This window comes from Nelumbo lutea, chromosome 2 (genome assembly GCF_056320005.1).
Source record: "Nelumbo lutea isolate HS-2025 chromosome 2, American lotus-T2T, whole genome shotgun sequence".
NCBI lineage: Eukaryota > Viridiplantae > Streptophyta > Magnoliopsida > Proteales > Nelumbonaceae > Nelumbo > Nelumbo lutea.
Genome location: NC_142685.1, coordinates 90,693,878 through 90,823,145, shown reverse-complemented (window position 1 = coordinate 90,823,145; position 129,268 = coordinate 90,693,878). Strand labels below are relative to the sequence as shown.

Here is a 129,268-nt window from a genome sequence, read left to right as displayed (position 1 = left end):
GCCCTTATCCGTTGCAGGTGTTGTTCTTGTGTGGGGCCTATCCCCACTTGATCTTCCAAATCCTCGAATCTCGACCGTTGTAATGGGGGATAAGTGTCCTTTTACCACAGTCAAGTGATCCGAGTGTCTGGATCAGAAGGAATATATCATATAAAGGAGTACAGTTTTTAAGGATAAGAAAGAATATATCGCAATGGACGGTCTAGATTGACAATGTGGCGAACCGTATGTAAGGAAAAGAAGTGATGGTCTAGCGGCGATGGTGGACCTCAGTTGTACTGTGCATGTAATAATTACGAGGTCATTATCTTCGGACTTCGGAGGTAGTTAAAAACTCGTACCATCAATGAAGGATTTGGCAATGAAACCCCTGAGACAATGACTAATTTCAAAGAAGTCCACCAGTATTTTATGAGAGTGACGATGAGATCGCTCACGTCGGTTAAATCATTATTTTCAAAACCGGATCGGACCGGGCGGTCGGACCGGAAAACAGGGAACCGCTTCGCTTTACTCAGAACCGTTATTTCGCCAAAAACTATTGATTTGATCATAAACCGCTGACCCAAGGAATTGAATTGTTCAAACCGTTCAAACTGTCTAATGGTTTTGACCATTTTTTATTTTTTTTAATTTTTTTATCAGAATGGGCTATCTATTCAATTCGAATGGTTGGACCATTCGACCTAAAAACCAGACCCCTGACCAGTTCCGGTTCAGTTTTAAAATCCTTGGGTTAAACCCTGAGATCCCAACGTGTACATCACTCAAGGATCAAATATTGGGTCAGATACCGTAAGTTTGATGTAGGGTTGGATTATCATACCGGAAAGACGTGATACAGGAAAAGTTTACAGCCAATGAACTGGTATCACAAACGAAGTGACTAATCAGGTGATATTCATCAAATTCATAAGGTTACTTTGATTAGTCAAATCTCTTTCAATACCATGTCTAGATTTCGGATTTATTGGGTTTGACTATCATTACAGAAAGATATAATATTAGAAAAACTTACAACTAATCAATCATTATCATAAAAGATCAATCAGGTGGCAAAAAACAACTAAGACCCTTTTTGTGTTTTCTAGAAAATAAGAGGATAAAATTGGCAACTTTTTTGTAAGTTGTGGGTTTTATGGTAAAGTTCTTTGAGAGAATGATTATTGAGCATACTCTAAGAATTCTTAGCTCCATGGTACACTTGGGGTAGGTGACAACTAAGAATTGATGCTAATTCAGGGATAGGTATTAGTATTTTAGGGTGGAGGTATTTGTCATTTTGAATTGTATAGAATTGCAATGGAGTCAGAATTTTGTTGTTAACTCTAATGTACTTTTGAAGTTCTTTTTTAACGGTGTATAATACATCTCTCAGAGGTAGATAAGATAAATAACTTTCCCATGGGGAAGATGATGAAACATAATAGGACAAATTTGCTCATTCTAATTAATGAATGGCATTTTATGGATAAAACGATTATTGTATAACTTAATAGTAAATTCACTTATCAGGTAAATGGCTTCCAGGAATGGGCCTAGTTATAAAGCCGACTAGGCAACGCATCTCATTGTAATAAATCTCCTTTTTGATAAGTGTGTAAAAATAATTCTCTAGTACAACACTGTTTGAATTTGTTTATCAAATCCATCTCTCTCTCACAAAAACATTTGACCATGACATCCATTGCAGAGATAGCATTAATTCCAACAATATTAAATGGGGAGCAGGGATATAAATGTAAACTACCAAAAGAATCAGAAAGCAAAGACTTCTCAATCTTATCCTACATTAAAGCGTGGAACCTGCCAAAATTAAGAAAGCTGGGATGTTGAACCTTTAGTATGTGTTTGGTTTGAAGGAAAAAGGTAAGGATACCTATTTCCTTCAAACTAAACACTGCTTTTAGGGTAAAAGTGATTCATAGTTTAAAAGTTCGATGAGAAAGAACACATTCTATTAGAGAATAAAAACCTATTCAGGGGACTCTCTTAACAATTTAACCTTTTAGGTTGAATGGTTATTTGAAATGGTATTAAAGTTTATTTGACTAAATGGTCTAGTGTTTGATTCTCATTATCCTCATTAGGCTCTTGGGTGAGGAGACGTGTTAGAAAATAAAAACCTATTCAGGGACCTGAACTAACAACTTAGGCTTTTGGGTTGAAGGTTCTTTGAGACATTCTATGAAAAATGAAATTCTTTTATGCTTTTTAAGTCTTCAAAGATAGAAATCAGATTTGGTCCTCATAGAATCATCCTTACAGTCCCTTTCAGTTGTGCATTGCGAATATCTCCCCATGAATAAAAATATATACAAGTACAGAAATATTCTTAATGTATGGCTGAAGAAGGCTGTGAGAAAAGTTTGAGGACGATTTTGTGAGGACCAAGTCTGAATTCTCAATGATAAAGGCTCTAGGCTTCTAGCTTGCCACTAGTCTCCAACATTCCCTTAGTTCAGGCTTAACTCTCCAAAGAAAAAAAAAATCTGATCTAAAGAATGTACAAAGCTGCAAGATCTATATAAGAATCCATGTCAAAGAAAAATTCAACCAAGTCCTTGCAACAAAACCAAATAATATTCACAGTTCATACTTCAGAAATCCAGCATTGCTAATGTAACATTGCAAATAAAAATCATAGAAGAATAGATAATAATAAAAAATGTATGTATTATCATATTTTATTTCTATTTTTATTTTCCATTATTTCAAATTAACATTTCAGTTATTTAATTTGTTTGCTTTTAGGTGCCATTTGTCTTTCGGTAAGTGGAGGGGAAGTTTGTTAAAGTGATTGTGGTTCCCATTGACCGACAATCCCATGTTTGTTTTCTCTTTCCTATAGGTATCTAATGGGACAAAATGCTCCATCTAATAATGACATTTTATGGAAGGTCATTGTTTAATTTACCTCAGAAACATATCAAAATAACATGGATAAGTGCACTAGTGTAATGGTAAAATCTCCAGCTGACAAGCACGAGAATGTGGGCCCAACTTATGAGAAAGAAAAGTAAAGGCTAAATGTGGATCCGGCCTACCTTCTCATCAATGTCAATAACATTCTTGATTTGCTACCCACATGACACTAACCACACATGGGGAATAACTCTGTTCTTATTCATTTGAATATGTTCCCAATGCATGCCTGTAGCCTATTAGTGAGTGGATCTGAACTCTTTCAATACCTCAAATAGTTGAGATCAACATTTAACATGCATATACAGAAGATATTCACTATGTGCAATTAAATGTTGTGCTCTTACAGTTTTTGCTTTCGAGAGATCCTGGCTCTGAGCAATGACCTTATTTGGATGGGATAGAATGATAAGTTGTCCATTGTATGTAAATATTTTTGTGGGTATAATACTTAAACCTCCCCTAATATTTCACCTAAATACTAAAACATCCCATCACTTTTTAAATTGAACTTAGACCTCCCTCTTGGATGACATCAGCAAACAAAAACCTCCCATTCCTTAATTCTTCATCCATATCTATTAGCACATGACATCATATGTGGTTTAAGGCCCTATTTGGTTCGCAAGAATAGGGGTTTGGAATCGGAATCGGAATGGGCTATTCCAATTCCAACTGTTTGGTTGAGCAGAATTGGAATCCCATTCCCATTAATGTTGGAATGGCATTCCCCCATTTGAGGGAATGGTCATTCCTTGCCCCTCCCTTGGGAATGAAATCTCATTTCTGTTGATTCCAATTCTCATTTTCATTCTTGTCTGAACCAAACAAACTATGGGAGTAAACCATTATGGTTCCGATTTTAAATGATTCCGATTTCAATTTCGATTCTGATTTTGACTGCGAACCAAATGGACCCTAAGTTTTTTTAAAAATCCCAATTTTATCCATCATTATCTCTTTTCTTAGTTTTTTAAAAATCCTTATATAGAAAAAGAAATCTTGAACAAATTCATTTGTTTTTAAGTTTTTTCTCTTTTTTCTTTTTATTTGATTGACTTTTGTGTTAATTCAATCATGGATAGAGTGAAGCATGTATGGTTAAAATAAAAAATTCTTTTCATAAAATTGCAATATCTTTCTACAAAATAAAAAAAAAAGCAAATAAAAAGAATTTATGGAAGAAAGTTTCAAGTGAAGATTTAACAAAATAAGTTCAAAAAAATAGTTGTTTACCCTTTTTGTGAGGAAATTAAGATCACCTATTGTTAATTGCCATTGAAGAAACCCACTTTTTAGTTAACTAGTAAGTATGCATGTGCTTTGCATGTGGTAATTTTAGATGATGATAATGATAGTAATAATGAATCCAAAAATCTCTATAAATACGTATTTTTATTTTTTGTTTTATATGCTTTTTTTCTTTTTATTATTAGTCATATGCATATTGCAAAATCTAAATCTGATTACATAAACACCTCATCTAAATATATGATAATCAGATCGAGTTGTGATTTGTAAAGTTTCAAGTACCATTAATAGGTCTACTTGCTTGGTTAGATTCTTCTTTTTATAATATTTTATCCTTTTTGTGTTTTTTTTTTCTGTTCATTTATCAAAAAATGTATGATTTAAAAAGAAGGAATTGAATGAGGTGAAAAGTAGTAGTTTAATTTACAATTTAAACCTCATAATTAAATAGAGGCTAAATTCAAAAATGAGTATTTTAGTCAAAAGAAAGTTCCACAATCTTATTTATACTTTTAATAGTAGTGTAAATATAGAATTATAGATGTGTTCAATTTTCTTTATATTTCTATGTAAAAATAATTTCGTTATGTCACACTCACTTTTTGTTTAATATGTTAATTAATTAATGTTATACATGTGCTTGAATGTTTTTTTTTTTCAACATTTATGTATTTTTTTTATTTTTGTATTTTTTTATTTTATTAATTTTTATTATTTATTTATGACATTAAATGTTAATACATTTGACCCAAAAGTTGAACTATTGATCTTTGCCAAATAGTAAAATAATTTTATTTTTGGTTAGTTATAAAGTATGTATTTCATTTTCATTATTAGTAAAAGTAATCATTTTTATTACACTTATTTTTTAATTTGATTAATAAAAGTATCATAAATGTCTCTAGTTGTTTCTACATTTTTGTAATTTTCTATATTCATTTCTATTTTAAAAATTTTATTACCTAACTATGACTTCATAGGTCTATCAATTTGATTCGAATGGTTGAATTGCTTAGCCATTACTTGGATAAAGAATGTTTTTATTTTTTAGAAAATTTTAAAATATATGGGTTTATATTGTTAAAAATATTGACATAGATCTAATTAATAAATTTATCGGTGAAAAATAACTTAAATATAGGATTTAATAAGAGAAAATGGGAGTTAATACCTTCAAGTATAAGGCTTAATGAAAGGGGATTAAATGAGGTGGAATATAATAATTGAAGTTATATTTTCAACCCTTACAATTAGAGATGTAATAAATAAACAAATATGGGCATTTTAGTAGCCATCAAAAGTTGGCATTAAATCTGTAATAAAATGACTTTCATACCCTTATTCAAACAAAGAAATAGAAGGTAATTTTATTCTAAAAAAACTTTCACTCTGCATCCGCACTTTTATATATAGTATAGATATTTTTTATTTTGTTCATTTATAAAAAATGTAAGATTTAAATATAGGGAATTGAATGACGTGAAAGTAGTAGTTCAATTTACAATTTAAACCTTACAATTAAATAGAGATTAAATTCAAGAATGATATTTTAGTCAATGTTTCAAAATTCGAACCAGATCGAATGGTCGAACCTTTTTGGCCGGGGAACTAGTCAGGCCACTAGTTTTGTTTTGGCCCTGAACCACTATTTTACAAAAAAAAAAAAAGAAAAAAAAAAAGAAAAAACGTTGAAATGGTCAGAGAATTGTTGATCTAAATAGTTTAACCGTTAAAATGTTCAACCCAATTAACGGTTCTTGGGTTGCTTTCAAACCTTGTTTGATTATTCCCTATGGCTAAAATTAATTAGGGTTTTTAGTTATTCCATTTTGATTTTGAGTTTTCTCATTTATGTGATCCTTTTTAAGTTGTAACAAAAAAAAAAAATTGCAACTCCAACAAAGAAGTTGAAAAATTGATGCAAGAGATGAGAGAACAAACACCGATCTTATATTAAAATATGGATTCGCCAATGAATCAAATGATTTGGGATTTGAGAGAGATTTAGAGAGATGAGAGAGATGTAAGAAGAGGGCAAGCAGTATTGTAGCAATGGTTGAACCGTTGACTCGAAAACCGGAAGCCAAAGCGATTCCCTTTTTGGGTCGATTTTTAAAACATTGATTTTAGTTAAAAGAAAATTCCACAATCGTATTTATATTTTTAATAGAAGTGTAAATATAAAATTATAGTTGTGGTCAATTTTTTTCTACAATTGTTTTATATTTCTGTGTAAAAATAATTTCAATATGTCACACATACTTTTTATTTAATATGATAATTAATTAATATTATACATGTGCCTGAATTTTTTTGCAACATTTATATATAATTTTATTTTTGTATTTTTGTTTTTATATTTTATTAATTTTTATTATTTATTTATGATATTAAATGTTAATACATTTGACCCAAAGGTTGAACTTTTAATCTTTGCCAAATAGTAAAATAATTTCATTTTTGGTCAGTTCTAAAGTATGCATTTCATTTTCATTATCAATAAAAATAATTCTTTTTGTTACACATTTTTTTTTTAATTTGATTAATAAAAGAATCATAAATGTGTCTAATTTTTTATATTTATTTCTGTTTTAAAAAATTTATTACCTAATTATGACTTCATAGGTTTATCAATTTGATTCTAATGGCTGAATTGCTTAGCCACCACTTGGATAAAGAATGTTCTTGTTTTTTTAGCCAATTTTAGAATATATGAATTTGTATTGTTAAAAATATGAGATAGATCTAATCACTACCATTTATTGGTGAAAAATAACTTAAATATAGAATTTAATAAAAGAAATTGATAGTTAATACCTTTAAGTATAAGACTTAATGAGATGAGATTAAATAAGGTGAAAAGTAATAACTGAAGTTACATTTTCAACCCTTACAATTAGAGATAGATTACATACACAAATATGGTCATTATAGTAGCCAATAAAGCTAATAAAGTAAAATTTATACTCTTTTTGAAACAAAAATAAAAAAATAAAGGGTAGTTTTAGTCCAAAAAAAGTTTCGCACTACATTCACACTTTTATATACAGTATAGATTTAGATAAAAAAAAAAAAGTGCAAGAATCCATCACCCAACTCTCCACCTCCCTCAAAAATGTGAAAAAAGGAATGTTCAGCGACCTTTCTATAAGAGGTAAACACATTAATTGAGTATTATCATTGATGCAATCATTGTCTACACAATGGAAATAGGTTGGTGTAGATACAAGAGTTCTTGCTCCACCACGGCAGTCAAGTTTTTAAAATTCTAAATGTTGAAGATGATGGGTTTTCTCACTTTAAATTAATTATAAAAAAAAATTAACAAATCAAATCCCAAGTTTAATTTGGGGTATATAATATTAGTCCATTTTTTTCGTCAAATATAACTATTTATAAATGTGAGAGCTAGGAGATGCCTAAGTCTAATTTGAAAAATGAGGGAATTGTTTAGTATTCATGTGAAATATGAGAGGAGGTTTAAATCCCTAATTTTTGCCTACGTTAAATCCTCTACCAAATCAGGCATCTACTTTATATAGTGTGATGGATATAACAAAAATATATGGTAGGAAAAAATTGAAAGTTGAGTGTGGAGCTAGACATGAAAAGTTGAGTGCCTTGCCTTATTCTATAAAGTGTTGCCTTAAATATTGAAAGTTGAGTTTTCTAAAGTGGAGCTAGACATTAAAAGTTGGTCATACTTTCTCCTTCCCCCACCCCCCCACCCCCCCAAAAAAAATAAAACAAAACAAAAGCAACAACAACTGAGTGAAATCTCTGTGGTGGGGCCCACTTTATTAAAATTCACTCAGGTGGATAGAAGGCAAAGCAACAACAACTGGCAGGATTTTAAAAGTAGAAAAGAGAGTAATTTAAAGACAATAAACAACGCAGCTGTCAAAAAGCAATAAACAATTGAAGTAGGGATGTCAATTGGACTGGATTTGATCCAGTTCGATCCAGTCCAATGTGAATCAATTATAAATGGACCGGTCCAATTGAATGTCTGGACCGTATAATCTGTTCAAATTTGTTTTAGTTTAGATTAATTTTTACTTTTTATCCAAATCCAGTCCATTGGCACCTATTTTCTTATTTTATAGACCATAAAAATTCTCACACCAAACACAACCTAAATGAAGTGACATCAAAGTGGGGCCATAAAAATTCATTGAAGGCCATAATTGCATTGTAGCAAAAATAACTATTCACCCGTACGTCCCCACCTCATTTCTGATTGTGAAATGGACAACCTTTGTTTCCTTGGTTCTAAGAACGTGGTTAATTCAAATCTATTATTTTCTTAATTTAATTCCATTCGATTTCTTGAGAGGTCCTATTAAAATATTATTTACTACAAAGAAAGAAAGAAATAGGTACAGATGCATATCAAACACAAAAATGTTTTAAATGAAGTACAACCAACTTGGGCTCAGGATTGGAGTGGGCACAAATAATTAAATAAAACAATGACACAACCAACAGACTCACTACTATAATCTTTCCAATAAAAGAAGAGTGATCCAATAAAACCAAAAAGATACAGACATGGATTTTGGAAGCCTTAAACTTTGAACCAAGTATTCTTTCATAACTTAATTGTTAAATTAGGTAAGTACGGAGTCATTATTCTATTAAACTTAACTGAGTGGACAGTCCTGGCCAATTCAGTCAATCCCATGAATCTAACAAGGAAACTCAACATTTTCATGTTTTATATAAAGAACATGTAAAACAATGTTTTAACCTTAATCATAGAAAGCCGGATTAGATCTCAGGTTTCTATATATGGAGGGACACTGAGTGACTATCTCAGATATTGGATTATTGGCAAATTTAGGTTTTATTTGGAAGTGATGTAGATTAAGAAGCGTGTAATTATGATTTACGTAAAATTCTACTCTGGTTTTGTTTTGCGTGCACGCGTTTGTATGGAATGGAGTTTTATGTTAATAATCGATGTAAAATCTCATCAAGTATAAAGTTTTATATCGATAATCGATGTAAAAAGTACATTGATTTTATCGATGTAAAACTTTACACTCTTCCACCAATTGGTTTTTCAAAAAGCAACGATCAGTTTTACGGTTTAGTATAAAATGTTATCAATGTATTTTTACACCGATGTCGTTTTACACTGATTCCAAACACAGCCTTATGAAAAGTTAAATAATTAAAAAGTTTACAGTTGCATGATGAGTCCATCTATTTGAAGCATCTCATGGTCTACCATAATGAACAGTTTAATTCCAAACAGTTGGCTGCTTTTAGGGGCTGTTTAACCAGTAATAACACCTTGAGGCCAAATTAGCTGCAGTCGATAGCTTTGTGAGGGGCTATTTAACCAAATAATAATAATGCCTATGGGTGCAAATGGATGGGATCATGATCCGAGATTCGATCTTATTTGGTCAAATTCGGATTACTCCTGTTCGGATCTTCAAATTGGATTGGATAATAGGATTCAATCACCTTCTATCCGATCCTAGATATATTATATATTTATAATTAAATAAATAAATATTACATATATATGTTGCTTATTTATTTATAAATATATTTTTATATTATATTTTATAAATTTATTATATTATTTATTTTTTTATAAAAAACATGTATACATATGATAAAAATAATTAAAAAGTATTTGCATTTTTGTTTTTTTACTTTATTTAAATTAGTATATTTTAATTTTCTTTTAATAATTTATTAATTTTTAAAGAAAACAAGTCGGGTCAGATCAAATCCAAAGATTCAAAGATCCAAAGATCCAAAGATTAGACTTATTGTTAGGATTCAAATTCTAATCGAGTCCTATCTAATTCGATCAGATCTTCGGATCCGACCTGAACAGTGTCAGATCGGATATTTGAATCCAATCCGATCTGTTTGCATCCCTAATAATGCCCCATGTCAGCCATCAAGTGTATATGCCCCATAACCACTCCAGTCTCAATGGTTTTTGGAAAATGATCAAGTCATGGGTGAAACGGAATCGGTTGACTGAATAGTTTTTAGGCCAAATGGTCCGACTGTCCAGGTGAACGGTTCGAAAACCAAGGTGGAAACAAAGACAATTAACATGAAGTTGGAGTTGTCTCTTTCTGATTTTCTTTCCTCCATTTGGGTAAAAAGTATGAAACTAATGAAACTGTAAGATGGTTTAGCCAGTATTTGGTTCCTATTCTATATGAGGTTGACCCAAATTAAGCATTATATATATTAACAATACTTGGAAGAGCTCATCTTTGAGGTAGGTCATACCCAAAAGCATACATAGCAACAAAGTGGGGTGACCCAGGAGACATATCCAGTGAATTCAAGCCTTATTATTCTTAGATGTACTCAAGAAATCAGAGAAAAGTTGTTCTTGTAACTAGAGGGCAGTGATATTTATTTTAAAACATTTTCAAAAAATAAAAACACAATAACTAATTGAATTGAATTGGTGAAATGGGTTTACAGTTCAATTATAGGGGCTAACTGATCATTGACTGGTTCAATGGTTTTTGTGTGAATAATGGATTAGAAATGAATCCAAAGTGGGATTGTGATCAGATCACTGGTTCAATGATAGATTGAAATTAAAGCAGTCCTTGGCAGTTCTGGATAGCAGGTAAAAATGGGTTTCATGATGAGGATTTGAGTAAATGCCATGAATAATAATTCATTAGGATTTGGAGAAAATGAAGTAATTTTGTGATGTAAACTTGTACACCCAATTTCAGCATCACTTGAGAAACCACACTGACAATGACTATGCACAACATGGCTTCAACAGTCTAAACACTGAAATTTGGAGATAAGGGCTTATTGATGCAAAATAGTACAAAACACCGGAGACCCTTTAATTGACCAAAATGTATCCTTGATGCATGCATCAGTGAATGATCTTTATTTCTTTGAAAAGTGTGCCACAGGCCCACGAGCACAGTAAATGCATAGATATGAACTTTTGTAAGCCCTTTTCACATTCATATTTTCTATGTAGATGGTCATTGGAATCAGTGCACGCCTGACGCTTCCTTCATCTATGCGTGTGCCCTTTTGGGAGGGCTGAAAGCCTGAAATGCAGCTGCATTTTGGCTTCGTGTTTGGTGAAAGATTCCGGAGAGCCAAATCGTCTGTTGAAAAGCTCTCCATTGTGGCCTTGTGGTTGTGGATAATATGCACATGGTCAAGGTTTTTAAAATCGATCCGGAGGACGAACCGGTTAGGGGTCTGGTTTTTGGGTTAAACGGTTTGATCATTCAAATCGAATAGTCAGCCCATTCTGACAAAAAATTAAAAAAATTAAAAAAATAAAAAGTATTCAAAACCGTTCAAATGATTAACCGCTTGGGTCAGTGGCTTGCTGACCAAAATCAACAGTTTTTGGTAAAAATCCATTTTTGGAGAAAACAGAACCGGTCACCTGACCAGTTCCCGGTTTTTCCTGGTCCAACCGTCCAGTCCAATCCGATTTTGAAAACCATAGTGGATACTATGTATTTTATGATTGGCATGCATGGGAGCATTATCCAAGTTCTCAGTGGCACATTCCTGCCGGGCATTGAAAATATCTCCCGATGATGACTTCGTCATTTCTGAAACTATCATGAGGGGATATTCCCAATACATGGCGGAAATATGCTATGGAACGTTGTGGGGCACCCCTTGTGGGAAGCAAATATGAACTCGGCTTATCCTAAGCATCCTTTACTATTATCTGAATACCCAACTACCCATTCAAGAGGGTTGAAGCACAGTGACTTCATGAGGCTTTTCGAGGTCATCTCACACAAGACAACTTATAAGTTATGTTCGGTGAAAAATCAGAATAACCCAAATCAACTGTTCATGAGTTATTTGAAGAGATGTTACATACCATAACCAAATACATTAAAGCATCTAAACCACCTTAGCTGAATCTTCAGCTCAGCTTCTCAAAGTGGCGCTGATTTCTTTGACATTTTAGGTGGTTAATCACCCCTTATCAGAAAAATAAAATATAATAATTTAAAAAAAGGAAAACAAAAAAAATACAGGTATCTTTTAAACTATTTTCATCATATATATATATATATAAATTTTATATTGTATTTTTGTAAATTTGTTATATTAATTATTATATATATATATGATGAAAATAGTTTAAAAGATATTTGTATTTTTTTATTTTATTTTTTTAAATTATTATATTTTATTTTTTTAATAATTTATTATTTTTTTTAAGAATGTTAAATATTGGATCAGATCCAAAAATTTGACTTCTTCGTCGGATTTGAATTCGAATCCATATTTATGAGATCTAATCAGATCTTTGAAATCGGAGCAAGTCGAATCAACTCTTAACAGTATCGGATCATATCGACTTTTAACAATATCGGATTGGACTCAGATATACTCTGATTCAAATATGATCTGATCTATTTGCATCCCTAATTGTCAATAAACATATTTATACAACGAGCACTTTAGTTGAAACAAAGCTTATTTTCACTAAGCCCTCCCAAACGAGCCCATAGTCTTTGACAGCTGTTTTTTTGCACCAGAAAAAGAAATCTTACACAGTTGTTTCGACATATTGTCATTAATGAAAATAATAAATGAACCACATTGGCCCCATGTGAAGGTGATCATACTATGTTGCTTATCAGTCATCATCAACCTATGTGGAAATCAAAGGACAGAGGTGATACACATTAATTATAGTTGGCTTTGGTGAGGGAAATTTACTTAAACATTACCATGTGTTTTTCTGAGAAATACTTAAACCTCCCTTATATCTTATATTTTGATATTCATGAAAAGTACTTCATGTTTTAAATAAATATGCAAATGCATCCCTTTCCTTAAATTGTCACAACATAAAAAGTTGATGTAATGCTTTAAAGTTTTTTAATTCTATTTTTATGCCTATAAAAAGTTCATTGAAATGAAAATAAGGTGATCCATTTATTTAAGTGGGCTTCATTGTTCACTTTATCAAATGAACAACAAAGTCAGGTTGGAATGACTTCAAATCAAGTTTGGATTGGGCAAAACCCATACCCAACCTGAGTCATTTGACATTGTGGCTTGTACAAATTATTATTAAGAGCCCACCGTTCACTGGGGTTCCACCATAAAGATGAAATGGGGAAATATGTACCAGAAAATGTGCTTTTCCTGTGATAAAAAAGGATGCCTTGATCAGATGGTTGCAGAGTACCAGTGTCAGACCATGCTGTCTGTAAAATAAGTCTTTTCTTATCTAGTTAGGTCTTATTCTGTATCTTCTAAATATCCAAAACATATCAAGTCATGAGGGCCCACATACAACCTCCTAATCTTATGATGAAGGCAGTTTTCACACTCATTTTTGTTTTGGTCAAAAGTGGAGTGAGAAATGTAATTCTCGTTGATGAAACTTTCAGGAAAGCTTTGGCTGTTTGGGAGCTTCTTCCACATGACACATTGCCTCATTCAGTTTTTTTAGGCTTAAAGAATATTCATTGCAATAGTTTTTATAGCTATCAAACAGCCAAAGCTTTTTCAGCAGGGCCTCCCTGGATGACATGTTAGCTTACAAACACTCAGTATCGGTGCTAAATACATGGCTGGATGGAGATGGGAGATGGGGTCGCCACAATTGTGAACATCTCTGCATCACTTTAACATACAATTATGGTCGGCAGGGGTGTATCGGTGCTTTAAATCATGTATTTTTTTTTTTTCAAATTTTAATTATATATATCAAGGTTCAAAAAATCGTTATGTATTGGCCCATATTAGCTGATATGTATCATATCTTCCGATACGTCCTTTTGTATCACGTCAGGGCCTGGTTCAGAGGGTAGTCGGGACTTAAATTGGCCCCTCTGAACCAAAATAAAAAAAAAAAGTGAAATTAAAGGGCCGACATTGGCCGATACATTTTACCGGCATATCAACCAATATCGATACTTTGAACCTTGATATTATATATATAAAATAAAAAATTAGGTTCTTAAAAATACCTGTAAACAAATATACCGGATATCCAAAAATACAATATGATACGCCCAACATAAGATGGATTGGATGTCTTGCTCTGACAATATTCACAAGGTTTGTTTGATTACAGGAGATCCGGGCTCAGCTGGGTGAACTAATGTGTCACGTAGGGAGGGCCTATTGACAGCCCAAACTGTGTTGACTATGCACAGCCAAAGTTCTCTGTCATTGTGTTGGGCCTATAGGGCCTATAATTAGTGGGTTAATGGGGCTGGGGAAGAAAGGATGCGAACATGGGTTAATCGGCTTTACAACTCAAGCAACATGCTTTTCTGCAGCTTCATAGCTTAGGGCTACAAATGGAATCTATTGTCCAAATTCAATATACATATATACTTGTTTGAATGTAATGCAGTTATTTTTGATATATTTAGTTTGTAATATATAATGTCAAAGTCATTTTTAGTTCATTTTATTAATAATACAACAAATTTTGATAATTTTTAGTTTAATTTAATAATGCTATTTAATATTCAATTGCAATCCCAATCAATTCACAATATAAATATAAATGAATCAAATCTGAATCTACCTATATCTAATTTGATCGATCCATTTGCAGTCCTAGTCAAATATGTGCCTTCTTAGTGGGAGGGATGCCTACTGACCACCTACACTGTCATCGGAAATTCTTACCTTCCCGGCCCTAGAGAGAACCATCATTTTAGGCCAGCTCTTAGCATCTAAACCATCAAATGCCTTCTAGGATGGGCTGATGTGACAAAAAGAAGTGTCACATGTTTTGATGGATGTTAGGCGACTGGTACATAGGGATGAAAATGGATGGAATTCAAATGGAATCAGATAATATTTTATTTTGAATCCAATCCGAATTTGACTTGATATCTAACAGATATTGAAAATTAATATTCAAATTTGAATCCGATTAAATATTTGAATATTTGATTCAATTCGAATTTGACCAATTAATTATATTAGATAATTAATAAATATATAAAATAAATACTTTATTTATATAAAATATATGAATATATGCATCAAATTGTGTTGCCTTCTACAAAGTGTAGAAAGGATCAAATTGTTTAATTATTAAAAACAATATGATCCCAGTCATATATGGTCAAAAATTAAAACCTCATTCTAATTCACCATGAACCATCCGGCTACACTTGCTAAACACACTTTAAGACTAATTAGAAAGGGTTCAACTATGATGCCAGAAAGACATGTACCAGAAAGGGGTTCAACCATGATATGGGAAAGATATGATATCTGAAAAAATTTTGACAACTCAACTAGCATCATACGTGTGGTAGCCAATCAAGTAGGGGTGGCAATTTTCCCCATACTTGACGAGGTCGGGTATGGGGTTACTTTTGTAGGGCCAGGGGTTAGGGATGGGGCTATACATGAATCCTTGATCAGGTTCGGGGACGGGGATGGGGAATGCAATCCCCGCCCCGCCCCAACCCCTTTTAATATATATAAATATATATTATTTATATAATAATAATATTATATTATTCATTTTTTTTGTAAAAGATTAAAACTTAAAAACAAAAACTAATACTATTCGTTCTAAAAAACACTCGACAGACAAAGAACCTTGAACCTTAGTGATGGAGCGCAATCCGACCGGTCTTAGCTGTCAACGATTTTCCCTCTGACTGGAGCAACGGGGAGCCTGAAATGGAGAAGATGAGGAAACTCCGGGGGGAACCCGGTGAGATAACTCCGAAACTCAAGTTAGTATTCTCTCAAAGGCAAAGTAAAGACCAGATGGTGCAAAGTTTACATACCTTGTTGTTAGAGGTAGGGGGCCTTTTATAACCACTTCACGCACTCACTCCGAGGCCTCTGTCAGGTCGGGTATGATTATCTCTATTTCTGCCAGTTCGGGTGTCATCCTTTCTGTTGGGACAAAACCGCCACTGCTCCTTGTCGGAGCCGTCTCTGTAACTGGAGATGGTGGTGTCAGGTGGCGGTGGTAGGTGGCCGTTTGAAGTGCGGCCGTCAAGCGTCAGATCCCAAGTCAGTTAGGTGCGCCGCCCCTAGGTACAAACTTCCTTGGTGTCAAGCATGGTACGGTTTGGCATCCTAGAGGCGAAGTTCTGGAGTGGTGAGCGAGGTGAAGTCTTGAGTTCGGAGGTATGTCCTGTATTGCCAAGGTGCAGGCCAACTCGGTGAGGTGAGTCCCGAACTGCTATAAGGCAGGCCAGTTCGGTGAGGTGTGTCCTGAACTGCTATAAGGTAGGAAAGTTCGGTGAGGTGTGTCCCGAACTGCTCTAAGGCAGGGTAGTCTGGTGAGATGTCCCAAACTGCTATAAGGCAGGCCAGTTCGGTGAGGTGTGTTCCGAACTGCCATAGGGCAGGCCAGTTCGGGTTTGACTTGGGGCCCAAGGGAGAGTTCGAGTTCCCAATAGTGAGTTCGGGCTGCTGGTAGGGAGTTTGGACCACTAGTTCCTCTGGTGCTCGCGCCTTAGGCGTGCTGTTGTGCTAAGCTATTGCCTTTGCCACGTGTTGCGTAATTACGAGGTCGGGCCAAATCTTCCTTCATCAATTGCCCCCCACTCTTCGTGCCAAGGGTCCTGCCCTGGCGCGGGGCATTTCGTGAGGTGGTAGGTGGATTTGTCCCAGACTTCGGATCTTGATAACGCGAGGTGCTTTGTTAGGGTTCTTCGGTTTTCTGGAGTGTCCCAAAAGGTGGGAGAAATGTTGATAGACGTGGCGGTGCACGCTTATTTCAAATTTCAAAAAAGCGCACGCTGGGAGACGTGACAACGAGTCTTTTGATTTTGAAAAAAGCGCACCACTGCCATTTGGAAGGTGAGGAGACGTGCGCTGGCAGTTGTCAGTTACAGAAAGATGTGCATGGCGCATCGTCAGTTTTAGAAAGATGTGCGCCGACGTTTCGTCAATTTCAGAAAGACGTGCACCAATCAAGTCTTGTTCTCAGGGGACGTGTGGTCAACGCAAATGCGGGCCATCGGATTGGCTCTGATTTGTACTGTTGGTTCTCGGTTATTGTGGCTATAAATAGTAGGGGACCCCAGTCAATTTGTCACTTCTGCGATTTGCTTCTTGAGCTCGCTTCTAACTTTTCAGCTCGCGTCCAAGCCTTTCAGTTCACTTCTAGGCTTGTTATTTCGCCTTCAAGGTTTTTGCTTGTTCCAGTTTCCGGAGCCTTCAAAACATTTTTCGGGTGAGTACTTTCCTGAATCCACCTTTTCTCCTCGATGTCTAGCTTGGATAGCTCAGACAATTCTTCAAGTAGGTCTGATGTAGGTTCTACGAACCGAGTCTCATCCTCTGATGGCCTTAGTGATCCTGAGGTGGAACTTGAGGACGACTTCGAACCCGTAGGCCGAGCCACTTAGGGTAATTTGGCGTCTACCTCTCGTCGAGGTCAGATGCTAGATAGGTTTGGTCATTCAACCATGATGCTCGAGGGGCTCCAATCTCTTATTATCTCTTACAATTTGCCCGGGGGGTACGCATATTTCATTCCTTCGGGTAGCTTTCCTTGGGAACATGGTCTTGATGAGATCATGATATTTCGGGAGCAGCTCGCTGCGCGGCTACGATTGCCTTTCCACCCCTTCTCGTCGAGGTTATAAACCACTTCGGCGTTATCGTTGGCCAGCTTCATCCGAACTCTATTCGGAACTTGGTGGGGACAACCTCCATTTTTTGCGAATAGGGCTTCCCTTTAGACTTGGAGATATTCTCCTCCATTTTAATGCTCAAGAAACAAGCGGGTTCTCTTCCTGGGGGTAGGTGGGCGTATTACCTGTCTCCTCGCCCGGGTTTTAAGCTTCTGCACGAACTTCCCAACAAGGTCCCGGCGTGGAAGCATGACTACTTCGGGGTGCGAAGTGCACAAGGGTGGCCTTTTCAAATTGGGTGGGGGGAGGCTGCCCTTGATTCTGGTGTCACTCTCGATAAAGAGACGGTGAAGGGCCTCTGACAATGGGCACGACAGGGGTTAAAATGCCATCAGTACCTAACGGAGGCCAAACTTATTGTGGCCGACCTAAGTTCGGGTAGGTTCCTTGCTCAGAGGTTTCTTGTTCACTTTGTTCCTTCATTTTTTCTGATGCCGAACTCTTTTCTGTAGGTGTGATGGACTCAGTGAGGACTCGTGGGGGGCGCCTGTTCAAAGGCATGAAGAGGAGGAAGCGGGTCGCCAAGCGAACTCGTACCGAGCTGCCCCAGGATGAGGAGCCTCAAGCTCCAAACCACACGTCGGAGGATCTGCCCAAAGAGCCCAAGGTGGATCCTTCAATGCAGGAAGCGGCAGGGGCCCCTTATGCCGAGACCACTCACACGGGTGCTCCCACCTACTCTAGTGCTCCTGCTTACTCTAGGTCCGCTCATACGAGAGCTGGGCCCTTGGGCTCGGGAGCTCAAGGAGAGTTCATGAGTGTGTTGTCGCCGAATTACGCTCTTCAGAAGAGTAGGGAGGCCACTTTCCCCGAGGAGATCGCGGCGTGGACCGATCTTCCCTTGAACCAGGTCGCCTGTCGTGCCATAACTCATGCTATGGTGGTGAGTCAAATTTCGTCTGCTCTCTTTGTTTTCTATATTTCTTGCTGTCGTTAATCACTTGTTCCTTTTGGTAGGTGAACTCTTCTATTCACGCCTTAGTGGCCTAGGTGGAGAGGAGCTCGAGGCAGGCATGAGCTGCCGAAGAGGCTTTTCGCGTCGCCAAGGCGAATACCTGAGCTGCTAAGGCGGCTGCTCATGCTGCCGAAGAGGCTGCTCGCGTTGCTATGGCCAGACAGGCGATGTCTCAGCGGAATGCCGAGGCCATGGGGGTAGTCGTGAAGCATATGGCGGACCCTAGGTTGGACCTGCAGCATCAGGTCGAATATCTTCAGGAGGACATCAGGGAGAAAACGCAGATCTTTTCCCAAGGTATCGAAGATGCCAAGAAGAAGGCCATTGAGGACTACATTGTCTCGCCGCGTTTTGATGACCTGATGGTGGATTCTTACAGAAGGGGATTCAAACTGAGCCAGTGGAAGATCTGGAACACGTACCCCGACCTCGATATTAGTGCAATATCCACTTCGCGTATAACTCAGAAGATGGCCAACGTTGCTGATGGTGAGCTGGATTTCGAGGGCGAGGCAAGGCCTTTGGGTGTCATTGAAGTGCCTTCTGATGGGGAAGAAGTAGCTCCGAGCTTGTAAATTTTTTTTTATGTACTCTTCCTTTTCTTGCAATGGAATAGACAATCTTTTCAGTTAAGTGTTGTTCTTTTTTCTGAACTGATATTTTGCCGAACTAATAATATGCCCGATCTGTTTCTTGCTCGGGTTATTGCACTCGCGCTACCTGTTTCGGTGTTTAATACTTAGTCTCTGTTTTGCTTTAGTCTTTTGACTGATATTTTGCTGAACTGATAATATGCCCAACTTTTCTTTGCTTGCCTATGCCGAGGTTCCTCTTGTTAGCTCGGCATTCTAGCCCTTAGGCTCTTGTAGCGATTTCGTCCACTTTGCTTGGCGGTCTATAGGTAGTCTTGCCTTAAGTTAACGGTGTTCCATGCTTGGGGTACTTGTTTGCCTTCTAAGGTTTCGAGCTCGTATGCCTCCCCGAGCGCTCTCATTACTTTATAGGGCCCTTCCCAATTTGGTCCAAGTTTGCCCACGCCGGGTTCGGGCACCATAATCTTACAAAGAACCAGGTCGCCAACTCGGAAGCTTCGCTTCTTTACTCTGGCGTTGTAGTACTGAGCTACCTGCTGCTGATAGGCCACTGTCCGGATGTGCGCGAGGTCTCTTACCTCATCCAGTAGGTCAAGGTTGGTACGTAACTCGTCTCCGTTTGTCTGATCGTCATATGTTTCTAGTCGTAGTGTAGGTACTTCGATTTCCATTGGGATTACCGCTTCAGTGCCGTAGGTGAGGTTGAAGGGGGTCTCTCCCGTGGCGGTTTTTTCTATAGTTCGGTGAGCCCATAAAACACTTGGTAGCTCTTCTGCCCACAACCCTTTAGCTCGGTCTAGATGTGCTTTCAGTCCGTGCAGGATGGCTCTGTTCATTACTTCTGTCTGACCGTTTGCCCGCGGGTGCACGACCGATGTGAAGTTCTGCCGAATTCCCATACTCTGGCACCATTCTTGGAACTTGATATCCTTGAACTACTTGCCGTTGTCGGAGATCAGTACCCGAGGTAACCCGAAGCGACATACTATGTTCTTCCAAAAGAAGTTCTGTATGTTTCGGGCTGTAACTGTTGCCAGATGTTCGGCTTCTATCCACTTTGTGAAGTAATCTACTGCCACCACTAGGAACTTTCTCCCACCTGTTGCTGGCGGGAATGGCCCCAAGAGGTCGATGCCCCATTGTGCAAAGGGCCATGGGCTAGTGAGGTATTTGAGGTCGGAAGCAGGCTGATGGTGGATATTGGCATGCTTCTAACACCTGTCGCATTTTCTGACGAGCTCGACGGCTTCTGCCTTCATTGTTGGCCAGTAGTATCCTTGTCGAAGTGCTTTTTGGGCAAGTGCTCTGCCCCCAGGTGTCCGCCGCATAGACCTTCATGAGTGTTGCGGAGTACGAGCTCGGCTTCGGCAGGTCGCAGGCAATGCAAGTAGGGGAGCGTGTAGGACCGTCGGTACAATCGTTCGTCTATTATGACATATTTGGCTGCCTGGCGCTGCACCCTCTTGGCTGCATTGTGGTTCGCAGGGAGGGTTCCATCTAACAAGAAGCTCGCGAATGGGTCAATCCAGCTCGGCTCTGCTTCAAGGACGGGAGCGACCTCCTCTGCCCCACCGAGAATGCTAGGCTGAGTTAAGTCCTCTATGTACACGGTTCTCATGGTGTTGTCACTCGTGCTGGCTAACCGGGACAGAGCGTCGACCTCAGTGTTCTCTGACCTCAGGATTTGCATGATGAAGTGTGACTGGAAATTGAGCAGGGCCTCTTTTACTTTCGCTAAGTATGCGATCATGGAGAGCTCGCGTGCTTCGTACTCGCCCGTAACCTGGTTGACCACGAGCTGGGAATCGCTGTAGATGACTATGTGCTTTGCTCTTACCTTTTGCGCTAGGTTCAGCCCGACTATCAGTGCTTCGTACTCTGCCTCGTTGTTGGATGCCGCGAACTCAAAGCGTAGTGCATATTCCAATTTTGTGCCACTCGGGCCGCATAAGACTATTCCAACCCCGCTACCTTGCTGGTTCGAGGAGCCATCTACGTGAAGGATCCAGGGCTCCTCATCCCAGTTCACGCTTGGCCTAACCAGGAGAGATGCCACATTGGCTGCTACTTCACGGGGTTCAAACTCTATTGTCTTGGGAGCTCCGGGTTCACCCGAACTAGGGATCTCGGGCTCAACCGGTCCAGGGACTTCGAGGCTAAATGTGCACTCGACGATAAAATCTGCTAAGGCTTGGGTCTTAATGGTAGTCCGTGGCTTGTACTGGAGGTCGTACTCGCTGAGTTTGATGGCCCACTTCGTCAGCCGACCTGAAACCTCGGGCTTGAGTAAGATTTGCCTCAGAGGTTTGTCAATCAAGACGACGACGAGGTGAGCATGGAAATATGGGCAGAGTTTTCGAGCTGAAATCACCAGTGCGTACGCTATTTTTTCTATCTGCGGGTATCTCGTCTCTGCTCCTTGCAGAATTTTACTAACATAATAGACGGGCCGCTAGACCCGATCTACTTCCTTTATTAGTACCGAACTGATCACCTCGTCGCTTGCCGAGAGGTACAGTTCCAAGAGCTCGCCCTCCTCGGGTCTGGCTAAGGTTGGCACAATGGTGAGGTAGGTCTTTAGTTCGTCAAACGCGAGCTGGCAATCTCGGGTCCATTCGAACCCTTTGCCTTTGATTGCCTTAAAGAAAGGTAGACAGTGGTCTGCCGATTTGGACATGAAGTGGCTCAGAGCGACTATGCGACCGTTTAGCCTCTGAACCTCTTTTACTTTTCGGGGTGGTTTTATATCTAGGATGGCCTTTATCTTGTCCGGGTTGGCCTCAATACCGCGCCGGTTGACAATGTACCCTAGAAACTTACCCAAGGTGACACCGAAGGCACACTTGTTTGGGTTCAGTCTCATTCTATATTGACGCAGAATTTGGAAGACAGAATCTAAGTCTTTTATTAATTCCTACAATAACTGTGTTTTGACGACCATGTCGTCTTCATAACATTCTATTTTCGTGCCAATTAAGGGTCGAAAAAGCTTATTTACAAGTCTTTGGAAGGTCGCCTCAGCATTCTTTAGTTCGAAGGGCATGACCTTGTAACAGTACAGGCTGAACTCGGTTATGAAGCTAGTTTTTTCCTCGTCGGACTGGTCCATCTTGATTTGGTTGTAGCATGAGTAGGCGTCTAGGAAGCTTAGCAGCTCATGTCCCGAGGTCGCGTCCACTAGGCGGTCAATTTGGGGCAGGGGGAAGCAGTCTGTTGGGCAAGCTCGGTTCAGGTCGGCGTAGTCGACGCACATGCGCCACCTGTCGTTTGCTTTTTTAACCAACACAGGGTTGGCTACCCAGCTCGGGTAATGAACTTCCCTTATGAAGTCCGCTGCGAGGAGCTTTTCGACTTCTTTGTCGACCGCCCTCCAGCGCTCTGGGGCTAAGTTGTGTTTCTTCTATCTAATGGGTCTGACTATAGGGTCAGTGTTAAGTTTGTGAGTTATAAGGCCAGGGTCAATACCAGGCATATCTGCCGCGGACCATGCAAAAATATATAAATTTTGACGTAAGAAACTCACCAGTTCAGTTCGTAGAGGCTCCTTGACAGAAGCATCGATCTGTAGCGTTCGTGCCAAATCTGTAGCCGAGGTCGGGACTGCAGTGGGCAAAGCTCGTTCCTCGCCCTGCTCCGTAGGCCGCTCCAGTTCGAGGTCGTCAGATACCTTGGTTTTTCCCTTTAGGGCGACAACATAGCATTTGCGGGACTCAAGCTGGTTGCCCCGCGCTACCCCCACACCGAAGTCCGTGGGGAACTTCATTGCCAGATAGTAGGTGGAGACCACTGCCCGCAGAATATGCGTAATTGGTCGCCCTATTATGGCGTTGTATGGGGAGGGGGTTGCGACCACCAGGAAACCGTGGTTGAGTCTTACCGCGCAAGGCCATGTGCCGACTTTCATAGGTACTGTTATCTTCCCCAGGGGCCTGACTTCCTCTCTGCTGAAGCCCACCAGAGGAGTGTGTGCGGGCTTCAACTCGCTTCTCTGCAACTGTATTTGGTCGAACACCGATTTGAAGAGGATGTCCGCCGAACTGCCTGAGTCCACAAGTATGCGCCGGACTTCGAAGTCGCTGATCCTTAGTTTTATGGTGAGCGTGTCATCGTGGGGATAGTGAACACCTCGTGCGTCATCTTCTGTGAAAAAGATCGGTTCTTCCGTCTTCGACCTCTTTGGAGGGTTCTGCCCTTCTTGGGCCGCCTCGCAAACTGACGCCTGTGCTGCTACCAAAGTGCAACCTGCTACCACCGAACTGCCCACTATTACGTGGATGGTTCCCCAAACTGGCCTCTCTTCTAGGGAAGGTCACTGCAAGGCTTCGACGGTCTGCTGCTGGACTCGGGGGCATCCTTTCCATGCTCCCCTTGGCCGACCTGCTTTATTATTATTGTCGTTATGTACAAAATTTCTCAAGTATCCGCGACAAATGAGTCCCTCTATCTCGTCCCAGAGATTATTACATTGTTTGGTACTAGGACCGTGATTTTTATGAAAACTACAATATAGATTTTTATTTCTTTCGTTTGGATTACTCTTTAGGCGAGGTGGCCACTTTATGTAGGGGGTGTCCTTGATCGTCATCAAGATCTTGGTCCGCCTTGTGTTCAATGGCGTGTAATCCGTCCAAACTGCTAAGGGAGCTCGGGACGGCTAGCTTGGCTTTGCCTCTCGGGCCTAGCTTCTTCTGTCACCTGGGTTGGAGGGCTCACCTTCTCTTTTTCTTTTCTCGACCCCGCCTTCGGTTCTTTGGTTGATTTCTTCCTCTGTTCTCATGAACTTGTCCGCGAGCTTGAGGAAATTGGCCACGGTTGTTGGCTGGCTGGCCACCATGTGCCATTTGAACTCCTTGTGTGTTACCCCTCTTTTGGCCGCCGTGAGCTGCACCGTGGGGTCTAATCGCGGTATCTGCAAGCATGCCTCATTAAACCGCTTGATGTAGCTTCGGATGGATTCTCCTTCCCTCTTGATTACCCCGAAGATACTTTCCTTGGTTTTGGGGCTCTGCTTGCTGGTAACAAAGTGTGCGGTGAAGATCTGCACGAACTGGGCCCAGCTTCTTATTGACCCGGGAGCTAGGTTCCGGTACTAGGTGCGGGCCACCCCTGAAGGTGGTGGTGAATGCCACGGACATGCATGACTCATTGGCCCTAGCGAGGTGCATTTGTGACTGGAAAGCGTCGACGTGGTCGTTGGGGTCAAAGGACCCATCATACTTGCCCAGAGATGGAAGTTTGAAGTCTTTGGGCATGGGGACTGCCAAAAGTTCTGATGAAAGGGGGGAAGGAACTGAGAGAATTGGGACAGTTTTTACCTCGTCCGAGCTCATCTCTTCCTTGCCTCTGAGCTCGAGTAGGACACGAGTAGTAGTTCGGCAACTTCGTCGGCGCCTTCTTTGAGCGGGCCTGGTGTTGGCGCTGCTAGCCTCCGTGTTGCCGAGCTCGATGGGCCCAGAATGTTGGTCTGCTACCAGGGCGCTGAACCGGTTCTCCATGAGTGGGAACCCAAGCTTGGAGCGTTGAGGTGACTTTGTGGGCGAGGTTCCCGACCCACCTGCGAGCTGCGAGGCAGAGGTGATTTTTCTTTGCTTTCGGCCTGGGGATGAGGCCTGGCTGTTAGGGGGGTTTCTGAAGTTGGGAAGCTTCTCCTTGGTGAGGGTGTTCACCTTGAGGGGAGGCTTTAATCGGCTTTGGGACAGGGTGCCGGGGGGGAAGCAGTGACTGGTTTAGGGGTAGCTGAGGGAACTGCTGCTGATAATGGTGTTGGGAGAGGTGGTACAGTACCTGGTGTTGTTGGAGCTAATGCTGCTAGAAGTGTTGCATTTGGGCTTGCATTGCCCGCATGCATTGCATTAGGTCATCCAGCTGATTCTGGCAGGTCGCCAGTGGGACAACAGTTGGTTCAGCGAAGCTTATTTCAATAGGGAGTGGAAGAGGGGTGTTCAACGAAGGAAGGTTCAGGGGCGCCACTGCTTGTGGCACATTCAAACTAGGGATCCCATCCACTGAAAGAGGGATGGTGAACTGCCCAATGCACACCACGGGAACTTGGAGTTGCTCTCCGGTGGTTGTCGTTTCTGTGCCACGTCCGGCATTGTTGGAGGAAGCCATGGGTGTTGGAGTTTTTGGAAGAAGGGTAGGTAAGAGAAATTTAGAGGGAGGCTTTTAGAAGTGTTCCCACAGACGGCGCCAATTGATGGAGCGCAATCCGGCTGGTCTTAGCTGTCAACGATTTTGCCTCTGATTGGAGCAACGGGGAGCCTGAAACGGAGAAGATGAGGGAACTCCGAGGGGGAACCCAGTGAGATAACTCCGAAGCTCAAGTTAGTATTCTCTCAAAGGAAAAGTAAAGACCAGATGGCGCAAAGTTTACATACCTTGTTGTTGGGGGTAGGGGGCCTTTTATAACCACTTCGCGCACTCACTCCGAGACCTCTGTCAGGTCGGGTATGATTATCTCTGTTTCTGCCAGTTCGGGTGTCATCCTTTCTGCTAGGACAGAACCGCCACTACTCCTTGTCGGAGCCGTCTCTGTAACTGGAGATGGCGGTGTCAGGTGGTGGTGGCAGGTGGCTGTTTGAAGTGCGGCCGTCAAGCGTCATATCCCAAGTCAGTCAGGTGCGCCGCCCCTGGGTACGAACTTCCTTGGTGTCAGGCATGGTATGGTTTGGCGTCCTGGAGGTGAAGTTCTGGAGTGGTGAGCAAGGTGAAGTCTTGAGTTCAGAGGTATGTCCTGTATTGCCAAGGTGCAGGCCAACTCGATGAGGTAAGTCCCGAACTGCTATAAGGCAAGCCAGTTCGGTGAGGTGTGTCCCAAACTGCTATAAGGTAGGCCAGTTCGGTGAGGTGTGTCCGAACTGCTCTAAGGCAGGGTAGTCCGGTGAGATGTCCCAAACTGCTATAAGGCAGGCCAGTTCGGTGAGGTGTGTTCCGAACTGCCATAGGGCAGGCCAGTTCGGGTTTGACTTGGGGCCCAAGGGAGAGTTCAGGTTCCCAGTAGTGAGTTTGGGCTGCTGGTAGGGAATTCAGACTGCTGGTTCCTCTGGTGCTCGCACCTTAGGCGTGCTGTTGTGCCGAGCTGTTGCCTTTGCCATGTGTTGCGTAATTACGAGGTCGGGCCAAATCTTCCTTCACCACTTAGTTATTCACTTCTTCTTCCTTCGTCTTCATAGTCGACTCGCAGACCGCCATCGCTGTCGCCACTCACCCGTCGGACGTCTATTGTCGCGGACAACCACTCAAAGGACAGAGAGACTCAAAGAAGAAAGAATTGAAAACTAAAACCCAATTCTTCAATCTTCCTTCGTCTATCATCACCGACCGACATCGTCGTTGCCGTCACCCATCGAACTCTCTCTCTTGTCGCCAACCTCAAATCGCAACGATCCTCTCTCTCTCTCTTAGTCTTAGTATCTCTTTCTCTCATTAGTCTTGGGGTCCCCCATCCCCATCCCCATCCCCAAATGGTCACATCGGGGATTCGGGTCTCTAACGGGAATTCATCCCCGTCAGGGTCGAGGATGGAGGAGAATTCCTTTTCCCGATGGGGATCAAGGACGGGGATGAAGGTGATTTGGGGGTTGAGAATGTAATCCCCGTCCTGAACCCACCCCGTTGCCATTTCTATAATCAAGTGTTATTTATCAAAATTCATGGGTGGGTTTTGATTTATCAAAACTATTCCCATACCATATCTTTCTGACATCATAGATTTTCCCACCAGAAAAACTTACAACTAATCAACCGGCATCATAAAAGTTCTATTCAATCAGGTGGATTTTCATCTCAGTTCACAGGGGGTTTTGATTGGTCAAATCATTTCCATTATCATGTCTTTTTGGCATCATAGAATTTTCCAATTAGAAAATAAACTGCATGACCACATCTAACTCCAAGTACATAAGCAAGACGAAAACTGGGAGTCCGGATCTCTTACCCATGAGAACTCTGCCCACGTTTATCACAGCCACACATGGAGAACATCTCATCCTCTTCATAGTATCATGCAAGGGAGATGTTCCCAATTCACGGGGGTTAGTGTATTGTGGGTAGGCGTGGGCAAAGTTCTTGTGGGCAGGAGATCCGGAGTCGAAAACTGGGGTTAACACCCATAGATCTCCCCGTTGGCACAAGGTGATGGCATTTCCAAAGTTTAATTCGAATGGTCAAATCCTGTACAAATCAAGTTCTTAACATGAGATTCTGGTGGGTGAGTCAATGACATGAGCCGGGTCTATTTGATTGGATTCACCGGAAGATGTTCAAGTGGATTAGCTTTTTAGGCCCTTGAATGCAGTTTGTCCCGGCAAGTTCAAAACCTCCCCCAAACTAGTATCCTATATACCTAGCCACAATGAATATGGCTTGGGTCCACAATTTGGGCCTGGGAACAATCGAGCCCAATTCTGGTCCCAATAATTTGGAAGTATGAATTAGGTCCAACATCAGACCTAGTTAGCATACAACCTATAATAAAAAAAAGGCTTGCTGAAATATCCCCTGAAGTTTGTGACTGTTGCAGAAACCTCCCCTGAACTTCGTGACACAGTTGCCAGTAGACCCCCTCTGTTAAAATCCTCTAATAAAAGGCACAAACATGTCCAAAATACTCATTCAATTACTATTAAAATTGGTTTCTACATAAGAAAAAACAATACATACTTTATAAACAACAAGAAGTAGAGAATTTAAAGTTGTAGATTTTACCTTTGAGTGATTGATATGAAGGGCACATTTGAAAAATAAATCTATTTCAGAAAAGAGATTGGAGGGGTTTGGGCTAACCATTTGTATGAGAAAATTTAGAAAATAAACATTTTGGTCAGAAGTAACTGCATGGATATTTTAGACATTTTTCATACCTCTTTTTGGAAGATTCTAATAAAGGGGGTTTACTTGCAACTATGTTAGAATTACAAAACTTCAGGAGAGGTTTTAGCAATTTATCCTAATAAAAAAGAGCCCAAAGGCACAATAAAGTCGATAACCAATCAACCAGTAGCATATAAGTGGTAACCAATCGATTAGTATTCATCAAAATTCATAGGGGGTTCTGATTGGTTAAAGACTTAAATTGCATGAATCTGGAATTTTTGTAAGAAAGCAAATCCGATTTCCTCCTTTTCCCTAGCAAGATGCAGCATAAAAAGTTTAGATATTAGTTTTCTTTTCTCAATGTGTTTTTTTGCCATTTCAGAATACTTGAATAGCAAATAATACAGATTATTTGGCCAATCTGGGTCTGGAACCACCTGTGTCACAGTCAGACCTGACAGGAATTGAAAGTTTGAAATATAATTCGGTCAAGGTCTAGGAATACAAGGACCCAGTTTTTCTCTAAGACTAACTTTCTTGAGAGGACGCAATGCTAAGTCAGTATTGCAGAGAAAAAACAGAAACTGTGGTAATAGAAGCAGCAAACTTACATTTGAGAAAAACCTTGAAGAAGAATTTTCTTATGAATTTACAAGGCAGCTGCTTTGAACAAAAGCTAGCAACCTACTAAGAATTTACATTCCTCACCCTCAACCCACTCCGCTTTCCACACAGGCACATATTGGCCAAACGAAGACAAAAAGGAAAATCAAGGGGTAAAGCCACAATTAGTCCTCCTTTCGCTTTCTATACCACCTCTTCAACCTTTAATTTGATTGGCACAAGCTTCCATCAAATCGAAGCCTGAACTTTAATACCGTTTGATATACAGGTTTTTTTCTGTGTCAATGGACTATATCCTCGCTCCCAACACCAACGCTAGACTTGTCAACCATGCGTACATTGTACTGTTCATATACCCTAGCACGGTTCTCTGCCCACCATTGTTCTGCTTGTTTCTCACTAAACCGCTTCCGACTGCATTCAAATATCAGTGGTTAATTTTCCTTCAACAGAGGAATGAAAACTCTTATCCCACTTCACTTGATAAATCAAGGATATGATCCAGTTAAGAATTTAAAGAGTTGGTTATTCTATCAGATAGATGCAGCAGGGGCATAGCATACCTGAAACGGACTCTCTTCAAATCTTTGGCACCCCCAGGTAAGGATGTAAGTGTAATGTATACACCAGGCTCATCTTGCTCAACCCATTCAACCTCGTGATAGGATTCCCCTTCTGTCATTCTGATTCCATTCCTTGTTGTTGGTTCGGAATGACCAAGTCTATTCTGACTTGAATTACGGTTACTTGTGCTTTGCCCATTAGAAAGCACCAGGCCGTTTGATCCATTTGAATCTGGTTCATGAGAGGTTATTGGACTACTCAATCTGTCAGTAGGTGTAGCAGAAACATCAGCAGAGACAGGACTTGAACCTAAGGATGCAAATGGCAGAGGTTTGCTGTTTCGTGCTGCTCCTACAGGTAGCCTTTCAGCCATGTCTTTCAACTATTACAGAGCATTTTTTATTGGTTATTAGAGACAACATAGAAAGAAGAGAAAAATGCATGAATTTAGCAACCACAAGTTCATCAAAACAAAGAAAGTAGCAAGACTTGGCTTAAGTAACCTGATAAATCACCAAACAAGTGCCAATACCATTCAACCATTTGTTTTTCCAGTTCATCCAACTTTATGCTAATTAAAAAGAAAAAACCATCACATAGATAAGATAATCCAATAAATGTAGTCAGACATGATTCAGGCTCTTAGCATATACAAAAGTGAGCCATCTTGCTGGGACCCAGGCACACAAAACACTTATAGGGAAGAGGTGCACGCTTATTGAGATCAAAGAATTTATAAAGATAAGAGCTTATGTGTTTTATTTCCCTTTTTTTATAACCTGTTTTTTTATTTCCACTTGTAAGCTTCTTTTTGTATTATTTTCAATTTATAAGCTTTCTACATCCAAATAGATGCCAATCCAGCTTGCTGAGATCAGGACATTTTGGTTGCAAATTTGTGATCTAACACCAATTCTAACCATAGTAAGCATAGTAACATGTATGGGAAATAAATATATGGTGGGAAAACTAGAAAATATATGGGTATAATTTGCTTATAATAATTGATGATACAGTTAAAAATTCAGTTGGAGAAGCTAGTGCATCAAAAGATTGGTCTGTACTCGGTAACAAGCTTCATGTTTCTCACTGAAGAAAAGAAATTTGGATTCATGTTTGATACAATTTTGCCTATAAATTCAGGAAGTGAAATTTTGGCATAAATATGCATATGTATATGCAAACTTACAGCATTGGTAAAACTTGCTTTCAATTAGTAGCATTACAAACTCCTTGAATTATAGTGTAACTTTTTTTTGCTGACTTGTGTATTTCAGGACCTAACTTCTGGGAGGACGATTGGTAGAGGAAGCCTAGTGGACGGTCTCTACATTCTCGACAACAAAGCTGGTCTCTCGGTGTCATCGAGTCGCATAGTCAGTCAAATAAGAGTCAAATAATGTTGTGGCACAGTCGTTTAGGTCATGTTTCTTTCAAAATAATAAAATGTTTGTTTCCACTTTTATTTAAGTCGTGTTCAGTGTCAGAGTTCATGTGTCAAACGTGCCAGTTGACTAAACAATGTAGAACAACCATTCATTCAAGCAATAAAAGATCAAATGTTGTGTATTCTGATGTATGGGGGCCTACAAATGTAATCTCTGAGGGCGGATACAAGTACTTTATTACATTGATTGATGATTACTCTCGCTATACATGGGTAATCCCTATGTGTAGCAGAGACGAGGTTCCAAAGATAGTGAAAAACTTCCAAAGGATGGTGTTTACACAGTTCCATGTTGAAACACAGATCTTCCAATCCAATAATGCGAAGGAATACTTCCATGGGGAGCTCAATGAGTTCTTCGCCTCCCATGGGTCTATTCATAGAAGCTCATGCGCCAGAACACCACAACAAAATGGTGTTGCAGAAAGGAAAAACAGACACTTCCTTGAGGTAGCCTACGGGATGATGTTACATATGAATGTCCGAAAAAAAAGGTTTTGGGTGGATCCTATACTTGCAGCTGCGTATGTCCTCAACCGCATGCCCTCCAGAGTATTGAATTACATGGCCCCTCATCAGTTACTGTACCCTTAGTCTCCTTTATTTTCCATCCCCATGAGAGTTTTTGGTTGTCGGGCCTTTGTCCATGATTTGTCTCCCTCCAGAGGTAAGTTAGACCCTCGGTCCATTCCTTGTGTCTTTTTGGGATACCCATCCTCTCAAAAAGGGTATCGGTGTTTTGACTCGGTTAGTCGTAAATTGTGTCTATAGATGTGTCCTTTGAGTCCGAGCCATTCTTCCCTCCTCCTCAGGGGGAGAGTCGTAGTGTGGAAGAGGAGAAGTAGGTTCAGGTACCTCTTCCGTCTATTCTGGACCTCACTCCCTTCTGTGTCTTCCAACGTACTCGTCGGAGAGATCAACAGTGTGATAGAAATGTGGAGTAGCCAAACACTGAGCAACTGACATCATCAAAATCCCAAGAGGTAAGTCCAACCCCTAACCGTACTCCCACTGTAGACGACCTAGACATCCCTATTGCCCAACGAAAGGGAGTCAGGTCCTGCACTACCAAACACCCCATTACCCACTTTGTTTCCTATGACCACATTTCTCCCTTGTACCAAGCCTTCCTATCGGCAGTTGACTGCATCCCTGTTCCCAAGAATGTTGTAAAAGCCTTAAAATACTCTGAATGGATAGATGCCATGAAGGAGGAGATTGATGCCCTCCACAAAAACCAGACTTGGGAATTGGTGGATCCTCCAGAGGGGAAAGAACCCGTGGGGTGCAAATGGGTGTTCACAGTTAAGCACAAGGCAGATGGAACGGTTGAAAGGTACAAAGCAAGACTAGTAGCCAAAGGGTACACACAGGTATATGGAGTTGACTATGATGAGACTTTTGCTCCGGTGGCTAAGATAAACTCGATTAGGGTTCTCCTGTCCTTAGTTGCTAACTTTGACTGGGATTTGCATCAACTGGACATAAAGAATGCCTTCCTGAATGGTGACTTAGAAGAAGAGGTATACATGGTTCAACCTCCTGGATTCTGTGCCAAGGGAAGTGAAAACAAGGTGTGTAAGCTACAGAAGTCTCTCTACGGCCTAAAACAGTCTCCTAGAGCCTGGTTCAGTAAGTTTCACATGGCAGTTCAAGAGATAGGGTTCCAACAGTGCCAGTTTGATCATAGAAGAGATGTCAGGAGCAGGTTGCCGTATTGATAGTGTATGCAAACGATATCATCATTACAGGGGGTTGGAGCTCAGAGATACAAAATTTGAAACAATTCCTTGCATCCAAATTTGAAGTGAAAGATCTAGGACTCCTAAAGTATTTCCTTGGGATCGAAGTTGCCGTTCAAAAAGGGGTATCTTTGTCTCTCAAAGGAAATACACCCTTGATCTATTACGGAATACAAGTAAATTAGGTGCAAGACCGGCAGATACTCCTATGGATGTGGACCACAAGCTAGGTGAATGTATTGGTGAACCTCTGAAAGATGTAAAGCAGTTCCAAAAGTTAGTGGGAAGGCTGATTTATCAATCCATGACCCGTCCAGATATTGCCTATTCAATTGGGGTTCTGAGCTAGTTTATGCACTCTCCTAAGAAGCCACACCTGGAGGCAGCAGAGAGAGTCCTTAGATACTTGAAGAAACATCCAGGAACATGCCTACTATTCAGAAAACACAATCACCTAAAGGTGGAAGTCTTTACAGATGCTGATTGGGCAGGAGCTGTGGATGATAGAAAGTTCACTAGTGGGTATTGCACATATGTGGGAGGGAATCTGGTGACCTGGAAGAGCTGGAAGCAAGGTGTGGTAGCAAGATCAAGTGCAGAAGCTGAGTATAGAGCTATGGCACATGGGGTGGCTGAAGTCCTTTGGCTAAAGAACCTTCTAGGTGAGCTTGGAGTTGCTGTTCATAGTCCTATGTCTCTTTACTGTGACAACAAGGCTGCAATGAACATCGCCAGCAACCCATTCCTACATGAGAGTACCAAGCATATTTAGGTGGATAAGCACTTCATAAGGGAGAAACTGGAAAAAAGGGAAATTTGCATCCCATATGTCAACTCCAAAAAACAACTTGCTGATGTCCTTACAAAAGAACTTCCGTGTTCGCGGCACAATGAGTATGTGACAAACTGGGCATGATAGACATCTTCAGCCCAACTTGAGGGGGAGTGTTGTAAGGCTTAATTGTTCTTTATAACTGCTGTTAGTAGGACAGTTTTAGCGACTAGCCCTTTTTTTTTTTCTTTTCTTATTGTTCTTATCCTAGGATATGCCGCCAGGGGCATACTTGTAATTTCATCTCTTTTATAAAGATTGTTGACAGTTGTTTATGTATTCAGGTTTAGTACCACAAGGGTACTGTTGTAATTTCTCCTCTGTTTATATTGTTCGACTGTACTAGTATAAATATTAAAATCATTCCTTCGCCCCCTAAGTTCTGGAGGGCTTTCAGTCACTCGACTCACCTCTCTTCTCTCTTCTCCTCTCCTCTCTTCACTTGCTCTTGCTCAACATGGTATTAGACCAAGTCGTCCAGGCCTGAAGGGTGGTGTCAAGCTAACTACTGTTGCATCCAGTGCTGTCTCCAATCGAACTCCTAATCTGGTGAAGTCAATCGACCCAAAAGTTACAGAGTCTTTTCGTCTTCCAGCCTAGAAATTGCTCCTCCATGTCTGCTCGACTGTAGAGAGACTATTGTTTGCAGTTCGTAGAGGGTGTTCTGTCTTTAGAGAGACTATTGTTTGCAGTTCGTAGAGGGTGTAGAGAGACTATTGTTTGCTCATCTTCTGTTTGGCTACCTATTGCTTGAGGATTCGTAGAAGGAGCTCTGGTTTACAGTCAAGTAGTTCTGGTTTACCATAAGGGAGACTATCATCTGAAACTAAAAGAGGTACTATCATCCTTGTTTATTCGAATGCCTATTGTTTGCTGAACTGTTTGATGACTGTTCGGCTACCCTACTGTTAAGCAACTGTATTCCTTAACACAGTAACTGTATTCAAACCTTTTTTGTTGGCATTGTGGACTGTTGATGGTTTGTTTTAGCCGACTAATTGTCTGCTCAACATGAATCTTATTAATTGACTGTTCGGCTACCCTATTGATCTCCTTGACTGGTTAGCTATCAACCCTCCAAAGTAGGTCATTCAGACCTGTTCTTGTATTGCAACAACAATGTGCAAACTTGTTTCAGTGAAACCGTAGGTCAGAAGGACCTGTTTCAATACTGCAACAGTAGTGTTCAGTTTGTTGTTTGTTCTCAGTGAAACTGTAGGTCAGAAGGACCTGTTCTTGTATTGCAATAGCAGTGCTCTTTCTTTTGTTCTCAATGAAACCAATGGTCAGAAGGACCTATCTCTGAAATAGTCTTGTACGGCTGTACCTTTTTGGTTGTTGTTTCAACTTTTTATTCAGATATCATGGGTAGTGAAGATTCAGCCACATCTGGAGTTTCCTCAATGCTGAATGGAATGGGTGGGGGTGACCTATCCTTTCCTATGGCCGTTGTCCCTCTTGATGGTTTAAATTACCTGGAGTGGTCAAGAGGGATCAAATTATACATCACTGCAAGGGGAAGATAGGCTATATTAATGGGAGGATAAAAGAACCATCCTCCGGGAGTGCTGAATATGATAGATGGAATCAGGAGAACAATATTGTTATGTCCTGGTTCTTGGTTTCCATGCAACCTCAAATCAGGAAGAATTTCATGTGGGCTGAAACTGCGAATGAAATCTGGGAACAAGAAAAGTCTACATATTCAGAATTGCGACACTATGCCAAAATTTATCAACTGTAGGCAGCATCTTCTACTTGTAGACAAGGGGAGAGGTGTTTATCGGTCTATTACTCTGACTTAACATCTATCTAGAAGGAGTTGGATCACTACCAGAGTGTAGATTGGAAGTGTGATGAGGATGCTAAGAAGTACAAACAACTTGTCTCCCAGCAAAGGGTGTTTGCATTCTTACATGGTCTAAATCCTATGTATGAATCTATCAGGGTTCAAATGCTCAGCTCTAAGGATCTCCCTTCTGTTTAGGAAGTCTATGCTCTTGTACAATCTGAAGAAAGCAAGAGAAATTTGATGAACAGCCTTGGTGGGGATGTTGTTGTGTTAGTTGCAAAAGGGAGTGTGTCTACTGGTGTGGGATCTTCTTCCCGGAAAGGAGATCTCCAGAAAAAAATAGAAGATAAGGAAAAATTGTGGTACACTCATTGCCAGAAACCCTGACACACCAAAGATACCTGTTGGGATCTTCATGGAAAACCAAAATTGGCTCAAGATCTGTCTAAGAAGCAAGGTTCAAAGGTGAATAAGAAGTATGGACAGCAAAGTACAAAGAAACATCACATGGCCAACATGGCTACTCGGGAGAATTAGCCCCCCATTTCTACTGTGACTCAAGCACATCTCACTTGACCTGACCCGAGGGAGGACATTATGAATTTCTTCCATGACCATTTAGAACTCCATGGTAGAGCAATTCGTCAGATGGATACTCCTCCCTCAACCTCATTTGCATTTACGTCAGGTAACCCTGCCACTGCTTTCCATGTTGCTTCTCACACCCCTGACTCTCCATGCATCATTGATTCTGGAGCATCAAAACATATGACTGGTACGTCCTCTTCTTTTCAAACCTATCACCCTCTTTCTGGAAGAGACAAGGTGAGACTAGCCGATGGATCATACTCTTCCATAGCTGGTCAATGAACTCTCTCTCTTCCTCTTGGCCTTACCCTTTCTGATGTTCTTCATGTTCCAAATTTTTCCATTAATTTGTTCTCTGTTAGTAGTGTTATTAATTCCTTGAATTGCTCAGTGACTTTTTTCCCTTCTCATTGTGTGATTCAGGATCTGACCTCGGGGAGGACAATTGGTAGGGGTCGTATGCCTGATGGACTTTACATGCTGGAGAATAAGGCTAGTCTTCATGTTACAGAGTCTGAGTCAGTCCTGTAAGAAAAAAGTCTATTTATGGCATTGTCGTCTTGGTCATTTGTCTTTGAGTCTTTGAAAGTTGTATTCCCAAAACTGTTTAAGTCAATGTCTGTTTTTGATTTTTCTTGTCAAACGTGTCAGTTGAGTAAGCATTGTAGAACTCATTTTCTTCAAAGAAATAATAAATCTGAATCTCCGTTTCACATTGTTCATTCTGATGTGTGGGGCCCTGTTACTTTACCATCTGAGAGTGGCTACAAGTATTTCATTACCCTCATTGATGATTATTCTAGATATACTTGGGTATACCCGATGCAAACCAAGGAAGAAGTACCAAAAATCATTCAAGATTTCCAACAGATGGTCTTCACTCAATTTCAAACTGAAATCCAAATTTTCCAATCAAGCAATGCAAAAGAATTTTTTCATAGTGACCTCACGGAATTTTTTGTTTCGCATGGTTCCCTTCACCGTATCTATTGTGCCTGCACACCACAACAAAATGGTGTGGCCAAACGGAAGAACCGACATCTCCTTGAAGTGGCTCGAGGTTTACTACTTCATATGAATGTTCCCAAACAGTTTTGGCTTGAAGCTATTCTTTGTTCCACTTACCTTATAAACCGTAATGCCCTCTCGTCGGTTAGAGTACAAAGCCCCATATCAACTTCTCTTTCCTAAGGCTCCCCTCCTTTCTATTCCTCCTCGTGTCTTTGGTTGCCGGTGTTTTGTCCAAAATCTGTCTCCCACCCGTGGGAAATTGGATTCTCGTGCTATCCCTTGCATATTTCTTAATTACTCCTTCACTCAAAAGGGATACCGTTGTTTTGATTATGTTTCTCGTAAATTCTATGTCTCCATGGATGTTTCTTTCTTTGAAGGTAAGCCTTTCTATCTTGTTTCTCCTCAGGGGGAGTGTAGGCATGAGGAGAAACTGGTTCAGCTTCCCTCTCTCCCTAACCCTCCACCTTTTCGTGTTTTTTCTTGTTGTCACAAAGGCCAACCAGATTCAAGAGCTGTAGAGAATCCGAAAGCTGTACCTCCAGTGCCACCAGACTCCTCAGGGGAGGATCATACTCACTCAGGTATTTTGGCTCCCAATTATGTCATTGAATCTATTGAAAATGATTCATCTACTGCTAATGATCTTGACCGTCCTATTGCTCACAAGAAGGGTGTTAGATTGTGCACTACTAAACATCCCATTTCCAACTTTGTCTCCTATGAGAACATTTCATCCTCATTCCGTGCCTTCCTTACCTCTATTGACAGTGTCCCTATCCCTAAGAAAGTGGCAAAAGATCTTTCAGTTCTTGAATGGACAAATGCCATGAGGGAAGAAATTAATGCCCTTCACAAAAATGGCACATGGGAACTTATTGATCTTCCTAAGGGAAAGGTTCCAGTTGGATGTAAATGGGTGTTCATAGTCAAGCATAAGGCTGATGGAACAGTGGAAAGGTATAAAGCTCGCTTAGTGGCAAAGGGATTTACTCAAGTGTATGGAGTTGATTATGCAGAAACTTTTGCCCCCGTTGCCAAGATGAATTCCATTAGAGTCCTTTTCTCTCTTGCGGCTAATCTAGATTGGGTTTTACACTAGCTGGACATCAAGAATGCATTCTTGAATGGTGACCTTGAAGAGGAAGTGTACATGATTCAACCTCCTGGTTTTCTAGCCCAAGGCAATGAACGAAAATTGTGCAAGTTGAAAAAGTCCTTATACGGGCTGAAACAATCACCAAGAGCTTGGTTCAGCAGATTCCATGTGGCAGTTCAGCAGAAAAGATACAGGCAATGTCAATCAGATCACACTGTTTGTGAAAAAAGGAGAAGGTAAAATTATTGCTCTAATTGTATATGTGGATGACATAATTGTTACTGGTGATTGGGAGGATGAAATTCATAAATTGAAACTTTTTCTTGCCACTCAGTTTGAAGTGAAGGATCTAGGACCTGCCACATACTTCCTTGGAATTGAAGTTGCCCGATCAAAGAAGGGTATCTTCATTTCTCAAAGGAAATATGTCCTCGATTTACTTCAGGACACTGGAAAGATGGGGGTGAAGCCAATTGACTCTCCCATTGACCCCAACCATAAATTAGGTGACAACTGTGGTGAATCGCTCAAGGATGTGAAACAGTTTCAGAGGCTTGTAGGGAGATTGTTATACCTTTCTATGACTCGCCCAGACATTGCATATGCTGTTGGTGTCCTCAGTCAGTTCATGCATGTTCCTAGGTCTTCTCATCTTGAAGCAGCAGAGAGAATCCTCCGATATCTAAAGAAGTTTCCGGGTACTGGTTTGTTATTTCAAAATCACGGACATTTGAAAGTTGAAGTTTACACAGACGCAGATTGGGCTGGATCCCAAAGTGACAGAAAGTCTACCAGTGGCTACTGCACCTTTATAGGAGGGAACCTTGTTACATGGAGTAAAAAGCAAAATGTGGTAGCTAGATCCAGTGTTGAAGATGAATATCGTGCTATGACCCACGGGGTTGCTGAAGGCATGTGGATAAAGAATTTGTTGGGGAAGTTGGGTTTCCTAGTGACCAAACCTATAACTCTATTTTGTGATAACAAAGCAGCTATAAGCATTGCTGCCAATCCGGTGCTACATGATAGAACAAAGCACATCGAAGTTGACAAGCATTTTATCAGAGAGAAAGTTATCACAAGCGAAGTGTGTAGCCCCTATGTCACTTCTGAGAACCAGCTTGCAGACATCTTTACAAAGGGTTTAAACCTTTCCAGACATCATGATCTTTATGACAAGTTAGGCATGATTGATATCTATGCTCCAACTTGAGGGGGAGTGTTGATAGTTGCTTATGTATTCAGGTTTAGTACCATAAGGGTATTGTTGTAATTTCTCCTCTGTTTATATTGTTCGACTGTACTACTATAAATATTAAAATCATTCTTTCGCCCCCTAAGTTCTAGAGGGCTTTCAGTCACTCGACTCACCTCTCTTCTCTCTTCTCCTCTCCTCTCTTCACTTGCTCTTGCTCAACAAAGATTAATATAAATAGAAAACTGGCAGCAACCAGTACTGATTTTTTTCTCCTCTCATCCGTACCTCTCTCTCTCTCTCTCTCTCCCCCTCTCAATCACCACGAGCGACCACACTCTCAAAAATTTTATGCTGAAATACGCACCCAATTTGGTGTTCATATTAAATTTCTTCGTTCCGATAATGCCAAAGAGTACACCTCAACATCATTTCAGCAAAAATTAGAGCACCATGGGATAATTCATCAAACTTCTTATGCCTACACCCCACAACAGAACAGTGTAGCTGAACGGAAAAATCGACATCTCCTTGAAACTGCTCGGTCCTTGATGCTCAATATGAATGTCCCAAAGCATTTCTGGAGTGACGCCATCCTCACATCCTGTTTTCTGCTGAATCGAATACCCATGTCCATCCTTGGCAGTCAATCCCCCTTCTCGGTGTTGTTTCCCACATTGTCTCCATTTCCTCTCACCCCAAGAGTCTTTGGATGTGTTTGTTTTGTTCAACACTTGGGGCCTGGTTTGGACAAGTTAGATGCACAAGCTACTAAGTGTATCTTCCTTGGCTACTCGAGGACTCAGAAAGGGTATAAGTGCTATAACCCTAAATTCCATAAGTCATTTGTGTGCTCTGATGTCACCTTCTTTGAATCAGTTCCCTTTTTCTCAGATGTTGTGGTTTCTTCTCCTTCCTCCGTGGTTCCTCTTCCTGTCCCTGTTGCAGATCTCCTTCCCGTGGCTCCCATTCCTGCTGCAGATTCACCTCCCATGCCAGTTAGTACTGAGAGGCCACTAATCACACAAGTGTATAGCCACAAAAGAGCCCCAGCTCCTCCTCCAATTTAGCCCTCGTCAACAGATCCTGTCACTGCTTCTTCTCCCCCAGATCTTGATCTTCCTATTGCCCTGCGGAAAGGTAAACGCACTTGTACTTCTCATCCTATTTCACACTATGTTTCAGCTGCTCACCTGTTTGCTTCTCAACGCAACTTTATATCATTGTTGTCATCTATTTCCATTCTCAAGACTGTCCAGGAAGCCCTTACCTCCCCAGGGTGGCTGCAAGCCATGGAAGAGGAACTCTCTGCTCTACAACACAATCACACATGGGAACTCACTTCTCTTCCTCCTAGTAAGCATGCTGTTGGGTGTAAGTGGATCTATATAGTGATGTATCTTCTAGATGGCAGTGTGGAGCGATTGAAGGTCAGGTTAGTGGCCAAGGGCTATTCTGAACAGTATGGTGTGGACTATATGGAGACATTCTCATGTGGCTAAAATTGGTTGAGTTCGGGTGTTGATTTCATTAGCTGCTATGTATGATTGGCCTCATGTACAACTTGATATAAAAAATGCTTTCCTACACGGTGATCTCATTGAGGAAGTATATATGGAGAAACCACCAGGGTTTGTTGCTCAAGGGGAGGATGGTAAGGTTTGTAGACTCGAAAAGGCAATTTATGGACTGAAACAATCTCCACGTGCTTGGTTTGGCAGGTTCAGTGAAATGGTGAAAGCCTTTGGGATGAAACAGTGTCAGGTGGACCATTCTGTGTTCAACCATGACTCAAAAGATGGGAAAATCTTGCTAGTGGTGTATGTGGATGATATTGTCATAACCGGGAGTGACAGTAACGGAATCGACAGGTTGAAGATTTGGGTAAGCTGAAGTACTTCCTGGGAATAGAGGTTGCAAGGTCAAAACATAGAATTAACTTATGTTAGAGATAATATGTTCTTGACATACTTGAAGAAACAGGGTTGTTAGGTGCTAAAACAACAGACTCCTATGGAACTCAATGCCAAGTTGAGTGTTGATGCAGGTGAAGAGTTTGATGATCCAGGAAGATACAGGAGGTTGGTGGGAAAGTTGAACTACCTGACCATTACCCGACCAGATGTATCATTTGTTGTGAGTATGGTGAGTCAGTTTATGCAACATCCTCGGATTCCTCATTGGGAAGCAGTTCTAAGGATTGTTAGGTACCTGAAGGGTGCTCCAGGTCGTGGTTTGCTATACCGGAGTGGAGGGACCCTTAAGATAGTAGCGTACACAAAGGCTGATTGGGCTGGTTCTATATCAGACAGGAGATCAACTATAGGGTATTGTACCTTCCTTGGTGGCAATCTTGTAACTTAGAAGAGCAAGAAACAAATAGTGGTGGCAAGGAGTAGTGTAGAAGCTGAGTACAGGGCTATGGCTCATACCACATGTGAACTAGTATGGTTGAAGAACTTGCTACAAGAGATGGGGTTCTCAGTTTATAAACCCATGAAACTATACTATGATAACCAAGTTGCTGTTCACATCTCTTCCAACCCAGTCTTCCATGAGAGAACTAAGCATATTGAGGTTGATTGTCACTTCGTAAGAGAGAAGGTGATAAGTGGAGTGATAACCACATCTCATGTGAGCTCAGGAAATCAGTGGGTAGATCTCTTTACAAAGGGATTGTCTCAGGGCAGAGTAGATTATATTTGTGAAAAGCTGGGACTATATGACATATACTCTCCAGCTTGAGGGGGAGTGTTAGAATACACGAATTAGGGGTATTTTGGACATTTTGGTTTATCTGTTTGAGAGTGAAAGGTCTATTTTATTTAAGTTTAAGTTATGTGTCCCATCTTTCATGAGAGACAATATGGTCTTTCTTGTAACTCTATTATTTGAAATAAATACAAGTGGGTCGGCTAGGGAGGACTGATTTTTCTTCTTCCTAATTTGGCCGAACTCTTCTTCTTCTTCTTCTTCTTCTTCTTCTTCTTCTTCTTCTTCTTCTTCTTCTCTACTTTAACCTAGAATCGAATAGGGTTTTCTTACAGTTGCAAAGGGATTCACCCAAAAGAAGGTATTGATTATAAGATCTTTGCTCCAGTTGCCAGGTGTTACTTTCTCATGTACTCAATTTTTCTTGGAAATTGCATTAATTGTATGTCAATAATGCTTTCTTAAATGGAGATCTACAAGAAGCCTACATGGATCCTCCTAGAGGATAAGACATGGGAAGAAAGGTGTGCAAGCTAAGGAAGACCTTATATGGCCTTAAACAATGCCCAAGGGCTTGGTTCAAAAGATTATGCAAGGCAATGAAGGTTGTTGCGTATAATCAAAGCAATGCTTATCACACTTTGTTCTATAAAAGAAATGAAGGAAAACTAACAACATTGATTGTTTATGTTGATGATAATGGTGGTTATTGGAAACGATTCAGATGACCTTAAAAAGTTGAAAGGCTTCTTAACTTCACAATTTGAAATTAAGGATTTGGGACCTCTGAAATATTTATTAGGAATAGAGGTGACAAGATCCCATGAGGGAATCTATACCCATCAAAGAAAGTCTGGATTAGACCTACTAAAGGAGACAAGGAAATTAGGAACTCAACCAACAGATACTCCAATAGAGTTGAATCATGGGTTGCAGGAAGATGATGATGAATTGTATTCTAACAAAGAGAGATATCAGAGATTAGTTGGTAAATCTGCTTTATTTATCCCTCACTAGACCTAATATTGCAAATGCAATCAGTAGTCGCTCAAGATTGAGCACACTTAAAAGGAGAAGAAAAAAAAATAAGAAAAGAAGAGGGAGAAAAGAGAGAGAGAGAGAGAGAGAGAGAGAGAGAGAGAGAGGGAGGTTGGGTTGATGTGTTTAAACAGCCGCCCCCCTCTTAAATTTATATACATAGTATCATACTTGTAAAAGGACTGAATTGCATAAATGGCAAGATAAAGCTGAAAAAAAGACTAATCCTAATCTTATAAAAGACTAATCCTAATCTTATCATAAGGAACTAATCCTAATCATAACTTATTGCTAACATACGAACAGTGAGGACCACCTTAGTGGGGTCCACATTAGTGTTCTCTATACTCCCCCTCAATGTGGACCCCACTAAGGTGGCCCTCACTGTTCGTATGTTAGCAATAATGCTTCTGGCTACTTCCAATATGTGTCTATTCTTTCTCTCAGCAACCCCATTTTGTTGTGGTGTATGAGGACAAGTACTCCGATGGATGATCCCATTATCAAATCTAAAAATTTTGATTTTGACCCTAAATTGGGTTAAAATCATATGATGAAAGATTCGGGTTAATGCTAGAACCTCATCTCAAGAACGCATGAGATAAGTCCACGAAAAACGAGTATAATCGTCAACAAACAGTAGGAAATATATGTACCGCCCCCCATGGCAGTGGTATGGTAAGGTCCCCAAACATCAGTATGCACAATTTCAAAGGGAATATTACTTCTATTATTACTTAATGAATAGGTTGTCTTGCAGTGTTTTGCAAGTTCACAACTCTTACATTTCAAACTTAACATCTAGATAGATTCAACTAAAGTAGGAAACAAACTCTTCAAAGCCCGAAAAGATAAATGACCCATCCTATTATGCCAAAGCATAACCTGATCAACAGACTGAGAAACACATGACCTCTTAGTCTCACTATCTTCCCAATGAGGACTCCCTCCAAGCAGATAGACTCCATTTGCCTCACGGCCAGTCCCAATCACCTTCATTGTCTCCAAATCCTGAAAAACACATCGATCTGGAAAAAATATTACTGAACAATTCTGGTTTTTTGTAATGCTACTAATTGAAAGCAAGTTAGTAATAAGCTTAGGAACATGCAAAACCGAATATAAGGAAATAGCAATAGACAACTTGATGTCTCCCTTGCCAGAAATAGGAACGAGGGAGCCATCAGCAATGGATACTTTGTCTCTGCCTGAAGATAAGTGATAGGTAGTAAATAGTGACGGAAAGCCAGTCAATATGGTCAGATGCTCCAGAATCTATTATCCATGAATGTTCTGTATTACCTATAATTGAGGCATGGTGAGTTGAGGCCCGATTACCTGAATGAGAAAAAGCTGAGGTAGGGGGTGCTGATGGTGTCTGAGGAGGTGGAGCTGAATTACCAACTTCAATTTCCAGCTGAACTAGAGCAGCTTGGACAGCAGCTAGAGTATCTAGAGGGTTGCCTCTCGTGCTAGATGATGTTGTACTATTAGTGTTAGCAGCCATATTTGCATTCCCCTTTTTATTTCTAAGTTTTGTTGAAACTAGATGTGGATGTAACTTCCAACAGGTCTCTTTAGTATGTTTAGGTTTCTTGCAATACTCACATACTAGGTCCTTCTTAGCTTCCTTCTTCATATCTCTTTCCTTATCACTCCCAGATTTGGGCTTAACTGCTACCAGAGCTGATTCAAAAGGCTGTTGCTGTAGCATAACTTTTCTCCTAGTCTCTTCGTTGTGCACTAAGGAATAGGCATGGGACAGAGTTACATTATCTCTTGTCAACAATTGCTGCCTCACAATATCATATTCCGAATTTAGACCAGCCAGGAACTCAACACTCTATTAGTTTTAATCTGTTTTCTATAAATCTGTGCATCCTTCTGACTTTCCCATTCAATTGATTCAAGGTGGTCAATTTCATGCCATAGGGATTTCAAGATTGAAAAATAAACATTAACTTGTTTCTCACCTTGCTTGAGATTTTTAACCACACATTTCAGCTCATAAGCCCTAGCAACGTTAAGGGGCTGAGAGTAGGCTTATTTCACAACATCCCATATTTCTTTAGCTGTTTTTGCCTGTAAGTAATTTCGGCTTGTGTGGTTGCACGGAAATGCACAGCCATGTCATCACTAAATAATTTTCCTGAATCCACTTAACATAAGTCGGATCCTCCCTATTTGGTTCCTTCACATCTCCCAACAAATAATTCAGTTTTCCTCTTCCCCCAATGGCCTTCATGGCTGATTGGGCCCACTCTAAGTAGTTTGAACCATCAAACTTTACAGTTGTAATCTGGAAGGTGTTTTCAGTCATGCCACCTGAACCAGTCCCAAAAACACCCTCCCCTTGGTGCTTGAACTCCATTCTTGGTTAGGGGTTAAGCAAAAAACACTTTCTATTTACTGTAACAATCAACCTACTGGGTTTGAAAAAACTAATGACGGTAGATCTAGAAGCAGAAATCATATTCAGAGAAAAATAAATTCCAATTCACCGTATTACTGTATCAATCAGCCTACTAAATCTGAGAACCAATAGCAGTTGGCCTGGGTACAGAACTCCAAAAACAAAGATCATAGAACAGAAATCTGATAGCAGTCAAACTTAAAAACAAGTTTAATCCCTTATCCAGAGTAACAGTCCTGGATTTCAGGGTTTTCTCTTAAAACCCTAGAAGAGAAAAAGAAAAAAATTCTATATAGCCGTACCTCACAAATTAAGCTATCCTTGTTGCTGCCCTCAAGAAGGAATAAGACCTTACCCAGGAATTTCTGAAAAAAAAACTGATCTTGATTCAAAAAATTCTTGCTGAAATTCTGATCACCAACTTCAGTTTGCTCAAAACTGATCTTGATTCTGATCAACCCGAGAAACTTCTGAAACAGAACTGATCTCGGAGAAAAATCTTCTTGATCGCCAACTTCAATCTTGATGAGAGAATCAAAAAATCTGATTGGCACCTCCAATCTTGACCAAAGACCTAACCTTGATCACTTAATTCTGTAAGAAAACCCTATTCGATTCTAGGTTAAAGTAGAGAAGAAGAAAAGAAGGAATAAGAAGAAGAAGAAGAAGAGAAGGGTTCGGCCAGATTAGGAAGAAGAAAAATCAGTCCCACCTAGCTGACCCACTTGTATTTATTTCAAATAATAGAGTTACAAGAAAGATCATATTGTCCCTCATGAAAGATGGGACACATAACTTAAACTCAAATAAAATAGACCTTTCACTCTCAAACATATAAACCACAATGACCAAAATACCCCTGATTCGTGTATTCTAACACTCCCCCTCAAAGAGAATATATGTCATATAGTCCCAGCTTGTCACAAATATAATCTACTCTGCCCCGAGACAATCCCTTTGTAAAGAGATCTGCCCATTGATTTCCTGAGCTCACATGAGATGTGGTTGTCACTCCACTTATCACTTTCTCTCTTCGAAGTGACAATCAACCTCAATATGCTTAGTTCTCTCATGGAAGACTGGGTTGGAAGAGACGTGAACAGCAGCTTGGTTATCATAGTATAGTTTCATGGGTTTATAAACTGAGAACCCCATCTCTTGTAGCAAGTTCTTCAACCATACTAGTTCACATGTGGTATGAGCCATAGCCCTGTACTCAGCTTCTACACTACTCCTTGCCACCACTATTTGTTTCTTGCTCTTCCAAGTTACAAGATTGCCACCAAGGAAGGTATAATACCCTTTAGTTGATCTCCTATCTGATATAGAACCAGCCCAATCAGCATCTGTGTACCCTACTATCTCAAGGGTCCCTCAACTTCGGTATACCAAACCACGACCTGGAGCATTTGTGTACCCTACTGCTTCCCAATGAGGAATCCGAGAATGTTGCATAAACTGATTCACCATACTCATAGCAAATGATATATCTGGTCGGGTAATGGTCAGGTAGTTCAATTTCCCATCAATCTCATGTATCTTCTAAGATCATCAAACTCTTCACCTGCATCAACACTCACCTGCATCAACACTCAACTCAATGCCAAGTTGAGTGTTGATGCAGGTGAAGAGTTTGATGATCCTAGAAGATACATGAGATTGATGGGAAATTGAACTACCTGACCATTACCCGACCAGATATATCATTTGCTATGAGTATGGTGAATCAGTTTATGCAACATTCTCGGATTCCTCATTGGGAAGCAGTAGGGTACACAAATGCTCCAGGTCGTGGTTTGGTATACCGAAGTTGAGGGACCCTTGAGATAGTAGGGTACACAGATGCTGATTGGGCTGGTTCTATATCAGATAGGAGATCAACTAAAGGGTATTATACCTTCCTTGGTGGCAATCTTGTAACTTGGAAGAGCAAGAAACAAATAGTGGTGGCAAGGAATAGTGTAGAAGCTGAGTACAGGGCTATGGCTCATACCACATGTGAACTAGTATGGTTGAAGAACTTGCTACAAGAGATGGGGTTCTCAGTTTATAAACCCATGAAACCATACTATGATAACCAAGCTGCTGTTCACGTCTCTTCCAACCCAGTCTTCCATGAGAGAACTAAGCATATTGAGGTTGATTGTCACTTCGAAGAGAGAAAGTGATAAGTGGAGTGACAACCACATCTCATGTGAGCTCAGGAAATCAATGGGCAGATCTCTTTACAAAGGGATTGTCTCGGGGCAGAGTAGATTATATTTGTGACAAGCTGGGACTATATGACATATATTCTCTTTGAGGGGGAGTGTTAGAATACACGAATCAGGGGTATTTTGGTCATTGTGGTTTATATGTTTGAGAGTGAAAGGTCTATTTTATTTGAGTTTAAGTTATGTGTCCCATCTTTCATGAGGGACAATATGATCTTTCTTGTAACTCTATTATTTGAAATAAATACAAGTGGGTCAGCTAGGTGGGACTGATTTTTCTTCTTCCTAATCTGGCCGAACCCTTTTCTTCTTCTTCTTCTTCTTATTCCTTCTTTTCTTCTTCTCTACTTTAACCTAGAATCGAATAGGGTTTTCTTACAGAATTAAGTGATCAAGGTTAGGTCTTTGGTCAAGATTGGAGGTGCCAATCAGATTTTTTGATTCTCTCATTGTTTTAGCACCTAACAACCCTGTTTCTTCAAGTAGGTCAAGAACATATTTTCTCCGATATAAGTTAATTCCATGTTTTGACCTTGCAACCTCTATTCCCAGGAAGTACTTCAGCCAAATCTTTCGTATTGAAGTGGTCTTGTAGGAATTTCTTCAACCTGTCGATTCCGTTATTGTCACTCCCAGTTATGACAATATCATCTACATACACCACTAGCAAGATTTTCCCATCTTTTGAGTCATGGCTAAAACATAATGGTCTACCTGACACAGTTTGATCCCAAAGTCTTTCACCACTTCACTGAACCTGCCAAACCAAGCACATGAAGATTGTTTCAGTCCATAAATTGCCTTTTTGAGTCTACAAACCTTACCATCCTCCCCCTGAACAACAAACCCTAGTGGTTGCTCCATATATACTTCCTCAATGAGATCACCGTGTAGGAAAACATTTTTTATGTCAAGCTGTACGAGAGGCCAATCATACATAGCAGCTAATGAAATCAACACCCGAACTCAACCAATTTTAGCCACAGGAGAAAATGTCTCCATATAGTCCACACCATACTGTTGAGAATAGACCTTGGCCACTAACATGGCCTTCAATCGCTCCACATTGCCATCTGGAAGATACATCACTGTATAGACCCACTTACACCCAACAGCATGCTTACCAAGAGGAAGAGCAGTGAGTTCCCACGTGTGATTGTGTTGTAGAGCAGAGAGTTCCTCTTCCATGGCTTGCAGCCACCCTGGGAGGTAAGGGCTTCCTGGATAGTCTTGGGAATGGAAACAGATGAGAGCAATGATATAAAGTTGCGATGAGAAGCAAACAGGTGAGCAGCTGAAACATAGTGTGAAATAGGATGAGAAGTACAAGTACGTTTACCTTTCCGTAGAGTAATAGGAAGATCAAGATCTAAGGGAGAAGAAGCAATAGCAGGATCTGTCGACGAGGGCTGAATTGGAGGAGGAGAAGATGCTCTTTTGTGGGTATACACTTGTTTAATGGGTGGCCTCTCAGTAGTAACTGGCATGGGATGTGAATCTGTAGCAGGAATGGGAGCCACGAGAAGGGGATCCGCAATAGGGACGGGAAGAGAAACTACGGAGGAAGGAGAAGAAACAACAACTGAGAAAAAAGGAACTGATTCAAAGAAGGTGACATCAGAGCACACAAATGACTTATGGAATTTAGGGTTATAGCACTTATACCCTTTCTGAGTCCTCGAGTAGCCAAGGAAGATACACTTAGTAGCTCTTGCATCTTACTTGTCTAAACCAGGCCCCAAGTGTTGAACAAAACAAACACATCCAAAGACTCTTGGGGTGAGAGGAAATGGAGACAAGGTGGGAAACAACACCGAGAAGGGGATTGACTTCCAGGATGGACATGGGCATCTGATTGATCAGAAAACAAGATGTGAGGACGACATCACTCCAAAAACGCTTTGGGACATTCATATTAAGCATCAAGGACCGAGCAGTTTCAAGGACCATGGTGTTCTAAGTATTGCTGAAATGGTGATGAGTTGCACTCTTTGGCATTATCGGAGCGAAGAATTTTAATATGAACACCAAATTGGGTGCGTATTTCAGCATAAAATTTTTGAAAAATGGAAAACAATCCACTGCGATCTTTCATAAGATAAATCCATGTCATCCTTGAAAAGTCATCAACAAAAATTACAAAATACTTATAGCCATTGTATGACATCACTTTGATTGGACCCCAGCCATCAGAATAAACTAAAGAAAAAGGACTCGAGACACGACTATCAACTCTTGGACTAAAAGAGACTCTATATGATGTTTCCCTAGTTGACATGACTCACAATCTAAAGATGAAAGATGACTCAAGGAAGGGACCAGCAAGTTCAGAGCCTTGAGAGAAGGATGACCAAGTCTGCAGTGCCATTGAATAGGAGTAAGAGACGACTGAAAAGCTACTGGAGGGCCACCACCATCAAGGTAATACAATCCACTTGCCTCATGCCCTCCACTAATCTTCATCCCCATCTTGAGATCCTGAAACACTCAAGAAGAGGGATAAAAGGTTATAGAACAATTAAGAGACTTGGTTAATCTACTAACATACATAAGGTTAAAGGGGAACTTGGGAACATATAAAACAGATGATAAAGACAAGGAGGAGAGATCGACATCACCAACACCACAAATGGGAGATGTAGAACCATTAGCAAGTGTAACCATTTGAGATGTGGAGGGCCGAGAAAGGGAAGAAAATACATTAGGGGTCCCAGACATATGGTCCAAGGCTTCGGAGTCAATGATCCAGTGTGGGGGATTGGAAGCTAAGCAAGTCATACCTGAATGGGCAAGGGTAGCGGTGTTCTGCTGAGATGTCTGAAGGAACTACTCATATACTGCATGGGGTAAACTCACCATCTCCTTCCCAGAAGCACCAGTAGATGTGGAGGGAATCAGGTCAGTTTGTTGACTTTCAATACTTGTACCACTACTCTTAGTTATAGCATGGTTATCCCAAGTGTTGAGTGGACCACGTAAATCATAGCAGAAATTAACTATGTCCCTCTAAACCACAGTGTGTACACTTCCTAGGGGCATTACTTCTTCATTTATCACAACCTCCCCCTGAGTCTCGACCTCCACTCTGGCCACCAGCACGGTTAAACATGGGACCACCACGGTTGCCTGAAAGTCCACTATTACCACCACCACCTCTATTTCCACGGCCACCCCCTTTAGTCATCACGAAACCAGATCTGTCTGAGAGAGAGGAATGCTCTATAGACTCAATAGATGTCCTCTTAAGACGGGCAAAACCTTCTTCAAGTGAGGGAAGAGCAGACCCCCCAATATTTGTGCTCGGACAGGCTCATACTCTGCCTTCAAACCCACCAAAAACCTTGTCACATCAAGTTGTTCACGTTGCTGTTGTTGAATCTGAACATCCGATGTCAAAAGATGATACACATTGAGCTCATTTCGGATATTCCTCAGACTTGCATAGTATTCCTCCAAGCTTTGACTGCCTTTCTTCAAATTAAAGTATTCTTGGTACAACTGATACACCCTAGTTGTATTGTCTTGTTTGGAGTATAACTTCTTAGCATGATCCTAGATTTCTTTAGTTGTATCTAGGAACATAAAGTTCACACTAATTTTCGGTTCCACGTTGTTCCATAGCCATGTCATTATTTGTGCATTTTCCTGTTCCCAGTCACTGAACCCCGAAGAATCAGAGGAAGGTTTCTCCTCTCTCACATGTTTTACCTTTCTCTTGTCCTTTAAGAACGTTTCCACAGATTTTGCCCACGGCACATAATTCTCACCATTCAGCTTAATAGATGTCATTTGAACACTTAGGTAGTCTGGAGAAAGCATGAGGCCTGTTTTGTTGTCATTCTCATCTCCAATCGATGCCATCTTAACTAATTCACCTTCAAATATACAACACAACCTCACACACTTCCACAAAACTTATCTCACTTACGGCACCACCAACTTATTCAAATACACATGGCACATCAAATACTAAAGCTGAAATCACTCAATCATTCCATCAAACACCTGTACTGCACACTGTAGAACCATTCACCCACCAAAATACAAGGACTGAAGTCACTCAGTCATTAAATCAAACACTTGTACTGCACCTGCAGAACTGTTCACACACCAGATCCAAGGGTTCACTTTTAAATATTCAGAATCATCAATACACCATTCAACACAATACAACTACCACCACATCACTGCTGTCGTGAACTTCAACAGTCAAAAAACCCTACTTTCAGCACACATATGAGGTAGAATAGAGAAGAACAAGACTGATATGCATACTAGTCACTCCAAACCTCCACCACAAAAAAATTTTGAACTAAAACACAGCATTCACGGTCCACTATTTGGGCAAAAAACAACACTGTTCATACTTGTCCACAAACAGCCCTCTTCGTATCACTGAATAGAGGGCGTCTAGTACACAACTTCAACGACCACCACCACAGTAACTGGAGGCATTCTCACCTCCAGAACCACAAAACGACAACTCCTTTTTTTGGCCCCTTGTCGAGCTTCCACTTAGGCTAGCAGAAAATTGAGGAGACCTGAAATGGTTGGCAGCAAACCCAGGAAGAAGACAGCAACAAGGAAGAATGAAAGGAGAACAAGGTTTTACCGCTCTGATACCATGTAAGAAAACCCTATTCGATTCTAGGTTAAAGTAGAGAAGAAGAAGAAGAAGAAGAAGAAGAAGAAGAAGGGTTCGGCCAGATTAGGAAGAAGAAAAATCAGTCCCACCTAGCCGACCCACTTGTATTTATTTCAAATAATAGTTACAAGAAAGACCATATTGTCCCTCATGAAAGATGGGACACATAACTTAAACTTAAATAAAATAGACCCTTCACTCTCAAACAGATAAACCACAATGACCAAAATACCCCTGATTCGTGTATTCTAACAAATTCTTCTCTTATTCTTCTTGATTACAAGGAGCACTTTCCAACCCTTGGACAGTTGCTGAAGACTTCTTGTAATCTCCAAGAATCAATCGAATGAAAAAACTCAGCCCTAAATAATTCTCATGTGGTCGGCTGAATTAATTCCACATGAGAAACCCTAGATCAAATGCTCTGATACCAAGTAGTCGCTCAAGATTGAACAGACTTCAAAGGAGAAGAAAAAAAAAAAGAAAAGAAGAGGGAGAAAAGAGAGAGAGAGAGAGAGATTTTGATAAAAGAGAGTTGAGTTGAGGTGTTTAAACAGCTGCCCCCCTCTTAAATTTATATACATAGTATCATACTTGTAAAAGGACTGAATTGCTTACATGGCAAGATAAGATAAGATGAAGCTGAAAAAAGACTAAACCTAATCTTATAAAAGACTAGTCCTAATCTTATAAAAGACTAGTCCTAATCTTATCATAAGGAACTAATCCTAATCATAACTTATTGCTGACATACGAACAGTGGGGACCACCTTAGTGAGGTCCACATTAGTGTTCTCTACACAATCCATGTGGTCAGCCAATTTATGCATGCTATAAGACTTCTACATATGAAGGCAGTGGAAATGATCTTGAGATACTTGAAGACATGCCCTAGGAAGGGAATATTGTTTAAGAAATATGACAAAAAGAGGTGGAAACTTATATTCATGTTAATTGGGCAGGCTCTCTTAGAGATAGGAAGTCTACATCCGGATATTGAACCTTTGTAGGTGGTAATCTTGTAACTTCGAGGAATAAGAAACAAACTGCTGTAGTGGGATGGGATCAAGTTCTGAGGCTGATACAAAGGCCATGGCTCATGGAGTTGCTAAATTGCTTTGGCTCCGAATTCCTCTAAAAGAGTTGGGGATTGATGTGTTGGGCCTTTAAAGTTGTATTGTGATAATCAAGTTGCAATCAACATTGCCAACAATCCAATCCAATATGATCGGACAAAACATATTGAGATTGATAGACACTTTGTGTGGAAAGAATTGTTTTTAGGGACTCTATATTCCTTATATACCATCTACAAGACAACTAGTTGATGTCTTTACCAAGGGGCTCACCAAGGCAAGATTTATGGAGCTGTTATGAAAGCCAGACATGAAAGATGTCTATGCTCAGCCTAAGGGGGAATTTTGTGAGGCTTAGCATTGTGGGCTTGGGCTTTCTTTTATTTATGTTACATGGTCCTTTATGTTTTGTTTTTCAACTTAATGGGCCTGGGCCTCTATTGTACTAATATGTCATTTTTTCTACCTATTAATCAGGGGCAGATTTGTCTTTGTACTTGTCTTAAACCCTACTATAAATAATAAGATTAGGGGCTGGATAGAAGTTGTTTCCGTCACATTACTCTTCTCGTCTCTCTTAATTTGAAAACTAACAATATATATAGGCCAAAATAATTGGTTTTTTTTTTTTCAGGGGGGGGGGGGGGGCACTAGATGAACTTGTTTAAGCTTGCTTCACTTCCAATTTTCACTTTGGATATGCTTTATAAATTGAGTTTATTTTTATGTAAATGCCTATACCTCCAACAGGATCTCTAAGAGAACATTAAGTATGTTTTTTCTAAAAATTTAGTATGCAGTTATACTAACTATGGTATTACAATCACCCAGGCTCATAGCACTTGCTTTCTCTAACCATTATGTATTTGAACCCTCTTCCTAACGTATTTATTTCCAACATTTGCATTTATTTCTATTTTGGACTTTTCTTACATTATCTTCCACAAATTCTAACCCTTCTCATTCGTTCCAACAATAATTATCAATAAGAATTTGATAAAGGACATCTTCCTAATGTAATTAGTTAGTAAAAATATAAATTATCATTATAAAGATAATATCCATCTTACTTGGGCAGTAAGGGACTTGATCACTTCTTTAGCTGCTTTGCATTTTGCAGTTTCCTCCCCTGCAATTGTGATTGCCTCCTTCAGCTGCTTATTTGCCCTTTCCAGTTCCACTTCTTGAAGTTGGGCTTTACGGATGAGATTTTCCACCTACAAATTAACGTTGATCTAAACTTAGCAGTGTCTTACTTTTTACCAGAGAAGCTTTTCAGTTTTCAAAAATAATCTGAACCTTTTCTCATTTCTAAGATCACAATATATAGTAGGACCATTTAAAGCCACATGCAAATGTCATATCCTTGAGAACCCTTACGGTACATATTCAAAGTAAAGTACATATTAGTCTATAATTTAGAAATTGGAATACACAGTAACTTTGCTGTCTATGAAGGATGGACATGGCAAAAACAGTAATTTTTAGCTCATTAGAAAAAGGAATTTCATCAATTAACCTAGAGAAATCATATTCCTGCATCAACCATGGATAGATTGGATGTTAGGCATCAGGTATACATATTACTGCCCTCTCTTTTGGTTGCAGGTGGTCTCCACCAGATGAGAGAGTTAAGAGAATCAGCCAGATGGGTAAGGAGGTCAGAAAACAATGTGGAAAATGCCAATGCCTAGCAAGGTAGTAAAAGGCTAAAGGCGTAGTCGAGGCATAATGGCACAAAAAGGTGAGGCGTAAACCTCAAGGCACTACAAGGCATAAGCCTTAAAACTTGAAAATAAAATTAATTGAAGTTTTTAAATTGATAAAAATAACATATAGCATGCCAAGTTAGAATGACAGAAGGTATAAAAGACAATTATATGTATGAACAATCATCCATATAATTGTATATTAGATTTATGGTCATTCAACAGTTTAGAAGAAAGAAAACAACTTAGTTAATTTGATCTATGCAAAAAAATCAATAAAAATAAATAAATCCATTAGGAAAAGAAGTGAGAAAAATAATAAACTCGGAATGCTATATTTAGAATAATTAGAAGAAAAACACTGACTTGATATATGCAAGAGAAACTAAGAACTTGATTCGCCCTTTTTCACTAAACTCTCCTAAAACACTGAGAGAAACTAATAGAACTTGATTTTCCCTATTGGTTTTTCAGTTTTACTCCTTTTATTTATTTGGCCCATAATGATTGAAGTGCTTCTTCCATATACATAATTTTTTGCATAATATCGCTAAATAATCAATGATACATGAAGCTTATGCCTTTTTATGCCTCAAGCTATGCCTCACGCCTTGAGGCTTGAGGCTTACACCTCATTCTGACAAAGAATTAAGCCTCACATCAAAATCTGTGTTCCTTGAGGCACATTCTGTTATGCCTCAAGCTATTGGCGCTTCTCTTGGATATATCTTATGCATTATTGAGATGAGGTTCCTACGTTAACTTGTTTCCTTTAAATGGTTCTTACTCAATTTCATACTAACATTAAAATTTTCAAATCCAATAATGCCAAAGAATACTTTGTAAATCATTAACTTCTTATTTTCATGAGTATGGGTCATTCATTAGTCCTTAGTAGAATGGATTTGCTGAGAGAAAGAATAGGCATATTCTAGAGGTTACTAGGAGTATTATGTTGAATTCAGATGTTCCTATACATTTTGGGCTGGGACCACACCAATAGGCACTTATTTCCATTTGTGAAATAAACCTGAATAAGTGCTTGTTCCAGAAAATAAGCACTTATTCAAGAAGCTCAAATTTTTAGCTCATTTTGAGTGATTATTTCATTTCTGGCCTGTCTTGTTCCATCATGTCATTTTAAAAATACCTATACCAGGGGGCTTTCAACCTCTCGTTTAATTTTATTCATTTTGAATGACTCCCCTGAGGAGCTTTCAACATGTGAGTGGGTTCGAATGAAGGTGAAAAGGTCCGGGAAGATTCCTGAAAAAGTGGAGGTTGTTGTGGGGAGTCGGTATTTGAAATCTGTATTTGGCCTGAGTCACTGCCGACGGTCCGAAGTTGGACGCATGAGATTCATGAGAACAGTCAGTTCCGATTGCAGGGAGGGAGCTCGGAAATCTCTAACACGGTGGTCTTAGAAGACGAGGGAGAAAGCTCACTGCCGTAAGAGTTCCATAAAAGGTCACTGAGTTTCAAACCGCCACTGAGTAGCTCGCCGGAGGGGAAGAAGATGGTCGTGGGATCAATCTGATCCATCCACAAGCAGTTCCGTTGGATGGCCAGGATCGTCCTCAAGCTGAGTGCTTTGAATCTTGCACGGCAGAATTAATGAAGGGAAGAAGTGGGGGTTTTCCAAGGGTGGAGGATTTAAAAACTCTCATAAAGCAATGCATTAAAGAACTACACGTGGAGTCATACATGGAGGTTTAAGGGGAGGGAGGCTCGACAAGAGGCTGGATCGGATTCCATGGAAGATGAGGAGATTCGGGTTTGAACTCAGGTTCCGGATCTGGGTCAAGCTAGATTTAAGTCCTTGCCTACCCACACTACTCAATTGGCGTAGAAACTTGAAGGTAAAAAGTTTTTTAGTGAGCCTCGGTGGCCCACTGGTAGACAAACAGATTATAGTCCGGTTCGGTTGGAACCGACCTGGGTTAGTCTGCCATCCAAACAGCAGTTGAATCCAAGTGATGGTTCTGCTCTAGCCCACATTCCTAGCCCTGATAATATGGTGATGGGTGATCTGAGTCAGGCTGCTACTTCATCTCAAAAAGTTCGTTCTTCTTCAAAAAGTGCATGGGAGATGGACAACAGGTGGCAACAAAGTCAAGAGCTGCCTCTAGTGCTAGTGGAAGAGACTCTGTTGGTGGCAACCCCTATTGCGGTGGTTGGTAATGAGGTTCATAGTGGGAATGTGGGAAATTGTCTTGATCAATCCAAAGAGTTGGGAAATAGTGGTGTAAGCCCCAAGCAAATGAGGAGAAGCAACGGAAAAGTCTTGATAGGAAACAAGGGGAAAGCATGTTCATCAGCCACGGAGGTAGGCAAGGACAGTAAGTCTGAAAATAATCAATCTTCTTGGCTGACATTGAAACTTCTGGGGCTGGGGACTTTCCTGGGAATTTCGATGGAGGGGATGGAAGCTAATACTATTAAGTTCTTGGAAGGAATTGAACAAAGAGTGCTTATGGAGAGGGGAAAATTGGCGGCAAAAAAAGGGGGATTAAAAACAAAGAGAAGCAGAGAAATGATGAGATTAACTTCGGGTCTGAATGATAAGGCGGGGAGCAGTGAAGGGGCTGCAAGAGGGTCTAAGAAGATGTGAGGTGTGGGTCCTTTTCTTTAGTTTTTTCTTCTGGAAGTGAAAATTCTTTCCTGGAATGTTAGAGGGCTGGGGTCGGGAAGGAGGAGGATGATGGTATGTGATTCTTTGAAGCAATCGAAGTCAAAGATTGTCTTGCTCCAAGAAACTAAGCTGGAGTGGGTTGATGCTGCTACAATTCGAAGTGTTTGGGGGGAGGGTCAGGTCAGATGGAAGGCCTTGGCTGCCTTGGGGAGTGCTGGTGGAATTGTAAGCCTTTGGGACCCCACTTTCTGTTCTTTGGCTCCTTGCAGAATTGATAATTTCTCAATCACTCTGAGACTGAAACTATAAGATGGAAAACTTATTCAAGTCACAAACGTTTATGGTCCTGTTGATTCTAATTTTCGGGTAGCTTTTTGGGCAGCTTTGGAGAAACTGGATCAGAGTTTGTGTTAAGACTCCTAAGTTCTCCATCTTAATTAATGGGCAAACGACGGGGTCTTTTGGAAGTTCAAGAGGTTTGAGGCAAGGTGACCCTCTCTCTCCCCTACTCTTCATTTGCATCATGGAAATTTCCTCTCTCTTTAGCAAGAAGGCTGCTGAGAATGGGCTTTGGGAGGGCTTTGCCATTGCTCCAGGAAAAGAAAAAGTCAATATTCTTCACTTTGCTGATGACACCTTATGCTTTGTTGATGCTTCTCCTAATCAACTGGAGGTGGTGCTTGGAATTTTGAGTTGGTTTGAGGTGGTGTCTGGCCTTAAGGTTAATTTGAGTAAATCTCAGATTATCCCTGTAGGTCTTGTTAAAAATGAAGAAGTTTGTGCAGAAGTTATGGCTTATCAGACTGCCCATCTTTCGGTCAAGTACTTGGGGCTCCCTCTTGGAGCTAAATATACTTCCTCTCAGATTTAGAATCTAGTGGTTGAAAGAATGGAGAATAAATTGGCTTCCTGGAAAGCTAAATACCTTTCTTTTGGGGGGAGAGTGATTTTGATTAAGAGTACTCTTTCTAATTTACCTACTTACTACCTCTCCCTATTTCCTATTTCTTCCAAAGTGGCTAACAGATTGGAGCAACTATAGAAAAACTTTCTCTGGAGAGGTTGGGAGGAGAAGAAGGTTCATGTTGTAAACTGGGATCAAGTGTGTCTTTCTAAGGAAGTTGGAGGGTTGGGAATAAGAAAATTGAAGAAATTCAATTCTACCCACCTGTGTAAATGGCTTTGGAGATTTGCAAATGAAAGAAATGCTTGGTGGAGAAAGCTGATTGTGGACAAATATGGAGTGGACGGGGGTCATTGGAGATCTAATTCTCCTATTTCAAGAGGGATAAGCTCCATTTGGACAGGTATAATGAAGAATGCTAATTTATTTGAGGAAGGAATCTGTTACAACTTGGAAAATGAAGAAAGAATCAAATTTTGGAAAGACTCTTGGTGTTCTGAAGTGTGTCTGAAAGATGCCTTTCCTCTCTTGTATCAAATTTCTGTAAATCAGGACTCCTCGGTGGCTGAGAATTTCAATGTGGATCGTAACTCTTTCAGTTGGAACCTAACTTGTAGAAGGCGCCTCTTTGACTGGGAAATTGAGGAGTATGCAATTCTATTGGGCCTGCTCCAGAACCAGAGGATTGACCCAAACATGGAGGATGCTTGGAGATGGAAATGGGAAGCTGATGGTGTGTTTTCTGTTAAGTCTATGTTCAGTAAGTTGATAAGTTCAGGTCAGGAAAACTTTCCAGCTAGGAAGATTTGGAGCTCAATCAGTCCTTCTAAAGTGAAGTTTTTGCTCTGGACAATGGCTTTAAATAAATGTCTGTCCAACGTTAATCTAGTGAAACATGGCATTCAGATTTCGGACATGTCATGTGGCTTATGTGGTGGGGTAGTAGAAACTACTAAACATCTGGCCTTACATTGCCCAGTCTCGAATTATATTTGGAGGCATTTTCTTCAAGCTTTGGAAATCAGCTGGGTAATGCCAAATTCTGTGAAGAAAGGTATCTTGGTTTGGAAGATACCTTTCTGCCAACACACAGCATTTTCTTCAAGCTTTGGAAATCAGCTGGGTAATGCCAAATGCTGTTGTGTTGGCAGATTGAGGGTCTCAGCAAGAAAGGTATCTTGGTTTGGAAGATTATCATGGCTGCTGTGCTTTGGACTATCTGGATTGAAAGAAATAACAGAATTTTTCAGAGCGAAGCTAAATCTTTAGAGAAAATGGTGCAGAAAGCTGTGGGTAAACTTCTGTCTCGAGTGTTGACAATGGAGGTGTTTAAAAATCAGAATTTGAGTCTGTTGTTTAGATCTCAGAACTGGTTGTATCTGTAATTTGTGGTGGCTCTGGGCAGCCTATAATGGCCTAGGCTCCTTTGTACTGGTTCTTGTTTTAATAAATTACCTTACCTTTTCAAAAAAAATTAATAAAAGAATAGCATTTGTTTTTATTAATAAAAATTATAAAATAAATTATTAATATAAACAATAGTTAATAATTAATTATGTGTTACATTAAGATAATACAGAATAGAGCAAAGAAACAAATAGAAATGAATATAAAATTAATTTTTAAGGTCCATTTAACTTCCGTTTAAAAGCAAAAATTTACAAAAATTAATAAAAATTAATGCAATTTTATTAACAAAAATTGAAAGAAACAAAAATAATAATAGTGATTAATAAATCATAAAATCCATTTAAATTACATTTACATCTAATACGGATAAAAAGTAATCATAATTTACTAATGTTAAAATTGATTTTTGGTAATTTGAAGTCCACATCAATTCCATTTGGGAATAATAAAAATAATAAATAAAACTGAGTTTATTAAAAATAAAACCTATTAAAAATTAATTAAAATCATATTAATCAAATCAGCCAAGACATCAACTCATAACTTGGTAGTGTGGCTATTCATGGGTCATCCAAAACCAGAAGTGAATCATCTTGTGTCAAATCAGGTCAACTGATTAACATCTAGTACTATTAAAATTATGAATGAGCTTGTGGAACTTTTTTTGACTAAAATACATGTATTTTGAATTTAGGTCCTCTAAATGTGACAACAGAAAATGTAATTTGAATGTTGAACTACTACTTTCCAGCTCATTCAATTCCATCTCATCAAGTCTTATATTTAGGCACCATTCATTTTCTAGGAAGTGGGAGTGGGTCGGTTGGTAGGTTCAACGGAAAAGAAATAAACCAGTATTTGTTTTCTGGTATGTGGGTCCCCCAAGAAAGAATGATTCTTGAGCGGTTCATATACTTGGGGAAGTAATACTCTCCTCATACTAGGGTAAATTACTTATCGATGCACGCCAAAATTGCTAAATGTGATGGAACAATATTGTCCATTTAATAATGTCACTTTTTTGTATAAATCGATCATTGTACACCTTTACCTGGGGAATAAAAGAACAATGGTAAGTGTTCTTATCCGGATCAGTGTTTCCCAAGAAACACTTGCCCGGATAAGTGCATTTACCTAGGTAAGTCGTTTACCGAGACACGAACGAGGTCCTAAGGTATTAACTCAAATTCTGTCTCATCAAATCCTCTATTTAAGTTTTTTTCTCACCAATAATTTCTACTAAATAGATTTATATCCAATACTTCTAAAAATATAAAACCCATGCTTAATGAAACCTTTCTTTTGTCCAGGTGCCAGCAAGTAAGTAATTCAACCATCTGGGTCAAATGGGTCAACCCATGATGTCATAATTAAATAATAAAATTTAAAATATAAAAACACAAAATATTGTTAAAAATACATAAAGTTGGTAGAAAACATTTGGGCACATCTCTAATATTATATATTCATCATATGAAACAAGAAAAGTGTGATAAATAAGAATTATCTTTTATTCCAAGAAATATAAAAAAGGTAGAAAATTTTGGATACAGATTATTGCTATCATTATCAATCATCATATAAAATTGACATGTGCAAAGCATGTGCACCTTTACTAGTAATTTACCAAATAAGGAAGTGGGTTTTCTTCCAAATTACTTACATGCATGCTTAGCTTCTACAGAACAAGTTAGAGATGTTATGAAACAAAAACTAATTCAACATATAATTTATATTGCTTCTTCTAGCATTTTGTCATCTAAATCAGAAAATAAGCAAAAGCAGATGCAGGAGTAAAACAAAAAAGGAATAAAAAATGAAGATTGATTAACAATGAAGAGATATATACCTGTATTCTTAACTGAAGAACCTCTTGGCTCAGATTATCATTTGTCCTTTTAGCATCATCAATAACAACTTTAGGAGATGTAAGTCCTCCCAAAGTTGGGGTTGGTGTTGTGGAGCGAGGTGGGCTGGGTCGTCTTGATATAGGTGATGTTGCTCGAGAAACAATCCTCGATCCAGGAACAGAAGCTGAAAAGAATTTTCTGGAATTGAAAGATTTAGAGATATTAAGTGCTCCCCATTGAGAGCCACCATTTGGAACAGGAGATACACGGCTGCTGTTAAACTCTAGTTTCTTGTTTCGTTTCGCTCTAGTTTCAACTTGCTTGAAGGATTCCATTGAAGTAAATCTAGCTAGTTGTGCTTGAGACCTAGAACCCAACTTTTCATCCTTTTCAACAAATTCATTAAACCCCTGGTTAATGCTTCCTCTTCTACTTAGATCGGAGTTAGGTACAGAATCATTCTCTATAGCTTTCCTTAGTTTACCAAAGCAGTTGTCACAGACACGGTAAGGTTTGTTAGGATTTGGTGCCATAGAAGCCTTCAGAGATTTTTTACTGCTACATGAATGACAGAAAACAAGCCCGCAATTATAGCAATTATGTCGTTTCCTCTTGAAATTAAATGGCATACGACATCCAGAGCACATCGACTGATCAATACCAGATACCCACTTATGAAGACAGATAGCTGCAGTATAATTTGTACCACATGCAATACTTTTCACTTGCTTATCTTTCAAAGCTTCAACTAGCGTTGGAGAATTTTTATCATCAGTGTCCCCATGACCTAACCGGCCATTTGCTCCTTTACCCCAAGTATAAACTTCAGTTCTTGAGGTTAAAACTGCAACATGATAAGCACCACAAGCTATCTCCTCAACAAAATTTTTCAGGAGCTTTCCTTCAACACGAGTTGGGAGCTTACCATCAGCTTGAGGATTTCCTAGCTGACCATAAACTGGACTTCCCATTGTGAAAACATGGCCTGAAGTTGTAAGTGCAACTGTCAGACTGTGTCCACAGGCAACTTGACAAAAGTTAGGTTCTACTAGAGCAGCAACACAAGTAGGAACAAGTTTGGGCTCCTTGTCACCATGCCCTAGTCGACCTTTGTCTCCATCTCCCCACGTAAACAGCTTCCCTGAGGAACAGCTGCTTGAACTTGAAGTCCCAACCATAACTTCTACAACTGCAGCAGTGTGCCAGACACCACAAGCTGCTCGAACAGTGCGAAGCCCCTTGAGAGATTCTACTTCCCTGGGTATGGACAAACTTTTCCTATCTCCATGGCCCAGAGCACCGAAAGTTCCATCACCAAAAGTTAACAGTTGACCAGAAGAGGTCACAACAGCTGTATGCCATGGTCCACATGAGATGGATGACACATGTATACCTTCTAAGAGCCCATTAACTCTTTTTGGGACCCAGTGACTCACTTCATTTCCATGACCAAGTAGCCCAAATTTGTAAGTACCATCACCCCATGTGTATAGATCTCCCGATAGTGTTACAGCACAAGTATGATATTCCCCACATGCTACAAGTTCAATATTAGTATTTCCAAGAGAATCAATTAACTTTGGGTGTGACACATCAGAATCTACACCATGCCCAAGCCTCCCTCTTGATTCCTCCCCCCAAGAGAAAATCTCTCCTTGCTTGGTTACTAGAGCAGCATGCCTTCCACCACAAGCTATGTTCTGGACATCAAGTACTACAGCAGATTCCAAGGCTTTAGGCACAAAAGAGTCCATCTTAACACTGGATGAGCTTCCTACCCTATGCATGCCCCCACCCAAAACCCCATCACCTGTGCCTTCACCCCAAATGAAAACATCCCCTAAAGCATCACCATCATCATGACCAGAACCTTGACTTGATGAGCTAACAGCACTTGATAGACTCACCCGAAAAGCATCCATTGCCATGCCCTTCATGTGCCCATTTAGGCCATCTGAGCCACCTGAAGATAAAGAGTGGATTGACCCACTGGCAGAATCCGAGGGGAAAAAACCCTTCGGAGGAACAGCATATAATATGACATCAGAAAATGTCTTGTCCATACCATTCTTAGGGGGGCTTCCATATGGGCTGTGGAGACGAAGAGGATCTATTCCATCCTGGATCAACACAAGGAAATAATTCTCATACTTGAGATGCTTAGTGAAAAAGGTTCAGGAATATGGAAAAGCACAATGAGCATTGCACACCTTTTGCATACTATCACCGCTACCAAATGGAGAACTCAAAGGAGAACTTCTTCGGGTATATGTTCTAGGACTATTTGCTCCAGATGAAACTCCATCACTTCGTGACTCTGTTCTCCATTTTCGATGATGACTACGTGAAATTAATGCTTTTAGACCAATAAACCAGACTTCAGCTTCATCTTTATCCTTGCAGATCTGTTACAGAAAAAACCCAAAACAGTTCTCAAAAAATACAGAAAGAGAAAGTGCAACAGCAGAAACAACTCCAGCAATCAATTGAAATAGAAATTAATTAAGAACATGGAGGACCTATGATCACATTAAGAAAGTACTTACCAAATCAAGTGACCTGTCATTGTAAATAAGAGAAAATGACTGGTATTCCTTCTCAGGCCGAGGATATCTTTGAAATATTGCCTGCATATATATAAAAAGAGAGAAAAAACTGCAAATGATCAGTAAATAAGTCATAACTGAGAACTTAGATAGAGAAAAAAAAAGTGAAAATGTCAGTGAGATGCCGACACAGAAATCTGTCAACAGCAGATCTGTTTCTGGAGAATGTAAAAAGAAAAGGTGCATTCAGAAGAATAATTAGGATGATTGTAGTGGAGATCTAAAGTAAGTTTATGGAAAGAAGTTAACACATTAAATCCATGGTTTTAAACTTCCTAGGGAACTGAATTAATTCCACCAAAAACTTCCATTTCCATGGCAATAGAAGTGAAAGTTTCCCGGTTGAAGTTTAGGTCAAACTTCAATAACATTTGATCAAAATTTTAACATCAACAGATTTTGACGGTCCATCATCATTTAAGCCTTGATAGCAACTATATGGGATCCACTGCATGAATCCTGTTGTTCCATTTTGTTTTGTTTAATTCCATATCATTTTTTTATCAATAACTTGAAGATTTCATTAGATTACACAAGAAATAGAAGGAATAATACATAGAAGTACAGAACAAAGACTGAGAAATAAAACCTCTTATCTCTCCCCATCCACCCCAAATCCCTTACATCTGTGCCCAGAACAGAGAACTCTCCTCACCCCCTGTTTAGCTAGAGTATCAGCTACAGAATTAGCATCTCTCTTAACCCATCCAATTCTTAGTTCCATATCTTTGGTTAGCCACTTGATTCTTTTCTTTTTGTTGTTGAAGAACCACATTTTCAACTCCTCTTCTTGTAACCAATTGATTACCAGCTTTCTGTCTCCATCAACAAATAATTTAGTAATGCCCATCATCCTAGACTTTTGATATGCCTTCTACCACAGCGATTACCTCTGCTCTCAAAAATCACCTTAGTCCACAACTTACTATATTGGGGCAATCTCCAAAGCCACCTTCCTAACAATGCTATGTTCCTTCTTTGTAAATTCCCTAACCCCAATCCCCCTGTTTTTTTATCTCTACGCACTACCTCCCAACTTATCCTATGATCTCTCTTTTCCTCTCTTCGTTCCCACAAAAATCCCTCATCATCTTCTCTATCTTCTTCTAAACACTTGATGAAATCTTGAAAACTGGCAGGTAGTTAACAGGTAAGTTAGCCGATGTTGATCTGATCAAAGTGATTCTACCACCTACAGACAAATACCCTTTCTTCCAGCTAGCCATCTTCCTAGAGAATCATTTTTTATTGGATTCCAAAAACTTGCATCCCTTGGGTTTGCTCGCAATGGTAAACCAAGATATGTCAATGGTCAAGACACAACATTACAACCCAAGATATCTGCACACTCTGCCATCTCCTCTTGCTCCATATTGATCCCAACTAAGCAGTTTTTTTCAAAATTGACATTCTTATAAAAAGCTGCATCGTAAGCTTTAAATTCTTAAACCAATTCAAATCATCCCCCTCACAGAATAGGATCGTATCGTCTACAAACTGCAAATGTGTAATAGGAACTCCTCTCCCTACTCTCAACCCTCATACTAACCGTCTCGAATCTATCCTCAACACAATTCTGTTCAATGCATCTGCTTGAGTAATTCCACATCTGACTATCTACTATTGTATCATTAACTAGTATTGAATAATGACAAGTGTTTAGACACCCCAAAATCCAAGTGCACCATCTTTCCCCAAACCCAGAATATCGCAAGACCTCAATTAGAAAAGTCCAATAAACCAAATAATAGCTTTTTCCAAGTCCAGTCTGCAGATTATACCCTTCTTTCTAGATCTCCTGAAGTCCTCGACACACTGATTAGCAATCAAGATCTGATGTGTGAAAGACCTGGTGGATGTCAGGCCTAAGCCTTGAAACTCACAATTTTGACTTTTTTTGATAAATGAATGATAATTTTACTAATAATAAGAAACAAAGTGTACATTCACCCTAAGAGGAGGCACGAGGTGTTACCTCCCCTTAGAGGTGAAAGCATAATCAAACTCTTAACAAAATACAATCATAGGGTAGCACAAAATAATTCAACCCTTGAGACCCCTTGTTTGGCCAAAGAATCAGCCATGGCGTTTGCTGATCTACTAACCCACTGAAAGCTAACTGACATATTCCTTTTGAGCCAATTAACTTTCTTAAGAAGATCCCTGTAGCCCTAGAAAACTGTTTCTGGACTCAACAACCAACTCACTACCACCTTAGAATCTCCCTCAACTATCAGATTTTCCACTCCTAACTGGTTGACAACCTGTATTCCTTGTACCGCAGCCAGTATCTCAGCACTTGTAGCATTACCAACTCCTAATGGTCCTGAAAATAGGGATAGAAAGTTGCTATCCTTATTTGTTATGACCCCTCCTATACCCGAAGGCTCTGGATTACCTTGATTGCTACCATCAAAGTTCAGCTTTACCACACCCTCTGTATGACGACTTGACTCTACCTATAGTTTATTCTTTTGGGGGGCTGTTGAGGCCACATCTGCCCAACTTTTTCAGAGATCATCAAAGGAGTAACCTCTAAACAGATCTGAAGTTTTCAGCCAATGAATTGTTCTTGTCAAAATACACTTCTTTATTTCATCAATGCTTCTTTCCTTTTCTTGGAATATTGTAACATTCCTCTCCTCTCAAATAGTCCACAAAATGGCTGCTCTGATGCACTTCCACATTAGTTTCCCTTTCTTAGTTGGCTGCCCAAAAGTAGACGGGTCAAAAAAGTAAGTTTACTTTAGAGGGCAAAATCCACCTGCACCCAAAAAACATAAAGACCCAATTCCAAATATTACCAGCAAAAGCACAAGATAACAGCAAGTGGCGGCAGTCATCATTATGCACTTTACACAAAAATACACCAGTTTGGGGATAAACAAAGAAAAGGTCTCTCCTTTTGCAGGTTGTTAGTGTTGGTCGAATAAGGGTAGATTAGTCTTTTCTTCATGTTTAAGTTATATGCTAATGTGGCAGTCCTAATATTACTTCTGTAGTCATCTTGTCCCATACTTAAGTGGGGGCAGTTTAGTCTTTGTACACTAATTAGAGCAAAATTCATACTTATGGTCGACTAGTAGGGTTTAAGCCTGCTACGTTCAATTGTTTCTTCTTCTTCTTCTTCTTCTTCTCTCTCTCCTTCATTCTCTACTGGTTCGAATTGCTGACACCACTACTGTCACATGGTATCAGAGCCATTTTGACCAAGTGGTCTAGTAATCACACTTCAAACCCAATGGGCTTTCGTGTAAAGGGCGCGTTAGACAATATCAACCTATTCAAGGACCTCACTAAAAGCTTAAGCTTTTAGGTTGAATGGTTCTTTGTGATGGTATCAGAGCACCAAACGAAGGAGAACAAGGCTGCGACTTCAAGTTTCCTATCCTGCGACCTCCCCTTCTCTTTTCTTCTTCTCTGGGCTGCGAAATCTAAGGTACATAATCTGGTAACTGCAGCACTTTTTTATTTTTTTTAGGACTGCCACAATCCCTATTACAAGTATAAGGAAGGTGCGGCAGCCCTAGGATATCAGTCTAATACTGCTGTCACCATGTGTGACAGCCCTAGTCGGGTGGTGGTGTTTGTGATGTTCACCCTCTATTGAGCAGTTTCAAGAGGGTTTGTGTGTGGTTGTTTGAGGTGTTGAGTTGCTGTCATGGTGATTAATATTTCTGAGTTGTCAGTAGTGGTGTGAAAAGAATAAAAAATAAAAAATTCTGCTGGAAGGAGTGGCTGAATATTTCTGACTGGTAGTTTACATCAATGTTTTAATCTGAATGGTAGCCGAATCTGTCTGAAACATCAAGTTCTTGACCTGAATGTTAGTTTACATCAAGTTTGTTGATTGTGACTAGTTGTGAGACTGTTATCAGTGTTTCGGAAACTGCTGTAATGTTGCCTTGACAGCAGTATTCATTTGGTGACTGAGGATTCAGCATTAGAAGTAGCACTGGGGGACACAAGGGCAGCAATTGGAGATGGTGGTACTGATCAGAAATCTGGTGTGATGATTCCCTCAGACTATCTAGGTGTGCAGATGACTTCAATTAAACTTAATGGTGAGAATTATGTGACATGGGCCAAGTCGGTGGAAGTTTTTCTTAAGGCAACGAGGAAAGTGAAACATGTGAAGGAAGATAAACCATCCGCTGAATCTCCAGGGTTTGATGACTAGGAACAAGAAGATGCCCAAATCATGACATGGTTGTTGAATAGTATGGAACCCAAAATAAGTGTCAACTTTATGTTCTTAGATACAGTTAAGGACATATTGGAACATGCCAAGAAGCTTTATTCTAAACAGGACAATACTACGAGGGTATATCAACTCTATCAAGAGTAGTTCAATCTGAATCAAGGGAATCAAACCCTAGAAGAGTACTATGCTAGTATGAGAAACCTTAGAAATGAACTCAATGTCTATCATCCCCTAACACCAGATGTTAAGGTTCAGCAACAACAGAGGGAACAACTGGATGTCACTAAGTTCTTAGTGGGGTTGAAATCAGAGTATGAACCAATTAGAGCACAAATATTGGGAGGTTTTGCTCTTCCTACACTTGAGTAAGTATTTGCACGGCTCCGCAGGATTTCTTTGGGATCCACAAATAGTACCACACCATCTGACAGATCAATATTTGTGGTAGCCAGAGGAGGTGGACGTGGTAATAAAGAGGGAAGACATGCATCTCGAGGGGGTCGTGGTGGTTCCATGTTTGGTCGTGGTGGTGGTCGTGGCTCAGGGGGAGGTCATGGTAAAGGAAGAGGCAACTCTACTACAAAGTGCACACACTATGGCAGGGAAGGACATTCAGTGAATTTCTGTTATGATCTCCATGGCCCACTTCTACATGGGCTAATCATGCAATGGCTAGTGGGGTTGATGTACATCTACATCCATGGCCCACCAACAGACATATCAAACATCTTCCACATCTACATCTGCTTCCAGGAAGGAGATGAGTATGAGAGGTTCCTTCAGGCTACTTCACAGCATACTACAGCCACCCTTGCACACTCAGGTATAGCTTGTTTAGCACCCAAACCCTCTCCCTAGATTATTGACTCCGAAGCCTCTGATCACATGACCAGGACTCTAGGTGTGTTTTCTTCTCTCTCTGAAACTTCCACATCTCAAACTCTTACCCTGGCCAATGGTTCTTATTCTCCCTTCTGTGGTGTTGATAATGTTGACACGGCATCTCTTTCTTTATCATTTGTTCTATATGTACCTAAATTTCCATTCAATCTTATATCAGTTAGTAAATTAACTAAGATCCTTAATTGCTCTATTACATTTTCCCCTTCCTCTTGTGTTTTTCAATATCTCAAGACGGGGAAGAAGATTGGAGGGCATGAGGCTGGTGGATTGTATTATCTTGACGGTTGTGGATCGCCAGTTGCACTGGGCCTAATCTTAGTTTGTATATTTATCTTTGTTGGGTCTTAAGCCATTAGTTACTGGGCCTAATCTTACTTAGTGTTTATTTCGACTAGGTGTCCCATCACTAATCAGGGGCAGTCTTGTCCATTTATGTAACATTATGTAATGTCTTTATATATAATAGATTAGGGCTGGCCGAAGAGATTATCGCCGCCCATTTCATTTTTGTTCTTCTTCTTCTTCCTCTTCTTCTCTCATTCGACAGCCCTATTTCAGCAAACATGGTATCAGAGCACTGATCTTTCGACTGGTTATAGCAGCCGCATCTTCTTCTACTCGCAGGTAACTCTCCCATCTTTTTTGTTGGTAGCTGCAAAGAAACCCTAGGGTTGGCCGTAGAACACAGCTAGACCTACATCTAGGGTTTCCCTTGGTTGTAGGGCCCAAGGGGAGTTAGACCCAGAGGTTGATGCCCTAATAGACATAGTACAATAGACTGTAGCCATTCGACTAAGATAGATCTGTGTATAACAGATCTAGGCGGAAGGATTGATCTCAGTAGTCCTAGAACTGTTTGTGGGTGAGGTTATAACTTGCGATAGCAGTGCTTAGCACACAGTAGAAGCCAACACAGCAAGTTGCAGTGTAATACTCGGTGACAGCAGTAATTTGGGCACAGTGTGCAGTGTTTCAGCTCTGTGTCTGGTTCTCAGGACTGAGTTTACAGTGCAGCAAGTTCCGTAAGTGTGAAACAGTTCTCTTTACATTGCAGTTACAGACTTGACACTTACAAGTAAGTGAAGATGTCTTCGATATCCGGGGAAGTGTCTTCTAGAGATGTTAGGGCTTATGGGAGGTCTCCTAATCTGGAGAATCCAAATCTGCACAGCCTACAGATCACAAGCGTGTTGTTGGATGAGTACAACTTCAGGGAATGGTCTGTCTCAGCCATGCTTTTCATCACATCTCGTGAACTCACTGGTTACTTAGACGGGCAGAAGAAGGAACCAGAAGTGGGAAGTGCTGAATATGGAACTTGGCACAAAGAGAATGCTACAGTTATGTCCTGGCTACTTGTGACTCCAAGAGTAGCCAGGACTGTTCAACATTTTTCCACGGCTGCCAAGATATGGGAAAAGGTTTCTAAAACCTATGGGCAGAAAAAGAATAATGACAGAGTTTACAGATTGAATCAAGATATTGCTGCCTTGAGGCAAGGAGATATGAGTGTTGCAACATATTTTTCTACACTAGAAGGACTATGGGAAGAGTTAGATCACCACCTTATCATTGATTGGGAGAGTGTCGGAGACAAAGAAAAGCATGACAAACAAATTGAAGAGGGTAGAGCATTTAAGTTTCTGGCTGGCCTAGATCCTATATATGAGAGCATAAGACCCCAAATTCTGGGAATGGATGAAATGCCAGACTTACATCATGTCTACTACCTTGTGAGGAATGAAGAAGTGAGAAGAAAAGAGATGCAGGTTGATACTCAAACAAAACTAGCTGAACAGCCTGTGGAGCATTCGGCCCTAACCTCTACAAATCAAAGGGGAAACAGGTACTCTGACAAGAGACATCTGAAGTGCACCCACTGTGGAGGGGAAAGGCATGTGAAAGAGACCTGTTGGGTTCTCCATCCGCATCTGAAGCCAGCTGCATTAAGGAAAGATAAGAAGCACCAGAATGGTCAATCTGCAAGTGTGAATTTGGCTATGGGTCAAAGTGATGATGGTTCAAAACACACATCTACAGTTACTTCCTCTTCCATGGGACAGACTTCTAATTCCCCTCGAACCGAGCCCTTGGGTTTTACTGCCGATGAGGTAGAGGTACTTAGCCGGGCCCTAGCCCGTCTAAGGACCAATTCTCTTCCGTCCTCCTCCCTTGCCAGATCAGGTATTGTCTCTGCCTTTAGTGCAACTAGTTCTATTGATCCTGCCTCTTGGATTATTGATTCTGGTGCAACTGACCACATGACACACATGTCTTCTCTATTTTCTTCCTATCATTTAATGTCTGGCCAAGATAAAATGAGGGTTGCTGATGGTTCTCTTTCTACCATCTTTGGGAAGGGAGTGGTTGACCTAAGCAATGACCTCTCACTAAAATTTGTCTTGCATGTTCCCAATCTTTCTTCAAATCTCTTATCTGTTTCAAAGCTTACCAAATATTTGAATTGTAGCATAACCTTTTTTCCTACTCACTGTGTCTTTCAAGACAGATTGACGAAGAGAACGATTGGGAGCGGTCGTGAGTGTGGAGGTCTCTACTACCTTAATGCAGACATCAGTTCGGCCTTGCAAACATCTGCTACTTGTAATCAGTCCAATTTGGAGTCAATAGCTAGGTTACATCTATGGCATGCTAGGCTAGGTCATTTACCTTTTTCATCATTGGAAGTGTTGTTTCCAGAACTATTCAAAGGTGTTTCACGTCAAGAGTTAGTTTGTGAAGTCTATCAACTATCAAAGCAATGTAGAGCTGTTTATTCAACTTCAAGTAATGAAATTCGAGCTTCTTTTGACTTAGTCCACTCTGATGTTTGGGGTCCTTCTCCCATTACTCTGTTGATGGCTTTCGATACTTTATCAGTTTTATTGATCACTATTCTCGATGCACATGGATCTACTTATTAAAAGCACGAGAAGAAGTGTCGCGGGTAACCATGACATTTTGCAAAATGATTGAAATACAATTTGGTACGAAGGTCAAACAATTCAGGTCAGACAATGCTGTAGAATACTTTGAAAAGTCCTTGAATCTGTTTATGGAGGATGTTGGAATGATTCATCAGTCATCTTGTGCTAGTACCCCCCAACAGAATCGGGTTGCTGAGCGCAAGAATAGGCACCTATTGGAGACTGCTCGAGCCTTACTATTTCAGCACAAAGTTCTTAAAAGTTATTGGTCTCAAGCAATCCTTACTGCATCATATCTGATAAGTCGAATGCCATCCAAGGTATTGGGGATGAAAACTCCTTTCTTTGTTCTTTGCCCCCATCTTCCTGACTTTTCTCTTCCACCGAGAGTCTTTGGTTATGTATGCTTTATAAATGTCAAGGATCCGAAGAAGACCAAATTGGATCCTAGGGCTACTAAGGGAATCTTTTTGGGGTACTCCCCTACTCAGAAGGGATACAAGTGTTATGATCCAGTCACCAAGAAAAAATGTCACAAAGGATGTGGTATTCTTTGAGTCTCAATCCTATTTTCACTCTTCCCAGAATCCTCTTCAGGGGGAGACTAGTGGGATGGAAGAGGATTCTTCTGTTTCCCCATTCTTTGTACCTCTCTCGACCTCAGGTCTTCCATCTTCTCCTCCTGATCCACCTAGTTGTGGAATCCCGGGTGAATCTAGTGAGGCTCCCATTCTACCAGCTACTACTAGTGATGTTGCAAATATTACTGAAGACTCCAGCAAGCTGCAAAGAGATATCAGAATCACCTACAACAGAAGGAAGAAGGGTCCTCTAACTCATGACAGCGACCAGTTGGACTCGGATCAACCTGTCTCAGAAACTCAAGGCAATCCTATCAGTTCCTCTGACTTAGATCTTCCTGTTGCCCTTTGTAAGTCTACTCGTTCTTGTACTATCAAATACCCCATTACTGATTTTCTGTCTTACTCACAATTGTCTCCTCGTTATTGTTCTTTTGTGTCAGATCTATCTTCTGTGCATGTTCCTACCAGGTATACTGAGGCAGTATCTGACCCAAAATGGAAAGAGGCTATGGATGAAGAAATGAAAGCCTTAATGAAAACAAGGACTTGGGAATTAGTAGATCTACCAGAAGGGAAAGGCACTGTTGGATGCAAGTGGGTGTTCACTGTGAAGCACAGGGAGGATGGGTCCATTGAGAGGTACAAGGCTAGACTGGTAGCAAAAGGGTTTACTCAAAAAGAAGGGATTGACTACAAAGAAACTTTTGCTCCGGTGGCAAAACTCAACACAATCCGAGTTCTATTATCTTTAGCTGCAAATTTCTCATGGGAGCTACATCAGTTGGACGTGAAGAATGCTTTCTTGAATGGCGACCTGCATGAAGAGGTGTTCATGGATCCTCCACCAGGTTATGTCTTTGGCAAGAAGGTATGTAGACTGAGAAAGGCCCTTTACCGCCTTAAGCAGTCCCCTCGAGCTTGGTTTGAGAAGCTATGTGGAGTCATGAAGAAAGGGTGTTACACTCAAAGTGGAGCAGATTATACCCTATTCATAAGGAAGAGAAATGGCAAACTTACGGCACTTATTGTCTATGTGGATGATATGGTAATTACAGGGGATGATCAGGAAGAGATTAAAAGACTTAAGGAGTTTTTGGTTGCTGAAATTGAGATCAAAGATCTGGACCAACTAAGATACTTTCTTGGGATTGAAGTTGCAAGATCCAAAGAGGGCATCTATATATGTCAACGGAAATACATCCTTGATCTTCTTCAAGAGGCAGGCATGATGGGGTGTAGGCTAGCCGATACTCCAGTAGAACAGAATCATGGTCTATAGGTGTCAGTAGGAGAAGACTACCCTGATAAGGAAAGATACCAAAAGCTGGTGGGGAAGTTGATTTACCTGTCCCTTACTCGCCCTGACATTGCTTATGTTGTACATGTTGTCAGTCAGTTCATGCACACTCCTAAGATCCCTCACATGAAAGCTGTGGAAAGGATCCTCAGATATTTGAAGTCTTTCCCGGGGAAAGGGATTCTGTTCAGGAAAAACAGTAAAATTGAAATTGAAGGATATACTGATGCAGATTGGGCTGGCTCTGTTGGGGACAAGAAGTCTACTTCTGGGTACTGTACCTTTGTTGGAGGAAATTTAGTTACATGGAGGAGTAAAAAACAGAATGTGGTTGCAAGATCTAGTGCAGAGGCTGAGTACCGAACTATGGCTCATGGTGTTGTTGAACTCTTATGGCTGAAGATCCTGCTTGGTGAACTTGGAATAAAGATTGAGTGCCCTCTCAGGTTGTACTGTGACAACAAGGCAGCCATCAACATTGCAAATAACCCAGTGCAACATGATAGAATTGAGAAAGAATTGTCTCAAGAGAACTCTACATTCCTTATACTCCCTCCAAGATGCAGATTGTAGATGTTCTGACTAAAGGGCTAGTTACAGTGAAATTTGTGGACTTACTTGGCAAGCTAAACATGATTGACATCCATGCTTAGCTTGAGGGGGAGTTTTGGTTCGGCTGTCTTAGTTTGTATGTTTATCTTTGTTGGGTCTTAAGTCATTAGTTATTGGGCCTTAGTTACTGGGCCTAATCTTACTTAGTGTTTATTTCGACTAGGTGTCCCATCACTAATCAGGGGCAGTCTTGTCCATTTATGTAACATTATGTAATGTCTTTATATATAATAAATTAGGGCTGGCCGAAGAGATTATCGCCGCCCATTTCATTTCTGTTCTTCTTTTTCCTCTTCTTCTCTCATTCGACAGCCCTATTTCAGCAAACACCTAACTCCTCTACAATGGCATTGTCGACTGGGACATTCATCTCTCAAGGCACTCAAGCTACTGGTTCCGTCTTTGAGTCATTTGTCTTTTTATAGTGTGAGTCATGTCAGTATGGGAAACATCAACGGGCTTCCTTCAGTCCTAGAGTTGATAGTCGTATGTTGAGTCCTTTTGCTTTAGTCTTATAATGGTTACAAGTATTTTGTCATTTTTATTGATGATTGTTCACGAATGACATGGATTTATTTAATGAAAGAAATGAGTGAATTGTTTTCCATTTTTCAAAAATTCAATGCTGAAATACGTACACAATTTGGTGTTTCAATAAAAGTTCTTCGTTCAGATAATGGTCATGAATACTTTCCTACTTCCTTTCAACAATATTTGGAACAACATGGCATCATTCATCAAACTTCATGTGCATCTACCCCTCAACAAAATGGGGTGGCTGAACAAAAGAACCGTCATCTCCTTGAAATTGCTTGGTCTATTCTTCATCATATGAATGTTCCTAAACGATTTTGGAGTGACGTTGTGCCTACTGCTTGTTTTCTTATTAATCGAATGCCCACCTTTGTCCTTCACAGCCGGTCTCCCTTTTCTATTTTGTTCCCCACCTTGTCTCCCTTTCCATTAACACCTCGGGTCTTTGGTTGTGTGTGCTTTGTTTGCAATTTGAGTCCTAATTTAGATAAACTGGATGCACGCTCTATTAAGTGTATCTTTCTTGGCTACTCTCGGACCCATAAAGGGTACAAGTGTTACAATCCCATCACTCGGAAGTCCTATGTTTGTCCTAATGTCACCTTTTTTGAGTTTGTACCGTTCTTCTCGGGACCTGAAGTACTGTCATGTCCACCATTACTTCCTCTTCCTCTTCCAATTAGTGGTCCCATTCCGGTTGTTCCCGTTGGGGCTGAACCTTCACCTCCTCCGGTGCAGATTCTTACTAAACGACCACTGATCCAACACATGTATACTCATCGACAGACACCGGCACCTCCTCCAACTTCTACCTCGTCTGCGGATCCTATTGTTGCCCCTGTCCCAGAACCTTCAGAGCTTGATCTTCCCATTGCTTTATGGAAAGGTAAACGTAGTTGTACCCTACATCCCATTTCCAATTTTGTTACGGTCTCTTACCTTTCCGCTTCACATCACTAGTTTGTCTCTTTGTTGTCCTCTATATCTATACCCAAGAATATCTAAGAGGCCCTTACTTCACTCGGGTGGCATCAAGCAATGGAGAAGGAACTCTCTGCTCTTCAGCATACTCACACGTGGGAGCTCACTACTCTTCCTCTAGATAAGCATGTTGTGGGTTGTGAATGGGTGTATATTATTAAATACTTGCTAGATGGCAGTGTGGAGCGTTTGAAGGCCCGACTTGTTGCTAAAGGTTATTCTCAGTTGTATGGGGTGGACTATATGGAGACCTTCTCTCCTGTAGCAAAGATTGGTTCAGTCCATGTCTTAATTTCCTTGGCAATTATGCATGATTGGCCCCTATTTCAACTTGACATTAAAAATGCCTTCCTCCATGGTGACCTTATGAAGGAGGTATATATGGAGCAACCACCTGGGTTTATTGCTCAGGGGAGGATGGTAAGGTGTATAGACTGAAAAAGGCAATTTATGGGTTGAAACAATCTCCTCATGTTTTGTTTGGGAAGTTTAGTGAAGTGGTGAAAAATTTTGGAATGAAACAATGTCGGTTTGACCACTCAATGTTCAGCCATGATTCTGAAGCCGGGAAGATTTTATTATTAGTCTATGTCGATGATATTGTCATAACTGGCAATGACAGATTGGGGATTGACAAACTAAAGGCCTTTCTGCAAGACCATTTTCAAACAAAAGACCTTCGGAAGTTGAAGTATTTCTTGGGTATAGAAGTTGCCAGGTCAAAACAAGGTGTAAACCTGTGCCAAAGAAAGTATGTCCTTGATCTGCCAGATGAAACGAGGCTATTAGGTGTGAAATCGACTGAAACTCCCATGGAACCAAATGCTAAGTTGAGCAGTGATACAGGTGAAATATTTGATGATCCTGGATGATATAAACAGTTAGTAGGGAAGCTAAACTATCTAACCATCACAAGACTAGGCATCTCCTTTGTTGTTAGTGTGGTGAGCCAATTTATGCAGAACCCCCGGATACCTCACTGGGATGCAATTCTTAGAATTATAAGGTACCTGAAGGGAGCTCCAGGTCGTGGGTTGTTATACAAACCAGGAGGAAGACTTGAGGTAGTTGGTATATAGATGCAGATTGGGCAGGCTCAGTGTCAGATAGAAGATCTACCATAGGTTACTATACATTTCTTGGAGGAAATCTAGTGACATGGAAGAGTAACAAGCAAATCGTTGTGGCAAGGAGTAGTGTTGAAGCCACATACAGAGCCATGGCACACACTACATGTGAATTAATATGGCTGAAAAATCTCCTACAAGAGATTGGATTCTCAATGGACAGACCTATGAGATTGTACTGTGATAATCAAGTTGCAATTCACATCTCATCTAATCCTGTTTTTCATGAGAGAACAAAGCACATAGAGATTAAGTGCCATTTTGTGAGGGAGAAAGTCCTTACTGGAGAGATAAGCACAGAACATGTGGGCTCAAGTGATCAGTGGGCAGATTTGTTTACAAAAGGTTTGAGCTCAGGGAGAGTGAACTATACATGTAACAAGTTGGGATTATATGACACATTCTCCAGCTTAAGGGAGAGTGTTAGTGTTGGTCGAATAAGGGTAGATTAGTCTTTTCTTCATGTTTAAGTTATATGCTGATGTGGCAATCCTAATATTACTTTTGTAGTCATCTTGTCCCATACTTAAGTGGGGGCAATTTAGTCTTTGTACACTAATTAGAACATAATTCATACATATGGTCGACTAGTAAGGTTTAAGCCTGCTATGTTCGGCTGTTTCAAACTGCTGAAACAACAACTGGTTCGAACTGCTGAAACACTAATTAGAACATAATTCATACTTAAGTGGGGGCAGTTTAATCTTCTTCTTCCTCTCTCTCCTTCATTCTCTACTGGTTCGAACTGCTGAAACATACTGTCACACAAGTTATTCATAGTATTGGTCTTACCATAAAAGGCTTCCCAGCAGAAAACAACTACTTTAGGGGGAATGGGCCTTAACCAGATTTCTTTGATAGGGAATCCCAAAGAAAGAGGAGCAGCACAGAGGGACTTGAAATGAGAAGCACATGTAAAGGAGACATTAGGAGTTAGAGTCCAAAATCTTCTATCATGTTTAGAGAGGTCCAAACAAACAGAGTCCAAAAGAAGCAAGAGCTCAAAGACACAAGCAAATTAACCATCCCTTAAACCTCTATGAAACCCAAAATTCCAATTTAGAGTTAAGGCGAGAACTGGGGGAGAAAGAAATCTTGAAACGGGCTCCTTTTTAAAGAGGGAGATAGAGTAAAAGAAGGGGAAGCAATCTTTTAGAGGTTGCAAACCCACCCAAATATCTTCCCAAAAAAGAATAGAATTACCAGAGCAAACGCCATACCTTATATACCTGAGGAATTTAGGGAGGCCAGAAATAGCCTTCCAAGGTGTTGTGAGCAAAGCCCATCAAGATACCCCTACATCCCAACCATTTATGAATTCTAGCCACCACCTCATGCCATAATCTCTCTCTCTTTCTAGTGGCCACCTCCAAAGCCACTTACCTAGAAGAGCTTCGTTCTTCTTAGCTATTTGTCCTAGCCCTAGCCCCCCTTCTTTTTTAATACAGCTCACTACTTCCTAGCTAATCAAATGATCCTTTTTTATTTCCCCTGGCTCCCATAGGAAGTCCCTCATCAATTTTTCAATCCTCTTAGCTTCCCTGTTAGATGTCCTAAAGACCAACAGAAAGTAGATTGGCAAATTGGAAAGTGTAGCTTTGATTAAAGCTACTCTTCCCCCCAATGAAATGTAGTTACTCCTTCGAGCAAACCGGGCCACCAATCTTTTTTCAAACTTTTCCACCACTAGGTTCCAAAACTGACTTTCCTTTGGGCTAGCACCTAGGGGAAGTCCTAAATAGGTCAAAGGCCACTCGGAATAGGTGCAATCTAAGTAGGCAACAATAGTCTCCAATACCCCCTCATCCAAGTTTATTTCAACCACACACATCTTCTTAAAATTGATTTTCAAATTAGAGGCTCCCTTCAAATTTCTCACTTTCACTAGGTCACAATCCTCACAAAAGATGATAATGTCGTCTGCAAACTAAAGGTGGGTAACCAAAACTCTATTTCTACCATTTCTCCAACCTCATATTAACCCAACCCTATCTGCTTCTAATAAAAGTCTACTAAAAGCATCAGCAACCAGAGTGAATAAGAATGGGGATAGTGGATCACCTTGTCTTAGACCCCTACAAGTTGGGAAGAAGTCATTGACTAACCCCATTGACTAGAATAGAATAATGACAAGAAGCAAGGCATCCCTTAATCCATTTACACCATCTGCCCCCAAAGCCACACTTCCTGAGCACCCCTAACAAGAAACTCCAGTCCACTAGATCATAAGCCACTTAGAGATCCAACTTACAAACGAAGCCTTGATTACCCGATCTTCTCATCTCCTTCACACATTCATTTGCTATTAAAATTTTATCAATTATTTGTCTCCCCTGAACAAAAGCACATTGGGCTTATTAATGGGAGCACCTTTTTGATCCTCAATGACAAGACCTTAGCTAGAATTTTGTAAATGCTAGTCACCAAATCGATAGGTCTAAAGTCTTTTGGATGATTAGCCTATTTCTTCTTTGGAACCAGGGCTAGAAAAGTAAAATTAACTCCTCAACTTATTACAAAACTTTAAACTCTCTAAAGACCTCAAGCAAGTCTTCTTTAATTATATTCCAACAATCTCGAAAGAAAACCATAATGAAACCATCCGGCCCTGGTGCTTTAGATCTATCCATAAAGAAGACGACATGTCTAATTTCATCCACCTCAAAGTGCCTTTCCAACCATTCTTTATTTTCTTCAAAAAGTTTTGGCCAAATAACACCTTCCAACTCAACCCTATTACCTAGAGGCCTCCTTAGAATAGATTTGAAGTGGGCAACAAAACAATTGGCTATCTCCTCTTGAGACTCATATGTCACTCCATCCACTTTAAGTTTAGTCACCAAATTTTTCCTCCTCTTCCCATTGGCCATCTCATGGAAGAATCTAGTATATCCATCACCTTCTTTAATCCATTTGCATCTAGATTTTGCCTCCAAGAGATTTCTTCCCACAATAGTACCTCTTCTAAATCCCTCTTCAACCTCCATCTCAATTTTCGCTCTTGCATATTCACAGTTCTTTGGGACTCCTTCACATCCTAACTCCTCTATCTAGGTTAGTAGAGTTGATTTCGATTCTTCTAGTAGTCTCCCAAATTGGTCTTTATTCCAATCCTTCAATTTTGATCTCAAGCTTCCCAACTTTTTGTGGAGTCTCACCCCTTTCTACCTCACCCCACTTATATCTTCTCTCCACCATTCCTCAATCTTCTTCACAAAGTCAGGGTGCGTCAACCACATGTTTTCAAATCCGAAGGGTCGAGGACCAAGCCTAAAAGGTTCTTATCCTAACTCAATGGGGACAATGATCAAAAGTATCTCTACGTAGAGCTCTAGCTACCAAATCCCTCCAATGACTTTCCCAACTTTCATTAAAAAGAAATCTGTCTAGCTTTGAGAAGGTTGGGGTTTCCCGGAAATTGGACCAAGCAAAGGAAGTTCCTTTAACTCACAACAGTTAATGAACTCATTGAACTTCCTTATGATAGTTGTTATGGTCTGATGGAGATTTTTTTATTCATTAGTAAAGCGGATTATGTTAAAATCCCCCCCCCCAAAAAAAAACACCAAGGACCATCCCACAAGACTTGGATCTCAGATAATTCTTCCCAGAATTCATTCCTCTCTCTATAGTTACTTGGTCCATACACATTGGTCAGTACCTAGCTGAAGCCATCCTCCACACCTCTAAACTTAAGGGATAATGAGAAATTTCCTAATAATTCCTCCACTACCTCCACAATATCCACGCTCCAAAAAGTGACAATACCCCCTAAGGCCCCCCAAGAAGGTGCAAAAACCCAATTCATTCCTCTAGATTTCCAAACACTTCTAGCCCATCTTCTGTCAAGTTCAGCTAACTTGGTCTCCTTTAACATTACAATATCCGGCCTTTCCCTTCTAAGGATATCCATTATTACTCATCTCTCCTTGCACTACATAAGCCCCTCATATTCCAATTAATGATTTTCATGGGAGATTTCCAAACTCACAATTTTGACTTTCTAAGCTGCCCAAATCTTTTGGAAAGCCTAAAGTCTGCCTGTCTATTTTTGTGAAAGTGTTAACTTTCTCCAAGTTCTCCAACACCAAGCTGCCACGTAACACCAAAACTTCCATCCTCATCTCCAATCTGTTGAGCCTCCTCCACAGAGCAGCTTCAATGGAGGAAGCCAATCATTCCAGAGAAAAACCCCATCAACGTTAATAGTTACCTTTTTCAAGTATCTCCTCAAGTTTAACTCCACTCAATAATAGAGCTCCAAAACGAAGTTCTCCCAAAAACTTTCCATCAAGACAGGCACCACATAACACTAAAATGGAGGCTGCTACCTCATGGTTCCAAAGGTGGAAAGGCAGCCCAATCACCTGGACCACCATACCATCTTTGCTTGAAAAAGACTGACTTTGAAGGAGACCATGTAAACAATGTAAAGGTCCCCAAGATATCTTGAATACTCAAAGCTTCAACTCCAACTATATTTTCAAGAGGATCGAGAATAGCCTTATAACTATCAAAGGGGGTTAGAACATAGTTTTCGAGACGCCAAGGAGAGGCTAGGCAGCTGGGGGACGCCTAGTCACCTAGGCGGGCGCCTAGGCGATGGATTTTTTATGTTAGAAACGTAGATCCTAGGGTAGTTCCCTAGGTACCATAACCATATTTCTTTAATAATTACTCATGATTTTCATAAGAAAAGTATAAATTTCATATTAAAGTATAGAAAATCAACATATTCATGGGAAGAAAAGGAAGAAGGAAAATAGAATTAAAAATATATAGGGGCTGAACCCTTATTTTTGTTATAGGAAAAGAAGAAAATAAAAAGTATTGGTAGTAGTAGTAGTAGTAGAAGAAGAAGAATATATGGAAGAGTATTGTGAGGGTTCAATACAGCATTTAGCAATGTTTGTGTTGATTAAACCCTAATAAATAAGAAAATATTAAAAAGAAATTAGTATATAAACACACAAAATGATTATTTTAGTTTAAGAATGTCTATTTTATAATTATAATCTCAAAAAAGAATGAATAAAAATGAGGTCTCAATAGAGAATGTTGCTTCAACTAACTAAGAACTGAGTTAGGGCTCTGAAAATTCAGTAAAATTGGGGTTTCCAAGTTAAACTAAGAAACTGACAGAACTTTGCAAGGAAAGAAAGATCTTTCATTGCTTCAAATTCAAGTTTCCGGATTCCTGAATTCTCTTTGAGCATTCATCTGCAATTTTCTCCTCTAAGGTTTTCTTTCCAATTCACTTCTTTTCCGAAAAGAGTGTGTTTACCGAACTCGGAACTGATGGGCTTATATCAAATCTACAATTTGAGGGGTGTTTGCTTCTTGATTTTTGCCTCCAATATTTCCTCTTTGAGTAAGATATCCCTCAGCTGCTTCCTCAACACCCATCTCTTACTCCTATCGTTCTCCGCAAATAAGCCCAAAGCTTCTTTAAGATCCAATACCTCAATTTTCTTTTTTATGTGCTGCTTTTGCTCTTCTAATCTTCCAAACTGTTGAATATTCCATTCTTTGTTTTGCCTTTAAGATCCTTCAACTTCCAATGAACTTCATTCCTCCCCCTTTCACCCTTGGATTACTTTCCTCCAACGAAACCTCAACCCTCTCAGTAAAACCATTAGAGCAAAGCCACATATTTTCAAACCTAAAAGGAGCTGGGCCTCTACCCCCTACATCCTTCTCAGATATGGAAATTGGCCAATCATCTGAGGTCACTCTTGGCAAGGCTCTAGAAACTAGACTGCTCCAATGATTGGTTCTATGAGGTTCTGAAGTGGAGCACTCAAATTTCAACACACTGATAAATATGTACGTGAATTGCACATGGCAATTTCAGATGGTGAAGATGATGACAATTTTAGTGCTTTCATCAAAACCCGTCTAACAACAAGTAATTGAAGAATGGTGTACTAGTGGATTTGTTGCCTATCAACCCAAAGCCCTAGCTTCAAATCTTCTTGTTTGCAGTTTATATCAATGTTTTCAACTTGCGGTTGAACCAGATAGTTGAATTGATTGATCTGTCACCTGAACAAACTTATGATTATGTTTCAATACAAATCATTGCAAAAAACAAGATTCAAAGTATCAATACACCCCGATACGGTGGAAGCAGTGTATTGATACTTTGGACCTTCCACCTTTATATTTTTTTTTAGTTTTTTTTCAAAATCTTATAAAACTAAAATATTCTATATACTTTATTTATTTAAAAAAGCATTTCTCAAAACTCCCTTTATATAGGCATATCAAGAGTCAAAAGATACGATATTATACACCCAATATCATATTGATACTTTGAACCTTGGCAAAAACCATAAACTTGGTTAACATCTAGATTTTTTTTTTTTGGTTAAAATAGATTTGGTTAACAGCTAGACTTTTTTTTGGTTAACAACTAGATGACCTTACTATTTTTTATAGCAGCCAGATGAACCATTGACCTATTTGACCTGCTCAAACATAATTCCCTTCCTTTTCATTTTGTATGTATAATTATGTTAACAGGTGTATTATATGTACTGTACGACGGGTGTATTATATGTACTGTACGCAGGTTTAGTGCCCGCGGGGGTATTTTTGTAATTTTGTAGTCCTTTTGTGTTGTACGGCCAGTACAGTATAAACACAAATGCTTCACTCGCATGACGCAGTTCTTTTGAGGCCTTAAGTTTGCAACCTCTTCTTTCTTCTTCTTCTTCTTCTTCTTCTTCTTCTTCTTTTCTACTCAACATGGTATCAGAGCAAGACCGACTAGACCTGGAAAACAACCAGCTGAGGTCTCTCTTCACTGCTGCATAGAAGCTATGGTCCTGATGCTCAAAGACAAGGAAGAGGAAGCATTCTCTAATGTTGCGATTAGTCTCCATTGCCGAGTATGGTTCTGCTACAAGAAAGCTGACTGTTCAACTTCCTAGCGCGGAAAAGAGTTCTACTACATGTTTTCTAGGGTTGCTCGGCTAAGAAGACTATGGAAAGACATCCTAGATGTACAAAGAAGGGTTCTCACCTGTAGAGAAAGATTGGGTCCATGAGTGTACTGCCTATTCACAGTTCGGGTGATTTGGGTACTGAACTGAAGTTTCTCTATTTATGGTTCTCTTCTTGCCCTCTTTCGATGGACTGTTAATGTCCTAAAATCTGAGTAGGGACTGTTCGGTTTTTTTTCTTTTTCTCCCTCCTTCGACTGTGTGCTGCTCTATTCAGCTCTCTAAGGGACTGTTGTTGAACCCTAAACCCTAAGTGACTGTTCGGTGCCCTGGAAAGTGGATATCAACCGATTAGGTGTGGTGAACCACCACTTGTATTGCTGTATTGTTGTTCCTACTGAGAAGCTGCATGAAAGTTGTAAAATGGTAGGTCATTTAGACCTGGTTACACTACAAGTGCAGTGTTCGTATGTTGTTCTGTGGACTCCTACAAAGGGTAGGTCATACAAACTAGTACTGCAGCTGCAGTGTTTGTGTTTGGTTCTCTGTGAAACCGAAAATCATCAAGTGCCTAGTTGTGGACTGTAACAGCTCTATAAGGCAGTGTGCCTTCGTTTTGAGTACTTCTAAACCTAGAATCATGAATAAGGAAAGATTGTGGTGCACTAATTGTCAGAAGCCCTGGCACACCAAAGATACCTGTTGGGATCTCCATGGGAAACCAGTTTTGAGTACTTCTAAACCTAGAATCATGAATAAGGAAAGATTGTGGTGCACTAATTGTCAGAAGCCCTGGCACACCAAAGATACCTGTTGGGATCTCCATGGGAAACCAAAGTGGGCTTAGGATTTACCTAAGAAGCAAGGCTCAGATGTAATTAGAAGACTCGGGCAACAAAGTATCAAGAAACACCACATGGCCAATATGGTTACTCGGGAGAATCAGTCCTCCACTTCTACTGTGACTCAAACACCACATAGCCAACATGAGCATTTGGGGCTTTATGGTAGAGCAATTCGCCAGATGGATGCTCCTCCCACCACCTCTTTTGCATCCATATCAGGTAATCCTACCACAACTTTCCATGCCTCTTAACACAACCTTGACTCTCCATGGATCATCGATTCTGGAACGTCAAAACACATGACTGGTATGTCCTCTTACTTTCAAACTTATCACCCTCTTTTCGGAAGAGATAAAGTGAGACTAGCTGATGGATCATACACTTCCATAGCTGGTCAAGGAACTCTCTCTCTTCCCCTCGGCCTTACTCTTTCTGATGTTCTTCATGTTCCAAAACTCCCTACGAATTTGTTCTCAGTCAGTAGTGTTACAAATTCCTTAAATTGTTCTGTGACTTTTTTCCCTACCCATTGTGCGATTCAGGATCTGACCTCGGGGAGGACGATTGGTAGGGGACGTATGGTTGATGGACTCTACATGCTGGAGAATGCGGCTGGCCTTATGTTACAGAGTCTATGAGTCAGTTCAAAAAGAGTAAAATGTACTTGTGGCACTGTCATCTGGGCCATTTGTCTTTTGAGACCTTGAAATTGGTTTTCCCAGAACTATGTAAGTCAATGTCCGTTTCTAATTTTTCTTGTCAAACGTGTCAGTTAAGCAAGCATTGTAGAACTCAATTTCCTCAAAGAAATAGTAAATCTGAGTTTCCTTTTCACATTGTGCATTCTGATGTGTGGGGTCCTGTTACTTTACTTTCTAAGAGTGGCTACAAGTACTCCATTACCTTCATTGACGATTATTCCAGATATACTTGGGTATATCCAATGCGAACCCGTGAGGAAGTACCAAAAATTATCCAAGATTTTCAGCGAATGGTCTTCACCCAATTTCAGACCGAGATTCAAATATTTCGGTCAGACAATGCAAAAGAGTTTTTTCATAGTGACCTCACGGAGTTCTTTGCTTCACATGGCTCTCTTCATCGGAGCTCTTGTGCTCGTACGCCACAACAAAATGGTGTGGCTGAACGGAAGAACCGACACCTCCTTGAAGTGGCACGGGGTTTACTAATCCACATGAATGTTCCCAAACGTTTTTGGCTTGAGGCTGTCCTTTGTTCTACATACCTCATTAACCGAATGCCCTCTCGTTGGTTAGAGTACAAAGCCCCACGTCATCTTCTCTTTCCTAAGGCCCCTCTTCTTTCTATCCCTCCCCGTGTTTTTGGTTGTCGGTGCTTTGTCCAAAACCTTTCTCCCACCCGGGGGAAATTGGACTCCCGTGCTATCCCGTGCATATTTCTTGGCTACTCATTCTCTCAGAAAGGGTATCGTTGCTTTGATCCTGTTTCTTGGAGATTCTATGTCTCCATGGATGTTACCTTCTTTGAAGATGAGCCCTTCTTTCTTGTTTCTCCTCAGGGAGAGTGTAGGCATGAGGAGAAACCGGTTCAGCTTCCTCCTCTTCCTAATCCTTCTCCTTCCCCCCCTTCTCTTCCTCCTCTTCCTAATCCTTCTTCTTCTCCACCTTCTCTTCCTGATCCTCCACCTTTCCGTGTCTTTTCTCGTCGTTATAAAGGCCAACCAAGTTCAAGAGTTGTGGAGAATTCAGAAGCTATACCTCAAGTGTCATCAATCTCCTCGAGGGAAGATCATACTCTCTCAGGTAACTTGACTCCCCATGATAGTCCTGACCTCCCTGTTTCTATTGATCTTGACCTTCCTATTGCTCATAGGATACGTGTTAGATTGTGCACTACTAAACACCCCATTTCCAACTTTGTCTCCTATGAGAACATCTCACCGTCATTTCGTGCCTTCCTTACCTCCATTGACAGTATCCCTATTCCTGAGAATGTGGCAGAAGCTCTCTCAATACCAGAATGGACAAATGCCATGAAGGAAGAAATCAATGCTCTTCATAAGAATGGCACGTGGGAACTTGTTGATCTCCCTAAGGGTAAGGTTCCAATTGGATGCAAATGGGTGTTCACTGTAAAGCATGGGGCTGATGGAACTGTGCAGAAGTATAAAGCTCGTTTGGTGGCAAAGCGTTTTACTCAAGTATATGGAGTTGATTATGCAGAAACCTTTGCCCCTATTGCCAAAATGAACTCTATTAGATTACTTTTCTCTCTTGCTGCAAATCTGAACTGGGATCTACATCAGCTTGACATCAAGAATGCCTTCTTGAATGGTGACCTTGAAGAGGAAGTTTATATGGTTCAACCCCCCGGTTTTTTGGCTCAAGGAAGTGAACAGAAAGTGTGCAAGTTAAAGAAGTCTTTATATGGGTTGAAGCAATCACCAAGAGCTTGGTTTAGCAGATTTCATACTGCGGTTCAGCAGAGGGGATACAAGCAATGTCAGTCAGATCACACACTGTTTGTAAAAAGGGTAGAAGGTAAAATGGCTGCCCTAATAGTATATGTGGATGACATAATTGTTACTAGTGACTGGGAGGATGAAATTCAAAGTTTGAAGGGCTTCCTTGCCACTCAGTTCGAAGTGAAAGATCTAGGACCCGCCAAATACTTCCTTGGAATTGAGGTTGCCCAATCAAAAAATGGTATTTTCATCTCCCAAAGGAAATATGTCATAGACTTGCTTAAGGACACTGGAAAGATTGGGGTTAAACCAGCTGACTCTCCCATTGACCCCAACCATAAGTTAAGTGACAGCCAAAGTGAACCTCTTAAGGATGTGAAGAAATTTCAGAGGCTTGTAGGAAGATTGTTGTACCTTTCTATGACTCGTCCAGACATAACATATGTTGTTGGTATCCTCAGCCAGTTCATGCATGCACCTAGGTCCACTCATCTTAAAGCAGCGGAGAGAATACTACAGTATTTTAAGAAGTTCCCAGGTGTTGGCTTACTATTCCAGAAACATGGACATTTAAGAGTTGAAATTTACACAAATGCGGATTGGGCTGGATCTCAAAGTGACAGAAGGTCTACTAGTGGTTACTGCACCTTTGTTGGAGGGAACCTTGTTACTTGGAGGAGTAAGAAGCAAACCGTAGTAGCTAGATCTAGTGCTGAAGCTGAGTACCGTGCAATTGCACACGGAGTAGCCGAAGGTATGTGGGTAAAGAATCTATTGGGAGAGTTGGGTTTTCCAGTTGACAAACCCATGACTCTTCTCTGTGACAAGAAGGCAGCTATAAGTATCGTTGCCAACCCGATATTACATGATAGAACAAAGCACATTGAAGTTGACAAGCACCTTATCAGAGAGAAAATCATCACAAGCGAAGTATGCACTCCATACATCAGCTCTGAAGACCAACTAGCAGACATCTTTACAAAGGGGCTAAATCATTCCAGACACCAAGGTCTTTGTGACAAGTTGGGCATGATTGATATCTATGCTCCAACTTGAGGGGGAGTGTTGACAGGTGCATTATATGTATTGTATGACAGGTGTATTATATGTACTGTACGCAGGTTTAGTGCCCGCAGGGGTATCTTTGTAATTTTGTAGTCCTTTTGTGTTGTACGACCAGTATAGTATAAATACAAATGCTTCACTCGCATTAAGCAGTTCTTTTGAGGCCTTAAGTCTGCACCCTCTTCTTCTTCTTCTTCTTCTTCTTCTTCTTCTTCTTCTTCTTCTTCTTTTTTCTGCTCAACAAATTATTACAAAAAAATTTGTATGTATAATCACTTCCATTACTAATAACAATAAATTTCATTTTTCAGACAGTTTTTAATATGATGAATACATAATATTAAGTACAGGCTCAAATTTTCTATAAACTTTATAAAATTTTCTACATCTTTATCAGTATTTCATTTTATCAGTCATTTCTACATTGGTTTTTATCAGTATTATTTTACCTAGTGGTAAATCAACTAATTGAACTAGTCAAACCATAATTTGACCAACACTCTAGGCCCATCACCAAACTGCTTGCTTGCAAAAGAACCAGCATCCCGACCACTATGTTGTTGACCTAGTTAATTGAACCAATGAATTGTTTAACCCAATCAATGGAGTCGTAGGTCATACTATAATTCTCTTTTCTCCTATTTTTTGTTCCATTTCCATCACTAGTAAAAAAATAATTATTATTTATCACACTTATTTTTTAATATGATATGATGGATACATAAAACTAGAGATGTAATTAAAATTTTCTACAAGTTTTTTTATATTTTTATTTCTACCTATTTTTTAAATTTTTATTAGTATTTGTAAAGAAGATGGGCCGAATGGCCCATAGGCTATTACTTTATATTATCTTTATGTTCTCTATAATGGGCCTTATTCTGGGCCCATACTCTTCTATATTCTTTTTTTGTAATTTCTTGTCCAACTAGGGACCTCTCTTGTAATTGCTCAAAGATTAACTTAATAAAAGAGTATTAGAGTGTTAGAGGGAGGATTAGTTCGAACTCTTCATCCTCTCTCTCTCTCTCTCTCTCTCTCTCCTTCTCTAATCTTCACTTGTTAGTTTTTCTAGTTTTCTTGCACAGTCCCATACTTCTAGGACTATGTTTCAACTTGGTATCAGAGCGGGACTGAGCCTGGCGTGGCTCTCATGTGGTTGTAGTCCAGCCGACTGCATGAGGGTGTTTTAGGGCTGGAAGTTTAGACTCACTTGCCTGACGCTTGGAGGTCATTGAAGGGTGCCCAAGACTCTATTCGCTTGGAGATTAGTTTGGTGACTAGGAAGAATCAGAGAGATAGATTGTTCGGCCTGATTTGAAGCTCAAATCAGAGATTCATACAATTGTAAGTTGCTTCAGTTATTGCTGAGTTGTTGCTGGGTTATTTTTCTGATTTGGGGAGCTATTAAAGTACTTGAAACTCATCTATATCTGCTCTACTGTTCGGCTGTTGCTAGACTGTTTTTACTCAGAGAGTTCTGGGTTATTTTCTTATCTTATTGGACTGCCAAGTGGCCGAAACTTGTTTGGGCTCAATGGTACGAGTCTCTACTTTAGTTCAGCTACTTCTTGGACCTATACGGAGTGTTCTTGAAGTGATTCCTGCTAGTTAACAGTGAAGTGTTGACTGCTGCATACGTAGTGTTTGTAAAAAGGCCTCTTAAGTACTGTGAATTATATTTTTTGCTCTCTTTGGGAAAATATCGTTGGGAACCAAGAATACATAGTGTTTGGAGGTCGGCTGATTGTTCCTTGAAGGCTAAATCAGGCCTTCTTCTTCTTGAAAGTGCTGCCACCGAACTTGGTTCTCACGGCTGTCAGGCCTGAACTGAGTTTGTGAGTTGGTGTTTGTTGTTGATTCAACTCAATCTGAGTTCTTTAAAATCAGTATACTATTGGTGGCTTGCCGAAACCCTAATTGAAGTTGTTACATAATGGACTTCTCAGAAATTGAGAACAAGAGTACTGTTGAATATGAACATACTTCGGGAACTACAACTGATTCCTTGTTGGTTGTAACTACAGTTAAACTGGATGGAACCAATTATTTGGCTTGGTCGCAATCCGTAAAAATTCATATTTGCAGTAGAGGAAAGTGGGGGTTTATCTCTAGGAGCAAGAAAGCTCCCCCAGTGGATGATCCCTCTTATGAGAAATGGGTGCAAGAGAATTACAGAGTGATTGGGTGGCTTGTGAATTCAATGTAGCCATAGATTAGTCAGCATTATCTCTGGATGAATTCAGCTAAGGAAATCTGGGATAGTGTTGCAGAAACGTACTCCCAAAAACTGAATGTAGCCAGAGCCTATAAACTAAGGAGTGATGTGAAGAATCTGAGGCAGGGGGAGAAATCCCTTGCAGCATATTTCTCTACCTTGGAATCTTTGTGGCAAGAAATTGATCTAATAGAGGCAGTGACATGGGATACTCCCAATGATGCAGAGACCTACCGGAAATTAGCTAAAAGGAACAGGGTTTTTGAGTTCCTAACTGGGCTAAACCCTGAATATGACATCACAAAACAAAATATTATGTCCAAGGAAAGTGTCTCACTATCACAAGCATATGCTTTAGTCAGTAGTGAAGAAAGCAGAAGACAGGTACAGGTACAGGTACAAGGAGTTGGCACTAATGCATTTGCAAATATGGGGGTTAAACCCAAAGGAGTTATAGGGGCTCCCAGTGGCACTGGAAAGAAAAAGGTTGTCTGTGAATATTGCAAGAAGCCAAAGCACACCAAGGACAAGTGCTAGAAATTACATCCGGGACTTGTTCATGCTCGATTTCAGAAGAAAAATGATGGTAGGAAGACAGGGAGTGCAAATGCAGCCACGGGTACAGATGCTAAAATTGAGTATGAAAAGTTTGGAAAGATGATCAACCATCTTGAAGGAGTGACCTCTTCATCTAACCCTTCAGAAAATTCAGGCACCACTGCATTTGCTCACTCAGGTATAAGGGCTTTTGCTAACCATGCAACCACCTCAGGTAATCATAAGATTCCTTGGATCATAGACTCAGGTGCTTCTGATCACATGACCAATCTTTCCACTTTGTTTGTTTCATATGATTTGCTTCCTGGTCGTGACAAAATCACCTTAGCTGATGGCTCACTTGCCTCTATTTCTGGCAAGGGAACTATCAAGGCTACAAACTCCTTACTCCTATCCTCCACCCTTCATGTACCTAGATTGAATACTAATTTGTTATCTGTAAGTAGCTTAACCAAATCATTGAATTGTTGTGTAATCTTTTTTCCTTCTCATTGTGTTTTTCAGGACCTGGAGTCTCGGAAGTGATTGGGAGTGGCCATGAAGCGAATGGAACATACCTGCTTGACACTCCTGGACAATGAATTGATCATTCTAAGAATGCTGCTTTTGGATCTACCTTGTCAGAGTCTATCAGTCGAATCATGTTGAGTCATTGTTGTTTGGGTCATTTGTCTTTTTATGCTTTAAGTCATCTATTTCCTGAACTGTTTAAGGAAGTCAGTGTGTCCAGTCTTAATTGTGAGTCTTGTCAGTTATCAAAGCATTGTAGAAACAGTTACCCTTTGGGCAATAAAAGATCCTCTTCTCTTTTTAATATTGTGCACTCTGATGTGTGGGGGCCTTACCAATTATCTTCTATGGGGGGGCTACAGATATTTCATCATGTTTATTGATGACTTTTCTAGATTCACTTGAATATACCTAATGAAATCTCGTGAAGAAGTTCCAAGACTTGTGAGGCAATTTCATGAATTTGTTTTAACTCAGTTTGATACCAGAATCAAGATTTTCAAATCTGACAATGCTAAAGAGTATTTTGAGAAGAGTTTATCCTTGTATCTCTCTGACATGGGAGTTGTTCATCAAAGTTCCTGTGTTAGAACCCCTGAACAGAATGGAATTGCTGAAACAAAAAATAGGCATGTTGTTGAAGTTGCAAGGAGCCTTTTGTTTGCCTCACATGTTCCCACAAGATTTTGGGGTGATGTTGTTCTCACTGCTACCTATCTCATAAACCGAATGCCATCCAGGGTTCTAGGGTTTAAATCCCCCTTCAATCTTCTTCATCCAGACAAGGATCTCTTCTCGATTCCTCTCTGTGTGTTTGGCTACACCTGTTATGTTCACATTCCAAGTGTCCAGAGACATAAGTTTGAACCAAAAGCCCACAAATGCATCTTCCTTGGTTATTCCCCCACACAAAAGGGTTACTGTTGTTTTGATCCCAAGACCGGCACTCGATATGTCTCCATGGATGTTACCTTTGATGAACTTTCTCCTTTTTATGGGTCCTCTCAGGAGGGACATTGTCAACAGGGGGAGAGTTTGTCACAAGTGTTTGCTCTTCCTCTCCCTATCCCAGTTGAGTCTCTTGATAGGCCTGTGTCCTCACAAAATGAATCAAGGGAGGACCAGTCTCTTCATCCTTCTTGTTCTAGTACTCCTATCTCTTTACCTCCTCGTCCTACCCACAATCCCAAGGTGTATCAAAGGCAAAGGTCCAGGAATGATCAGGTTGTTTCTCTTACAGCAGATGAGCCTCATACACTTCCAATCGCAAATGAGACAACAGGTGATGCTTTAACCTCTTTGGAACCATCTTTCCCGGATCTTGATGTTCCTATTGCTGTCATGAAAGGAAAACGGAAGTGCACTGCACACTACATTTCCAAACACCTTTCTTATGACCTACTTTCTCCTTCATGCTTTGCCTATCTTTCTTCAGTTGCTTCTAACCCTATTCCTATATCTGTGTCAGAAGCTCTTGAGATTCCAAAGTGGAAAGATGCCATGCAATTTGAGATGGATGCCCTACGCAAAAATGATACTTGGGAAGTGGTGGATTTGCCTGAAGGGAAGGGATCCGGTTGGTTGCAAGTGGGTCTTTATCATTAAATATTGGGCTAATGGGACTATTGAGAGGTATAAGGCCACACTGGTTGCCAAAGGGTACACACAGACGTATGGGATTGATTACTTGGAGACCTTTGCTCCTGTTGCAAAGATGACATCTATAAGAGTTCTCTTATCTCTGGCAACTCACTTTGATTGGCCCCTTTATCATTGGATGTAAAGAATGCATTTCTGAATGGTGACTTACATGAGGAAGTCTATATGTCTCTCCCTCCATGAATGTATGGAAATGAGATGCAAGGAAATGTATGCAAATTGAATAAATCTCTTTATGGCCTCAAACAGTCTCCCGGAGCATGGTTTGAGAAATTTAGAACAACACTTGTTACATTTGGCTACACTCAGACACAGTCAGATCATACTCTTTTTGTGAAGAGAAGTGAATCCCTGGCAGTCTATCTCATTGTATATGTTGATGACATTGTTGTGACTGGTAATGATGCCTCAGGAATTCGTGCTCTTAAGTCTTTCCTTCGTACAGAATTTGATATTAAGAATCTGGGGGAATTGAGATACTTCCTTGGCATAGAAGTTGCTAGATCCAAGAATGGGATTCTTATCTCCCAAAGCAAGTATGTCCTTGACTTGCTCTGAAACTGTGAAGATGGGTGCTAGACCAGTTGCAACTCCTATTGATATGAGTCACAAACTGTCTGCTTCAGATGGGACATTGTTGGAAGACAAAAGGGTTTTTCAGAGACTTCTTGGGAAGCTTATGTACCTGTGCATGACACAACTAGATATTGCATATGTTGTTAGCTGTATTAGCCAGTACATGCATGCACCTAGAGATACTCATATGGCAGCTGCAGAACGAGTTCGGTGTTATTTGAAAGGCTCTCCGAGAAAAGGGATTCTGTTTACCAAGCAAGGACATCTGAAACTCGAAGCCTATACTGATGCTGACTGGGCTGGAAATATTAATGACAGAAGATCTACTTCAGGGTATTGCAGTCTGGTAGCTGGTAATGTTGTCTCTTGGAGGAGCAAGAAACAATTAGTTGTGGCCCGATCCTCAGCAGAAGCAGAATACAGGGCCATGGCGCATGGAGTCTCTGAACTGTTGTGGTTAAGGTCATTGATGGAAGAACTCGGGATTGATTATGACAAGCCAATGATGTTGTACTGTGATAATCAGGCTTCCATCAACATTGCCCACAACCCCGTACAACATGATAGAACTAAACATATTGAGGTTGATAGACACTTTATTCGAGAAAGAGTCTCTTCAAGTGAAGTGTGTCTTTCATTCATTACCTCTGAAGGACAATTGGCAGATTTCCTCACCAAAGGTCTTCCCAAGGCAAGGCTCCAGCATGACACTGGCAAGCTGGGCATGATTAACATCTATGCTCAGCTTGAGGGGGAGTGTAGAGAAGATGGGCCGAATGGCCCATAGGCTGTTACTTTATATTATTTTTATGTTCTTCTCTGTAATGGGCCTTATTCTGGGCCCATACTCTTCTATGTTACTTTTTTGTAATTTCTTGTCCTACTAAGGACCTCTCTTCTAATTACTCAAAGATTAACTTAATAAAAGAATATTAATGTTAGAGGGAGGATTAGTTCGAACTCCTCATCCTCTAACTCTCCTTGCTGCAGCTCTCTCTCTCTCTCTCCTTCTCTAATCTTCTCTAATCTTCTCTTGTTAGTTTTTCTGGTTTTCTTACACAATCCCATACTTCTAGGACTGTTTTTCAATTGTATCACATCATAGGTTGACACATTTGACTTGGACAATTCAATTGTTGATTCACCACATGGATGGAAAAAATCATTTTTTATTTTATTTTGGGTCAATTTTATATTTTGTATTCAATTTCCATCATTACTAAAAAAAATTCTTATTTTTCACATTTTTTATTTAATATGATGAATTTATAATATTAGACATGTGTCCAAATGTTTTCTACGAAATTCTGTACGTTTTAATTTTTTGTGTTCCATCTTTTTTAAATATATTATATATTTAATTATGACATCATTAATTGAATCATTTGAGTGAAAAGGTTGGACCATTGACCCACCACCTATATAAGAAAATGGTTTCATTTTCAGAACAGTTTTACATTTTATATTTTATTTACATCATTAATAAAACTAATTCTTGTTTATCACACTCATTTTCTATAATTCTTTTATTTTTGTGATTCTTTTTATTTTTCCATTTTAAATTTATAATTTAATTATGAAATCATGGGTTGATCCATTTTAACCCAAATTATAACCCACTACCCAAATAGCAAAATGATTTCATTTCCAAATTAGTTTTAAATTGTATATTCCATTTCCATTATTAATAAAAATACTTATTACTTGTCAAATGTAATCATCACCACCGTCATTCATACATTATTTTCATTTAATATGACATATATAATATTATAGATGTGCCAAAAATTTTTTACAAATTTTACTTGTTTTCTGTAATTTTATTGTATTTTGTCTATTTTTAAATATGTATTATTTAATTATGGCCTCAGTGATTAACCCATTTGACCCAAATGGTTGAACTACCTACCTCCACTTGGATAGAAAAAAAAAAAACAAGTTTGGTTTCAGGTTAATTTTAAGGAAAATAAAAACAAAAACTTTTTATACCATTCAAATTATTGTGTGTGGATTTAATTTGAGAAATTCAATGATGAGAAACAAAAATACCTCATATAGAGCAATTAATGAGAGAATTGAAGTTGATACCTTAAAATATGGGACTTAATGAGAGGGATGGAGTGAACTAAAAAGAAGTATTTCAAATTACCTTTTTTTCCCTCGCAATAGAGAGGAATGAAATTCAGAAAGAGATTTTAGTTAGGAAGTACAGAAACCTTGTGAGTTATGTCCACTTTTTATTTTAGCATAGATTATTATAATGGTGGATGATAGTGTTAATAATATAAATAAGAAAGATATGTAGCTTGAAGAAATTTAAGAAATAAGTTTATTCCACACAATCAATTTTGTCAATGCAAAAGAAGACAACAAATTCTGAGATCTTACAGAAATTGCTGTTTATTTGCTGCAAAATCACCAACACTACAGGCATATCCTACCATTCTTCTCAAATAATTATAGCTGTCACAAGATAACTATGGAATAGACATAGGAGATGACATGGAGAAACTTACAGTGCGCTGACCAGGTATAATTCTGGATACATGACTTAGTTTAAGGTGTTTCTCCTCTTTCCCTGAGAACCATATTAAAACTGATTCATCCTGAAAACAGTGGTTATTTTAGAGCCCCACTCAACAGATAAAACTAAGGGGGTGTTCAACAACATGATTAGTTTTGTTTCTGAAAACAAAAACAATTGCCACATCAGCAAAATTGTATTGCTTTTGTTGATGCGGCAGTGGCAGTTGTTTTGTTTTCAAAAACAAAACCAACCATGTTGCCAAACAACCCCCAAATTAGCATAGAATCACTTCCATAATCAAACAATGACTATTCTGTTGAAGCAAACTAATAATAACAATTAATAACTAGCACATGAAAATTTGTGGGAAGAAATATAACGTTGTCATTTTAAAAGTACTGGAAAGACTGAGGTATTCATTGGTAAATGTCCTTTTCTTATTTATGTATGGAATTTCCATTCATTATTAATAAAAAACTATTGCTTATCAAAAAATAACAACTAGCACATGAAAACTCTAATGGTAAATGCTAATATTAAATATATCATAATACATACAATTATGAATTTTGTTTTGACATGATTTATCTCTAGTTCCATTTACAGGCAAGACACCTGCAGTAGCTCTCCATTTTAGAACTAAGGCACTGAAAATTCAGAAAAAACAAAAACAAACAACAGTTCTATATACTCAAAGGATCAAAGGATCAGATTTTGGGAGGATATTTAGGTGGGTGACAAACCTATTTCAGATTTTGCCTTTCTCAGGACTTTGGTTTTACAAGAGGTTTTGGGTACCATGAAAGCAGGGACACCATTGTCCACTTGGATTGCCTCAAACCCAAATGGTTTGGGATTAAAGATATTGGTATCTTAATTCTTTGGGGTCTTTGTCATGCTCTACTTTCTATAAAGCCTATGCTCCCTCTTCCCCTAATTCTTATCTTACTAAAGCTCTTTGAGTTGACCCAATTCCTCCTAAAACCAAAGCACTCTACTGGGAAGCCTCCTTGAAAATAATTAACACCAGTCACATGCTCCAACCTAGAAGAACACTTTTGAGAGAAACAGAAGGGAAGAACACAATAAAAGGAAACTTACTGGGGAGGGGTGATATGTGGGACGAAGGAGAAGGGGAGGAAGAAGGAATAGTGGACAAAGAGTAAAAGGTGGAGATTTTTAGAGTGTGGAGAAGGGGTTTTGGGAAGGTTGGGTTCCAAACATGAAGTTGGTGTCTTGGAATGTCGGGTCTGAGAGAAGATAAAAGGAGGTCAATAGTAAGGAATGCTCTGAGAAAGCACAATCTAGACAATTTGTTGTTGCAAAAGACGAAGTTGGAGACATTTGATTGGAGATTAAAAAATGAAATTTGGCGGTCTAACAGTGAGAATGGGTGGAGGTGAATGCTATGGGTCTTTCAGGGGGGCTTAGTGGTCATTTGGGATCCAAAGGTTATTAGGAAAATTGGAGAAAGGAAGGGGGTGTTTTCAACTTCGATTTGCTTTCAGATGGTGGAAGGGGAGTGAAAGTAGGGGCTTACAAATGTGTATGGTCCAAATGAAGAAGAGGAAATGGCGGAATTCTAAGAGGAAGTGGAGGGGGTAAGGCAGGGGGGTCCTTGGTGTTTGGGGGTGACTTCAACTTGGTAAGAAGATTGGGGAGATGAAGGGGGGAAGGGAGGGGAGAGAAAATTTGGGGATGAGAAGGTTAGGCGAGGTCATAAGGAGGAATGGTCTAATTGGTCCTCCTTAAGTGATTGTAGATTTACCTGGACAAATGAGCTATGCCAAGCTATCCTAAGAAAGTTGGATAGGTTTCTTTATTCAGGTGACTGGGAAGAGCATGTTGGAGGTATGGTGCAAGTAACTTTGTCATTCTTTACGTCCAACCATAAGCCAATTGTGCTTAGCCAATTTTTTATCATTGTTGGCCCAAAACCTTTTAAGTTTGAAAACATGTGGCTTGATCATCCAAATTTTCGAGAGCGGTGGAAGATAAGTGGGGGGGGGGGGGGGGGAGGGTGCAAGTAGAAGGATCTGCAGGATTCAGGGTGGTCAGGAAGTTGCAACAGTTGAAGGAGGAGATCAAGGGTTGGAGAAGAAAATGTTTTTAGGGATGTCGGGAACAGGAAGAAGGAGGTTCTAGAAAAGATGGCTCTTCTGGACAAATTGAAGGAAGAAGGAACAATTACTGAGGAAAAGATGGAAAGAGAAGGTCTAGAATCTAAATTAAAGAGGCTAATTCTTAGAGAAGAGGAAAGTTGGAAGAAAAGGTTAAGAGTGTCATGGATGAAAGCAGGTTTACAAAAGCACAACCTTTTTTCAGGCCTATGCAAATGCTAGGAGGAACCTGACTTCAAAATTCACATGGATGAGGAAATGGTGGAGACATGGAATGAAATTCAGAAGAGGGTGGTAAGATACTACAAGAATTTGTATACCTTGAGATTATGAAGTTGATGTTCCTTGGGGAGCTGGTCCCTAAGAAGCTAAGCGAATTTTCAGGAAATTGGATTGAATAGAAGCTTGAGATGCAGGGAAACTAAGGAGGCATTAAAGCATATAAATGGGAATAAGGCCCCAGGACCAGATGGCTTTATCTTTTCTTTTATTAAGGCTTTCTGGGATGAGTTGGAAGGAGAGTTTGACCTGATGTTTAAGGAGTTCTATCATAGTTTTTAAGGCACCAAGCGAGGCTAGGCAACAGGGGGGCGCCTTGTCGCCCAGGCGATCGATTTTTTTTAAGTAAAACCATATATCCTAGTGTAGTTCCCTAGGTTCCATAACCATCTTTACTTAATAATTATCCATAATTTTCATAAGAGAAGTATAAATTTCATGTTTTAAGTTTAGAAAATCAACATTTTATGAGAAGAAAAGGAACAAAGGAAAGAAAATTCAAAAAATATAGGGGCTGAACCCCTACTTTTGTTATAGGAAAAGAAGAAAAGAAAAGGTGGAAGAAGAAGAAGATCTGTAAGAAGAAAATGTGTTGGTTAGACAAAATTTTAAGTTCTTCCCTTGCTTATTGGTTCAGGTTCTGAAATCTTTGAGGATTCAATCAATGATCAAAACTTCGATACGATACGCCCTGTATCGGGTGTATTGTATTGTATCTTTGGCACCCCAACACGCATGTTTACAGGTGTTTTCGGGAACCCATTTTTAAAATAATACATATGTGTGTATGTATTTAAAAATGAAATTGAAAACCAAAGAAATAAAAAAATAGGGGGAGTATCGTTATAAGTACTGATACACCTCTGTCAATACACAGAGGTGTATCGATACTTTGAACCATGGGTTCGATACAGTAGTTAGCAAAGTTTGTGTTGATTAAACCCTAACAAATAAAAAAATAATAAAAAGAAATTAGTACATACACATAAAATGAGTATTCTAGTTTAATAATGCCTATTTTATAATTATAATGTCAAAAAATTAAAAATATAAAAGTATTTAGTGCACAAAACTACTTGGCGACTGGGCAAGGCGAGCCTCCAAGGGCACCTTGTCACCTAGGTGTCGCCTTGACAACTATGAGTTCTATAGGGAGAGAAAGTTTGAGAAAATGGCTAATGTCATGTTTATATCTCTCATTCCAATGAAGGATTTCAGACCAATAAGCTTAATCAGTAGTCCTTACAAATTATTAGCCAAGATATTATAAAATAGGCTCAGAAAAGCGTTGCATGAGGTAGTGGGAGAAACCTAGATGGCTTTTGTGGAAGGTAGACAGATTTTGGATGAAGTTCTAGTGGCAAGTGAATGTATTGATTCTAGGCTGAGGAGTGGAAGAGTAGGTTTGGTTTGTAAGTTAGACATTGAGAAAGCCTATGACCATGTAGAATGGGGAGTTTTAGAAGAAATTCAAAAGGTTAATGGGATTTGGAGAGAAGTGGAGAGGCTGGAAGTTTGCTTGTGTATCTTTTTTTTTTTTTTTTGAAGAATAAGATAAAATTCATTAAAAAGGGAAAAAGAATACAAAAGGAAGGTGATAAGACATCACCCGAAGAAGAAAAAAACCCAAGAGCCCAACAAAGATCTCAAAGATCCCATACTAAGACCCCTAAAACCAAATGGCAAAAATTTACAACTTTTCTCAAAGCAATCTCGAGGACAAGCCAATAACATAAACCAAGAGATCCCCAATGGAATAAAAGCATCCAGACCCACCCCTAAGCAGAAAACTTAAACCCTCCTTGCTTCACGACCCAAGCCTCAATCTTCTACCACAAATACATCCTCCCGGCCTGAAACATCCTCGTCCCAGCACTTGCCACCATCCGGATTAGGTTTTATGTTCATCTTCTCTTCCCTTTTCCTTCTTTCAAACTCCTCACCACCCCAGAAAAATAAACCCAGGCTCTTACCAACTGTGACCTTTCTACTCACCAGGTTCTGAAGAGTCCTGTTCCTTGTCTTATTGTCAACGCCACCGTTGTTTTGCCTTGTTGCACTCTTACCGGCAGCAGAGTCATCAGCACACACTTTATCCTCCTGTTGCTCCTTTACTAACTAAGAGGACACAATTGTACATCTTCAGTTTCCTTCTCAATACTTTTAAATGGGATATGTATTGACTTTTTCCAAGCTTCAAGGGGGTTGAGACAGGGGGACCAAATTTCTCCTATGCTTTTTGTATTGATTATAGAGATATTAAATATGTTATTGGAGAAAAATGGTCAGTTGGGTCTGATAAAAGGTTTCAAGGTATGTAGAGATGGTCTATCTCTCATCTGCAGTGTGCAGATGATACTTTGATTTTCCCGGATGCTTCGGTTGAGTAGGTTTTAAATCTGAGAGCAATTTTAGCCAACTTTGAACTGCTTTTTTTATTTAATAATTGAAAATTGATTTCATTAATCAAGAAGAATAGAGCTTTACAAGAATCCCTTGGAGAGGCACAAGATGCAGCCTCCCCTAAACATTACAGGTGGTCAGAAATAAAGATTACAAGGCTGCCCAAAATAACTGATTCCTAGCAGACCCCTGTTTAGCAAGATAATCAGCCAAAGCATTTGCCTCCCAACCCACCCACTGGTATCTACACGTTATGTGTCTTGTTGAACATTTAACCCTTTTTTATGTGATCCCTATAACTCCAATCAACTGAGTCTGGATTTGACATCCAGCCCAAAATCACCTTAGAATCCCCTTCAATTAATAAGTTCTCCACTCCTAGTTGATTGGCAATCTGAATTCCTTGCATTGCAGCCAACAACTCAGCTCTTGTAGAATCCCTTATCCCCACCAGCCTGAGAACAATGATATGATGTTGCCATTCTCATTCCTCAGGACTCCTCTTATGCCAGAAGGTCCTGGGTTACCTAGACTACTTCCGCGAAAATTCAGTTTAATAACACCTTCCGGAGGAGTTTCCAAACTGTTGCAGCTCTGGTTTTCCTAACCGAAGTGTGTAACTATAGTTCATTCCTCCAAATGTCATCAAATGAGAACGAGTTGAAAGAAGCCAAAGATTTCAGCCAGCGAATAGCCCTAGTTAAAATGCATTCCTTCACTTCTGTAAAGGATCCCTCCTTATCTTAGAAAATTCTAGCACTTCTTTCTTCCCAAATTGTCCATAGGATGGCTGCTCTGAAACGTCTCCACATACTGTTGTTCCCTCCTTTTGTTGGGCAAGCAGCCGAAACACCTTCAAATAATTTTAAAGTTTTCACCAATGGATCACTCTAATAGTGATAGATTCAATATGGCTTCCTTACTTCTCTTTTTTCCTGCAAATGTTCTCTAATTCCTCTCCTTCCAAATTGTCTAACAAACTGCAGCTTTCATACATCTCCATAAGATTTTTTCCCGCTCTTCTTCTACCAACAAAAGTAGGGCCAAATAGGCTTTTGTACACTTGGTGGGGGGTTCCACCTACACCCAAGCAAGGAAAGAAACCATTCCCAAATTGAAAATGCAAAGGGACAGGAAATTAATAAGTGATAGGAAGACTCACCATTGGCCTTGTAAAGAATACACCAGTGAGAAGATAAGCACCAATTAGGTCTTTGTTCTTTGGAGCATGTTACAAGTGTTCTGTCCAGAAACCTTCCCAGCAGAATCCTCCAATCCTAGGTGGAATTGGCTTACTCCAGACCTCTTTTACCGGAAAAGGTTGGCCCAAGCTATCCCTCGATTAAATTAAGGACAAAAAGGAGGCACAAGTGAAGGAACCCAAAGGAGAGAGAGAAAGAGTCTAAATATGGCAGTCACTTTAGGATGGGTCCAAAAAGACCCCCTCAAGACCTTGGAACAATGACAAAGCACTATCTAATTCATAATCACGAAGGCCTCTTCTAAGCCCCAAATCCCAACAAACCCTGAGGTAAAGCTAGCTGAACTCAAGAGGGGATTTCACTCCAGTGCAATTGGCTAATGCCGAGTGCCTCCCACAGGAGTTAACTCCTATGTTTAAGGAGACACAGGACAAGATCATCACACTCAAGATCACAATTTGGAACTATGGAAAGATTTTTTTCCGTAGAAAGACGATGAAGATTACAGTTCACGATTGAAGTGAAGAAGCTGATACTTGAAGAAGGAAGAAGTTGAAATCTTTCAGTTTTGAAACTAAGAGAAGAAGGAAGAGCAACTATTTTCTTAACAGAAGAAGCTACTCAGTGGCTGAAAAGGTTCATCGATGGAGCATTATTTTCAGTGAAGAAAATTGGTTGGATGAGTTCGTTGGAACTTCAAGGGAGAAAATATCAGGTGTTTTAAAATCTAATCAGAAGGGCTGGTTTGTGGCTGTGACTGAGTTCGATGGCAACAATCGAAAATATTTGGTCTGTCTTCCAGAAGGAAAACAGGAATCGGGTTGGAGGTTGTTTTCTCAGAAACTTCAAGATTTTTTATCAATGAAATCTGATAAATTGATCAAGGGAGAAGACTCTAAGAACAATCAGGAAGAAAGGATAGAAAACGAAGTGGTTATTGAAAGCGTCAAAAAGGTTCAAGAGATTAATTTGACAACAAAATCAGATCTTGAAGAGTTAATCTCAGATATCTCCTTTCTATGTAATCTCTGGGCAGCTAATTAAGAGATGTTCCATGGACTCTCTTTCAATGATCTCAACAGAAATATCCAAACAAATATGTTCCTTCCAATCTACCCTCAACCAATCCAAAGACAGCCTGTACCACTTAACTGAAGGAATGAGAGATCCATCATATGGATGGCCGAACCCTGCAAGTAGGTTGGGCGAAATTTCAAAAATTTCACTCTCCCATCTGGGAATTACATTCCCTGTTTTAGAAAATCTGCATTTTCAAGGATCAATCTTGAACCAAGAACCAAACCAGATATGAAACAAAACAGTAGGAGAGGGAGATACCTGATACGAAGAAATAATATCTTCCAATGGAGGTGTTCACGCCCAAAGAAGGATCCAAAGACTGCTCCACTGAAGATGACACAGTGCAGGATGGAGCAGAATCAGCAATGTTCTTCCAAAGAACCAAATTCTTCACCAAAAATTCGCTGGAGGGTAGGTGAGCACGACTCCCAATCAATTTTTCTCCAAAAAATGATATCAAGAATGCTTCTTGATTGCTCCTACAACAATGGAGATCGAACTGGCTATGGCGGCAATTGGAGGAGAACGCAGGGAGGAGATGGCGCAGTCACACTGTTGCTGTCTTCTCTCTGCGTGATCTGAGATCTAATATCTCTGGTGGAGTTCGATGTAGAATGGTCCGCCCCCTCCTCATTTTATAGCCTTAAATAGCTCCTAATCCCATTAAGAGTTTTCTGACTCAAATCCTTATTTGAATCTGGACTCTCTTTAATAGATAAGGATAGACCCTTATCTTATCTACAAATTAGACCAGCCCTCCTAATCTTGTTAGGAGTTTCCAGATCCAAATCTATATTTGGATCTGGACTCTCTTTAAATAATTTAATTATACCAGTTCGAATTGGGCTTTAGGCCCATAAAGTCTATGTGCCCACTAACCTTCCAAATTGTTGCCCAGTTGGGCTTCCTTGTATGGCGTGGAACCCAAACATTGATCTACACATCAGCCACATGGGTTCAGCCTAGCCTTTGTTACAAGGCCTGGCCGAATTCACTGAAAAGGCAGTGAACCCCCTGAAGCCCATCACATGGGTTCCTAATGAGCCCAACACTTACACTAAGTAGTCCTTGGGCCAAACCACCTTATAAAAGCCTAGGAATTGTGGGCAGATGCAAGATTAGCCCATCAGGTATTACCCTCAATGGTCTTACACTTAACCTCTCAACCCATAATGATCAAACACTGCCCGACAAAAGAGGACCTCTCCCTCTGCCGCAAGGAACAGTGTTGCACTCTCTACTCACATGGATCCCGGGAATTAAAACCTTTTGCAAACATTTTGAAACCGTAATATATACGTATATCCGTATATAAATATATTTTGCAAAACAAATTTCAACGATTGAAATCGGTTGCCAGCAGTCTTGGTTTCCATCAGAGAGAGTGCATCCCTGATCATTACCTTTGTCCGACAAAGGGGTTGATTCTGTCACTATGATCACCTACTCAAATGAATTCTCGGACTGTCCCAACATACCCAAGTTTTGATCCCCTCTAAGGATCAGTTTTGCCCAATAATCACCAAGGTCCAGGGCAATACTGGAATTCTGGTCTGGTTCAGGGTTTCAAGTAAACCTACACTGCATGTACCTTGGGTCTCACCCTAGCAGCTGAAACAGGCTACCCCAACACTTGGCGGAACATTAGTGTCAGCCTTAGCAGGATAAATCTCCCCAAACTTATCCAACGGCTGTGAACATTCTAAACTAACATGAGTCTCGTAAGTGTCCAGTTTAAAGGTATCACACAGAAACACACCATAATAACATGAATCAAATATGTACTTTATTCATTTACAATAAATGTCATAATGTACATCAATCTTATTGGAGCTAAGGGCATACACTGTCTAACATTAATGAATGAGGGATGACTTTAAACTTCAATGGAAGTGTTACAAGCAATCTTGGATCCTGGTATAGCTAGAATTGGGGGCATTTTGAGGGACAAACAGGGTAATATTTGTTGGGTCTTTAGTGGCCCAATTGGCTATGCTGACTCAAATAAAAGTTTGGGCATTCAAAATTTATCTATCATAGGAGATTCAGCTAACACCATTAAGTGGCTGAAGGGCAAGGAGGGGGGTCCTTGGAGGTTGAATCATTATCTGGTAGACGCAAGAGATTCCTTGGAAGACCTAAATGCAAACTTGCGATGGATCCCAAGGGATCTGAATCACATTGCAGATGGATTAGCTAAATTTGGAGCAAGATTAGAAAATTTGTATAGCAAGAGGCTTCCCCCTTGTAATCTTTTTGTTTGTTGTTTGGGTTTTTTCCCTTTGTAGTACATTTGCTCATGTACTCGTTACTTCTTTTAATGAAATTTGGTTAACCTTTTCTCAAAAAAAAAAAAAGTTCAAAAGATGGTCCTAGATGAAAACAGAGAAGGATGGGAGAGGAGACTGGTGTTGGAAGCAGGTAGAGATGTTACGGAGTGGGGGATCATTTTGAAGGTTCTGGAAAAGAAACTTCAAGTGGTTACAGGAGTGACGATCCTCCCTTTTCATAAAAGAAAAACATTACTGGTCGTTGAAGAAAGAACAGTTGAGTTCGACAGCTTCGAATCTAAGTTGGGTGTGATTTTGGTGAAGAACTGGACAAAATCCTGGAATAGCAAGGAACTTCACAACGGAGCCTTTGTCATTAGGTTATTCAGACTTCCTTTCAACCTTTGGAAAAAGACAGTTCTGGAAAAAATAGCGGCGGCAATAGGAGTCGTCTTCATTTCTTGCAACATGATGAATCTCAGTTGTGCGATGGTGGAAATCATCATTGTGAAGCCGAAAGAGGTCCTTCGATCCGTTGAGGTTTTCTCGAAGGGTGTGTGATGTGTCATGTGCGAACGAGGGTCTGGATCACAATGGAACATGAAGCGTCGTTGTTGGAGGAAGGTCGAGAGGTTGAAGATGATGCTGATGTGGCAGGGTGGAGGGGACGTGGCAGCAAGTGCTTGAACAGGATTTTGTCAACAGAAGTTCTAGAGCTAAAAGAACAAAAGGGGGAAAGAGAAATAAGTCTCATTCCTCGAAAAGGATGGAAACATTAAATTATTTTGAAAAAGGGAAAATGAATTTCAAGAAATGGAAAAGTGTTGTCTCTTCAACTTTGGGTACCCTGTTTGAACCTATTATAATTTGGCCTGCCTTTGAGTTCTGTTAATCTGATAACAGCCAAGAAGAAAGAAGAAAGAAAGAGAGAGAGAGAGAAAGGAGGAGAAAAAGAGAGAAGAAAAGTCTGGTTCGAATTAGGGAAAAATTACTTCTCCCATTCGGCCAAACATGTTTTATATTACTAATATAATGGAAAAGACACATGTGCCCTTACTTAAGTGAGGGACACTAATTCTAATATAATATTACAGATCAGCAACCTCAACATAAGTATAAAGATAGAAATACCCCTACACTAACAGAACCGAATACTAATAGGTCTTGTGAAGAGTACAAATGCACATATGTACATCGTAAATACTGTAGAGAAGATGGGCCGAATGGCCCATAGGCTATTTATCCTTTTTTATCTTTTATGTTCTTTGTTGTAATGGGCCTTAATCTGGGCTTTATTCTTTCTTATGTTATGTCTTTTTAATTTTCTGCCCAACTAGGGGCTTCTCTATAAATTACTAAAGTTTAACTTAATGAAATAGAATTAAGGGTGTAAGAGAAGAGATTATGTTTGAAAATCTCTCTTTGAACCCAAGTTGTCGCCACCTTCTTCTTCTTTTCTCCTCTTGAACTCTAATTTCTGCTACTTCCTTTTGATTTTTGCAACTTTCTAAACAATCCTTTCTTCTCAAAAGGTTGTTTTTCTTCTTCGTATCAGAGCAGGCTCGTTTTTTCCTTTTTTTCACTCTTTTTCCCATACACAGTGTGTATGGAGAACTGAATCATATGAATAGTTAAAAAAACCTATTTCAGCCCAATTGTTAATGGTTTCTGGAGAGAAGGGGACTGGTTTTGTTGTCCTCTTGACAGATTCTAGTGTGTTGCCCAAAACCCTAATTTTTTTGAGAAATCTGATTGCAGGCCCCACTAGTTTTGTGAAGTCTACAAGGAGCAACTGAGTTTTCTCTATTTCTCCCAGCTTCCGGGTGTGACACAGGTTAATGGTACGGCTGCATAGAGGTTGACTCACAATACAGTTTTTGTTTTGTCTTCATTTGTTGTTATTCGAAGTTGTTTAAAGTCATTTTTGAAGTATTTAAGAAGATAAACTCCTCACTTAGAAAATAAGCATGTTGCTGAATCCGGACAAGTTCCAGGAGCCTCTGTTGACTCTCTACTGGCTATGACCACAGTCAAACTAGATGGAACAAATTATCTGGCTTGGTTACAATCAATAAAAATTCATATTTGTAGAAGAGGCAAATGGGGTTTTATCTCTGGGAGCAAAAAGGCTCCTCCAGAAGATGATCCATCATATGAAAAGTAGATGCAAGAAAATTATACTGTTATTGGATGGTTTGTGAACTTAATGCAACCACAGATTAGTCAGCACTATTTGTGGATGAATTCAGCAAAGGAAATTTGGGATAGTGTTGCTGAAACATATTCCCAAAAATTAAATGTGGCCAAGGTTTTACAAGTTGAGAAGTGATGTGAAGAATTTGAGATAGGGGGAGAAACCATTAGTTGTATACTTCTCAACACTGAAGCCTTTATGGCAAGAAATAGATTTGATAGAAGCAGTAGCCTAGGACACCACTAAGAATGTTGAGACCTACAAAAAACTGGTTGAGAGAAACAGAGTGTTTGAGTTCTTGACAGGGCTAAACCCAGAGTACAACATTACAAAGCAAAATATTTTATCCAAGGATAGTGTCTCACTGTCTCAAGCATATGCCTTGGTAAGTAGTGAAGAAAGCAGAAAACTTGTCCAGGTTCAAGAGGCTGGTCTAAATGATCACTTTGCTAATATGGGAATAAAACCCAAGGGGGTTGCAGGGACTCCAAGTAGCTCAGGGAAGAAAGAGATTATCTATGAGTACTATAAAAGGCCAAAACACACTAAAGTGCTGGAAATTGCATCCTGAGCTCCTACCACTTTGGTTTCAGAAGAAGTTTGATAATATAAAGGCAAGGAGTGCCAATGTAGTTGCTAGTCCAGATAATGACAGATACCAAACTGAAGAGATGACGGCTAGTGAACAGTTAGCAGCTATGAAGGCAGAATATGAGAAGTTTGGGAGGATGATCAGTCACCTAGAGGGTGTGACCTTTTCTTCCAACCCTCCAGGAAATTCAACCTCTTCTGCATTTTCTCATTCAAGTATACAGGCTTCTGCCAATCATACAACTATTTCAGGTAACCGTAGGATCCCTTGGATTAGTGATTCTGGTGCTTCTGATCATATGACCAGCATTTCTACTTTGTTTGTTTCATATGATTTACTTCCTAGATGTGACAAAATCACCATAGTCGATGGCTCTCTTGCCCCTATCACTGGCAAATAAACCATCAAGGCTACAGACTGCTTGGTTCTTCCTTCTGCTCTTCATGTACCCGGACTAAATACAAACTTGTTATCTATAGGTAACCTAACTAAGTCATTAAATTGTTGTGTAACATTCTTCCCTTCCTATTGTGTTTTTCAGGATCTGGAGTCTCAGAAGGTGATTGGGAGTGACCGTGAGGCAAATGGAATATATCTGCTAGATACTCCTGGACAGTGCCATGAACAACCTGGAAAAGCTACTTTTGGGTCTACATCTACAGAGTCCATCAGTCGAGTCATGTTATGTCATTTTCGTTTGGGTCATCTTTCTTTTTCTGCATCAAGTCATTTATTCCTAGAACTGTTTAAGGGAATTAATATGTCTAGTCTTCATTGTGAATCTTGTGAATTGTCAAAACATTGTAGAAACAGTTATCGTCTGAGTAATAAAAGATCTCCTTTTAATATCGTGCACTCTAATATGTGGGGGCCTTACCACTTACCTTCTATGGGTGGCTACAAATATTTTATCTTGTTCATTGATGACTTTTCTCGATTCACTTGGATATTTTTTATGAAGTCCCGTGATGAAGTTCCCAAACTTGTGAGGCAATTCCATTAATTTGTCCTAACCCAGTTTGATACCAGAATTAAAACTTTCATATCCGACAATGCAAAAGAATATTGAGAAAAAACCGACTTGCTATCTCACTGATTTAGGGGTTATTCATCAAAGCTCCTGTGTTAGGACCCCAAAACAGAATGGAGTTGCTGAAAGAAAAAATAGACATATTGTTGAAGTTGAAAGAAGTATTCTATTTGCCTCACATGTCCCTACAAAATTTTGGGGTGATGTTGTTCTCACTGCTACTTACCTTATAAAATGTATGCCATCCAGGGTTTTAGAGTTTAAGTCTCCCTTCAGTCTTCTTCATCCGAACAATGATCTTTTTTCTATTCCTCTTTGTGTCTTTGGCTGCATTTGTTATGTACATATCCCAAGTCTCTAGAGAAATAAATTTGAACCAAAAGCCCACAAGTGTATCTTCCTTGGTTATTCCCCCACACAAAAGGGTTACTATTGTTTTGATCCAAAGACTGGCACTCGATATGTCTCAATGGATGTCACATTTGATGAGCTTTCTTCCTTTTATGGTTCTTCTCTGATGTCACATTTGATGAGCTTTCTTCCTTTTATGGTTCTTCTCTGGAGAGACATTGTCCAAAGGGGGAGGATTTGTCACAGGTGTTTGCTCTTCCTCTTCCTGTCCCAGTTGAGTCTTTTGCCAAGTCTCTTCCTCCTTCAAATGAGTCAAGGGAGGATTAGTCACTTCACTCTCATTCCAATGTTCCTATTCCTCCTCCTTTACCTCCTCACCCTCTTTTTAATCCCAGGTTGTACCAACGGTAGAGAACCAAAAATGAGCATATTGTTTCCCCTCCAACACAAAAGCCTCATGCACTTCCAGTTACAAATGAGAGAACATGTACTATTACAGCCCCTTTGGAGCCATCCTTTCTAGACCTTGATATCCCCATTGCTATTAGGAAAGAAAAAATGAAGTGTACTACACATTGCATTTCCAAACACCTTTCTTATAGTTTACTCTCTCCTTCATATTTTGCATACCTTTCTTCTGTTGCTTCTAACCCAATTCCCAGGTCTGTGTTAGAAGCTCTTACTATTCCAGAATGGAGGGATGCTATGAGAACAGAAATTGATGCCTTGCACAAGAATGACACTTGGGAAGTGGTTGATTTGCCTCAAGGGAATGATCCAATAAGCTGTAAGTGGATTTTTACTATCAAATATCATGTTGATGGCACCACTGAAAGGTACAAGGCTAGGCTGGTTGCAAAAGGCTGTACACAGACATATGGGATTGATTATCTGGAGACCTTTGCCCCTGTTGCCAAGATGACTTCTGTGAGAGTTCTACTATCTTTGGTTGCACACTCAGACTATCCACTTTATCAATTGGATGTAAATAATGCATTTCTGAATGGAGAGTTACATGAGGAGGTCTATATGTCTCTTCCTCTAGGGATGTATGAAACAGATATGAAAGGAAAGGTCTGCAGGCTGAAATATCTCTTTATGGATTCAAACAGTCACCTAGAGCATGGTTTGAAAGGTTTAGGGCTGCTCTTGTTAACTTTGGCTATGTACAGACACAGTCTGATAATACCCTCTTTGTGAAGAGGAGAGGATCCTTGGTCGTTTACCTGATTGTGTATGTTGATGATATTGTTGTGACTAGTAATGATGTCACGGGGATTAATGATCTCAAATCTTTCCTTCATATAGAGTTTAAGATCAAAGATCTGGGGGAATTGAGATGCTTTCTTGATGTAGAAGTTGCTAGATCCAAGGATGGGATCCTTATCTCTCAGAGAAAGTATGTTTTTGATTTGCTATCTGAAACAGGGAAGATGGGTGCTAGACCAGTTGCTACTCCTATCGATATGAGCCATAAACTCTCTGCTTCAGATGGAATATTGTTAGAAAATAAGGGAGTCTTCCAGAGACTACTTGGAAAACTTCTTTATCTATGCATGACTCGGCTAGACATTACATATGCTGTCAGTTGCATCAGCCAATTTATGCATGCTCCCGGGGATACTCACATGGCAGCAGCAGAGCGGTTTCTGTGTTATTTGAAGGGCTCCCCTGGAAAGGGAATTCTATTTGCTAAGCATGGCCATATGAAACTTAAAGCCTACACAGATGCTAACTGGGCCGGAAACATTGATGACAGAAGATCTACCTCTGGGTACTGTAGCTTGGTGGAAGGTAATATTGTCTCTTGGAGAAGCAAGAAACAATCAGTTGTTGCTTGATCTTCAGCCGAAGCAGAATATAGAGCCATGGCTCATGGAGTTTCTAAACTATTATGGCTTAGATCCTTGATGGAGGAACTGGGTATTGAGCATGATAAGCCAATGATGTTATACTGTAATAATCAGGCCACCATCAACATTGCTCACAACCCAATGCAACATGACAGAACTAAGCATATTGAAGTTGAAAGACACTTCATTTGAGAAAGAGTGGCTTCTGGAGAAGTGTGTCTACCTTTCATCACCTCTGAAGGACAATTAGCTGATTTCCTCACCAAGGGCATTCCCAAGGCTAAACTTCAGCATGATATCGGCAAGCTTGGAATGATTGACATCTATGCTCAACTTGAAGAGGAGTGTAGAAAAGATGGGCCGAATGGCCCATAGGCTGTTTATCCTTTTTTATCTTTTATGTTCTTTGCTGTAATGGGCCTTAATCTGGGCTTTATTCTTTCTTATGTTATGTCTTTTTAATTTTCTGCCCAACTAGGGGCTTCTCTATAAGAGAAGAGATTATGTTCGAAAATCTCTCTCTGAACCCAAGCTACCGCCACCATCTTCTTCTTCTTCTCTCCTCTTGAACTCTGATTTCCGCTACTTCCTTTTGAGTTTTGCAACTTTCTAAATAGTCCTTTCTTCTCAAAAGGCTGTTTTTCTTCTAGGTCTTGTGATATTATAGATAAAGAGAGCGAGTCGGTTTCAAGGAGGAGCACCCTGAACTAGGCGGAATTGTGAGGTCCTTTAGGCTCAGTTTGGAAAGAGTACAAATGCAAATATGTACAGCATAAATACGTACAAAATATAAGGTTTTACACTCTACATATTTGCATTTGTACTCCTTCCAAACTCAGCCTTAGCACATGCCATATGATCCCGGCGAGCCTTCGATTAAAACTACTAGTTACAAAGATATTAGCTCTGGTTCTCCGAGTTTAACGCAAGGGACAACAAGAGGCACTGAAGGATTAAGTGATCGAGCAAGAAAAGTAATAAATGAAGAGCAATCAATAGAGAAGGAGATCATAGAAGAGGAAATCAACGATGCCAAAGGATTCGTTTAGAGAAAAGTAAAGTTCTTCCCTAAAAAGAAGACTTTGTTGATTACAAAGAAATTCAACAAGAAAAGAGATGCAAAGAAGAGAAGGAAGAAGTCCAAGAGGATTCTAAAGGTTTTTTTTTATAAATGATAGCATTTTATCAATAAAGAGGGATTACATCAAGATTTAGAAGACAAACTATCCCAATAGGGACGCGAGGTGCGACTCTATTCTACAATGACCCAAATTACAATTGAGCCAAGAACAGTTCAAACTTAAACACCCCCATCTTTGCAAAATAATCAGCCATTCCATTTGTAGACCGCCTTTCCCATTTCACAAGAACTGTCATGTCTCTAACTAGCCATTTGAACTTTTTCATAGATTCGTTGTACTTCCAACTCACTGTTTTTGGTTCCTTTAGCCACCCTATTATCAATTTAGAGTCACCTTCAATGAGCAGTCTATCAAAATTTAGTTGTCTCGCAATCTGTACTCCTTGCAAGACTGCTTGTGTTGGGAATCAAGGCCCAGACCCAACCCAGAGGACCAGGCCTCCAGTCACTCACATTTACCTGAGGAAGAACCCAGGCAAACCGTATCAACACCTAACCGCAACAGGCAACACAGCAACTGGTCCCTCTGAATGAGTTCATTAGAGCTGACAAAGTTTGTTAGGATATTTTGTAGCCCAAAAAACCATTATAAATATGGGTTGGCACATACTTCTCTCTCTCTCTTCTCTTCATTTCTTGGCAGGAGGAAGGGTCTCCCTCGAAGAGACTCCTGAGGTGAGCAGCATCTCATCAATTGGTATCAGCACCAGGTTGGCCAACCTAAACGATCAAAGATGACCAACACACGATCAGTGACTCTGGACGAGAGGGTGGACAAGATCAAAATCGATCTCCACCAGGTGGTCATGAGGCTTAAGGATATCAAAGAAGCCATGTCGATGATTGCATCTCAGAAAGAGAAAGCTATCCCAGCCACAGGCCGAGATAGTGACAATGAAGAATCTAGCTGGGGCAACAGCCAGAGGGGAAACTATGTCCCTGGAAGAATCACCAAACTAGACTTTCCAACGTTCTACAAAGGAGACCTGATTCCTTGGATCTTCAAGGCCGAGAAGTACTTCGAATATCATGACGTACAGGGACTCCAGCATGTAACCATCGCTTCTTTCCATCTAGAAAGGGAGGCGATTCTGTAGTTCCAGTGGTTCAGGCGCTCCCGTCCCTAAATTTCATGGCAATAGTTCACAGAGGCGTTGTACATACGATTTGGTCCTACTGGTACGACGACTACAACAAGATACTTTCCAGGGTAAAACAGACGAGAACAGTACGGAATTACCAAGTTGAGTTTGAACAGCTAGCCACCAGAGTATATGGGTGGCCGGAGAAGGTGCTGGTCGATTGGTTTGTCGGAGGAATGAGAGACAACATCAAGGTAGAGGTGAAGGCCCTTCATCCCACTTCTCTGTCCGCGACTGCAGGTCTAGCATGGTTGCAGGAGGAGCAGCTCGACCGACTAAGGAAGGTGACAACCCGCCCGTCTGGGCCCCTGTTAAAAACTCCATCACATCAAGATGGGCTTCTTCCTAGGCCCATGGCAGAACCCTTTCGACCTGTTGGGGAAACCACTCGACCCACCCAAGGACCAACACCGCCAACTAAGAGCTCAATCCCCTTCAAACACCTCTCTTGGGCTGAAATGCAGGCCCAACGTGAGAAGGGCCCATACTACAACTGTGATGAAAAATTTGAGCATGGTCACCAATGCAAAACCTAGAGGATGTTCTTGCTGCAATGGGAGGAGACTGGAGGGGAAGATGATGAGGAACTAGCTGAGGAGGAAAGGGAGTCGGATAGTACCCAATACGACAACCTCGAGATCTCTCTGCAAGCTTTGACAGGGCTGGCATCCCCCAAATCTATGAGGGTTGAAGGGAAGCTCAGAGGCCGCCAAGTATCTGTTCTCATAGACAACGGGAGCACACTGAATTTTGTCACACAAGTATTGGCTCGCCAACTAGGTATGACAATTCTCTACACCTCTCCATTTGTTGTTAGTGGCAGATGGTAACCATATTGAATGTGAAAGTATTTGTAAAAACGAAAAGCTGGTCATCCAAGACCACACTTTCATCGTGGACCTACATCCATTGGATTTCAGTGGGGTAGATGTAGTGTTGGGTGTACAATGGCTGAGCCAACTGAGCCCAGTCCTTTGTGATTGAGGACATATGACCATGGACTTCTATTGCGATGGGCTCTGTTGCCATCTGCAAGGTCAGGAAATACCCGGCCCACTAGTGGAAGGTATACAATCCATGATTAAGGGGGGGTTTGGGAAGGAACACTTGTTGCTGATGCAGATGGGCCCAGTGCCTATTAGGCCTTTACTAAGGCTAGATAATGAGGTCCAATCATCTGAGAAGGACCAAGAAGATATACAAAGGGTGATAGGCCAATTCCCAAAAGTCTTTAGAGACCCAAACCAGCTTCCTCCAACTCGGTTCCAGGACCACCGCATACCCCTAACTCCAGGGGCAGCCCCTACCAACGTGCGGCCCTACAGATACCCGCACTTCCAAAAGACTGAGATTGAGAGGCTCGTGAAGGAGCTCCTGCACAAGGGATGGATACAGCCTAGTACAAGCCTATTCTCATCCCCAGTACTCCTTGTTAAAAAGAAAGACGGGTCCTAGCGTTTTTGTGTAGATTATCGAGCACTAAACCATATCACAGTCAAGGATAAGTTCCCAATCCCGGTTGTAGATGAGCTGGGGCAAGCCAAGTATTTCTCCAAAATGGACCTCCGATCCGGCTATCACCAAGTCCAGGTCCACCCTGAAGATATATACAAAACGACCTTTAGAATCCATGATGGACACTATGAGTTCCTAGTTATGCCGTTTGGGCTGTTCAACGCCCCTTCTACCTTCCAGGCCATCATGAATGATGTCTTCAGGCCATATCTCCGACATTTTATTTTGGTATTCTTTGATGACATTCTGGTATACAGCAAGGATTGGGATTCACACCTCCACTGAAGTCCATTATTTGGGCCATGTGGTTGCATCTGGACAGGTCATGGCTGACCCAGAGAAAATAATTTGTATAAAGGACTGGGCGACGCCCAGGACAGTCAAAGCCTTGCGCGGGTTTTTGGACCTTATTGGCTACTATCGAAGGTTCATATGCAATTATGGGTCACTAGCAGCCCCACTAACTGGGCTTCTCAAAAAAGACTGCTTTGTTTGGATGGAGCAGGCCTAGCAAGCTTTTGATTAGCAGGCCATGACCAGCCCACCAGTCCTAACCTTACCGAATTTCGAGGAGACCTTCGTGGTTGAATGTGATCTGGTATAGGGGTTGGAGCGGTGCTCATGCAAAACAGAAGGCCCATATCTTACTTCAACAAGGCCCTCTTCACTAGAGCCCAGAACCAATCAACATATACAAAGGAGCTTATGGCAATAGTGCTGGCAGTCCATAAATGGCGACCATACTTGTTGGGTCAAAGGTTCATAATCCGAACTGATCAGAGAAGCTTGAAGTTTATACTGGACCAAAAAGTCCTCACCCCAGATCAGCAAAAGTGGGTAATGAAGTTAATGGGCTTTGATTTTTTGATCGAATACAAACCTGGAGCCACCAACCAAGCTGCAGATGCATTGTCATGGAAGGCTGAGTTGTCGCTATTAGTAAACTCTCAGCCCCATTACCCCCTATTTGAAACTTTACGAGAGGCCAGAAGTGACTCCAGCCTTGAAAAGGTGTGGCAAAGCTATTTGCAACTTGCAAGACCCCACCTCTACACCGGGGTACACCACGAAGGGACCAAACTTGTTTTTTAATGGGAGATTGTTCTCTCTCCTACTTCTGTGCATCAGAAGACCTTGCTAGAGCGCTATCATGATTCGGTGTTGGGAGGGCATTCAGGTATTTTTCGAACTTATAAGAGGCTCTCATCACATTTTTATTGGCCCAACATGAAAAAGGCAGTGGAGCAGCATGTAGCACAGTGTACAGTATGCCAGCAACAAAAGTACTCAGCCCAATCCCCTCCTGGGCTCCTGCAACCCCTCCCAATCCCATCGCAGATATAGGAAGATATATCCCTAGACTTCATCACTAGCCTTCCACCCTCTGGGGGCAAGACGGTGATTATGGTGGTGGTCGGCAGGCTCTCCAAGTATGGGCAATTCATCGCCCTATCACATCCCTACACCGCTGCTTCAGTAGCTGAAACTTTCATCAAAGAAGTGGCAAGACTCCATGGTACCCCCAAATCGATCATTTCAGATCGGGATCCGGCCTTCCTCAGTCAGTTCTGGAAGGAATATTTCCGTTTACAGGGGGCAGTGCTTCATCGATCTACTAGCCATCACCCTCAGTCTGACGGACAAACTGAAGTGCTGAATAGATGCCTGGAAACTTACCTACGTTGTTTCGTAGGTTCCAGGCCCAAACATTGGATGAAGTGGCTCCCATGGGCCGAGTACTGATACAACACTCAGGCGGCAGCAGGTATGACACCATTCAAAGCAGTATATGGAAGGGAACCACCACCTATCCTTCTGTATGAACTGGGTTCAACCGCAGTAGCAAAAGTCGAGGCCCAGTTGTTGGCATGAGACAAGGTTCTCAGCCTCCTGAAGGAGAACTTACATAAGGCCCAACAACTCATGAAGAAGCAGTATGACAAAAAACATAGGGCCGTCGACTTTCAGGTTGGGGACTATGTCTACCTGAAGCTGCAACCCTATCGACAGCCCTCAGTAGCAAAAAGGAAATGGCATAAGCTCTCTCCTCGCTACTTTGGGCCATTCAAGATAATTGAAAAGATGGGCAATGTTGCCTACCGCCTGGACCTACCCAAGACAGCTCGTCTCCACCCAGTTTTTCACATTTCATTGCTTAAGAAGCCCGTGGGAGATCCAACCAAAGTTAGCAGCAACCTCCCAACATTTACTGAAGATGAAGCATTACCCTCAAACCTGCCAAGATATTGGATTACTGTTGGGTCCATCAAGGGAAGAACATAGTGCAAGAAGCCTTAGTAACCTGGACAGGGCTTCCCCACCATGACTCCACATGGGAACCATATTGGCAGCTGAAAAATCAATTTCCAGACTTGGACCTTGAGGACAAGGCCCATCTTGAGGGCGGGGGAACTGTTGGGAATCAAGGCCCAGACCCAACCTAGAGGCCCAGGCCTCCAGTCACTTGCACTTACCTGAGGAAGTACCCAGGCAAACCGTATCAGCACCTAATCACAACAGGCAACACATCAGCTGGTCCCTCTGCATGAGTTCGTTAGAGCTGACAGACTTACAGAGTTTGTTAGGATATTTTGTAACCCAAAAAACCATTATAAATATGGGTTGGCCGAATGAATGCATAGGCAATTGAATCCATACCTCTCTCTCTCTCTCTCTCTCTCTCTCTCTCTCTCTTTTCTCTCATTTCTGCGCAGAGGAAGGGTCTCCCACAAAGAGACTCCTGAGGTGAGCAGCATCTCATCAGCTTGGAACTCTGCAAAAACTGAGTCCCTTATTCCAACTGGGCCTGAGAATACAGCAACAATGAGTCCTTCATTATTCCCAAAGACCCCTCCTACACCAGCTGGACCTGGGTTCCCTAGGCTGCTGCCATCAAAGTTCAACTTAATGAAGCCTTCATCAGGAGATTCCCAAGCTACCACTGGTCTGTTCCTTGCGGTAGAACTTCTAGCTACAGCTCCCCAGTTTCTCCACAAGTCATCAACAGAGAAATCTGAGAACAAGTTTGAGGCTTTAACCCAATGTATAGCTCTATTAAAAATACACTCCCAAACTGCCTCCATACTCCTTTCTGTGTCACTGAAGACTACTATTTCTCTCCTCCCACACCGTCCATATCACAGCAGCCCTAAGCCATCTCCACATGACTTTACCTCTCTTCTTTGGCTAACTGAAGGTCGTGGAGTCAAAGAGATTTCCAATCTGCAGAGGCACAATCCACCTATGACCAAAAAGATCAAAAACCTTTTCCCAGAGGCCTACAACGAAAGGGCAAGAAATTAGGAGGTAGTAACAGCTTTCACCACAAGCTTTGCAAAGGATACACCAGTTTGGGGAAAGGCACAAGGTAGGTCTTCTTTTTGCAAGGTGTCGAACGTGTTTATTTTTCCAAGAAAGACTTCCCAACAGAAAGCCCCAAACTTGGGAGGGAGAGGTTTGGACCAGAACCCTTTAAACGGACAAGGGGAGTGAATCGGGGCTGAACACAAGCAAGAGAAGAAAGAAGAACAGGAAAACAAACCCCTAGGGTGTGGAGTCCAAATACAACCATCAGGTTTAGAAAGATCCAAAAAAACAGAATCAAGAACTTGAAAGACCGATGTTACCAGTTCAAGCTCACTGTCTCAAGTTTCTTCTTAGTCCTAGGTCCCAACTTACCCCGGACAACTGAGAATAAGACACAAAATAATGTACAGGTTCATTTTTAAGCAATGAAAAGGAATAAAGAGAAGGAGAGGACGATGAAATTTTACAAGAAGGCTCTGGTGGTAAGGAAGATGTCACGGAAGAATTGAAAAGTAGAGATATAGAAGAGCAAAGAATGCCAACGGAAGAAGAAAAAAGGTGAAGAGGTGATAAGGGATGTGAGGGAAGGAAATGGAGGCACAATTGGGGAAGAGGGGGAGAGTAATCAAGAAGTTGAGTCTAATGGGGTCGTAGGGGCAAAGGAAATAAAAGAAGAGGAAGAGATGAGAAGGGACAGAGGGAGGAAAGAGGATAATGGTTTAGTGGAGAAGAAGGAAGGGGGAGAGAAGAGAATGAGGGAGGGGGTAGGAAACAAGAGTGGAGATGGAGTAAGAACGTATAAAAGAAAAAGATACAGAACTTTTCCCTTAGAAGAAAACAGAGAGAGGGGATTGAAATTGGACTCAGGGGAGGAAAGTGAGGATGATCCGTTGATAGATGAGACACATAAGGTGGAGATTACTTGTGACATTGAAAAAGTTGTGAATAAGGAAGTGGAAGTTAGTAAAATTCTAGGTCTATTTTTCCTAAAGGGGAGTTTGTGAATGAAGCTTTCAGGTCTGTGGATGAAAGGAATGGGGAGAATGAAAATAAAATTGATACAGTGATTGATGGCAATTCAAGTAACTTATCAAATCAAGGGTTGGAAAAGTTAGACGGAAGTGGTGAGAATAACAAGGAAGAGGTTTTGGAGGGGGAGTTTGTTCCAGGTAGGGGTTAGAATTCTGAGGGGAAGATGGAAGAAGTCACTGGAACATTAAATACAGTGAGAAGATTCAAAACTCGGAAGATCAAGAGAAGCCAACAGCAGGTACCAGTTTCAAAGGTTTTTGCAAGAATAAAAGGAGGTTTTTTTGGCCATGGACCTAACAAGAAAGTAAGGAAACACAAAAGCACAGCCAGAAGACAACATGAAGACCAATGAGAAGATTCAAAACTCAGAAGATCAAGAGAAGCCAATAGCAGGTACCAGTTCCAAAGGTTTTCGCAAGAATAAAAGGAGGTTTTTTTGGCCTTGGACCTAACAAGAAATTAAGGAAACACAAAAGCGCAGACAGAAGACAACATGAAGATTGTAGTCAAAAAATTAACAACTAGTTCAGAATACATTGGGGTCTGGTTTTTCACTATGGGTTTCGGGTGGGAGTTCTGTTTGATTTGGGTTTTGTATGGGTTTTTCTTTGTGGCATGTTTTGCTGTCTACATGTCGATTCTTTTTGCTTGCTTTGGGGCTTGGTTTTTGAGGTTTTGGATTTGTTTGGAGGGTTTGGCTTACAAGGCCTTAGATGTGTTCTTTTCATTCAGGTGATTGCTTATCACCTTTCCTTGTAGCTTGTTTTTTCTTGTTTTAATAATTTTTTATTTATCTTCAAAAAAAAAAAAGCTAGAAGGGATCATAAAGGAAGCAATAGGCTCCTCCCTCCAACTAGAGATTGCTAAGATGGAAGGGAATTGCTCATTAAGGGTTGAGTTACCCATCCACACATTATCCCAAATTTTAACAAGATCACCAAAGCAAGGGTTATACGTGATATGTGGCAAAAATGATGGATGGATATCATGGATGGATTGCCAAGGAGAGGCTCTTGTAGCTCTAGCCAGCACTGCACTCTAGCATCTCAGCCATCAGCTGCAAGACCATGAATATTGATAATATTTGCCCACAATTTGTCCCTATCATTTGGCAACCTCCAAAGCCATTTAGCAAGTAAAACACCACATTCCTTTCCTAAATATTCTCCAATCCTAATCCACCAACCTTCTTGCTTCTACTGGCTACTTCCCAATTAAACTCTATAGTCCTTTTTCTCTTCTCCTGGCTCCCACCAAAAAACAAAAAATCCCTCATCAACTTTTCAAGCCTTTTGCTAACCCCTCCCAAAATCCTAAAGACCGACAAAAAACAAACCAACAAATTAGCTTGAGTGGATCTAATTAACATCATCATCCCCCCACCCCCCACCCCCACCCAAAAGACAAAATAACTTTTCTTCCAAAAAGCCAATCTTTTAGTAGGGTCAGATTGTAGCTCTATTTTCTGGTCCTATAGGGTGGGGAGACTCTGTAAATGCAGAACTCCAAGCTGTGTTACAAGGAGCAGAATATGCAAGAGAGTTGGCAGTGGAGCATTTAATGATTGAAGGTGATTCCAAATTGGTTATTGGATGGCTAAAAGAACCAAAGATGGCAGCCTGGCCGTACAGGGGGGCTTTGAGAAGATTTAAGTGGCTGACTTCAAAGATTTCAGTCACAGTTCAATGGGAAAGAAGATCGGCAAATGGGCTGGCAGACCTTCTAGCTAAACAAGGAGTACATAGGAATCAGCCCTTTTGGGCTCAATTGTAAACTTTATGATGTAGTTTGGAGGCTGCACCTCGCGCCTCTTTGTGGGGAATTGTATGATGAATACTTAGTTCTTTATTTAATAAAGTTTTCATTATCATTATCTATCAAAAAAAAAGAAGCCAATCTTTTGGTAAATCTTTCTCCAAAAATTACTATGCCTTATCCCCTAGAGGTAGACCCAAATAGTTCATAGGCCAATGATCAACCTTGCACTCCAAGATTTCTGCCCCTTCTATAATTTGTCTATCCTCCAAGTTCAGGCCCACAATACAACTTTTATCCCAATCGACTTTGGACATTTTTTCAAAGATGACAACTAACATCTTCAAGTTCCTTGCCCATCTAAGACCACCCCCATCACATAAATAAGATTGTATCATCAACAAATTGTAGATGGGTGATAGGAGTCTCATCTCTACCTATCCGACCCCTCACCAAATTCCTAGCATCAGTCCTAGAAATCAATCTCCCAAGAACATCTGTTGTCAAGATAAATAGGAACAAGGATAGGGGTCGCCTTTCTTTATCCCCCTAAGAATTGGAAAATGATCCACCACAGTTCCATTCACCAAAATTGAGTAGTGAGTAGTGACACGTTCTGATACATTCATAAATCCATTCACACCATCTATCACTGAAACCAAAGTTTTTCATTACCCCCAACAGAAAATCCCAATCAACCAAATCATATGCCTTTGCCAAGTCCAATTTACACTCCAAACTCTTCCTCCCAAATCTCTTTAAATCTTTAACACAATCGTTGGCAATTAATATTTGATCAATAATTTGCCTATCTTTCACAAAAGCCCCTTGGGCAGGAGAGATAATGGAGGGAAGCACAACCATGATTCTCCGAGATAGCACCTTAGAAATGATTTTATACAAGCTGTTAATCAAGCTAACCGGTCTAAAGTCTTTTGGATGCATAGCTTCTACTTTCTTTAGGATTAAAGCAATAAAAGTTGAATTAAGCCTGGATTGATTACACCTCTCCCAAATTTATTAAAAACTTGTTGTAAATCATCTTTTAACACATCCCAACAATCTTGATAAAATGCCATCATGAAACCATCAGGACCAGGTGCTTTGGATATATCCATTGAGAACACTGCCTCTTTGATTTCCTCCAACTCAAAGCTTCTCTCCAACTAGGCCATAGACTCTTCAGTTAATTTAAACCAGTCCATGCCCTCAAGCCACATTCTTCTAGCCACCGGCCTCCTAGTGGTTGATTTAAAGTGATCCACAAAAGCCTGGGCAATCTCATTTTGACAAGTCAAGGCAACTCCATCCACCTCCAATCCAGAAACAAATTTTTTCTTCCTCCTCCCACTTACCAAAGCATGAAAAAATTTAGTATTTCCATCCCCCCTTCCTAAGCAAATTATTTCTTAATTTCTGTCTCCAACTAATCTCTTCTTTCAACAACAAATTTTCCAATTGCCTCCTTAAAGTCCATCCTTCTTACTTATCCCTTTCTTCAAAGATGATCTAAAAACATTTTTTATCAATAGCAAAGAAGAATTCATTCAATAAATATAAAGTACAACAAGAGGTTATGAATTACATTCAGAAATTTAACATGAGTATTTTCTAGTGGAAGCACGGAACTTTTCATGATTTTTCAGCACATCATCAAAGATCCTCCTATTACACCCCTTCCTCCCCAAACCACAACAAAAAGAATGCAACTTTATTAGATTTTATCATTCTCACTTCCATGAATTCTAGACCATAATGCAAAAATCTCTTCAGGATTATTTACATGCCAACCCATTCTTCTGAACAATTGGAAGAAATAGCCCCAAATGAATTTGGAAGAATCACATGACACAAATAGATGAAATGCAGTTTCTTTGCTGCCGAAACACATAAAACCTGCTAAGGAAATGGAAACCTCTTCTCTACATATTGAGGGAGCTTAGTAGCTTATTAAGGGAAATGATCATCAATGTATTGTGGGTGTCAAGAGTAGCCCATGGCATAGCAGATGCTCTAGCTAAAACTGGGGTCAACAAGACTGAAATATTCTGGGGCATTTGTAAAAATGGCATTTTAACTATCTGGTTCAGGTAGCTAGGCTGATCTGAAAGTTGGGCCACTTGGCAGTTTGTAAATATAATTATTCAATAAATTTTTCAGTTATCCATAAAAAATAAAAAAAAACCTCCATGTCAGACACATTGCCCAAGTAATATCCATGTAACATAGCATAAAAGTCGTATGACGTATTATGACTATCAAAATATTAGTAATGAAACCAATTTAATGATTGGGGAAAAGGAATACCAAAATAAAGTACTTTATCTTGAAAATTTTATTCAGACTTACATTTGCCAGCCTGAAAGGACAAAACTTGGGTTTCCCCCTACGTCCATACTTGAGTAAATATGCTCCTTTCTTAAGAGCAGTTATGGCCTGCTATAACAATAAGTATAGGGTTTAAATTAAAGCAAGTTCAGCAGATACTCTGGAAAAAAACATAAAGAAAGACACCGGAAGCAATATTACATGAGGCTTAAAACAGATGACCAGACATAGAGATTACAGATGATAGAACACAGAACAAAGAGTTTAAAATCAACAGCAACCATGTAGGACTGCATAGATGTTATATATAAATATGTGTGTATGCATGTCATGTGTGAGTATGTCTGTGAGTGTATCTAACTGTGTAACTTAAGTACTATACTCCACTACTCCAAATCCTGAAGCACAAACTCACAAGGATGATTTTAGACAATAGGCAGAACTCAAAAGTTATTGCTTTATATTTATTAGATATTTAAAATTCTAATTAGTTTGAAATGTATCAAGAATAATAGATGTTACCAGTATTTTTTGATCAACAACACAGAATTAAATTACCAGTATTTTAAAGATGCCTCAATTACACCTAGGCACATTTTAAGGCATGTACCTCACTTAAACTGAGGCAAAACTCCTTCCAAAAGGAAAATACATATTTTACATATTGAACGAACCTCTGGTTCAGGTTGATCCCTAGATCTGCCAACTTACTAGCAAACCGTGCTGCACAGGCAGGGTGAGGGAATTAAATTGTAGTGGAGATCATTGTCATTGTAGTAGTCTGTCTTTGTATTGGAGGATTCCAGCAGCATATTTCATTCTGAAGTTGATATGGGTAGCCTCACTGAGGTTTGGAGCCAACCTCTTGGCTAAATGAGAACATCTGACTCTTTTCTCGTGTTCAATGAATCCTTTCAGTTGTCAAGCAGAAATTGAAAAGCATAAATAAAGGACAGTCAACTGAAACAGATTTTCATATGAAAAGATGAACAATGTGTAATGTGTTTTATGAGTGACAAGGAACGGCTTGGTTGATCCCTAGATCAGCCAACTTACTAGCAAATTGTGTTGCATGAGCAGGGTCAGGGAGCTAAATTCCAATGGGGATCATTGTCATTGGTGTAGTCTCTCAGCAGCATTTTTTGTTCTGCAGTTGATGTCGATAACCTCATTGAGGGCTTGGAGCCAACCTCTCAACTAAATGAAGACAGTTGACTCTTTTCTCTTGTTCAATGAGTCCTTGATTATTAAACAGAAATAAAGAAAAGAAAAGAAAAAAAAAAAAAAAACATAAACAAAGGACAGTCAACTGAGACAAATTGCCATATGAAAAGAAAAAAAAAAGCATAAACAAAGGACAGTTTACTGAGACAAATTGCCTATGAAAAGATGCATGAGTGACAAGAAATGGCTTGGTACAAGCTGAAAATCCTAGTAGGACAATAGGAAACCTAAAGAGAGCATTAGTTGAACTAGTGACAGAGTATTTGGCAATTCATTCTTCAATAAAAGCCAAATTCCTGGATGAAGTAGACAAAAAAATGAGATTCATATAACAAGGGGCAAGGTAAATGGAGGAAAGTTGGTGTAAATGATAATTTATGTACTTCTAAACCTTTTACAATCATCTGTCCTATCCTTAAACCTTAATTGCGAAGCATCACCATAGCATCCTAACAAGCTAATATTGATTGGTTCAGTACCTTGTATATGATAAAACTTGAAGTCATTTCGCGTAGACAGTTAAAACCGTTAACTGGAGGTAGTGTTAACAGCAGTCAGACCAACCAAAGCTATTCTTATCTTACCTAATCCTACAAGACTGAAAGCGGTTCCAGATCCTTATTCTATACATATGATTTTAACCCATATCCCTTTAATCAACAAACTTATTATTGCATGCTTCTACTATTAACCATCACATTGACAAATCAAGAGCGGCAACAGGAATTCAATGTTGCATATAACAGCCAAAATCTGCAAGTCTTTCAGTATATCATACAACAAAACTATTCCAGTTCAAGCTTTTGAATCAGTTCAGACTTGATTCTAAATAACCAAAAACAACAAAAGCAAAATTCAAGTCCACAAAACCTCTAAACTTGAATACCTGCTCAATGTCCCTTTCCACAGGACCAGTCCTATTAAGATCCGTTGTCATCCTCTCAGTCCGCGACATCAACAAAGGACTTTATCGAACAAATTCAGATTCTCCATAGGAATCAATGCCTCACCCATTCTCAAAGCAAAATCCTGTCATTCACCGGTTCATCCAATAACTCCAAAATCCCATCCAAATTCGCAAACACACCAAAACTTCCAAAGCGAACACCGAAATTATCGCTGAAAACCGAAACAACCATCATTAATCAACCCAATTTCCACTCCATCAATCTTCTCTCAACTGCTTCGACACTAGAAATGCTGCTTAAAATCCCCAAATCCTTGATCCATGTTTCATGCACTTCATTCAATGTTGCACAGAAGAACCCCCCGAATCTTCCGGCTTTCAGTAAACAAACGAAGAATACTAGGCAACAACAACAGAAACTGTACTTTTAGGTTTTCGAAGTAAATCACTCCAAAGTACGCCGAAACTCCACTATTTCCGATTATTTTCGACTTGTTGAGCTCGAGATTCTTCTTCGCACAAAAATTGAGTCCAAAAGACAGAAAAAAAAAAGGGGGAGGAAATCAAGGAAAAGCTGATCAGAATATCAGCTGCAGGGCTCCAACCAAGAGAGAGAGAGAGAGAGAGAGAGCAGTGATCGATCTCTGAGGAAAAATATATAAAAACGAAAACGAAAACCAGTCGAAATAGTAAGGAGTGTATAAACATTAAAACCCAGAACCCCAAAAAAAACGGAAAATAATAGAGAAAAATGAAAAAAAAAAAAAGTTGAAGTAAAATATAAAAAAACACATAAACTTGCTGATAATTGCGAAAATGCCACCATCAAAGCATTAGTTCACGTTTCAAAGTCTCGAAGAATTTTCTAATCCATTTTTTTAATAACGGATTTTTGTTTGATACTGTTCCAAGTTTTTTTTACGAAAATACCCTTGAAAAGATCTTTTTCTCTTTCCAACCCCTAGAGATAGCGACCAATGGAGGCACACTTTCTCAAAAGTGGGGTGATCCAAGTCAAAATAGTCTCCCTTTTTAATCACTCAAAGGCCCTACTTGAAACACCCCAAGTGGGATGATTTGTTTATCAATATTTTGAGCATGAACCAAACAACCACCACCATTCTAGGGGTTGTACACGTGGTATGTTAATCACTTTTCCGTGTGTTTGATGATGACTGGCCATTCCCTGCAATCCCACTTTGTGCATTTGCCATGTTTGTTCATGGTTTTATGCCCATGTATCAACTTCAATGTGTTTGGTACTTTCAATAAAATTATAATGGATTTTTTTTTGTTACTTAACATGAGCATTTATGCCAAAAGCTTGAATACAAAAAAATGACTTACAAAATTTTTTTGTGCTACTTGCAAATTGTCCATTTCTAAGTTTTGGACCAGCATATCAAAAACGAACATGTCAGTTAATTGCCACCAATTGTTCCTACATGAACATAGCAATGTGGAAAAATAGGAAAAAAAAAAGTTTCTTTTTACTTTTTATTATCTTAGTTTTCTTAACTAACAAGTGATAAACATAGCAATGTGGTTATGAATGTTAATAAGAATGTGCTCATTAAATCATCATCCTTTTCATAATGTTGAAAAAACTATATTTTTCATGGAAAAATCCATTATGCTATATGATACCATAAAGGCTTTGATCAACCAATCTCCCTTTGAATTTTGATGAAAACCCACCTAATTGGTTATCACTTTTTACAAGGCATGTTTGATTTGTTATAACTCCTTTTTGATACCATGTAATTTTAGCATCATAACCAAACCCTACTTTTATATAACTGAAATGCATTGAGGTGGTTTTTCTTCTTTTTCTTCTTGTCATTATTATTATAAAGGTCTATTTGATTCACAGTCAGAATTGAAATTGAAATCAAAATCCATCAAAATCAAAATAGTTTATTCCCATTAAAATCGGAATGGGAATTAGAATTATTTAGAATGGGATTTCAATCCCAAGGGAGGGGGATGGAATGGCCTTTCCCTCAAATGGGGGAATGCCATTCCACCAAGGATGGGAACAAGATTTCAATTCCACCCAACTAAATAGTTGAAATCAGAATAGACCATTCCGATTCCAAGCCCTATTCCATGACCCAAACCGACTATAAGTTATATTTATCATAGAAATAGAAATATATCTGATCCCATCCCTCACATAAACTATGTAGGCAACTTGGGCAGTGATGCTTAGTTCGATAAAAATAATCATAGAATCACAATTTCTACTACTAATAAGAGTGAATATATTCTTATCGGATCATGGTTATAGAATTTTTCAATCCAAATCAACTGAATGGTAAATTAGTAATTTAATGCAAATACAAGCCCTTTAAGTAAATGAAGCATTGCATACCGGAGTAATGCACGAAACACTAGCATAACCAAAACCAACGAATGAAAAAGTAGACCCCTCTCTCCTTGATCCAACTTTTTGGAGGTGTGGGCTGGGGAGCCCAGAGCCTTCAAGCTTCAGCCTGGCGGGACGACTGCACAGTCTGCACGCAAACGACACGTGCTTTAGTGGTCCACTCGCACGTGCACCCGCGTCGCGATCCATGCAACTTGTTGCAAAGGCCTGCAGCACAGCACAGCACAGCATCGATCGTAAGCGTTCACGGTTGACACAAGTCGCAAACCGTTAGATTTAACGGTGGCATGACGTGACGTTTTTCTGACGCCGTCGTTCTCAAACGAGAACGGAGAACCTACATACGTAA

At 40.2% G+C, this 129,268-nt stretch overlaps 1 protein-coding gene across 6 annotated transcripts; it reads right to left on the bottom strand.

Moving 5' to 3' along the window:
• Window positions 1-28,639: 28,639 nt before the first annotated feature.
• LOC148871808 (PH, RCC1 and FYVE domains-containing protein 1-like) lies at window positions 28,640-127,254 on the bottom strand. Of its 6 annotated transcripts, none has more exons than XM_088972232.1 (11): window positions 126,510-127,207; window positions 125,456-125,638; window positions 125,074-125,310; window positions 124,421-124,510; window positions 96,796-96,885; window positions 64,227-64,307; window positions 63,891-64,085; window positions 61,680-63,800; window positions 54,246-54,392; window positions 29,372-29,754; window positions 28,640-29,222 (listed from the first exon to the last, which is right to left on the bottom strand). In XM_088972232.1, the coding sequence occupies exons 7-11, from the start codon at window positions 63,897-63,899 to the stop codon at window positions 29,090-29,092; spliced, it is 2,793 nt and encodes a 930-aa protein (XP_088828358.1). In that variant the 5' UTR covers window positions 63,900-64,085; window positions 64,227-64,307; window positions 96,796-96,885; window positions 124,421-124,510; window positions 125,074-125,310; window positions 125,456-125,638; window positions 126,510-127,207; the 3' UTR covers window positions 28,640-29,089. The 6 variants fall into 6 exon arrangements, with proteins under 6 accessions (XP_088828358.1, XP_088828359.1, XP_088828357.1 ...); XM_088972233.1 differs by having other exon boundaries at window positions 124,421-124,507; window positions 125,111-125,310; window positions 126,510-127,157; XM_088972231.1 differs by lacking the exon at window positions 125,074-125,310 and having other exon boundaries at window positions 126,510-127,151.
• Between the last annotated feature and the right edge of the window lie 2,014 nt (window positions 127,255-129,268).

Excerpts from the sequence above, each read along its gene's own strand:
- LOC148871808 (XM_088972229.1), bottom strand. The coding sequence starts at position 126,578 with ATGTCGCGGACTGAGAGGATGACAACGGATCTTAATAGGACTGGTCCT. Across the intron at positions 64,308-96,795 it reads TTATACCTGGTCAGCGCACT|GCAATATTTCAAAGATATCC; the intron begins GTAAGTTTCTCC and ends ATATATATGCAG. Across the intron at positions 54,393-61,679 it reads TTCTTCAGTTAAGAATACAG|GTGGAAAATCTCATCCGTAA; the intron begins GTATATATCTCT and ends GTTAATTTGTAG.